The 132,673-nt window shown below is 35.1% G+C and overlaps 1 protein-coding gene, 2 long non-coding RNA genes and 1 pseudogene across 4 annotated transcripts; 3 read left to right on the forward strand and 1 right to left on the reverse strand.

Annotated features, from left to right (window-relative positions):
• Positions 1-26,078: 26,078 nt before the first annotated feature.
• Positions 26,079-27,098, forward strand: LOC107849866. The gene is made up of 2 exons (XR_007047889.1): positions 26,079-26,652; positions 26,753-27,098. It is a non-coding gene; the product is annotated as an uncharacterized LOC107849866 (long non-coding RNA).
• Positions 27,099-46,191: 19,093 nt separating this feature from the next.
• LOC107851683 lies at positions 46,192-49,582 on the forward strand. Its single transcript, XR_001669123.2, has 3 exons — positions 46,192-46,397; positions 46,467-46,551; positions 49,355-49,582. It is a non-coding gene; the product is annotated as an uncharacterized LOC107851683 (long non-coding RNA).
• Positions 49,583-58,851: 9,269 nt separating this feature from the next.
• LOC107849085 lies at positions 58,852-65,512 on the reverse strand (annotated as a pseudogene).
• Positions 65,513-71,616: 6,104 nt separating this feature from the next.
• LOC107850527 (dihydroxy-acid dehydratase, chloroplastic) lies at positions 71,617-106,468 on the forward strand. Of its 2 annotated transcripts, XR_007047890.1 has the most exons (15): positions 71,630-72,321; positions 74,017-74,088; positions 82,429-82,476; positions 89,843-89,997; positions 90,079-90,273; positions 90,345-90,456; positions 90,560-90,629; positions 90,716-90,774; positions 90,892-91,015; positions 91,113-91,183; positions 96,462-96,563; positions 96,745-96,825; positions 105,351-105,509; positions 105,628-105,792; positions 106,101-106,468. XR_007047890.1 is itself a non-coding variant. In XM_016695110.2 (14 exons), exons 1-14 carry the CDS (start codon positions 71,776-71,778, stop codon positions 105,676-105,678), a joined length of 1,845 nt encoding a protein of 614 aa, XP_016550596.1. In that variant the 5' UTR covers positions 71,617-71,775; the 3' UTR covers positions 105,679-106,005. The 2 variants fall into 2 exon arrangements, 1 of the variants encoding a protein (XP_016550596.1); XM_016695110.2 differs by lacking the exon at positions 106,101-106,468 and having other exon boundaries at positions 71,617-72,321; positions 105,628-106,005.
• The last annotated feature ends 26,205 nt before the right edge of the window (positions 106,469-132,673 follow it).

Here is a 132,673-nt window from a genome sequence, read left to right on the forward strand (position 1 = left end):
ACCTTGAGGACCGTATTTCTATTCTTTATCAATCAAATACAACTCTCAAACTCTCTAAAATCCCTAAGTCAATAACAATTAAGGGTTTCTCAAGGTTGATTAGTTAGAGCCTCCAAGGGTGATTTCTCTTTGTAATTGTTATACTTTTAGGCATGTACCTCTCCCTTTAAACTTGTTTTACTTAAAGCATATGTTTAAATGGTTGTTCATGTGAATTTAAATATGGGTTTTAATATGGGTTTACGGTTTTGGAATGAATGATACATGAATTGAATTCCCATAATTTTAAATGCATTATTTATGCTTTATTAATGGTTTTTGAACTAATTGGGAGCATGAGTATGGGAATTGAAAAGGGGGTCAAGGCATTCCCCCAAATTGATGATTTTCGTTTGGAATTTAGTTTTGAAAATTGTGTTCCCTCAACCCACCTGCATAATTGGCTTTAAATTATGATTTTTCATATGGTTTGACTTACTCTCCTAAGCTATTGCATTGCATAAATGGTTAAATAGGTGAAAACTATTTTTGAAGGCATTATTGGCCATATTTTGATTTTAAATTAGAAGCTCAGGGGTCGAGGCATTCCCTCAAGTTGATTTGACAAACAAAAAAGGGTCAAAGCATTCCCCAAATTGATTTGATAAATTAAAAAAGGCTGAGGCATTCCTCAAACTTGATTTAATAAAGAAAGGGGTCGCGGCATTCCCAAGTTAATGGAATTGGTATGGCATAATTATAAGCTTGATAGTGTAATGGTATGATGATACTTATGATTGATGCCTTAACGGATGTTTCCTTGGTTAAATAGATGGGTTATGTGAAACTTGTTTTAATTGGGCTTAAAGGGGGTTGTGTATCTAGGCAGTAAAGGTGGAGGTCCCAGGAGGACCAATACTGGAAACTCATATTTGTTGGCGTAGGGGTTATTCTTGATGGTTGTATGCTTGTGTCACACTATATATGTGTGTGTGTGTATCCTGTATTGATGTGGGGTTAAGGCATTCCCTGGTCTTCTTTCCTTGGATATATCTGGTTCGTGCGACTAACATGTACTAGGGCCCTTTCAACAGGAAAGCTGGACACATATAGCCCATGGGTATCTTTATGATGGTTAAGCTACATATTCTAGGCCAATATTTACTTTCATGCTCAGCCTTATTCCATGTCCCAACATATTATATATATATATAAGATTATCCGCATTACTTTTTGAATGGTTTTGGACAGACTTCATTATGGCATTACTTTATTCCTTCCCTGAGTTACATGCTAGCACTCACCCCGTTAACCATCTCCAAATATTGAATCCCAAGGCGATGCAGGGAACGGAGATACTTCTATCTTCTCTACATAGCGATATATGGTTCTTGGTTTAGTTTATGGCATATACTATTTCTTTGGTTTCGTTTTTGGCTATTTTTAGGGGCATGTCCTGACTTAGGTCGTTCTTTGGATATTAAAGGCTTTGTGGATTATTGTGCATTGTAATGGATGTTAAGTTCTTAGATTTATTTTTGAACTAGTTCTTAACTATCTTATTATATGTTTGGAATTCACTCACTGCTAATTGAATTATGTTATAGTTGGCTAGAGTAAAAAGGGTAGTCTTTGGTTCTCAGCAAACTTGGGATATCTGTCACGTCCAAATCCTTTTTTATATCGTGAAAAGCTTGATATCAGAGCGTAGGTTCATGGTCATTGGGTGTCAATAATGTTGTGTCAAGTACTCTTTTATAGGAGTGTAGTGTACCACACTTTTAAGGGAGAGGCCACGAGGCATATGGGAATATTTCCCTTTTTGTGATTTATTTTTAGGCAATAGAGTTTAAGATCATGAAATCTCCTCTAATTTCATTTGATTGCATTTCAAATCATGCCTCCCCAAAGATCTGATTCTCATAGAAACTTATCTGTCCCACCTGAGGATAATATGGATAAAACTCGTCCTACTTATGGAGTATAGACCTATTCTAGGGTCCCATCTCCTGATTGTAATACCCCTTGTTGAGTTTCACCAGTCCCTACCAGTTCTCCTCAAACTTCTCAAGCAGATAATGTTCATGCCCCACTGCCCCAAGGAGATATTTCTAATGCTAATTTCCGTCTATCTATTTATCTGTTGACTCAGTTGGTGACTTTTTAGTCTTGTCAGCCTAATCATATTGGTTCTTTTGCTCTATCTTTTAAGGTTAATAAAGTTGTCTAGTTCATGAGGCTTAATATTTCGAACTTAATTGGATCTAAGGTTGGGGAGAATCCTCAAGATTTTTGGATAAAATAGAGAAGATATTCAGGGCTATGCATGCTACTGATGTGGAGGGTGTGGAGTTGGTTGTATATCAGTTGAAGGGTGTAGCTTATTAGTGGTATGAGGAGTGGGATCAGTCAAGGGGTGATGATATGGAGTCAGCATTATGGGATGAGTTTTTTTGGTGCCTTTTTTGATCATTTTTCAGGAGTTGAGGGAGGTTAAGGCTGAAGAGTTTAAGAACTTAAGGCAAAGTATGATGAGTGTGAAAAAATATGCCTTGAAGTTCCTTTAGTTATATCGTTACGCTCCGGTGTTGGTGTCTAGCCTGAGGTCTAGGATAAGGAAGTTTGCTTTGAGTTTGTCTCGAGACTTGGTACTAGAGTGCAAGGCGGCCTGTTAAATAACAACATAGATATCTATAGGTTGGTGGTTTATATGTAGTAGGTTGAGCATAATAAGAAGAAGTAGGCATAAATGGGAAAGAGGCAGAATAAAAAGTTTAGATATTTAAAGCAGGGTAGAGGCCAGCAGAACAGTGGTAGAGATGGTAAACGGTAGAGCAAGAGAAAGAAATAGGGGAGTTTTGGTTCATATTCTATAGCTAGTTCTCCATATCCTCAGTCGACTAGTATTCTTGCTTTCTGGTTAACAATAGGCTTAAAACCTAAGGTGCCAAGACCCAGGCTAGTGGAGCTTAGTCAACTCCATCATATCCTCCTTATAGGTTTGTAGACAGATGTACGGTGGTTTTTGTGATGAGGGGAGGAATAAATATTTTAGATGTGTCCAGCCTGGTCATATTCAGAGAACTGTCCTTTGGGAAAGATTGCTACTGAAAATAATAAAGTTCTAATTTTTACTTCTTCATCTTCTGCGCCAAAGGGTGTTATTTATAGTACCAGCACTGGTCGAAACCATCTTTATGCTCTTGCCAACTGTCAGGAATCTGAGGCATCTCTTGATGTTGTCACTGGTACATTATAGATTTTCTCTCGTGATGTTTACTAATTACTTGATACGAGGTTTACTCTTTCTTATGTGACCCCTTATGTGGCTATTCATTTTAGTTTTGGCCTCGAGTGTATTTTTTATTATTTTTTTGTGTCCACCTTGGTGGATGATTCTTTATGGTTGTAAAGGTCTATAGGGATTATGCGGTATCTATCTGTGGTTGGGAGACATTAGTAGATTTGATAGAGTTATATATGTTAGATTTTAATGTGATATTGGGGATGGATTAGCTTTGCTCGTGCTATGGTTCTTTGGATTTTTGAACCCAATGGGGCAGTTTCTAATTCCTAAATAACCCTGTAATTGAGTGGGAAGGGAGTTCCCTTGTACCTAAAGGAAGGTTTATTTCTTATCTTAGAGCCTGAAAGTTGATTTCCAAGGGGTTTTTATACCATCTAGTTTGGGTTAAAGATACTAGTTCTGAGGTTCCCTCTCTACAAACTGTCTAGGTGGTTAACAGATTTCTTAAAGTGTTTCCTGATGATCTTTTTGGTATTCCTCCCAATAGGAAAATAGACTTTGGGATTGATCTTCTATTGGATACCTGTCCTATTTCTATTCATCCATACAGAATGATTTTGACTGAATTGAAAGAACTTAAGGAGTTGGATCTTCTTGATAAGGATTTCATCTATCCTAGTATGTCTGCGTGGGGAGCTTTTATGTTTTTTATGTGTAAGAAGAATGGTTCCCTTCGAATGTGTATAGATTATCGCCAATTGAATAAGGTGATGATTAAGAATAAGTACCCTCTTTCTAGAATTGATGATCTCTTTGACCAACTTCAGGGTGCTAAGTACTTCTCTAATAATGATCTTTGATTGGGTTATCATGAGTTGAAGATTAGGGAGGTGGATATCCCTAAAACTGCCTTTCGAACTTGATATGCACTATAACTTTTCGGTAATGCTATTTTGGTTGACTAATGCTCCAACTGCATTATGGACTTAATGAATCGGGTATTTAAATAGTTCTTGGATTTATTCATGATTGTGTTTATTGATGACATGTTGGTATATTTTACGAGTGAGCAGGACCATGTCAATCACCTTCGAGTAGTGTTACAGACTCTTAAGGATCAGCGATTGTATGCTATATTTTTAAAGTGTGAGTTTTGGTTGAATGTTGTCACCTTTCTGGGTCATGTTGTGTCTAGTTAGGAGATCGAGGTAGATCCACAGAAAGTTGAGGTGGTTAAGAAATAGCCTAGACCTAGGACTCCAACCGACATTCATATTTTTTTGGGTTTAGCTGGGTATTATATAAGGTTTATGGGGAGTTTCTTTTCTATTGCTACTCCGTTAACTAAGTTGAATCAAAAAAAGGTGAAAGTTTTATGGTTTGATGCTTGTGAGGATAGTTTTGAGAAGTAGAAAGATAAGTTGACTTCTGCTCCAGTTTTGACTCCGCTTGAGGGTACTAACTGTTTTGTTTTGTACTGTGATGCATCCCGTGTGGGACTGGGTTGCGTGTTGATACAACATGGTAAGGTTGTGGCTTATGCTTCTAGGTAGTTAAAAGTTTATGAAATAAATTATCCAACTCATGATTTGGAATTATTGTTTGTAGTTTTTGCTTTGAATATTCGGCATCATTATTTGTATAGGGTTCATGTGGATATCTTCTCAGATCATAAAAGCTTACAGTATGTGTTCACCCAAAAGAAGTTGAATCTCAGGCAGAGGAGATAGCTTGAGATTCTCAAGGACTATGATATGAGTCTTTATTATCAACCCAGGTAAAGCTAATGTAGTTGTTGATGCTCTTAGTAGGTTGTCCATGGGAAACATATCTCATGTGTATAAGGAGAAGAGGGGATTGGTGAAGGATATTCACTGGTTGGCCAATCTTAGTATTCATCTTTTGTATTCTGAGGATGGAGGCGTAATTGTACAAGAGGTGGTGAAGTCATCTCTTAGTTCATAAGTGAAGGAGAAGTAGGTTTTGGATCCAATCTTGATGAAAATTAAGTATGATGTGGGCCAGTAGAAGGTTATGGCTATTTATTGGTGGTTATGGTAACTTAAGGTACTAAGGCAGGCTATGTGTTCCTGATGTGAATGGGCTACGAGAAAGGATTTTAACTAAGGCTCATGAGTCGAGATATATAGTTTATCCTAGTTCGACAAAGATATATCATGACTTAAAGGAGGCCTATTGGTGGAACAACATGAAGAGAGGTGTGGATAACTTCATGGCTAAGTGTATGGTATGTCAGGAAGTGATGGTTGAGCACTTGAGACCTAGTGGGTTATCTCAAGATATTGAGTTACCTATATTGATGGTTGATCAATATGGATTTAATTACAGATCTTTAGCGATCTCAGAATAAGCACGATTTGATTTGGGTCATAATGGATAGGAAGACTAAGTCAGCTCACTTCTTCCCTGTAAGGACTACTTACACTAAAGAGGATTATGCTAAGTTGTTTGTTCAAAAGATAGTTAAACTACATGGTGCTCCAATTTCTATTATTTTGGATTGAGGTAAGCAATTGTCATCTTTCTCCTGGCATTTATTTCATATAGGTTTTGGTACTAAGGTGAACCTTAGCACCGCTTTCCACCCTCAAACAAACAATTAGAGAGGACTATTTAGACCTTGGATGATATGTTAAGGGCCTGTGTGATTGACTTTGGTGGTAGTTGGATGGATCATTTGCCTCTCATAGAGTTCGCTTATAATAATAGTTATCACTCGGGTATTCAAATGACTCCTTTCGAGGCTTTGTATAGTGGGAGGTGTAGGTCTCCTATCAGGTGGTTTGAGGTTAGTCAGATAAGATTTTTGGTATTGTCTTGGTTCACCAATCTATAGAGAAGGTGAAGGTGATTCGAGATAGGTAAAGTCGATAAAAGTCCTATGCAGATGTGAGGTGAAGGGAGATAGAGTTTAACATTGGTGATTGGGTGTTTTTTAAGGTGTCTCCCATGAAGGGAGTGATGAGATTTGGAAAGAAGGGAAAGCTCAGTGCCTGTCATATTAGCCCAACTTAATTTTGATAATAGTGGGTAATGTTTCTTATGAGTTGGATTTGCCTTCGAGTTTGGGTTCTATTCACCTGGTGTTCTATGTCTCGATGTTGAAGAAGCGTGCGGGTGATTTTTCTTTGGTTATGCCCATTGAAAAAGTTGGCATTTTGGATTTCTTATCTTATGAGGAAGTTTCGATGGAGATTTTGGATAGGTAGGTCCATCATTTGAGGAATAAGAGTGGCTTCAGTAAAGGTTCTATGGAGGAACCAAAAGGTTGAAGAAGCGACTTAGTAAGCCAAAGAGCACATGAAGTCGAAGAATCCATTCTTGTTCCCCGCTTTGGATAACTGTGCTTAAGGTATGTAAATTCCTTTCTATATTTTTTTTCTGACTTTGTTAAAGGAAATTGTGGTGTTGTTTTGTCTTATAATCGTTCTAAGGGATGCCTTGACTCATTATTCGCCGATGAATGACCTAGGTGGGAGAATGTAACACCCCATCTTTTTTCCTCTAAAAATTCTTGAGTTTTGAGCTTACTTCCTAAGCTATGACTCACCTAATGAGTTGCATAGACTCATTACAGGTCGTAGTGTCCCAATCATAGAGAGACCAATGTGAGTACCAAAGTTTTTGTCCTTAGTACGATTAAAACATAATGAGTCATGGTGAGTCATTACGAGTCGTAATGTGTAACTCATAGTCTCACTGGTGTAGTGATCCCTTGTTTCTGTTGTGATCATGATTAGACCTAACAAGTTTTAAGGTTTAAGTAAGATCCATAGGGTACGACTCGTTGTAAGGATGACTCGTAGCATTCCCTCATAAGTCATAGGGTGAGTCATAGTCACTGGCGGTAATTTTCAGCTTTTAATTAAGGGTACTTTGGTCATTTTCATCTTTTCCCACTTAAGACCCACGACCATAAAGCACCTTGGGCACCCTATTTCTATCCTTTATCAATCAAATACAACTCTGAAACTCTCTTAAATCCCTAAATCAAGAACAAGTGGGGTTTTCTCAAGATTGATCAATTAGATCCTCCAAGGGTGATTTCTCTTCGTAATTGTGATACTTTAAGGCATGTACCCCTCCCTTTAAACTTGTTTTACTTAAATCATTTGTTTAAATGGTTGTCTGTGTGAATTTGAATATGGGTTTTGATATGGGTTAGGGGTTTTGGAATAAATGTTACATAAATTGAATTCCCATGACTCCATATGCATTGTTTATGCGTTATCAATGGTTTTTGAACTAATTAGGTGCATGGGTATGGGAATTGGACAGGGGGTCGAGGCATTCCCCCAAATTGATGATTTTGGTTTGGAATTTGGTTTTGGAAATTGTGCTCCCTCAACCCACTTGCATAATTCACTTTGAATTATGATTTGTCACATGGTTGACTTACTCACCTAGGCTATTGCATTGCATAAATGGTTAAATGGATGAAAACAAGTTTTGAAGGCTTTGTTGGCCATTTTTTATTTTAAATTGGAATCTCGGGGGTAAAGGCATTCCCTTGAGTTTATTTGATAAACAAAAAGGGGTCGAGGTATTCCCTAAACTTATTTGATAAATTAAAAGGGATCGAGGCATTCCCCAAACTTGATTGAATGAACAAATGGGGTCGTAGCATTCCTCCAAGTTGATCGATTTTTTATGGCATAATTATAAGCTTGCAAACGTAATGGTATGACGATACTTATAGTTAATGCCTTAACGGATAATTCCTTGGTTAAATGAATGGCTTATGTGAAACTTGTTTTAATTAGGCTTAAAGGGGGTTGTATAGCTAGGCCGTAAAGGTGAAGGTCCCGGGGGGACCGATACTGGAAACTCATGTTCGCCAGCGTGAGGGTTGGTCTTGATGACCTTGTGCATGTGTCACACTACATATATGTATGTATGTATGTATCCTGGATTGACATGGGGTCGGGGCATTCCCTGGTTTTCCTTGGATATCTCTGGTTCATGCGGCTAACACACATTGGGGCCCTTTCAACAGGGGGACCTGGACCTATATAGCCCGTGGGTATCTTTATGATCGTTAAGCTACACAGTCCACGCTAATGTTTACTTCCTTGCTAAGCATTGTTCCCTATCCTGGAATAATACATATATATAAATATGATTGTGTGAATTGGTTTTTGAATAGTTTTGGACTGACTTGATCGTGGCATTACTTTATCCCTTCCCTGAGTTACATGCTAGTGCTCACCCTGCTAACCGTCTCCGAATGTTGTATCCCCATGCGATACAGGGAATGGAGACACTTCTGCTTTTCTGCGCAGTGATAGCTGGTTCTTGGATTGTTCATGAGTCAGCTTGAAGTGGTGAGCCTACGTTTACTGGAAGGCCTGTTACTTCTTGGTTTAGTTTATGTCATATACTGTTTCTTCGGTTTCCTTTTTGGCTATTATCGGGGGTATGTCCCAACTTAGGTTGTCCTTTGGATATTGGAGGCTTTGTCGATTACTATGGATTGGGATCAATGTTAATTTCTTAGATTTCTTTCCGAACTAATTGCTTAACTATCTTGTTATATGTTCGGAATTAACCCGCTGCTAGTTGTATTGTGTTATAGTTAGCTAGGGTAAAGGGGGTGGTCTCCAATCCTGATCGGACTTGAGATATCCGTCATGGCCAGCCCTATTTTGGGTCATGACAAATATGAACATCAATATAAGGAATAGGCAGTATAAAAATGAAAATCAATAGCAAATACCACTCTAGGGCCACAATAAGGCTAATATGCCAAGGTAATGGGACTCAAACCCAAATTCTACACCCATAGGGAGAAAATATAAATACTGATCTACTCCATCCACTACTAAAAGAAATAAACCACGAGGGTAGTCATATAATCATGAATTCAATATCAAGGCATACAATAACCAATATGAACTTATCAAGGCATATAATCATCGATGGGTATAAAAACCCCAATACACACAAATAAAAAGGTAAATGAGGTAAACAAAAGAACACCTGTCATGGTGAAATCGGCAATCACATGCCTAACGGGTCTAATGGAGAATAAATCTGAATGGGTCTAAACTAGAACCAACAACCTGAATCATCCACTGAGGCGCTAAATGCACTATCTCTAACCGAATGTGCCACAACATCACGAGGCTGATCTGAATGACTAGTAATCCCATGCTAGGGACACTCTCTAGACGAGTAAATGAGCTCTCTATAGTTTTATTAACCTCATGAAGCCCTAACCTCACCAGAAACACAAACTGAGCCTAAATGGCTGGCCAACTGACGCTGAGAGAACTCTCTACTACCATTATCATCCTTCTCGCAGTCATAACCTACCTCAAGATCTCTAGACTGGTGGGGAATACATTTTAACTCTATTTGAACAACCAACTCACTTCTGGGGCACTCTCAGGACATGTCCCATCTCGCCACAACCAAAACAAGCCCCTGGAATACTCTGAGATGCTGCCCCTACTAATCTAGAATGGTTGTCATGGCCTGACGACCTATACTGAATACTTCGTATAGTTTGAAGAGAACCCTGCCCACTATGATCACCATGTCCAACCTAAGAACCACCCATAGTCTAAAACACTAACTGTGTAGAATCGATAGGCTATAACTGAAGCTGACCTCAACCAAAAGGATCCTCACTCTTGAATGAAATACCAATAGCACTATATTGTTGGTATGGCCTCTTTTTGCCTCCTCCATAAGTTTCATGCATGCTCTCTCTATGGCCCTCGAATAATTATCAACCTGAGAGAAGGAAGACCCAACTGTTATCAAGTGCTCCGATGCCAAATGGAGTGGGAATGCTAATCCTTTACTAAATTTGTGCACTATATCCTACTTTGAAGGATATAGCACAGTAATATACCTAGCACACTAACTAAACCCAATATCATACTCTGAAACTAACAAGGAACCCTGATGAACACCAATAAATCTAACTTTGGCATGATAATTACTCGATAAACCAGATGCCATCCCTGACTATGAGGTATCCATAGAAAGGCTCGGATCCCCAATGTTGAACCTCTAAGCGATGAATTAGTCACGAGCTCTACTAGGGCCTGAGTTGGCCCCAAATCCCCCGACTGATGCTGAAGATCTTCGATATCCATCCCCGACTTCCTGGTCCGACGTTGCATCGAAATATGTATTAAAGTCCCTTCTGCATCTATCGACAATCTCGTATCGTCTATCTGGGACAGAATAGATCAAAGAATATGCTTGAGGCTCATATGAATACGGACACACGATAAGGAGTCAAGAAATGAATTTCCTAATAATGCCCTGTAGCCTCCCAAATATAGGTTATGTACGTCTCTGCACCGATCCACAGGGCTCTACTAGACATTTAGCTCTTTTACCAATACACCGGTGAACCTAGCTCTGATACCAATTTGTCACGATCCATTTTCTCAGGTCATGATAGTGCCTACTATAACCTGCCAGTAGGAAAACCAATCCTAAAGTTTAGAACTGCTAGTAATGGACAACAAAAAGAATGAAGGGAGGAATACGAAATAGATGTAAAAAAACACTAACATATATAAGATAATCCCAAAACCTAGTGGAATTAGAACAAGATCTTTTAAAATAATAAGAATACAAATAAGGTACTAAATCAATATACAAATACAACCATTTCTGAATATAACATAGAGACTAGTCTAGTACATTAGAGGGAAGAAAGTAATACTCCGAAAGCTAGGATCTCACCCTATGCCTTCGAACCACAGCTGCTCTGCACGATGTACACAATAACAATGATAACCTCTACTATAATTTGCAGGTTGTAGAAGTGTAGTATGAGTACCAAACTGGTGCGACTCAGGCACACACGCAAGTGTACGTGGTCTGACAAGTAATGTAGTGGCCTTCAAGAAAGTCGAATATCGATCCCACAGAGACAAAATTTGGCAACGATTTAATTTCAGTGCACACTTTAGATTCAATTGATACGAGAGTAACCAAATAAAGAATCTGGAGATTGTAAATTAAAACTAAACAATACGGAAAGTAAAGATCTTGAGACAATCAATAGGAGAAAACCCAGGGTTGAAGCACTCTGAACAATCGTATTATGATATTGGATTTTATTCGTTAACTTGCTTATCTTGATTGTTGATTTGTAGGGTTAATTGTGCGATTATGGTTTCCCAACCTCTAATCTATTACCTAAGTTGAACCTTACACCTACATCATTGAGCGTGGATATAATAATTCACTTAAGTTCTTAACAAATATCATCCTACATATGAATCAAGTAAGGTACCTAAGCACATCCCTGTTCTAGATACTAATTCAAGTTTCTTATTTTATAAAGAAGCAAGAACCATACTTTGCTTATTCCCATATTCTATCGCCCTATTCCCTCTCCCGAGTTCACAAAGTTGACAATGGATATATTCTAAGGGTCGTAAATCCTTAAAATAGTTATAATAAGAATAAACAAACAACCATTATTGATAAGCAAAGAAAAAAACTTAATCCATAGCAATAATAATAATGTTCGTGGCTTCAACCCCGAAAGGGGGCGTTTAGCCAAGCATAGTCATAATCGTAATCACAAAATAATAACTAGCGATTAAAAATATGAATGAATAAAATAAAAATAATAAAAACCTAATGAAGAACTTGTAGCAGCCCTTTGCTCTCAAAAATATGATAAAAGATGTGTAAAAATGTGATACAACATGTATTTATAGTATAGGAGCAAGCCCTTTCTGTGTTGGACAAAAAAATCTTCACTTATTGAGCCTCAAACTAGGTGGGGTGGTGCCCCTGGGAGAGCCCCGCTACAGGTAAGGAATCACCTCAATATCTCCCTACCTCTCTAGAATTTATTGTTCAGAATTTTTCTAAGGAAAGGGAGCACCGAAATGAGCCCGCGTTGTTGGATAATCGCCTCTAGGACCACCACGCACCACATGGTTAATATTTTGGGCCTCTTATAAATCCATCGGTGTTTTTTCATGCATAAATTGGCCTCTCCTACAACCAACACGCGCCCAAGACATTCGGGGGGTCCAAAAGTGCGCCAATCTGCATATTGTGCCTTCGTTAAGCCATTTCGAGCCTTTTTGAGTTGTTCCCACTTGATTTGGAGCTTTTATATCCTTCATATATCATCATAATCCATTAAATAAGCATAATATAGCATTAAACACAAAAATTTAAAGCTTGAAACAACACAACATCCAATACGATGAACTTAAAACACGAGCTAAGATAGACTAATTTCACTTTGATCTTTAACTCATTGTTTTGACCCTTGGCTTGATCCAATTGACCCTTGAGCATTATAAACAATTTGTTTCACATATAATTACACATAAAACCCATTTGGAACACTTTAAACACTATAGAATCCACCGAAATCAACTAGACAAGCACCTAGCTCAAGCTAGTAACACTAGTTTTCCGAGTTGAACTCTAAATGAATCTTTTAGGTACAAACTTGTTTGAAACTCCCTTTGAACATCATACACACATTCTTTAACACTTTGATACTCATTTATCTCATGATCAACCCATATATCACATGAATCATCCTCAAAATAAGGCTAAAAGGGCTAGAATAGTGACGCTAGAATGCATAAATATACCCAACATCACAAACACGTGGTAACCAGTTGGCAACTACCAATTGAGATCCAAAAATAATGCAAATATATATATAACATATAAATAGAAATGAAATCTACACCCCAAATGTCCAGCAATCACATAATAAAGCTAGTGAGATAATAAGGATAAACTGTCCTACTCATAACCAAGAAACTAGCAAATAAGGCTAAGTATTAAGTTTGAACTGGCCTATTTCAGCCATACTCAAGAACCTCAATATTATACCATATATCACTGGCCAATATACAAAATAAGGGTAGAAATATATATATATATATATATATATATATATATATATATATAAGTATACAAGGCTAAGGAATGAATATACAATCTGAATAATGAAAGAAAAGGATATAAGACAACACCATAGTTACATTTAGATAGATATTTATACATACATACATACATATATATAAACAATATCAACTCGAGGTACATCCTAAATCATAAGTCTAGAATTTTAAGACTTCATAATCACAGTAGGAACTAGTGCTAGCATATTCAGGGTTCTAATCCATACGTCTAATCATGAGATAATCATGTATAATAGTATAATCATAAGATAAAAGATCCAAAGTCATACCTCAAATCTCAATACTATATCATTAACCAAGCTACCACAAACTAGCCATAACAATAATAATAACAATAGCAATGACAATGCGAGTAACCAGCTAGTATGGGCAAACAATACCAAACCGGGCATTTATAAATTCCCACCATTGTAGGCTCAGAAAGGTCCAATCAACATACAATACACCACAAGCCATAGTCATCACCTATACTTATGCAACCCCCTATAAGGTTGATAGATATAGGTGCATACTGTGATAGGCGATGTGCAAGATAGAATGAATGCCAAGACATAATCTATAATACCATAACCGATTCACATACAACAAGGCGGCCCAGTGTATATACCTCCTCTATCTCAACAGCTCACAAAGGTAGGTCCTATAATGGCCACCCTTCTCCATCACAACTCACGGACGAAGGTGTCCCTAGGGGGTTCGAAAGTACCCATATACACTGACCTGGTCCCAATCCAGGATTTCCAATCATCATTATCAACATCATTATCCTTCTCCGTCCAGTATCGGAGAGATGTATATATATATATAAATATATAATAAATTCACGAACTTGAGTCATGGCTAAAAAGAGTGTAAATCCATAAATCCATTAACTGGGTAAACTCTGGGACTAAATCATCATAAAGGTATAGAAAGAGTCAAAATCTCTTATGACCGTAGTAAATAATAGTATCAAATCATAGACCAAAATATACCTCGGTCAAATCTTTAAAATATTATTTTAAATCTCATTACACATAAGTCATCCATTAAGATGGTACAATTTCCATTATGAATAAATCTATTTTTAATGTGAAAAGTGGGCTTTAATCCATTTTAAGAAAAATAATAGTAAAATCATATTTTAGTTGGTCATACCATTTACCATATTTAGTGACCATGATGTACCAAATCTATGCATATCATTTTCGGTATTCAAACAATGTAATCATAAGCATTAACATATCTACAAACTATTGCCACATCCTTTACAAAGAATAACCATTTTTCAGAATCTAACTAATATCATACTCATGGTCTTGGGCCCAATAATGTGTCCAAAATAATTATAATCATCATAATCACGACCTTAGTCCCATATACATATTCGAAACCTATATCACTAATCATATCGATAATCCATCTCATATCTATAAGCCATTTCATATCTATAACGCATATCATATCTATAGACCATAAATCACATCTATGAGGCATGTTATATCTATAGGCCATATTATATCTATAAGACATGTCACATCTATAGGCCACATTATATCCATAAGACACATCATATCTATAGGCCACATTATCTCTATAAGATATATCACATCTGTAGGCCTCATTATATCTATAAGGAATATCACATCTATAGGCCACATTATATCTATAAAACATATCACATCTATAGGCCACATTGTCTCTATAAGGAATATCACATCTATAGCCCATATTATATCTATAAGGCATATAACATCTATATGTCATATTATCTCCATAAGGTATACCACATCTATAGGCCATATTATATCTAAGGCATATCACATCTATAGGCCATATTATAGGTATAAGACATATCATATCTATAGGTCGAATCGTATCTATAAGGCATATCATATCTATAGAGAATATCATAACTAGATGCCATAAATCACATCTATGGGGAATATTGTATCTATAGGCCAAATATCACATCTATAAGGTATATCATATCTATAGGCCAAATATCAAAATCTAGTAAAAACCATTATAATCACCGAGCCGTGAAGTAATCTCATACTAAAGGCTCATTGGTCTCAACTATGTCTAACATGCCTAAATAATTCCACAAGGGATAACTTAATTCTTGGCCTAAGGTGGGTCGGAGGATCCCATTTCTAATCCTTGAATCCCATATTTAGGCAAATTCTACCTAGGACTAGGCTAAGGTATCCACATCCACTCCCAGATGATAAATAAGTCATGATTAGCTTTATGATAGTAATTCCTCCTAGAACATGCGCAACTAAGGCAATTTCACCTAAATAGTAGCACCTAAGGCATTTCCCTTCCACATGAACCACAATGCCAAATTTGCCTAAGATATGAGTAACTAAGCCAACTACTCCTAATTTATGGTTTTACAGTAGCCTAAATGATCCAAATAAGACCAAATGTACTATCAATGATTCCAATATCACGATCTTATTTTATATCTAGGATAACCTCATAAACATGCCATGAACTAGCTCTATCTACAAGGAAATAATAGGATTATAGAAGTGTAACAAGTATTTCACCTTACGAGCTAATTCACCCATATAATTCTCAACTTTGATACGCTAGGCTAAGTCACAGTGTTCTACCAAAAATCAATCTTAACATTCACATCTATATACAATACATAAAACACACCATCTTGTGAAGAAGAGTAGATAGAAGCCTATCTCGACGTCGAGTCACAAATCTTTAAATCATCCACAAAATGTTTGTTTTCACTCCAAGATCTCAAAATTTTACCAAGATAACAAAATCACAAACTATGCATCATTAGGAGTAAAACGAGACCTATATTATTATATTAAGGGTCGGGTCAAGAATGGGCCCATGGGACCGGTAAAAGAAAACTCAAATTGAACTTTTCACGAGGTCCCTCAAAGGATAAGGAATGTGTGCTCAAAATTTGAGCACAAAAGGAACACAAATCGGGTCTCAAATCAACCCTTAATGTTTAGAAATTTAAAGCCCTAATTTCTAAGGATTTACCATGAAATTGAAGGAATTCTACCACAAATTCGGGGGAAAATCACGAAAGAAATTGATATCCAAGCTCCCAAATCACCCAAAAGCTTCAATCCCAAGCTTTCTCAATTTATAGGGTTCAACTCTCTTGGAAATGAGTGAAGAAAATGGGCAAAATAAGCTGAAAAAAGGTATTTATACACATTCCAAATACTCGAGAGTCACTATCGCGACTGATTGTTGCTATTGTGATAGTCGCTTTTTCAACTCTGATATTATGATCATAATCTGCAAGGTATAAAACACATGCCGCAATCGCAGTTTATGGTTTATCGCGATCGCACAGCAACCTGATGCACAAGCAAAGTCAAAAATTTATTTTTAACCCTCGAAACTCATCTGGAACCCATGAACATGATCTATTAGTGAATTTAAATTGTAAAGCACATTTCAAATCCAATGTAATAATAAAAATTTTAATTTGAGATCATTTCAACTAAATTTTGGGTACACACCAATAGTTCCATTTTTCACATAATCTACGCGATAGCACAAAATAAGTTTGAAAGTCTCGAGACTTGAACCAAGGGTCCATCTATTCTAAACTGCAAAAACTCCAAATTCTAAACTGCAAAAACTGCAAATTCTAGAAAATGAGCCTAAAATCCAAATTAACTATCTGATCACTGAATCAACAGTTTTGATAAGTCATAAATGACCTATAGCTATTGTGGAAAATATTGAAATGTGAAAATGAATGCAAATCAAGGAAATAATCTGGAGGGTCATTACATTTTGGTACTCATATGATAACGCTCAACTTACACGTTAATTTAGTGCAAGGCGATTGTCGTCAATATATTTACCCAACTTTTGAAGTTGGGGACGAATCCACAGGAAATAATGTGAGTGGCGATTAAACTAATTTGAAACTTTATCTACAAGTTGAATTCAAATAGATGATACGAAAAGATAAAATGGGGTTTTGGATATTAGCAAATAATTGTTGGTCACTTTGGTTTCATTGTTTGTAATCAAGAGTTTATGGAAAATCAGAATTATGTTCAGATTCAAGATACTCACGATAGGTAGGAATAACAGATTGTCTTTATCGAAGTTATGCCTAAATGTCTCTCGGCCTACTTAAGTATTTAATTACCTAATCCTCTCAGACTTAGGGAATTTATATTTATCAACCAGACTTTACCTTAGGTTAATCAACCTTGTTACGGCATATTAAATGGAAGTTTAGTGTTTCCAAGTCCCTCTCAATAATTCACTTCCTACTATATTTGATAATCTCTTCAAAATAATTGTTTGTTCAAGTCAAGAAACTAGAGAGAGAAAATATCAAAATACGTGTCTCTAAAAAATGTTTGGAACTCCTTAGAAAGCCCTAAACAATGCTTTAAATAGTTTACCCTAATTATGAAAACAAAATCATAGAGTGCAGCAATTTATCGTACAGGTGATGCTATTCGTGACGCCTTATTAGGAGGCTGATGACTTATCACAAATGTCGTCAGCTCCTCTTTGATTTTGACATTCGTTGCCTTAGGCTGACAATGAACTGTGATGACCTATCAGATCTTTGATGACTTATCAACAATGTCATCACTTATCTACCTCAGCTCCCATGTTTCGCCTTAGACTGAAGATAATTTTAACGACCTATCAACTCTTTGATGGCTTATCACGAAATGTCATCACAACTTTCAGCCGAGGTCTATTCTCTGTCTAAGGCTGACAATAAAACTGATAACTTATCACAGGGCTAACGACTTATCAAGAATATCGTCGGCCACACTTCTCTTCTTTTTGCTTCAGATTTTAACTCTTTTGCTTCCATCCTTGTTGGTTCTCTAGCATCTTAGCTTCTACTGCAAAATCCAAGATAAAACAATAAAAAACGACAAAAGTTGCTTCAGACTTTGTAATTATTCTCAGTTAAAAGCCTCAAATATGTTAGCATCATCTCACACATCAACACCCTTAACTTGAAACAATTGCTTGTCCTCAAGCAACTCAAACACATCTAAGAGAATATAAAGTACATTTGGAAATCAATCATCTATAGCATCTCAAACATCTTCACCATCTCCAAGGTCAGTTAATTCAAGAACAACTATATATATTATTGAAGAACACCAATGCAACACACAGGAATCAAGATATGGCACCAACTCAGCAACACAACCATGCATGCCATAAGTTTACACTATCCAAACAACTCAGTAACTAGCGATGTAACCAGTATGCCCTCACTACAAAGAAATCTTCATTTTCTCATATCAAACATCATATATATAACCATGGGGAAAATCACAAGACACTCACTCTCAGAATAAAGTTTCAATCAATGTATGCCAAATATCATATGCTTGCCCTTATTTTCATTACCAAGATCTTCAGGACAGCTAGGATCACTATAGGTCTTCTCTTTGGCTTGTAATGTAGGCTAGGGACTGGTATGATACTCAGTGATATTTAAAGCGAATAAGCCTCCTTGATACTACACTAGCTTTTGGGGTCTCACTCATTTACCTTTTTCTACTCTTCTCTTTTCTTGATCACACTTATTCAGGATGGGTGCGGTTCTTTTTGACAATTATTTCCTTTTTTTCACAACTTTTATTTTCTTGATCTTTTCCACCGCACCCAGCTTTTTATTCTTTTATTTTATTCTACTTTTCTTCATACTCATTTTACATCATGCACCCCTATGATAGCCACCCTCAACTTAAGCTATTTGCCTAAGTCAAGGTGCACATTTTCCAAGGAGGACCAAGGCCAAAACAGGTTCATTATGATATAAAAATGGGACGATGATAGGTATCATAAAAAGAAATAGGCTATTCAGGCTCAAAATAGAGATCAAGGGATATTATGCATACAGGGAAGGTCATTTAGGCTAAAAGTTGACTAATATCAACAACATCCTATGATTTTTTTCTAACCCCTATGCTACAACCAAGGCAAGAACAACCGGGCAAGTTTTGGATTTAACACACAACGAAAACTAGTAGTATCTTACACACACATGGAACAAAGGATCACAAGCTACTACCCATTCGATTTATGAAATTATTTAGCAATGGTTATCATGTCACTACTACTAATGCCATAACAAGATGTATAGTGGTTATACATAAATGCATATCACACAGTTATAAAATAGACCATTAGAGAGGTGTTCAAAAATCAACAAAAAACATGTTAACTGCCTAAGGTCCTTGTATTTCTCCTAGTCAACTATAATATTTTACAACAAATCACAATATGCCTAAACATTCCAGCTCTACTAGGAACAAGACTCCAAGGAAAAGAGTCACGACAATAAAAATCTCAAGAGGACATCAACACCCACAAGTAGACCCACCCTCAACTTGTAATCATACATTATCCCCAATGCGTCCAACTAAAACAAGAGAGTCAAAAACATACCTGTAGCACCATGGGTTCAAAGATCTGATGTCAATCACATAATACGAATACAATTAATAAAATACCTTGGGTTGCCTCCCAAGAAGCGCCAAATTTAGTGTCGCGGCATGACCCAACTCAGATTTTTCATCCACCTTGAGGATATGAATTTCACCCCAACTTAGAGTCTATATTTTTACCTCAATCATAGAGGGTGGTACAAAACTTAAGAAGTCAATTAATAGATTGAGCGTGGTAAACCACTCGACCTTAAAGTGAGGTGTGTTTTTATGTTGCTGGTCTAGTGTAAAATCAAGAATATAGGATTCTTGTTCCTTATCTTCACACTTCTACTATTTTAAATAATTCCACTGACAAGATATCATCTAAACATAATGTAGAAAAGTGCTTTGAATGCGGCCCAACAAATCCTACTTCAAAATTTACACTATCCTCAACACCTTCACTTTTATTCACCTTCTTAATATCAGTCTCAAGATCAAGATGGCAATCGAGTGGTTGTGATTCTTGTGTTTTCTCCATAAATTGGCTAATGTCCTCCTCATATTCTTCTTTGTTTAGCCACTGTAAATATGGTGGGAGTGGTAACTCCTTTAGCTCTGCCCACAACTATCCTTGATTCTCTAAAATTCATTTTATCAATTTGTTTCCTTGAATCGTGATAGCACACATATCTTTAGTATGATCACTTTGACCACAATACAAACACCAAGTTACAGTAAGTAGGACAGGATCCACATCATATTGTGAAGGTTTAGTCCATGCACTACCAGGTAAATCAGGACAGCAAGCCTCAAAGTATAGTCCCCACAATAATAACAAGAATCGTCATCACTCAAAAAACCATCTATCCAGGCTGACATCTCGAGAAAGGTGTGATAAAAATAAAAGAAAATAAAAAATAAACTAAACAAATATTTAAAAGTTTGAATTCAAGTAAGTAAACTAAAATTCCAAACCAACTCAATACGCCAAAGTGTTCCTCGACAACGGCGTTATTTTTGATAACGCTCAACTTACACGTCAATTTAGTGCAAGGCAGTCGTCATCAATATATTTACCCAACTTTTAAAGTTGGGGTCGAATCCACAGGGAACAATGTGAGTGGCGATTAAGCTAATTTGAAATTATAGTTATAAGTTAAATTTAAACAGACGATACAAAAAAGATAAAATAGGGGTTTTGGAGATTAGTAGATAATTGTTGGTCACGTTGGTTTCAGTGTTTGTAATCAAGAGTTTATGGAAAACCAGAATTATGTTCACTATGGGTTTTGGTACTTGACAGATGCTAATAGTGATTCAAGATTCTCACGATAGGTAGGAACAACAGATTATCTTTATCAAAGTTATGCCTAAATGTCTCTCAGCCTACTTAAGCATTTAATTACCTAATCCTCTCGGACTTAGGAAATTTATATTTACTAACCAGACTTTACCTTAGGTTAATCAACCTTGTTACAGCGACAATTATTAAATGGAATTTAGTGTTTCCAAGTTCCTGTCAATAATTCACTTCCTACTATATTTGATTTCTTATCTCTAGCAAATCAAAGCAGGTGCTATCTATCGTTTGTAACCAATAAATAATAATTAAAATCTCAGAATTATCAAAGAGTTCTATTACCTTTAGAATCTTAAACACATAGAATCTTACCAAGACTTAACCCTAGATCCTATAATTTAGGTTAAAGGAATTTAGCCGCTCATGATGTAATAATCGAAACAACTAGTTATATTCATGATTTGAAAGATAAAATTACAACAAGACGAATAGAAACTAGAGATTCTCATATTAGATCACAATAGTAATCCCAAAATAATAATGATAATCCCTTCAAAATAATTGTTTGTTGAAGTCAAGAAACTAGAGAGAAAATATCAAAATACGTGTCCCCAAAAAATGTTTGAAACTCGTTAGAAAACCCTAAACAATGCTTTAAATAGTTCACCCTAATTATGGGAACAAAATCATAGAGTGCAGCAATTTATTGGACAGGTGACGCCATTCGTGATGCCTTATTAGGAGGCTGACGACTTATCACAAATGTCGTCAGCTTCTTTTTTATTTTGACATTTGTTGCCTTAGGATGACGATGAACTATGATGGCCTATCATATCTTTGACGACTTATTAAGAATGTCATCACTTATCTACCTCAGCTCCCATGTTATGCCTTAGACTGAAGATAATTTTGATGACCTATCAAATGTTTGACGGCTTATCACGAAATGTTATCACAACTTTCAGCTGAGGTCTATTTTTTGTCTAAGGATGACGATGAAAATGATAATTTATCATAGGGCTGATGACTTATCAGGAATATCGTCAGCCACACTTCTCTTCTTTTTGCCAGATTTTAACTCTTTTGCTTCTATCCTTGTTGGTTCTCTAGCATCTTAGCTTCTACTGCAAAATCAAAGATAAAACAATAAAAAATGATAAAAGTTGCTTAATACTTTGCAATTATTCTCAGTTAAAAGCATCAAATATGTTAGCATCAGCTCAAACATCATCATACTACACTTTTGTACCTTTGTTGGTACAGATTCGAGTGCTAGTTGTCGTTGTTGATTCGACGTTCATACAGGATTTATTTTGTAGATTAGGTGAGCTCTTGGAGTTAGGATTTCTCCATTTTTCTTCTATTTAACTATGTCTAGTCTTTCATATTTGAGACGAATTGTATTTGACTATTTGGTACTTATAGTTCATTTGTAGTAGCTCTTGTACCGACATTGCTGAATCTTGGGATGGTTGTTGATTTTCTATCTATCTATTAGACTATTATGATTTTTTTATTCCTACTTAAGTCCCTTTATTGTCAATTTTTATCTTTTAGGTCATTTTTCATTGAGTTACCCCATTGCATCTGGCTTCGGGTATGATTCGCTTACCTACTTGGATAAAGTAGGTGCCATCATGACTCATAAATCGAGTCCTGATAGTACAATACTCTGTCATAGTTTTCATGAAGCTAATGGCATAGCAGATTTTTTGTGTAAGATGAGAGTCAAGCTAATATATGACAAGTGAATATTTTGTTATCTCCTTGAAGCCAAGCCTCACTAATTTTGGAAGTTGATCTGAATAAAGTTCTCTCAACTAAGTTGGTAGCTAGATCAACTTATAATAAACTAGCCAGTCTTGACAATATGTTTGTAATTACCAATGCTCATGACACTCTGAACTCCTCTATGTCTATTTCTATTTCTGTTTAATATCTATGAAATATGTTGATTTAGCTAAAAAAAACCTTAAGAGGAAAAATCTAAAAAGTTCAAGTCATTAAATCAATATACACATTATTTTTAAGGTATTTACTTGGTCTCTATTTTAAAATCTTTATAAGCTTTTCTCTGCAATTATGTTTAGTATGCTCTTTAATTAATTAATTAATCCCTAGTTATTAATTGTCCAGCATGCCTTTGCGATAAATGTGATGTACAATCTTTATTTCTATTATTTATTATAAGGACACATAATTTTTAATCTGACGAAAATTCATATTTGTGAAACTCAAAAGAAGTTTGCATCTTTCTTTTGAAGTAATTTGAACTCTTACCTGATTTATGGTGATACAGATTAATAAAGCAGAGTTGTTTGTAATTAATTGTAATAAATGTTGTGCCTAAACGTGTCTAAACTCATTGGGTGACGACTCTTTTCTTTTAAACCTCTAAAGAATTGTCATGTGTTCAAGCCTACATTTTACGAGAAAAATGAGACGCAATAATGTAGAGCTTAGGCTCTTTGTGTAATTTTTATTTCGATGACGTTTCATATTATATTTGTGAAGATCTATTATTGTATTTCTTGAGTCACTAGTATTTGTATCAATTAACTATTTCATTCAATGTCATAGATATTTTCTAGACAAAGTAATCACTATTTTTGGATTGTATTTTGTATGATTACTCATGTGACATGCATGAAAAAAACTTACTATCCAATATATTTTTTTAACTGAAAAGAAACTTTCCACCAGATACATTTTATTTTAAATGAAAAGTTATTGATTTAAAGAGTGTAAGGGTCTAAAATACTCTTCTACTTTAGAAAAGTGGCTAAGTTTATGGCCAGTCATATTATGAAGCTAAATATATCTCCTTCGTTAAAAAGCTTCACATATGTACCCTACAATTTAATGAAATCCCCAAAATCAATAAACATCACTTAATTTCAATTGAAATTACTGAATTTTCTTATTTACCCAAATCCGACCCACTTAATTAAATAAATTCATATCAAATTAAATCTCCAAACCCACACTTTATACGTGAATGCTTCTAAAGTCCCACCCCATGGAATAAATTACATATGGTAAAATCATGATTATGAAGGTCAAGACACCCTTATTGTTGTCAGTGAAATGAGATCCCTCTTCATCACCATCCTTATTATTTTACTTACTTTCTTAGTTTTTGATTTTCTTGGCAATGCATTTGGTGGTGCTGGTTTCAATCCAACTTGAATTGTTGCCTTTTAATGTAGCTGGCTTAGAGATGATTCTCTTCTCCACATGCTTGATAGGCCTGCTTTGAAGGTGGACTTACAAGTCGGAGCTATTGTAGAGAGTACATGTCTTGACTTTCATAATCACATATATTGTCTTTTTCATTGTCCTTAGACTTCAAAATTATTTACGTCACTCAAACTCCATGGTGTTTCAATGGAGGAAAGAGATGAAGAAGATTGAAGAGATGGGTTTTGAGATATAATTTGATACGAATTTATTTGATTTAGTGAGTCAGGTTCAGTTTAAATAAGGGAATTAAGTAATTTTAATTGAAATTAGGTGATTTTTATTAATTCAGGGGATTACGCTAAATTGGGGGGCATATATGTGAAGTTTGGTATGGCGGAGTATATTTAGCCCTATAGTATGATGGATGGTAAACTTGATCAATTTTTTAAAATAGAGGAGTATTTTTTACCATTTTTTCTTGATTTTAAATTGTTCAAATGATAATATTCTAAATTTGAAAAGACTTTTACATATATCTATCAAACATATAAATGAGGCTTTTCATTATGACTTTGGTTGCTCAGGTCAGGCAGAATTTTAGGTATCGATCATGTGAATTTTGGGCTTGATACTTGAACATCATGATTATGGTTTAATGTTGAACAACTTCACAATCAATTATTAATAAAAATTCCTGATAGACCTTTAAATTTAATCTTCAAAAGTTTTCTTGTTAATCTTGATTAGGAAAATTTTGTTTGAATTCGATAATATTTAGCAAGTGATAAAATTGTACATACAATCAATACATATGGTGCATCATGTTTCCTATATGATTTGCAACTCGTTCATCTATTCACTTTAGTGTTTTAAACGGCGGTTTTGGGACTAGGACGGGGCAATGGCAAAATACCTCGGGGCTCATGTGTGGGACTTAGTTCTGTGAGGCTTACGCTCTAAGCGCCCAACTTTACTCCTTAAAAACGTGTAACGCCTAACGCTTGTGAGTCACCTAATGGTTCTTACCCAAATTGTGCAAATTCCTTATCCAACATTGATAGTCCTCATAATTCTTTACTAAATGAATGATGCTTAGAAGCTTGTCTCATTAATAAAAATAAGAAAATTGAGAGTAACTAGCCTATTTACTATTTGAGAACATCGTGAGGATGAATATCACTTAACATTTCAATTTAAAATACATATTCGAATTATCATCTTCACTTGTCATTGGTATTTATGCTATTGTCCTATATCTCCCAATTATTATATTTTATTATTTGTTATTTGTAATTATTTTATTTTTATTCATGAAAGAGTGATGTTTTAATTATAATATTAATAATTTATTGATTATTTTTAGGGAGATAAATTGCATAGTATGATAATCATATTTTTTTTAAAATTATGATTCTTTTATTTTGAAAGTTAAGATGTTAGAGTTGATTTACATTTCATTATAGTTTTTATATTGTTGCATTATTTCAACATGTAAAATGAGCTTTAAGATTGGTTTTCTATATGTTTTTTTAATGATGTTTAAATTTTTAAAAATTGTTAATGTATTTTTTGTGTAATGTTTGTGCTATTATACTATTTTTATATGTTATAAATTAAAAAGTTTGTAATATTGGAGGGTTTTTCTCTCTCCTCTCTCTAGCGCATCGTGTGCTAACGTGCGCCTCGCCTGAAAATGGTGCAAGGAAGGGGAAAAATTTGACAAACACAAACGAAGGCAGAGGATACAAGGGACACAAAAGTAATTATCTAGCAGAAAAGTGGCTCATATAAGCCTAATTTCTGATCAGTGGCCAACTTTGCAAGGGGATCCCCCCCCCCCCATCTTAATGCTAAAATCCCAAAAAAAATCTTTGCCAATTTAATGGGGGGAAAGTTACAGAGGAAGGATGTGCGTTGGGAAAAGCAACCATCTATAGAAGGTGGAAATCCAACGCTGCAGTGTAAGACACCTTCGGTAGAATTGGACCTAGTCATAGGTAAGGCGATGGATGTGGAGCTAAAAAGCTAAATTGGTCTAATTTATTCCAAGGTAACCTGTTAGCAGCGTAAGATATGACATTACAATTTAAACTCATATGGTGAAAATGGGGAAACCATAGTGGAATTGCGCAAGGATGAGGTTTTTTTTTTGGTTTAATTTGGAATTTTATTAATAATCATCAAAAAATAAATGGACCAACCCATTATACAATTAATAGCCTAATACTATTTGAGTGACCCGGTCCAACCCGGATCCATTTAAAATATATATAGGCAGTGGGGTTTCCTAAAATATCCACTTTCCTAATCTCTATCAACTTCATGCCTCCTCTCAATATGAAGCTTCCCTTCTTCAACTGTGAGTTCCGCCGCCTTCATCTTTGAATCATTGACCAGGTGCCATCTTTTTCAAGATTTTCTTGCTTATTCAACTTACAAAAGTAAGTAAAACTACCTTTATGTTGTTGAGTTTGCTTCTTGTTGCTTGCCCACTGATGAAACAACTTATGTAGCTGAGTTCTCCGGTGAATGAGACCTTGACTAGCTCTTTGATCAGCTCTGAGAGATCTAATAAATTGAGTAAAGATGTTACCTTCAATAATGTAGTACTTCATCTGCTTAAGGGCTCTCATTTTCACTCTGAATTTGTACCGTACTCTTTTTTTCTTGTGATGCTTAGATCTGGAAGAGATGAAGATAGGAGATGCTTGGACTCACGAAGATATTAGTACCTGTTTTACACCCAGGTTTAAGAAGCTCAAATCGATCCATAGATCCTCTCATGAAGCTAAGAGTCCATTTTGTTGGCTGTAGTAGACTAGGCTAGCTACATGCTCTCCTTTTCCTATTTTTATTTCCTATAAATATGATGCATGTAAACTATGCTGCCTAATACTTCCTTGCCCTTTAGCTTCTTATGGGTGTAATTCTCAAGTAAGGCCACTTCCATTTATCACTGTTAAGTATGGTCTTTCCTTTTTGTTGTAGTTGCTGAAAACTAGTAATGATGACCTCTCTTGTATACATGTCTTTCATCCATTACTCCTATATTGCATTGCCCCTTTAATTCTGCATTGATTTGGAATAATTTTCCTTAATACTTCAATATGAGGTTTACCATAAAAAAACTTACCAATAATTGCATAATGTAATTTCTCCTACATGATTAAATTACGAACTTCAAATGATTTCCACATAATTTTAGGCTCCCCATGCAACATTATAACAGGTTTAGGCGGAACCCTAATGTTAGAGTTATCCACCACTTTAGTCTTCAAAAGATCAGCTAATTTTGTTTCCTCTATACTTCCTTTGTTACTATCATCCGATGGGATAGTCCCACCGACTATGGTGGCCATGTTGGCCGGAATTGTATAAGTCAATGGCTACGGTTCTTAGTAGTCAATGGCTAGGGTTTTTAGTTTGTTACATCCTATATAGATATATAATAGATATAAATATGTGTGTATTAGAATTTACATTGTTTTTTCATATAAGATTGAATTGAAAACGAAGAAATGGAAACATGCTTTGATCTTGTATATGGTGGGAGCTGATCCCACCATAGCTGCACAGGAAAGGTGCATCGCAATCAATTGGAATTACATAGCCAAACTTAAAGTTTATTATCACAATGATGAGTACTTCCTCATGCTGAATACTAAGCCTATAATTATGAAGGCATGGACTCCAGACTTTGATTTTAATAAGAAATTAATCCAAATGTTCCATTATGGGTTAAGCTACCAAAGCTACCAAATTTACTTTTAAACTCCTGGGGTGTCCAATCCCTCGATGAAATTGGTAGTAGCTTAGGAATACCATTGTACACTGACGAATGCACAATGATAGTTGATCGTATTTCTTATGCTAGAATGCTTATAGAGATGGATACTACTAAGATTCTGCCTACTAAGCTAAAAATGAAGGATCTTATAGCAGAGTCTTCACACGGGCGGTTACTTATGAATAGGTGCCAACGTATTATCCCACTTGTCTGACTGTAAGGCATAAGTGAACACTTAAGGATGAGGTGGTTGTGAAGCCAATGAATATATATGAAAAACAGAAGATGGAATGGCAAAATCAAGGACCTGGGCAAAGGCAAATGGGATAGCTATTGAGAAACCAATGGTGATTGACATTCCTTCTACTTGTGGTACTAGTAATGACCTGAGTGTTCAACAAGACACTGAAGCAAGTAAATTATCTAGTCCTTAGGATGCTAGTAAATAAAGGATAATTGCAAGCCCATGGAAAGAAGTGAGAGGTAAATATGCTACCAAGGGAACTCAACAATAGAAAAAGTTTGTGCAACTCAGTACTAGTAATAAGTCCTATATTTTACATGATTATGATACACAATTTATAGCAAGGGTAAAAGAGGTCAGGCTGGTCCTAGCAAAGCTACGAGAGGTAATTTTATAAATCTTCATAATGAGGATAGTGACATGGATAATTAGGGGGTTGAATAAGGTTCATAGGCAAAAGGAAGCGAAGCTATTTATTTGAACTAATAATGTTAGTACTTTCATATTTTTTGAACATATGGTTAAGGAACATCAAGCGGGCAAAGTTTTAAAAGTAATTACACCGGGGTGGTCCATGCTGGACAATTTTATATATAGTCGTAGACGCCAAATATGGATCATTTGGGACCAGCAAGTCATTGGGTATGATCTGCTCAAACTGGGTGAACAGTTTATTCATGCTGAAGTTAAAGTCAAAGCAAGGCTTAAGTTTACCTTTACTACTATATATGGTTTACATACTATTGAGACTAAGAAAATCTTATGGGAGGAATTACGAAGTATATATACTGGACAACAAGTGGCTTGGCTAGCTTTGGGATATTTTAATAATATACATAAAGTTGAGGACAAGATGATTGGATCAATTGTTCATGATTCTGAAATAGAAATTTTGAATCCTATTTAGCAGACACTATTATGGCAATCGTAAAGTATTATGGTAGAGAATTTACCTAAACAAATGGTCATATTTATAGTATAATTGATTGGGCTCTGGTGAATGCTAGATGGATTCTTTATATGCATCCTCTAAAGGTGTTGATAATAGACCCTGGTTGCTCAGATCACTCCCCTTTTAACATCAGTTTGTCTGTAAAGAGAGCTAAAATACCCAAGTCTTTCAAATTTCTAAATCATCTAGCTCAGCATGAGCAGTTTCAAAATATCACTAGGTTATCATGACAACAAAGATAGGTTACTAAAACAATGAAGGGTGTTTACCAGAAATTAAAAGATGTGAAGGTGGCTTTAAAAAATCTGAATACCTCTAAGTTTTATGAAGTAGATGAGAGGATAAGAATGTCCAGGCAACACTTACAAGATCTGTAGCATAATATGAGGTAATCTAGACAAACAAAAGTATGGTTGATTTGGAGAAAGAGGTCAAATTAAACTTTGAGAAATGGGTGAACATTGAAGAATGTATTATTCGACAAAAATCTAGGTACAATGGCTACGATTAGGAGATGGTAACATAACTTATTTTCATGCTAGCCTAAATAATATAAATGCTCAAAATAAGATTACAAACATGACCACAACTAATGAAAGAATTATTACTGACTAAAATGATATTGAGACAGAAATTCTTGGGTTTATAAGCAATATTTAGGATCCTGTACATCCCAATTGCCTGTAGTCAACCCAATAGTCATAAAAAAAAGGTCCAATATTAAATAAAGAGCATTCCATAGTTGATTTAACCTGTGACCATACAAAAAGTTATAGATGCTTAAGCTAATATTGGAGATCATAAAGCTCCTGGACGTGATGGGCTTAATGTCTACTTCCTTAAGAAAACTTGACCAAGTATAAGTGAAGAGATTATTGATGTTGTGTTACATTTATTCACAACAAGTGTGTTATATAAAACTATTAACTGTACTACGGTGACCTTGATACCTAAAGTAGCTCATTCCTCTAAAGTCTCAATGTATAGGCCTATTTCATGTTGTACTTTGCTTTGTAAAATTATCTCTAAAGGACTAACAAATAGGATGCATGGCATAATGGATGTTTTGGTGGATAAGAACTAATCTGCTTTTGTTCTTTGTATATTGATTAATGATAACATCATCCTAAGTACTGAGTTAGTTAAAGGATATGGTAGGAAAGGGGTATCTCTAAGATGTATGCTTAAAGTTGACATGAGAAAAGCTTATGATTCTGTAGAGTGGTGTCATCTTAAACTGACTCTAATTTACATAAAGTTTTCAAGCAAATTTGTTGACTAAATTTATCAGTATGTAAGTGAAGTCTCTTATTCAATACTTATTAATGGTCATCCTACTATCCTCTTTCCCACCAAGAGGGGGCTTATACACGGGGATCTTTTATCCCCCTACTTATTTATGTTATCTATGGAGTACTTGACAAGACTGGTGAAATAATTACAACATGATCTTGATTTTAATTTTCATACAAAATGTGAGAGAATGCACATTATCCAGTTGAGCTTTGTAAATGAGGTGATACATGTTTTGTTAAGTCATTATCTAATGTTTTCCAAGAATTTCCTACGGCCTTTGGTTTGGTTGCAAATGAAGACAAAAGTTCCATCTATTTTGGAGGGGGTACCACAGGATGTCGAATATGAAATCTTGCAAATTCTAGGCTTCTCTCAGAATACCTTACCTTTTAGGTATCTGAGAATCCCTCTAACTACTAAAAGACTGTCTATTATCTAATATCAACCATTAATTGATAAGATTTTAGGAAGGGTGCAGAGTTGGACTTCTAGATTTCTATCCTATACTAGGAGAGAACAATTGATTAAGAGTGTGCCATTCTCAATTTAAGTATTTTGATCACAAGTGTTTATACTTCCAAAAAAGGTTATTAAATGCGTAAAGTCTCTATGAAGGACCTTTTATTAGACTTTGAGGGAGAGGGGGCAGATGCCTCTAAGAAAGCTTTGATTGCATGAGAGTACTTATGTAAGCCAAATACTTCATGAGAGTGAAATTTTCTTGATATCCATGTTTGGAACGAGGCTTCCATTAGTAAGTTGTTGTGGAACTTAAGTAAAAAAGAAAGATGGAATGTGGATACAATGAATTCACAAGCAATATCGGTAACAAGAAAATATTTGGGGTATTATGGCTCCTCAAGCATCATGCATAGTGAGGAAAATACTTCAAGCTTATATGACTTTTGAAACTGTTGGTTGGAATGAGGACTATGTAAACTAAGTTGAGAAGTTTCTTATCGAGAAAGTGTGTTAGGTAATTAAAGAAAGTTATCCAAAGGTGGAGTGGAGGAGGTTGACTTGAAATAATGCAGCCTGTCCCAGATGGATCTTTATATTGTACTTGCCATTACATAAATGACTACTTCCAAAGAATAGACTAGCTAAGTGGGGTTGTGTAGAATAAGAGAAGTATGTATTGAGTCTGATTGAACCTAAATGTGCTCAACATTTATTCTTTTAGTTATCCATTCTCTAAGCAGGTATGGCAAGCTCTGTTGGTGGCTAAGCATTTCCAGGCAGGCTAAAGGATGCGAAGAAGAAATTTATGGGATATTGCTAATCAGAGGGAAAAGCATATAAGAGCTGATTTACATGATAACTTTAGCTGTTGGTGTATATTTTATTTGGAAAGAGAGAAACTAGAGAATTTTTTAGGAAGTGCAAAGATCACCTACAATTTTAATGAAGTAGATCATTCAGAGGTGCACTTGATAAGAAGTATGTGACCAAGACTCCACAGTGTGCTACAGAACTTGAATTTTTACCCTATGTAATTGCCCAATGATAGTTTGCTGGATATTTTGACCTTTTATCAAGGAGTGATAGTTTTGATAGTGATGATAGATTGATATATACAAGCCTGAGTTTCTCCAACTTGTAATTTTCTAGCTTTGTATTTCCTACTTGGTAATAAATAAAATCAATTTATTTATCCAAAAATAAAAAAATAAAAATTCATGGAGCTTACGTCTCAACCCGTACTACATAAATGCACCACCTTATACCCCACCTTTTAAAATACTAATTCACTTTTATCTATATATTACTTGTCATTAATTGTTTAGCTATATTTATTTATTTTATACAAATCCATAGTTATTATCAAACTGGATCGCTTCAATGATACTAGATAAACCTTTACGCGTTTGCATTTCTTAATAGTAATATTTCTGGTTCATTACGAGTCCACGCATAGCCATGAATGCCACTCTTCGCGTTAATGGGCCTTATAACAGGACTTTTGGCATATAGCGTGAACCGAAACTATTACTACAAGATTTTGATGTGCAACCTTAGTATCATTGGTTGATAAGATTCTTATTAAGTATTTAGTGTCATATTATATTAGCAGCTTAGTATGTTATAGTTCAACACTAAATATTTAGCCTGTAATTTACGCTAATTAGAAGGAAAGATAATAAAATAAATAACAGAAATTTAAAGTACCTTAAATTTAAAGAGCTTGAGTAAGGCTTTCTAGAGATTAAACAAACTTTATTAACAGATAAATATTTTACAGAGGGAGCACAAAAGAGTAAAAAGAGAGAGGTGTTTTCTAAAACCTGCCTCCGAATACATCCAATGGGAGCCTTTTATAGAGGATTCTCCTTGATAAATGACAAACTAAAACTTAAAGCATGAAAAATGTGGCTTCTCTTATTCTACTCATACATCATTACTATACTGACTAACATACTTTATTTATCACATCTTCTTTAAAGATTCTTTATGAAAGCAAATTCTATGCTTCTATTTATAGGAATTATTTTTCCATTGTCAAAATTATGATCTAAGAACCTTACTTTTGTTTGATAAAAAGACATCTTGAGTTTAGATATTACTAACCCATTTTGCATAATAATTTTCTTAAATAAATCTAGGTGTTTAAAGTGTATTTCTACATTTTTTGAAAAAACTAGTATGTCATCAATATAGACTATTATAAAATTGCTATAAGGCATGAAGATATCATTCATAATATTTTGAAATTCGAAAGGAACATTTTTTAATCCAAAAGGCATCACATTTCATTCGAATTGATCCATAGGAACATTAAATTTAGAAATGGCATATATGGTGGTGAACACATTCAAATTTAATTTCCTTGTTATTAAATGTGTGATAGGATTTATGTGAACAATCCATGGCACCCCTAAAATAATTTCATCACTAATATATTTTATTAAAACAAAGGTTTTTGACATGCATGATTTGCCTTGACAAATATATGCCATGAAAATTGTATATTCAACTTTCATTCGATGACCACTAGCATTTCTTAAAATATGAGTAGTTTTATGAAAATATTTAAAAGGTATTAAGCCTTCTTGTATGCAATTACAGTCTGCTATACTATTAATAAGAGCTGTAAATTATTTTTTGAAGTTAAAATCAATCAAAAGAGTTATTTTGCATAAAATTTCTGACGTGTTATATCTTTTACTCTTTGAAGAAATCCTTCTTCTGGTGGGCTAGGAATATTATCTACAGTATCTGTAGCAGGACTTTGATTTTCTAGAGTAGATATCCTTTTATCTAATGTCATATTATTATTTTTGAGGATGACGGTTTCCTTCTTGAGATTATCAATCTCTATCTTTAAATCTTGGGTTGTTGTCAGAGTACTAGTTACTTTATCCTTTTCCTTGAGAAGTCTTTAAACTTCAGTTATAGTATAAGGACTCTTTTTAAAAGGAATTTTCCGTTGTTCTTTAGGAGAACTTGTAGAAGGTTTTCTCATCTGACGCATTATTTGAGATCATAATTCTGGATCTTTGATAGTTTCAAGAAGTGCTGCTAAATTATCATTTTCAAGAACATTAATTTCTAGATCCTGAAACTGAGAATAAATATTATAAAAGAACATTATCTTCATCCTTTTTATCACAAGGTTGTCCTATTTGAAAAGGTAACACTCATCTTTAGAAAACATATAATCCTCATTCTAGAGAACTCTTAAGTATTAATCTGCAAAAAATTCTTCATCATCACTCTGATCCAAGATTGAATTTTTTGGAGAAGAATTTAATAGTATTTTGTATAGAGATTGTTTCATCTTTTTATCTATGTTGAGATTTTTAGTCTTATCCTTAACTTTATAATCCCTGGCATAATGACCTATTCTTCTACATTTGTAGCAAGCATTAGGCTTGTTAGACTTAGTAAAATCTTTTCTTGGTTTAAAAATTTTTTTCTTTCTATGTCTATAAGGTTAGGCTCTCTAGAACTCTTAAGAATACCAATGGCAAATTATTCACAAAATTCTCCTAAATGTTGTCTTTTAGTAAGACGATATCTATTGATTTGCTGGTTTAATCTATTTTCATTGCATAAGGATTGTCCTTCTTGAGAACAAACTGTAATGGTCTAAAAATTTGATGAAATATATGAAATTTATGATTTTGTATGATTTGATTATTTTACCCCTCCCTATAGTTGCATTATGGTATTTCTGAGGTATGGGAGTGATTGGTATGATTTTCCATTAATTTTGATCCAATTTATGCAATGTTGTAGTTCTTTATGACTTTGAGAGCCTTATTTTAGACTTATGGGATATCTTTTGATCCGTGCGATGGATGGCCAAACAGACTACGCCAGAAGCTCTGGAATATCTATTTTAAGCTGGGTAGACCTTTGGTTCGGGTCCTGATGTATTCGAGCTCATTTTGACCTATTGATCGGAAAGTTGGAAAATTGAAAATATGGGTGTGGGATTAACATTTGATCGAAACAACCACGGATGAAAAATCAGACTTCTCCAGTAGATTTGAAATGTTAACTTTTGGGTGTTAGCATGTTTGGTATGATTTTACGGCTTTTAAATCTCATTTCGACCCTCGGTTTGAAAAATTGTGATTTTGGATTTCGGGGTTTAACTTTGTAAAAATGATATGTTTTCAAAAATCTGACTTTGCCAACGTGTCTGAAACGTCTAATTTAGTATGGTTGCATAGTTCATTTGCATATATCAGACTCCGAACGAATCTTGGTTACCCCGTCGAAATCTAGGGTGAATTTGAGGGCAAAAATCTGGTGCAAAAAAATAAAAAAACCACAATATAAAATCTTTTTTGGGCCTATTTTGCTCATTTTTTCATCTTGCCTCTTGAGAGTTAAGCCCTAAAATAGTATGGGAGCTTAAAAGTGGAGCTTGAAAAGCTAGATTAACACCTATTTCTTGATTTTATTATGAATTTAAGGTAAGAATTCATCATTTCTTAGTAATTTCATGATAAATTTCTCAAAACCCCAAAAATCTTAGGGATTGATTTCAAACTTCAATTTCACTCCTTTTCATTTGAATAAATATTTTTATCTTATAATTACCAGTTTTTCATCAATTTAACCATCAAAACAACTTCGATTCATGATTTAAACCCGGATTTCAAAGATTTTACCCGATAAAGCTCAAAAATAGTTTTTCTTTGATTTGAACCCCATTTTTTACTCGATTTAACTTGAGTTTTCAGATGTAGGTTTCTAAAAATATGGGAAACATATTTTTGAAGTAAATTTCTAATTTTTCCATTCTTTTTTAGAAACCCGTTTCGGGGGCCCATTTTGACCCCGAACCAAAAGTAGTCAATATAGGTGTCGTTGGTTTTGTTTGGACGCGTAGATTTAATACTTAATATTTTTAGTGGTGTTTAATATTTTTTGTGAAAGTTAAGATTGTGGGTTTAAAGTGTAGCAGACCGGTTTGGCTTTTGAGGTAGGTTATGGCTTAACTCTTTTAAACTGGGCTAGGTAGTAAATGATGATACAAAATGCATGTTAAGGATGGGAGCTAATCATGAAAAATGTCTATTAATATGTTGTACCCATGTTGGGGCCTATATGTGATGGAATTATCGAAATTGAGTTATTATGTGATATGTGTGATCGTGTAGGGTCCTATGTGATATTAATAGGCTTTAATACATGTGAATAATTATATTGTGTTATTAATATGCTTAATACGATGCCATTGGTGTATTGTGATTATAGTCATACTCTATTTGTCATATGAGACATGAGAAAATTCATGGATGAAACTAAAATAATGAGCAGATATTGGCTCACATAGTTATGAAAATATATCATTGTGGTTGGTTGTGAAAATACTCATTGTGATTGGTTGTGAGCATTACATCCTAATTCATACTCATTCATGAAACATTTGGTACCACCGTGGCAACATCTGAGAAACACCAATAATATCTTTTTAAAATTCTCCCCGAGGGATGTGCCGAGGAGGAGATAGCATAACACCTTATAAAACCCTTTCTGAGGGATGTGACAAAAAGGAGATATAAGATATATGGATTGTATATGGGTTGATAAGCCCTTTATGGGTCCTGTGTTGGGAGGCTTGCCTCCGTAAGTGTATTCGAGGATTGTGCAATAATCCTGGAGTTGTGCGACGACCTTGTGCATCATCATCAGCATCTTCATTATCATATACATTGCATTACTTTATTGTGTTATGTTGATTTGTATTGCCATATTGACTTGTTATCTATGTATTTATCGTATTTTCTTTTACTTGTATTTGATGATCTTGTATATGTATGTACCTCCTTGTTCTTCTTATATGTGCTATAATACGTACTTTGGTTCTATCTTGGTGTGATGTTGCAATATATGTGAGATATATTAAAACTGTTAGTACAAGCGGTGTAGGCTATCATTGTGAGATATTTTCTGATTGCAGGTGATGTGCCTTTAGTGTATATTTTATATGCTTTATTGCTGCTTTGCTTGGTCGGCCGATCATACCTACTGAGTACAAGCAGAACGTACTCATGCCTATTGTGCCTTTTTGGTGCAGGTCCTAGCTCGAGTGCACCTCAGTTTGATTGACTCGAGCAATTATTAGAGCTTCCAAGGTAGTGATTGGACATTCATGCGTCCGAAGATCACCTTTATCTTTCTATAGTAGTTATGTCTTTATTAGTATTCAGAGACAGATATTATTCCTTTATGGTTATTTTTTTGATGTATTTGACTCTTGGATTGTATTAATAGTTCTTACACTATTGACAACTGGTTTTGGGCATGATTGATATTTTGGATAAGTTCCTTACGTATTGTTATGATTACTTACATGGTTCAGCTTCGTTCTAGAAGCCTTATCTTGGGATATTTCTTTCTTTTTCTCTTTTTATATCAGTTTGGGTGATAGTCTTACTTGTCAAGGTACGCCGCGACAAGTGCCATCATGACCCTCATTTTTGGGTCATGACAAATTGGTATCAGAGCAACTAGGTTTCATTGGTATCAATGGTTTAAGAATGGGATATCTAATAGAGTCTTATAAACTGGTAATTGACATTTGTATCTATCTTCGGGAGGCTATAGGACATCTTTAGGAAACTTTCCTCATTTTATTCTTTATCGTGCAAAGTTCTTTTATACCTAGTATTCTAAGTTGGGTTTCACTCTTTCCGTGTGAATAGTGTGGCTTATATAACTATCAGTTAAGAGATGCTACGAGAAATTGGTAGAGATTATTTGTCGGTTGTAGGCCTATTGATGCTTCTAAGGTTTCATGGGATCAGTTTGTTGATGTCTTTCTTGAGAGATTTGTGCCTTATAGTTTGAGGGATCGAATGTGGGACGAGTCAAGTTATTTGGAGAAAGGCTCCATGACAGTTGCTGAGTATGAGGCATATTTCTCTGCCCTGTCCAGATATTTCTATGATAGTATTTCCATCGATTCTGAGAAGACTCAGAAGTTTGTGAAAGGTTTGGATGTCTCTCTTTAGTTGGCTATGTCTTAGATAGTTGTGCCTATGGCTTTCTTTCAGAGTATTATGGATCATGCTAAGCGATAAAGGGTATTCTTTAAATATCTCTAGGTGGCGCCAAGAAAGTGCATCATTTTTGTGATTTCAGAGGTTAGTCTCCCTATGGTAGGGATTTTAGTAGTTCTCGTAGATAGTGTAGGTCATTATAGGTGGCTTTATAGAGTTCAAGTGTTAGACCTTCTAGTTCAACAATTCAGGATAGCCATTTGGGCCTAGTTGTACCTTCTCCTGTTGAGATTGGTCGTAAAGGTTGCTACGTACCTAATGAGACTAGCCATATGGCCAAGAAATATCCTCGTCGTATGTTTAGAGCTACTCTTATTTCAGCTGTGAGGGGTGGGGGCACTACCAAAGGTCAGAAGAACATAGGTAGTGGAGCTCATGGGAGTGGCCATGGGGCCGCTTGAGCAGTTGGTGGTCGTGGTCAGTGTTATGCTATACCAGCTAAATCTGAGGCAAAGGTTTCTGATGCTGTGATTACAGGTATTGTCCCTATTTATTTCAGACCTGTATCTGTATTATTTGATCCCAGATCGATTTTCTCTTATGTGTCTGGTATTTTGCTTCGGGTTTGATTTTGTTAGTGAGCCTCTTGCCATGCCTATTCATGTATCTACCCTGGTAGGTGATTCTTTAGTGGTGAATCAGGCCCATCGATCTTATGTTGTGACTTTTATTGGGCATGAGACTTTGGTAGATTTGTTTGTATTAGATAAAGTGGATTTTGATATTATTTTAGGCATAGATTGGTTCCTTATCATGTTTTCTTAGATTGTTTTGCTAAGACTGTGACTTTAGCTTCGCCGGGTGTGCCAAGGATACCTTGGAAGGGTGTACTTCATTTGGGTCCTAAGAGGATTATATCTTATTTTTAGGCTCATAAATTGATTAAAAGAGGATATTTATCATTCTTGACTCATATTCATGACACCTGTGTTATTTTGCCTCCTTTCTTGGATTTTACCCGTGATTTTATGGATGTATTACCTACGGACTTGCCTGGTATACTTTCGGATTGAGATATTGATTTCAGTATTGATGTTGAGCTGGGCACCAAAACCATTTTTATTCTTCCTTATAGGATGGCCCGGCAGAGTTGAAAGAACTGAAGGATCAGTCGTAGGAGTTGTTGGATAGAGGATTTATCTTAACTAGTGTTTCACCTTGGAGTGTGCCTATTTTGTTTGTAAAGAAAAATGATGGGTCATATATTGATTATCAGCAGTTGGATAAGGTGACGGTTAGGAATAAGGATTCTCTTCTTTGCATTGATGATTTGTTTGATCAGCTTTGGGTGTTGTAGTGTTTTTAAAGATTAATTTGAGGTTTGGTTATCACCAATTGAGGATTAGAACTTTGGATATTTCGAAGATAATTTTTGGGACTCAATATAGTCATTATGAGTTCTTGGTCATGTCTTTTGGGTTGACCAATGCCCCTGCCGTGTTCATGGAGTTGATGAACTAGGTGTTTCGATCATATCTCGACTCCTTTGTTTTTGTATTTATAGATGATATATTGGTTTATTTAGAGCATTTGCGGATTGTGCTTCAAAGATTGAGGGATAAAAAGTTGTATGCAAAGTTCTCTAAGTGCGAGTTTGGTTGGAGTCTGTTTCTTTCTTGGATCATGTGGTGACTAAGGAAGGTATTATGGTTGATCCATACAAGGTTGCAATGGTTCTTGATTGGGCTAGACCTACTTCGCCCATCGAAATTTGTAGTTGTGTTGGCTTGGTGGGTTATTATCAGCGTCTTGTTAAGGGTTTTTCATCCATTGTAGCTCTATTGACTAAGTTAACTCAGAAGAAGATTTCTTTCAAATGTCTGATGCTTGTGAGGCGAACTTCTAAAAGCTCAAGGATTTGTTGACTTCAACTCCTATATTGGCTTTGCCCAAGGAGAGCATGGGTTTTTTCGTGTTTTATCATGCTTTTGGTATTAGTTTGGGTGTTATGTTAATGTTGGAGGGAAAGGTGATTATGTATGCATCTCGTCAGTTGAAGCCTCATGAGAGGAATTATCCTACCCATTATTTGGAGTTATGTGCAGTTGTGTTTGTTTTGAAGTTGTGGAGGAACTACTTCTATGGATTCCATTGTGAGATCTTCTCAAATCATCGTAGCCTTCAGTACCTCTTTACCCAGTGAGATCTTCATATGAGGCAGCGCCATTAGCTTGAGTTGCTGAAGAATTATGAATTGACTATTCTCTACCATCCGGGCAAGGATAATGTGGTTCCAGATGCCTCAAGCCGAAAGTTGACTAGTGTGGGTAGCTTGGTGCATCTTTTGATTAGAAGAGGACTTTGGCCTTAGAGGTTCAGTCTTTACAAACCAGATTGTTAGGCTTGATATTTTGACATCGGGGTGTATTTCGGCATTTGTGGATGCTAGATCTTCTTTGAAGGAGCAGATTCGAGCTCATCGGTTTGATAATGTTGGATTTAGGTTGGTTTTAGATAAAGTGTTGAGTGGGAAGGCTAAGGAAGCCTCACTTGATTCAATGGAGTTTTGAAGATTGGGGGCCGAGTTTGTGTGCCGAGACGGTGTAATAACCCAAATTTTTCTTAGGCTGAATTTCTCCTCGAGAAGGTTAAGGAGTGACTTCCTAAGTAAGTATCGTTTTAACCATATAGAATTTCCCTAATTTTGACTTTTTATCACATGAGAAATTTGATAAGCTTTCCATCGATATAAGATTCGCCCAAATTTGATACCCGGGCAAGAAGTTATCGCTAATTTAAGTCCTAGTCGTAAAATAGCATCATTTTAGTGCTTGGCTCGTCACAGAGAGGGTCTATTTGACGATTGTCAAATTCCAGTGGAACTCCGCGATAGTGGCACATCGTGGAGGACCCCAATTTCCCAGTAGTCAATTTCTAGTGGCCTAGCTCGATTGTGATGTGTCGCGCTGAATTTCCAAGTCCCAACCAGTGGAACAACGCGATGGCTCCGCGTCGCGGTGACTCCCTGATTCCCATTGGTCAATTTCTAGTGAGCCACCACGATAGTGGCACGTCATGGTGGCCCATAAAATCGGGTTCCCAATTCAATTTTTCCAGCTTCCTACAGAAGTTAAAAAGGGCACTTTGGACTTTTTCCAAGCCTCTTAAACTGTACAAACACCAAATTAAAGTCATTTACAAGTATTCTATGAAGTTTTTCTCAAGTTTTCTCTCAATAAAAACCCTAAGTATCCAAAACCTTTTTCAAGAATCTCAAGAATCCACCATAGATTTTCTAAATTAAGTCAAGATTCAAGGTTCCCAAGTCAAGGGCATCAAGAACCCTCATCCAAGAGTACAAATAGAGTCCCAAAAGCAAAAGTTCATCCAAAGCTTCTAATTCAAGGTATGTGGGGTTTGAACAAGGATACTCCTTTCGTACTTGTGGCCAGAAGTTGTTTTAAATTACAAGAATATATGGTTTCACATGTTTTCTTATGAAAATTGAAGTATGAGTTAGTACCCTTTGATGTTGTTCTTGAGATTATGATAATTTCCATGTTTTAGAAATTGAGATACATGAGTATGTTGAGATTTTAATGTATAATGCTGAAATTCCAGATTTCTATATGACTTATGAATCCTTATGATCTCTAGTATGCATTTTGATGAGTCTTAACTTGAGATTGAACTATGGGCCACTAAGATCTACTTGAGAATTCCAATTTTATGAACTTATGTGCTATAAGCACCGATGATTTAAGTACTTTGAGATTATTGAGAAATATTTTTTACCTTTTTAGTCCTAATAGAGTTGGAATCCACAATGATGTTCTATTAAAACAAATAGTAATACATTTTGGTCTTCAGTATAGACCCTTGAGTTATTTGAGATGGATTTCCTAAGAGTTCTGAGCTGAGTATGCGAGTAGTATTTAACACCGAGTTGGGTATGATTCCGAGGTCTCATACCCCAGAACTACGTGCCACCATAGGACTGAGATCTATGGGCCCAAGGCTGAGATAGTGATCACTGAGTTGAGGTTATACTCCCTGGAAAGAGTATGACGCCTCTCCCCAATGTGAGGTTTCTTCCTTAGGCGGACAAGACGTTGGACTCCATGTATCTCACATGGTTTATGTCGGTTAGAAGAAACTCCTGAGTGTCCAAAGTTATATAATCCCAAGTTTTAAGTGTCTTGAGTCTAAAAGAGTTCTAGAGTTCCCAAGTGTAGAAAGTTCCTAAAAGTTCTGAGTCTTTGAGTTTTAAAGAAGTTTTACTTTCCATGAGATAAAAGTATAAGTTTGAAAGTATTGTTTAAAATTCCTTTAGCCTTCAAGTATTAAGAATAAGAGGAGAGTAGAGATTTTAAAGTTAAGTATAATGACTCACGAGATTTATATTTCATGTTTTACTATTCACGATTCATGAGAATTTTATTTTAGATTTATTCAAGCCATGTGAGTCATTCATATATGCATGCATGATTTTATAAAGAGTAATGATAATGTTTATTTAAATGCATGCACCCCCATATACTCAGCACATTCCCAAGTGTTGATCCACATATACGTCTATGTGCTACATTATCTTATAATGTAGGTTCAGGTGCTCAATCCCAGCCTCGTCAGTTATTTCTAAGAACCTTTGCCTACATCTCCACAGTGGTGAGTCCTCATGGTTTGAGGACCTATTTTCAGACATTTCAGTAATTTTGTAGATATATTATTGCTTCCAGTTCAGTTTGAGTCAGTTGAGGACCTATCCCAATGGCTCTCTAGTCATGGAGTATTAAAGGCTTTGTCAGACTAGTTATCAGATTGTTAGTATGTTGAGATTTCCAGTATTGTGGTAATTTGGACCGAGTATTTTCTTCATATTTCCTATCATTTGATATGACAGTACCAGTGTTTTGTTTATTTTATTTTAAAATAAGTTATTATATGTAGTAATAGGCTCAAAGGGTTAGCTTGGCGCTACTTGTAGACTTAAGCACCGTGTGACGCTTCGAGATGAGATTTCGGGGCGTTACAGAGTGGGTGACTGGATTAGGTTGATCTTGGAGGAGGCCCATTATTCCAGATATTCTATTCATCCAGGTGTGACTAAGATGTATTGTGATTTGAGGAAACACTATTGGTGGGGTGGTATGAAGCAAGATATGGCATATTTTGTGGCTCGTTGCCTATGTTGTCAATAGGTGGAGGCCGAGCATATGAGACTAGGTAGATTGCTTCAGAGATTACCCATTCCTGAGTGGAAGTGAGAATGGATCACCATGGACTTTATGACTAGTTCACCTCGTACATCTCATGGTTCTGACAGTGCTTGGGTCATCATGGATCGATTGACCAAGTCAGCTCACTTTATTCAGTTCGGGTCTCATTCAGTGCTGAGAGGTTAGCCCCTATCTTTATTTGTGAGATTGTGCGTCTGTATGGTGCGTCGATGTCCATTATTTCAAATCAAGGTTCTGTGTTCACATCTCACTTTTGGAAGACTTTTCAAGATGAGTTGGGTACTCGGGTTGATCTTAGCATAGCATTTCACCCCAGACTGATGGCCAGTCAGAGCGGACTATCCAGGTTTTAGAGTGTGCTCCGCGCATGTGTGATGGATTTTAGTGGCCAGTAGGAGCAACATTTGGCTTTAATAGAGTTTGCATATAATAATAGCTATCATTTCAGTATTGATATAGCTCCTTTTGAGTCGTCATATGGTAGGCATTGTCATTCCCTAGTGGATTGGTTTGATGTTTCAGAGATGAGACCTCGAGGTGCGGACTTGCTTCGTGAGTCTTTGAATAGAGTCTGGGTCATTTAGGATGGACTAAGAACAGCTCAGAGTAGGCAAAAGTGCTATACTGATTGTAGACTTAATGACTTGAGATTTGGCATTGGAGATCATGTTTTCCATTGAGTTTCACCCATGAAGGGTGTAATCAGGTTTGGGAAGAGGGTCAAGCTTAGCCCAAGGTATATTGGTCCATTTGAGATTCTTCAGACTGTTGGTAATGTGGCTTATGAGTTAGCTTTGCCCCTTGATTTATCAGTTGTTTATCCCATTTTTCATATTTATATGTTTTATCGTTATATTCCTGATGAGTCTCATGTCATTCGTTGGGAGTCAGTTTAGTTAGATGAGCGGTTATCCTTTGTTGAGGAACTGGTTTCCATTTTGGCTAAGGATGTTAGGCGGTTGTGCTCTAGATTGATCCATGTGGTTAAGGTACAGTGGCAACATCGACTTACAAATAAAGCTACTTGAGAGGTCGAGTCAGATATACGTAGTTCTTATCCTCATCTCTTCATTAGTTCAGGTATTTCTTTGCCTTAGTTTGAGGACGAACTATATTTTTAGTGGTGGATATTGTAACGATCTACAAATTTGATGAAATATGTAAAAGTTTTAATTTTGTGTGATTTGGCTGTTTTACCTATCCCCGTAGTTACATTATGGTATTTCTGGGGTGTGGGAGTGATTGGTATGATTTCCATTACATTTTGGTATCATTTATGTGATATTGTGGTTTTTGATGGCTTCGATAGCCTTATTTTAGACTTATAGGGATATCTTTTTTATCCATGCGACGAATGGCTGAACGAGTTGCACTAGCAGCTCCAAAGTATCGATTTTAGGTAGGTGGACCTTTGGTTCGGGTCCCGATGCACCCAAGCTCATTTTGACCTATTGGTTGGAAAGTTGAAAAATTGAAAATATAGGTGTGGGACTCACATTTGATCGAAACGACATCAAATGGAAAATTTGACTTCTCTGTCAGATCCGAAATGTCAATTATAGGGTGGTAGCATGTTTGGTATGATTTTATGGCTTTTAAATCTCATTTCGACTCTCGGTTTGGAAAATTATGATTTCGGGTTTTGGGGGTCAACTTTATGAAAATAATATTTTTTTCGAAAATATGACTTTGCCAACGCGTCCAAAACGTCGAATTTAGTATGGTTTCATAGTTTGTTTGCATATATCAAACTCCGAACGAATCTCGGGTACCCCATCGAAATCTAAGGGAATTTGAGGGTAAAAATTCGGTGCAAAAAAACAGAAAATCTACAATATAAAACCTTTTTTTTGGCCTATTTTGCTCATTTTTTTCATTTTGCCTCTTCAGAGTTAAGCCCTAAAATAGTATGGGAGCTTAAAAGTGAAGCTTGTGGAGCTTGAAAAGCTAGATTAACACCTGTTTCTTGATTTTATTACGGATTTAAGTAAGAATTCATCATTTCTTAATAATTTCTTGATAAAATTCTCAAAACCTCAAAACTCTTAGGGATTGATTTCAAACTTTAATTTCACTCCTTTCATTTGAATAATATTTTTATCTTATAATAACCAGTTTTTCATCAATTTAACCATCAAAACAACTTTGAGTCTTGATTTAAACCCAAATTTCAAAGATTTTACCCGATAATGCTCAAAAATTATTTTTCTTCGATTTGAACCTCATTTTTTACTCAATTTAACTTGGGTTTTCAGATGTAGGTTCCTAAAAATATGAAGAACATATTTTTGAAGTAAAGTTTTGATTTTGTCCTTCTTTTTTAGAAACCCATTTCAGGGGTTTGTTTTGATCCCGAACCAAAAGTAGTCAGTATGGGTGTCGTTGGTTTTGTTTGGATGCGTAGATTTAATATTTGATATTTTTAGTGGTGTTCGAGATTGTTCATGAAAAGTAAGGTCGTGGGTTCAAAGTGTAGCAGACCTGTTTCGATTTTTGAGGTAGGTTATGGCTTAACTCTTTCAGACTGGGTTGGGTAGTAAATGATGATAAAAAATGCATGTTAAGGATGGGAACTAATCATAAAAATGTCTATTAATGTGTTGTGCCCGTGTGGAGGCCTATATTTGATATAATTGTCGAAATTGAGTTATTATGTGATATGTGTGACCGTGTGGGGTCCTATGTGATATTAATAGCCTTAAATATATGTGAATAATTATATTGTGTTGTTAAGATGCTTAATATGGTACCATTGGTGTATTGTAATTATATTCATACTTTATTTGGCATATGAGACATGTGGAAATTTATGGATGAAACTGAAATAATGAGTGGATATTGGCTCACATGGTCATTGAAATATATCATTGTGGTTGGTTATGAAAATACTCATTGTGATTGGTTGTGAGCATTACATCCTCATATCATACTCGTTCATGAAACACTGGTACCACCGTGGCAAGATCTGAGAAATACTGGCAACATCTTTTAATAACCCTCTCCGAGGGATGTGTTGAGGAGGAGATATTATAACACCTTATAAAACCCTTTCCGAAAGATGTGACGAAAAGGAGATATTTTTTATAATGGTTAATTTAAAATTTATTAATAACCAACAAAAAATTTATAATTAGTGGACCAACCCACTTTTATATGAAATAGCCGAGAATGGGCAACCCATTCTAAAAATTACCCGACCCGCCATTTCTATTATTACAGATAAAAAATGTATAGGTTTCCTAAACTAATTCTCATTCTTCTCCGCCGCAAATCTGGTTACTTCAGCTAAGAAAAGCTTCTGTGGATTATCAACTTCACATCTGTTACCATTAGCTCTCAAATATTGGTACTTTCTCCATTTTGCTTCCTTTTCTTGCTCCGATTCTCCATTAACGGTTGTGTGTGATATCTCCAGGTGTGTTCTTCGATGGATGAGATGAAGCTACTCATTTTGTTTTGTATTGATGGAATCAAGACCTTGGATGTTATCTGAGATCTGTGTAAGTACTGTTCATTCAACTTTCTTAAATGTTCATCCTTGTTCTTATTATCATGCTCTTCCTTGTAGTTGTCTAAAGGATGACGATACTGGTGAACTTAGATCCGTATAGATTGATCTAAACTATCTAGGTGTTTTACATGCCAACATTTTCCCCGACCTTCCCCTTTTGCTGAGTCCTTTTTGAAGACTGTGATTGATTAGTCTAAGATCTAGATTTCTCAATGTAAACATGTTGTTGTGAATTTGTATATACTGTACCCTTCTCAATCGATTTACACTCTTGTTGCTCTTATCCTTATGTAAGGACATTTCAGTTTGTCACTATTTAGAATCTTTCTACCTTGTGATTGTAATTGATGAAAGCTTGTGATTATAAAATCTCCTCTGTCAATGGCTAGATTAGTAAGATAATCTGCCAACTAATTACCTTCCCTCATAATATGTTGATATTGAACCTGTTTGCACTGCATTAAATTCTATGTTTGATCAACCTACTCTATTACATGTCAAGAACACTTCCACTCTATGCTCAGAATTTTTTGCATTAGCATTGAATCAGTCTGTATAATTATCTTTTCCTTCTGTGTTACATTAGTATGACTAGCTGCTTGTAGATTCGCCTTAGTTTCTGCCTCCACATTAGAGGTATTATCTATTTTAGATCCTTCTGCATATATTAATCCCTTACACAAAAAGCATAAGAACTACCCCTGGATTGCCTCTGGATGCCCCATCAGTATTATAAATCACCCAACCAGACTGAGGAAATCTCCACATGACCTTTGTAATCTTTATTTTAGGCTTCCTTCCTTGTATCTTATAAGAATATCAAGCCAGCTACTAGGAAATTTTCTTCTTGGGTTTCTTACATTAAGTAATAGGCCCACATTTCTTGTAACATTAAAGATAACCTTATGTACAGACATATTTTTCCTTCATGCTTCAACCTGTTTCTTTTCTTCCATAGCTCCTATGTGATCATACTTGGAATGGATTGATAATAAGGTTTGAATCTTTCCTTGACTTTCTTTGTCCACCAAGTAAGAATGGTTTCTCTAAGTGATACTCCTTGAATCAGAATACCTGTATATGAAGCAAAATAGGACCAAGTCCTATTAGCTGAGGATGATCTAAGAAACCCATGTGAAATTATTTCTTGATCAGGCTGCATGCAACACCAATATTTAATTAGTCCTTCAACCCCCCCATCTTTTCATCATAGCATCTACTGGCACCTTTCTTCTCCAGATCCTCCATATTAAGAATGCCATTTTGAATGGTAGACCTTTAACCCATATAGAGTTATATATAGCATTTCTTTCTTGTCTCTGCCTGATATACTCCCATGTTGATTTCACTTGAATTTGCCAGAAGTTTCCAATCTTCAAATAGGGATATTCTGTCTATGTTATTCAATTCTGGGCCTTATTTTAGCTTTAATATAGGTAACAACCTCCAAAGAAAGTACCTGCATCAAAGCATGATCATTCCACTGAGTACCATCAATTAGCTCCCTAACCTGCTGCAAGCTTTCTGTACCTCTCTGAATCTGAATCAGATTTGATAAATCATCAATATATGTCTAATTATCCAACCATATGTTAGCTTGACCCCCTTTAATCCTTCACAAAATTTGGTGATCCACTAGATCTCTAACCTGCAGCATTTTCTTCCACACTTGAGACCCAGCACCAACCTTCCAATAAAGTTATTAGGATATTGTTTTCTATAGTATTTATTATGTAAGAACCTACTCCATATAGAGTCTTTAGTTCTGAAATTCCACCATAGTTTATAAAATAAAGCCATAGAAACATCTTGTAACCTTCTGAAACCAGTTCTCCTCTCTCTAATGGATAGCATAATGAACTTCATCCCACCCAATGCCTACTTTTCCCCCTAATATGGTTGCTCCCAAAAAATTGAGCAAATATTCTCTGAAGAGCAGATAATACATTAGCTGATGGATTCATGACAGAAAGACAATGGATAGGAATGCTTTGAAGTACATTCTTTATTAGGAAAACCCTACCACCATAAGAAAGTAGTTTTCCTTTCCACTATTGTAATTTACTACTTATCTTATGTAAAATAGGCTGATAGAATTTTTTCTTCTTCCTTATATGAAAAATAGGACACCCTAAGTATGTAAATGGAAAATCTCTTATAGTTATCCCTGTAGCTACCTCTGCCATTAACACTTTGCCTTGAGACACTCATTTATGCATGTAAATTGCACGCTTCTCTTTATTAATCTTCTGACCTGAAACCTTTTTGGAAAGGAGATATGAGATATGTGGATTGTATACTGGTTGACGAACCCTCCATGGGTCCTACGTTAGGAAGCTTGCCTTCGTAGGTGCATACAGGGATTGTTCGATGATCCCGGAGGTTGTACAATGACCTCATGCATCATCATCTTCATCATCATATACGTTGTACTTACTTTATTATGTTATGTTGTGTTGTATTGCCATATTAACTTGTCATCTATGTATTTATCGTAACTTCTTTTACTTGTATTTGAAGGTTTTGTATATGCATGTTCCTCCTTGTTCTTCTTATATGTGATATAATATGTACTTTTGTTCTATCTTGGTGTGATATTGCAATATATATAAGATATATTATAACTGTTAGTACAAGTGGTATGAGCTACCATTGTGAGATATTTTCTAATTGCAGGTGGCGTGCCCTTAGTATATATTTTGTATGCTTTATTGCTACTTTGCTTGGTCGGCCTATCATACCTACTGGGTACAAGTGGACCGTACTCATGCCTACTGCGTCTTTCGGTGCAGGTCCTAGCTTGAGTGCGCCTCAGCTTGATTGACTCAGGCGATTGTTGGAGCTTCCAAGGTAGATATTGGACATTAATGCATCCGAAGTTCACCTTTATCTTTCTATGGTAGTTATGTCTTTAATAGTATTCAGAGACAAATATTATTCCTTTGTGGTTATTTTTTCGATGTATTTGACTCTTGGATTGTATTAGTAGTTCTTACACTATTAACACCTGGTTTTGGGCATGATTGGTATTTTGGATAAGTTCCTTCCGTATTATTATGATTACTTACATGGTTCGGCTTTGTTCTAGAAGCCTTATCTTGAGATATTTCATTCTTTTCCTCTTTTTGTATCAGTTTGGGTGATAGTCTTACTTGTCAAGGTGTTTCGCGATAAGTGCCACCATGACCCTCATTTTCTGGTCATGACACAAATATTTATCAATTTTTCATGTGTACTTATCATAATTAATACTTGTTGCGGATCCTCTAAGAGCTTTTCTAACTCTTTCCACAAAGAGCGTTGGTAAACCATCTATAAATTTAGACTTTCAATGAGAATTATTACTCTCTGGTAATTGCTAAACTCTTGATAAGAACACATCTTTGTACCATCTAAAAGATGTGAGAGTTTTACACCTTAAATTTTAAAGCATGGTTCTAATAGTCTCACTATTATCAGACCATCTTTCTGAAAAATGTTCCATGATATTAAGGACTAACGTATAAACTGCATTTTGAATTGGCTGACCATCTTCATCCTTAATAGACTGTAATATCTTGAAACACTGATCTAAGGTTAAATAATTATCCCACCAACCTTTTAATTAACCAGTAAATCCTGCAGTAATCATTTCTGCAATAGTTTTATAACTATTGTTATGAACTTTACAAAGTGTATTGTACATCAACATTCGATGTACTACTGTAAAAATTTGTCTTTCAATGAAATCATCTTTGTTCCATTCATAGATTTCATTCCCATTATACCTATTAGAGACTATTATCTTTTGTTCCTCCAATAATACATCTTGAGGAGTAGGTCTAGGATAGTAGTACATTCTTAGGACCGACTTTCTAGCATATTTTTCTGAGATCTTACAAATTTCACTATGGACCTCATGATTATGTTCCAAACTATTATGGCTATATATAGGGCTAATTTTTAATCCATTAAATTTTTCTTCTAACAATTTCTCTAAATCTTTCAAATCTTTATTTAATTTAAAGTTTTTAATGTCAAAGGGAGGTTTGATACTAGTAGTAGCAATAGAAACTTGATTTCTTTTTTTATTATCACTATAATCTATCTTATTTAATTCAAAAAATATTTTATCAATTCTATCATGTATAGAAACAAGAGAAAATACATAAAGACCCCCTTGATCTTGTCCGAATTTTTTAAAAAGACACTTAAACTTTACTTTCGACCTATTACCTTACGAATCTTACTTAAATCGTTGCAAATATACTATTTTGACCCTCTACGTGTATGCACGCTAAACAGGCGCGTGAAAAGGCTCAAAAGTAACTTTTTTTACCAATTAAAAGCTACCACGTGTAAATAATTTGATATATAATTTATCTTCTTTTTTAAAAAATTAATATTTATTTACTTTTAAAAATTATTCCATACCCCTCCCCCCTGCAACACCCTCACCCACCATTATTTTCTTCTCCATTGGCAGCTTTTTCTTCATCACTATAACTCAACAACAACATCAATTACAGCAACAACAACATCAATTACATCAACAACAACAACATCATCATCACCATAACTCTGTTTCTCCTCAATCCTCTTAATCATCACCATAAATCTACTCACCTTTTACCATCACTATGTTTACTTTCTTCAATTTTAAGTTCTTATTTCAATTTTTTTTCTTACATTTTGAACAATTTTATAAAATCCAATATATATCCTCTTAAAATAAACTATAAAGCTCCATTTTAATGGAGTATTGATCTCATCATTAGACAAACAACAAACACATAAATTAATACAAAATTAGGAAGAAATACAAAATTAACATAAACACGAAATTGGAACCACTTAACCACAAAATTAACACTGAAATCCAAAGAGAAAGAAGAATGGAGAAATCAGCAACTGGATGGGGTGGGGGTAGAGGGAAGCTTCTGGACGGGGGATAGGGAGGGAGATGTTGGACGGGGTGGGAGTGGGGGAGAGGGGTTGGGTGGGGTGATAAATAAAATAAAAAGAAAAACGTTATTCAAAGATACAAATAAAATATGAAATTAAATTATTTAACACGTGGCAGCATCTTATTGGTGTGTGCAATTCACTCTCTTTCTTGTGACTAGAATTTAGTAAAAATAGTGTATTTGCAATGATTTAAGTAAGATTCATGGAGTAATAGGTCGAAAGTAAAGTTTAAGTATCTTTTTAAAAAACTCGGACAAGATCCCGGGGGGGGGTATATATTTTCTCTAGAAACAATTTGTTCACCTAGAATGATCGTATAAAAATTAGCATAATTTTGTTGTTTGATCGTTGTATTAACATGTTGGCAGTAATAACAGCAGTATCATTTTCAAGTAATTTTGCAAATGCAATAAAATAAACTATTTTGTCATCTTTTTCAATTTGAAAAGATTGTTGAGGGGGGAAAATTGACTTGGTGATTTCACCACTACTTAATTTATAATCTTTTTCCAACATAAAAATATAATTATCAACGTATTTTTCCATGAATCATGGAACAAAGCAATAATTTTACTATGAGTAGATAGGTCTTTATAAAATTCTTCCTAAAAGAAATTCTTTTCTTCTTTATTAAAGTTTTGAAAAAAATCAATTTTTAAAAGTTTCCATATAGGTTTAAAGAATTCATTTGAGATTCTTTTTCTTGCTTGTGATCCTGGACTAAAATTAATTTTATTTTGATTCATTTCAAAGTTGTAGAAAAATCCATTTCGAATTCAGTTGGATCCACATCTGGATAACATTAACTATATTATTTCTATCTAATCTAATATTACTAACTCTATTGTTTTGTCTAATTTGACAAGCAGGGGTTCTAGACATAGAACTAACGATATAATCAATAGAAGAAATATATGAAGAGGTTGACCTAGTTAATCTAGATGCAACACTAGAATTATCATGCAACACTAGAATTATCAATTCTATTTATGAGAGGTGTCAGATCAAAAAATCTAATTTTACAACTTCTGTAATTTCACTATTCATGTTACTTTGAGAAGGGGTAGCTTCCTCAAAAATTCATTTTTGAAAAAGTCAATTTCATCCCATTTAATAGATCTTATAGTAATAAATTTTGACCTACAAAAAATAGTTTCTATTAAAATATTCTCATTTTTAAAATCCATAATTTTACACATAGGACTTAAAGTATATAAAGGCTTATAATAAATTCTATAACATATACATATAACTTCAGTTCCTGACATATAATTATAACCATGTAATTTGATACTCAATACTAAGGCATTTAAAGAATTCTCATCATTCAAAGATATTTTTAAATTAGGATAAACATTAAAATATATAGGATCATAAGCTAAGCTTGTTTGAATAGTCCCTATAAGAGACTTTTCCAATTTTGATTTCTACCATCTCTTAAAGTCGCTATAAAGTTTTCAAGTATCCTCTTAAAATAAGTGGTTTAAATGCAACTTGTATTAATCCAATATGCATGAACCTGTGAGTTTCTTTATAAGGAACCAAATCATTTTCAGATAATATTATAAAAGTAGCATGATCATCATCAACTACAATAATTTCTTCAGTTGTTTTAACACCCTGTTTAAGACCTAATTGTTTAAAAGTCCCCATTTGATATATAAGCTTGGGTTGGACTTTAAAATTTATCCATTTATTAAAAAGATCTAAATATTGTGGCATATCATATTCTTCTTTTCTACTATTTTTAACAGTAGTTTACTTTTTCATGATATTCATGATAAGAGAATGTGTTGAACATATAACATCCATCACTACCAATATCCCATGGCTCTGATACCAAAATGAGAATCGGATCTCTTCAATGATACTATAGAAACCTTGACGCGTTTGCATAATCTTAATAGTAATATTTTTGGTTCATTACGATTTCACACATAGCCTTAAACGCCACTCTTGGCGTTAATAGTCCTTATAACAGGACTTCCGATATATAGCCTAAACGGACATTATTACTACAAGATTATGATGTGCAACCTTAGTATCATTGGTTGATAAAATTCTTTTTAAGTTTTAATGCCATATTATATTAGCAACTTAGTATGTTATAGTTCAACACAAAATATTTAACCTGTCATTTAGGCTAATTTAAAGAAAAGATTATCTTAAATTTAAAGTGCTTGAGTGCTGCTTTCTGGAGATTAAACAAACATTATTAATAGATGAATAGTTTACAGAGGGAGCATAAGAGAGTAAAAAGAGTGAGGTGGTTTCTAAAACCTGCCTCTGAATACATAAAATGAGATGCTTTTACAGAGTATTCTCCTTGATAAACGACAAACTAAAACTTAAAGCATGAAAAATGTGACTTCTCTTATTCTATTTATATATCATTACTATATTGACTAACATACTTTATTTGTCACATCTTCTTTAAAGATTCTTTATGAAAGTTATATAAAATACTTTATAAAAGCTAACTTCACATGTCTTCACATGTTATTGGCCCCAATAATTTTATGATGTGGGGCCTTATATCTTTTATAATTTTATTTCCTTGCCTTTATCTTTCGATGACGAGGAAGATTCTTTTAATTTTTCTTTAAATATTTGCAGGTATTCATCAAGATCAATTTCATCATTGCTTTGGATACATTGTTATTCTCCTGCTAAGCAATCATCTTCATTGTCTGTGGTATGACCAGCAGATGCCACAGAAATGTTTGATGCATTTTCTATATCAATATTTCTCATTAAATCTCTCTTAACTTCCTCTACGTATAAGGCTATTATTTCTGACCTAGATATGATCCCTTTCTTCATTTGAAGTCTCCCGGCTATACTATTGAAAGGACAAATGTCATCCAAGAGTTGCATTGTTGCCATGTCTATTTGTTCTTTGTACTTAGGAATAGTTTACTTAATTGAATCAAATATTTCTTGTTCATGGATATGCCCTTCAGTCGTCTTCTGATTAAATTTATTCCAGAATTTTGTATACAATATTCTTTTGTGGCATTGAAAATTATTAAGATTCGATTTCACTTTCACAGACTATTTCATTATCCATGGAATAGAGAACTCAATAAAGAAATAGATGGTAGAAATTTCTTTAAAATAGATATTATCTCTCTCAAATTTTATTAATGTTGGAGATACTTCTAACCATCCAGTATATAAACTCTTAAATGATTTTGATAAAAATTTTATGGATGGTCCATAATAAATCCATCATTGTCCAAACCAATTAAAAATATTTTGATTATAAATATTTTCACAAATTTTTGTAAACCATGAATGTTTCCTACTAGAATTTTCATATAGAAGAGCTTTATTAAAGCTTTCAAAATAATTCTGGTAATTAAATTTGAATGGTATTTTTTGCCCGGGTTGTAAATAATCCTTTTCTTTAAGAGTACTAATACTCAATTCCTCGGGAGTAAAAAAAATTTTAATAATAATTTTTGAAAAACTAGAAACTTTTCTAATATTATTAGCTGGGTAAAAATACTGAATTTCCGCTGATCCTGTCTGAGAAAGTATTATCTCAAAATGCATCTTATGTGTAGTAGTAGCATATAATGTAGTATCTAAGTACCTTTGCATTAATTGTCATGGATCATCTTTCCATTTTTAAATTATTTTAATCCAAGATAAGTATTACTTCATCTCTCTCATTCTGTTCATATAATTTGATATTTTCGTTATTATAATCTGTCAGAGAACTTGAATATGAGGGGATATCATTTTTCCCTATTTTATTTAATAAACTTCAAAAAAATTTGATACATTTGTTGATCTTTATTAAGATCTGAAGTACTTACAATATTTGCAGATATCAATTTTTGGCTTTCAATTTGGACTAGGACATTGCCTCGGTCCATTCTTGATCGTTCTTTTCCCATTCCTTTATTAGAGGAGGTTGAAAATTGTGATTTTATCCCGTATAAAAGAAATGATATCAATTTAAATATTCTCTAGTGAGAAAGTCGGGAAGATTGTTATCAGATTACTTTAAATATTATATTTCAAAATCAAATGGAGCCAATAAAGCTTGCCATTTTGTAAACATTTGTTTAGAAACATCATGCTTACAATCTTTATAAAATATGAATTTTGCTGCTTGACAATCAATTTTTATTAAAAACTTTTGATTATATAAATCTCCTTGGAACTTCAAAACATATTTTACTATTGCAAGAATTTCTTTTATAATAGTTGCATAATTCTTCTGGCTAGTATTTCATTTTTCAGAATAAAATTGGATAATATGTGCTTATTGATCTTGTGGGAAATATTGTTTTAGAATTCCTCCATAGCCAATAACAGAAAAATCTATTTCCATAATTTTTTCACAATTAGAATTAGCCAATGTAAGGCATGTAGGTTATTAACCTTTACCTTAATATTTTTGACAGCTTGACTTTGATCTTCTATCCATGATTTTGAATTCTTTTTTAATCTATCATATAAGATAGATGCATCCTTAGAAAGGTCCTTTATAAAAGGAAAAATATAATTTAAACTTCCCAAAAATCTCTACAATTGAGTTTTATCAGTTATAATATCTAAAAATTGAGAAGCAAATTCAGTGCTTCTATTTATAGGAATTATTTTTCTATAGTCGATATTATGACCTAAGAACCTTAGTTTCGTTTGAAAAAGAGATATCTTGGATTTAGATATTACTAATTCATTTCGCATGATAATTTTCTTAAATAAATCTAGGTGTTTAAAGTGTATTTCTACATTTTTTGAAAAAACTAATATGTCATCAATATAGACTATTATAAAATTGCTATAAGACATGAAGATATCATTCATAATATTTTGAAATTTGAAGGGAGCATTTTTCAATCCAAAAGGCATTACATTACATTCCAATTAACCCATAGAAACATTAAAAGCAGTTTTGTATTTATTTGTTTCTGCAATTTGAATATGCCAATATCTAGATTTTAAATCAAATTTTGAAAATATTATGGTGCTGTATAACCTATATAGTAAATCTATTTTATTAGGTATTGGATATCGAATCCATTTCAGAACTTTGTTGGGGGGATTGTAATTAATAACTAACCTTGGAACCCCTATTTCCTGTTATGCTTGTTTATTAACATAAAAGACAGTACATGACCATGGTGATTTGGAAGGTCTTATAAAACCTTTATGAAGAAGAGAATCAATTTCTTTTTTCCATAACTCTAAATATCTTGAGTTTATCTGGCATGACCTAACTTTAGTGGAAATATTATCTTCTCTAAAGCTATCTTCATATGGAAGATTAACCACATTTTTTTTCTTTGCAAAAAACATTTGGGTAATGCCCACAGATTTCTAATGAAAACTAATTTTTCAAAAATTCTATTTTTTCATTTAATTTAGGATTTTTCAAAGTCTTTTTTATTGTTAGACTATAAATTCATTTAAAAAAAAATCAACTTATCTACTTTTGGAAAGTATTTTTTCTTTTATTAAATTTAGAAATCGTGTATATAGCGGTGAGCACCATTGTTACATCATTTTCAACCCACCAAGTGATAGGATATATCTGAATAATCCATGACACCTCTAAAATAATTTCATCACTAATATTTTTTACTAAAACAAAGATTTCTGGCATGCATAATTTGCCTTGACAAATACATGCATTGAAAATTTTATATTCAACTCTCATTCTATGATCATTAGCATTTCTTAAAATATGAGTAATTTTATGAAAATATTTAGAAGGTATTAAGCCTTCTTTTATGCAATCACAATCTGCTCTGCTATCAACGAGAACCGCAAATTCCTTTTTGAAGTTATAATCAATCAAAAGAGTTATTTTTGCATAAAATTTCTGGCGTGTTATAACTTCTACTGTTTGAAGAAATCCTTCTTTTGGTAGGCTAAGAATATTATCTACAGTATCTGTAGCAGGACTTTAATTTTCCAGAGTAGATATCCTTTTATCTAAGGTCATATTATTATTTTTGAGTTTCTAAAGTCGATATCCTTTTACCTAAGGTCATATTATTATTTTTTAGGATGACGATTTCCTTCTTGAGATTATCAATCTCTATCTTTAAATTTTAGATTGTTATCGTAGTTATATTACAATAAATGGTCTATCAAAATACATTCTAAATTTTATTCAAAATAAATTTATGGTGTCTATCAAATACACATGAAATAACCCATCTTATGTGATCTTGTCTTGGAATACTAGATATGTATGCAGGTGCGTTACACGGGCCCAACGCGGATAGTAAAATAACAGTAATCAATGAGAATTTTTTCTTACCTTTATTCCAACATGTCATTCAATCATGCGCATTCTAATTTACAGGGTTTAGATGCTAGTTTGAAAATTGTATTCTAATTTACAGGGTTTAGATGCCAATTTGAAAATTGAATAATTTTATACTTAAATGGCAATGACAGATAACTGTGATAAAAGCTGAAGATTGAATTGGGGATGAAAACCCATATGTTATAACAACATTGTATAAAATGAAGATGTAACAATAAGGGACTATCCCGTTTGATTGGATCAGTTGATGGATATGATTCCAAATGTATATTTTATACAATCATGGGAATACATACTACTGGATGCTCACATTCACATATAATAGTGATTGTTGTCTATTTACATTGATATAGATAATATTTATAAATTCTACAATACGAGATGTATTTTTATTGTTGTAATCAATCTCTCGGGTATTCACGATCAAACACCTGTTAAATTAAATTTAAAGATTAAATTAGTTAAGAAGTTCAAAATGTGATAGTAAAATAAATCTTTACTCGATGAAGACAAATGCAATAGTTATTAGAATAAAAGTTCTAATAACCTAAGCTATTATGGTATCGGAATGAAAGGGAAAACTGAAGTGGAAACATACCTGAAGATGAATTGCTTTAGAGGAAGAAACGGATTTGAAAAAGTTGGATTGTTCTTTGGACTTTGAAGAAAAAAAATAAAGAAGAAAGGTATAAAGACCCGGCTTATGTGGAAATAATTTTTCTATGGTGAGGATAGGTAAATACAATTTAATCCTCTCAAAATGAGCATGTTTGATAACTTACAAAAATGATTGGTCTTCTCAGTTATGTGTCAATCCAAATAATTATGTTTTTTTCCTGTTTAACAAAATGCGACAATAATATTGATCTGAATAAACAAAATCTTAAGGGTCATATAAAAGCCCTAAAATATGCTATTTGAATGACATAATCAATCTCACACTTAATTTAATTCAAGCATCAGAGCTGCAGATCTTGAAAGGGGAAAGGTTGTGAAGGCTCAGCAGAAATTAGTATCAGATGCATCAGCAATAATAGCAAAATTATCTTAGCCGTTCTCTGCTCTGTCATAAGCATTGGACTTGTATTTTGGTGCAAACGGAAAACTAGAAGGAACCTTGCCGAGTAACATCTCAGAGATCCTTACCTGCCGAGGGAATATATATAGCATATTACAATGAGAGAATAATTAATCTTTTAAGTGCTTAACAATATTATGTGTATGAACAATAAATTACGTACCCAGTCAGTAGCAAAATCAGAGGCCATCAGTGTCTCAAGGTCATCCCTACCGTAGTATAAGGATGGTCACCAATTTATTCTTTGTGGGATAACGTCTAATAGGCCAATTGGAACATACCGACATGTGCAACTAAGCCACTCCAATAACAAGTGTCTGGTTGTTTCTACTCTTGCAATCATTTGGTGCTAACATTAGGAATAGACAATGATAATTTATCTTCAAGAACTTCTCAGGTAGAAGAATATTGCAAACAAGGCAAACTGTTGCCAATGAGAATAAAATATAGTGGAAAACCCCCATTGTTTAAGGCAAACAATGAAAAGTTCTCACAGCATACTTGTAGCTCCTGCTAATAACGTCTTCACAGATATTCATGTAACAAGTGAATAACCATAGGATGTACAGTATGCAAACATATATCAAAGTTAGGATAAAATGGATAGCGGAAAAAAAACGTCAGAGCTTATATTTTAAATGTCTAATCAAATAGGAAGCTCCCCTAATATATCGAACAAGTAAATCTCCAATAGAAAGGTCTGATATTGAACATAGTTCAGCAGTCTACACATGCTTGGAATGAATATAGCAATTCCACATTTAATCTCTCAACTTCTTACATATATGATGTAAAGGAACTAACATGTGATGACGTAAAGGCTACAACACTAAGTTCTATGAGTAAACATAAATGCAAATACGTCATGTTAGCTCATCTTTATGGCATGCTTCCAATAGATTGCAACAATTAATGTCGAGTAGATTTACGAGATAAACTTCTTACTATCAGATAACATTAGGCATATAACTATATACCTTTCGAATCAGAACCCATTTGTTCAAGGTCAAATTATGCATAATCCTTTAAGATATCTAGCCACTCCACAGATGTAATGTCCTAGTACCTCTACTCCTTGCTTTCAGTAAATATCCTCGATTGCAAAATTGTGAAGTGTTGCTTAGTACAGATAGACCCTCAGAGGCACATATAGAATGGACATGCAACAGTAATAAATTTTACTCAACGAAAACAGAACAACAGAAAATATTTTACCATTAACCTTTACCAATGCCCCTCGAGCAATCATACATGTAGAAAGCTCAGGACACTTAGTTTTATACTTATTCTGGTCTACATAAGAAAATAATCACAATTTACAAGGACTTGTAAGGACTTGGGTGCCTTTTGCACACATTGGTAGATGTAATCCCAGTCAGCAAAATTGCTATAGTGCTGTTGACATGATCGGTCATGTATGGTTACTGTAATTGCACTCCAATTACCCATAGCTGCTATTAGAGAATCAATGCAATTTTTTCCCTTAAAATAAGTAGTTCATACCTAAAGTAGGAAAAAGTCATACTGTTAATTATCTCCATAAGTCTCCTTACAAGGGCATGCTCCAACAAGATTTTGAACACCAATAAATTACTCCAGAGCTGTCACTGGAGTGGGGACTCAGAATGTGGTATCATATGCCAGTTACCTATGCCCAGACATGCTGATATCCAAGAGTTATAAAATAAAAGGGAAAGCAGTCCACCCTACCTTGATAGTTACTGGTGTCCCAACTGTTAAAGAAGCAGCTTCTACTATATTTTTCATCCGCATTGGTTTTTTAAGAAGAGCTGATCCAAAACCTTTATTAACTACAATATCGATCAAACATCCCATGTTAATATCAACGAAATCCACATAGCATTCCTGCTCTATAAGCTCAACTGTCTTTGTAACAATGTCTAGATATACCCCACAAATCTGAACATCAAACAAATTCTCGGATGAATGACGTCTTTAATTTTTTTAATTTTCACCATCCTAAACAAACATACAATTTGAAATAGTGAGATTCAAATTAGAGTGATTAGTACATGCTTTATATATGATACCATATTAACTAATCCAGTGAGCGCCTTTTAATCAGGACCTGGGAGTAGATAAGAAATAAGAATATTTAAACAATCAATCATTTTGCCAGCCCTTGTACAAATATTTGATGACTATATTAATTTAAAAAGGAACTAAGCCGGCCAATAAGTGTGGCATCCGTACCTGCTGGGAAGTTCGGCCCAATAGATTATCACGAGAATAAACTCCCTTTATTTTATTGAAGACTAAACCCCGAAGTTATACATAAAAGCTTTTGTTAGATATATAGGGACAAGCTACAGATTCTCAATTATCCTTTATCCATAGGGATCAAAGAAGAAGACAAAAAGAATTGTTCAAAGAAGATACTACAGAAATTGATTAAAAATAATAAGAAAAAGAAGCTATCACATGAAAAAAAGATTCAAGAAGCTTATGGGGGAAACCTTTAAATGTTATGTCATCTGAGGTGTCATTCACTTGAAGGGCAATATTGACTGCAAATGTGTAAACCATATAGCAAAATGTGAGAGAATGGTAAAAAAACACACCTCAAGCATCCCGATTTTTGAGTTTCAAGCTTTAACTATCATGTGTGTGAATTTTGAATTTCCTGTTTGAACTATCACCAACTATTTATCAAAATAAGTGTCAACTATCAATTAGTCACATTTTCTATAGAAATATCACCATAAACTTCAACATCGTTCATGTAGGAAAAATGAACAATTGATAATTAAGGTGTATTTTGATTAATAGTTGGTGAGGAAACTGAGATACTTGACAAGTTTAGGAATGAAACCCAAACAAATAAATATATATCTAAAAAACTCATAAGGAGTATAACAATAAGAACTCACCATCTCTTTCATAAAGGTATTTCCATCCTTAGTTTAATATCACCAGCACTACAAACAAGCCTATCAATTTACAAATACACAAATCTCCATAAAAATAACCTATCAAAAACACAAATATGACTAATCATGACACTGCATCTTATTTAAATATAACCTAGATATTTTAAGTATTAATGATACATGTTTGATTTCCAAATCTAGTCTCAGTCAAATAAAAAGCATTCACCTCTGTAATACCCTGAAAAAATCCAAACCAATATTAGTTCCATGCTTCAAGATCATGCATGGTAAATCATGGTTATTTTATAGTTTTATGAGTAATTTAGACGTATATTAAGGCTTCAAATAACTCTCAGCTATCAAACGAATCAAAATATTCCTTACCGATTGAATTCTTGGGAAGTATATTGCTATAGTCAACTTCAAATGAGCATATCTCTCTTTATACTACAAATTTTTGTGATTATTACCCACGAACAGATACATAATTTAATTATCTTTCCAACGATATCAATTTCTCCAAAATATGATATTGGAGCAAAAAGTTACACCTATTTTACTCCAACATGTCAACCTGGAAATTGAGTGATAACCTGTCTGACGGCTTATCACATTTCTGACGACCTGTCTGACGGCTTATCATATTTCTGATGACCTTTCTGATGGCTTATCACATTTTTGATGACTATATCAGCTAATGTCATCAGCCTTAGGCAGAAATCCATCAATTTCAGGTCCTAGGTGACGACCTAGGCTGACGGGCTATCACAGATCTGACGGCTTATCAGCCTTGGTCGTCAGCTGAAAATTTCAGCAATTGAGAAGTGATTTAGTAGGGGTATTTTGGTCTTTTAACTTATCCTAAACCTTACCTCCATGACATAAAACACCAAAAACACGTACTTAGCTATTGTAATTTAGTTTCAAAAGCTCCTAACCCTCTTTGTTCCCAAGAACAAACTTAGGGTTTCTTCTCAATTAACTTCAAGACCCCATCACACCCTCCACAATATATTTAAGAATTAAGACTCCCAATCTAAGAACATTCAAGAAAGGCCAATTTTCTTTCAAGATTCAATTACTAAGGTATGCGTAGTGTTCATCTATGGATCCCTTCCATCCATGGAGCTCAAGAATCAAGTTTTAAAATCATGAATTGTGATTATCTTGTTGTGGTATGATTATGTTCATGTTGATGGTTGTTATTTGGTTTTAAGATGGTATCTTGATGTATTTTCATGAAGTATGTGAGCATGTTAGTTGAAATCCATGAATTTGGGTGGCTTAAGATTGTTACATTAATAAAGTATACCTATGCCTAAAGTTGTGCATGTAAGGTGTTTAATAAAATACCTAGAATGATAGAAATCATGTATTATAGCTTAGGGGTGAACTATATGATAAATTCATGCTAGTTTATTATGTTCAAGGGGCTTACATATCATTGTTGTGCAATATATATGTGTTAATAGAATGTACATGATGATTGGAGAATGGATTCATAGTGTGTCTATCTGCATTCCATGTTATGTACAAGATCATGATTATGAAGTACCACATGAGTTATCGCCAAATTATTATAGTATGAACTATTGATGTTGGTCATGTATTCAAGAATGTCAAGTATTGTCATTTTCCTTCTATCGAGTCCTGGGGGTACTTGTACCCAAAAAATATAGTTGTGTGCGTATAGCTAAGTCATGTTTTCACGATACTCTCAGTCAAGCCATGATCAGTAGACTTCAGTCAATCTCATGACTCAGGAAAACTCATGTAAATTCAGTATCAGTCCAGTCCTACTCAGTACCCAGTGATCTATGAAATCTTAGTAATCTCATTCAGTTATCAGTCCTCATCAGTATTCCGTCAGTCAACAGAACTCAGTAAGATCAGCCTAATTCAGTTCAGATAATCAGTTCAGTATCTTTCATATGGGAGTAAGATTTAACACCGAGCGAGCCTAGGGATGGGGACTCACCCACTAGATAGGACTGAGATCCCTAGAAGCAATCCCTAAGTTCTAGAACTACATAGCCAGCGTAGGTACGAGATGTCACACGTTAGATAGGACTAAAATACTCAGGGATCACCCGTTAGCACATTTAAATATATAGGACTGATCCCAGGGGTCACCCGCTAGATTAGGACTAAATCCACAGTAGTTGTCTTTACCAGTGGCGCGGTACTGATACCTTTCCAACTTGGGTTACAGGTTTGACCCCAAACTAGCTAGAAAGGGGCATGTTGGTTAGATGAATACATCCCACAATTTTAGTTACAGAATCAGGACTGTCAGATACAGTCAATTTAGCTCAGTAGTACAGATTCAGGACTGTCCGATACAGTCAATCCTTATCATTATAAATAGACTTTGGGATCACCCATTAGATAGGACTGATCTCAACTATGGTCAATCAGTATCAGCATAATCAGATTCAGAGATCACCCGCTAGGTAGGACTGATCTCAAACTAAGTCAAATCGTCTTTATTATCAGTATCATCAGATTCAGAGATTACTCGTTAGATAGGATTAATCTCAGATTTAGTTACTCAGATATAGTACGGAACTCAGCTAGTTCCATCAGATTCAGGACTGTCAGATATAGTCACTCATGTTATCAGTTATATCAGTTATCAGAACTCATGTTATCAGTATTCAGCTTCAGGACTGTCAGATACAGTCAACCAGACCAGTTCTTCATAATCAGAACTATTAGACACAGTTATTCATGTATCAGTAGCATAGTATCAGTCCCTTAGTATTCAGTAATATAGTATCAGTCTTTCTAACTTATCAGTGACTTAGAAGTCAATATCAGTAAACTCAGTAGACAGAACTCGGTATTCAGTTCTATCATGATGTCAATTACAGTTACGTATACATGCATGTATTCTCACGTTCATGTTAGTCAGTCAGTTAGAATTGTTCATGCATATGAACCTATTGCATTCAGCCTACCTCACTTGCATACCAGTACATTCAAAGTATTAATGCATTTGCGCTATGGTGTCTTATACCATAGGTTTAGAAGCACGAGCTCCAGAGCATTAGTAACATCCTAGTTCAACAGTCAGAGTCAACCGTGAGTCCTCATCCTTTGAGGACATGATAATTACATAAATGTTTCAGTTTTCAGTCTATTTCAGTAGTTAGAGTTAGTTGGGGATATTTCCCATCAACTCCTTATTCAGACAAGTTTAAAGGGTTTCAGACTATAGTATGTTCAGACAGTTATCTTACTTGTTTTGGTATTGTTATACCCTATTTTCAGTTATGTATTAGTATTGAACCTTATGGCCTTTCAGTTTATGTTTCCGCATTATACAGTATTTTATGCAGTATACAGGTATAGATATCAGTCATGAGTTAGCTTGTGGTCCTTTGGGGTCATGAGCACCGTGTAACGTTTCGATTCAGAAAATCGGGGCGTTACAACCCTCCAGAAAAAGTTTCCAACATAAATAACACACATAAAGGTTCTTAAGCATATGAGTCATGAATAATACAATGACTTAGTTAAGAGTCTCTTAAGTAATAAATAGAAATCATCTTATTATTCTTAAAGTATTTCACACTATTGAAAAACTTTGAGGTGATTTTCATACATCCTATAATAAAAGTGTGGTAGAGATTTAATCGAGGGCATAGTATTAAATTATTTGAGTTGTTTACCCTCTCTCATAAGCCACAACTTCTGGGTGCCTTTTAACTTGGGAAAATATTATGGTGTACCTCATCTTAGTTTAACTTGGAAAAATGGAGCTCTATTAATGAACAAGAAGCACGGGTCTCATCTGGATGAAAAGATGTTGACTTGTTGATAACAATGTCCTCATTGTTTAGGAACTTTAAGAATAAAAGTGAAACTGCTCCAGTAAGTTGGCAAACAACCACATAATAAAAAATGGATGATTAACTAGTCAATCATGATATTCAATGATCATAAGAATTATATAAATAGAGACTGACAATAGGTAAGGTGATTAAATCAATCGGAGAGTGGAGAACACTAAAGCAGCAACATACGGGTGTTAAGAGGGACAAGTTGCTAAAATCATAGGCCTACAGTCGGTTGATTCAATGCAGTCATGGATAAGGATAAAACACGATGAGTGTAAATAACCTATATTGGTGATACCAACTGGTTGGGGATTGCGTGTTATTACATTTGCAATAGGTCTATATTGGAGAAGTAGTAGTTTAGAGAATTTCTAACGTTCTAGAGCCCATAGTTTATAATGAATTGAGTATTCTTATTTGAATGAAATGGCGCGAAAGGAAGTTACAGAAGATTCATATCTCATTCCCCAATTTAGCTTTATGGTGTAGTTGATTGCTAAGTTGTTTGAAATCTAGTGTAGGTGTTCATACTAAGATTTTTCAAACTGGATGAACTTTTCAAGTTTGGATAGACAATATGGTAAGAAAACCAAGAAGTTGAAATCATTTTATTTTTTCAAAACAAACCATTCTCTGCAGCAAGTAATTTTCGAAGGAGATGACTTTGATTACTCCAAGAATTATAAATGGCAACTCACACTTAAACAGACTCATAACTAAATAACTCCAACTCTATTAAAACTACTACATATCACTTTCCAGTAATTCATATCCCACAAAAAACATCAGTAATTGGCTTGAAAGAACATGTCAAAATACAAGGACAAAAACTAAGTTATATATACTGGTGTAGATAATCAAATATGTGCACAATTGGAACAATTCAATGAAAAAATGAATAATGACACTACATGAACTCTGGGTGCCTTTGAAATAAAAAAAGAACTCGTTATGTCTTTAAAACAAAAGTGACTCATTCACAACTTTAACATGAGTATCCATTTTATAAATCATTTGCAGATGACTACTCAAGTATTCTTATAACATGTCGATCTACACAATTTTCAAAATAATGAAAAAACACTTACCTAAGAAATATAGTATTGTACTTCACTTGTCGCAATGGTAAGCATACTTGTAGGACACGTGCATAGATAAATGGACTCTAGCGCTACAAAGAATAGTTATACATTCAAAGCAATTTTCATATTGTATGAAAAAAATAGAAGAACTATGGTACTCAATCAAACATAGCACTTTATTTTTAAATAAATTAATGCTAAGCACATGGATACAAGTTATGCCTTGGAATGAAAGACAATTTTGAGTCCGCTTTGTTTACGAATAAGGAAACTTTAAGTAATGCGACAATGAATCTCATGGAGAGTTCGATCAGTCAAAGCATGAGACAATATACCTTTATATTTTCGATTATTCTTTATTTTGAAGTATCATTCCATCTCAATTGAAAAAGAAAATAACATCATCTATCACTCACATACACAACAACCAAAAAAAAAAAAAGAAGAGCTAAACAGTAGTAACTTGAGTGTTATTGTAACAGTGGAAAGTATGTTCACTTCTTTTTTCTCCTTTTTTATTTCGGTATAAAGTTCATTATATTTTTCTTTTTTAAGATTTTAACTAATGTATGTCACTTACTACAGGTAATTCAAACTGAAAATATAAGATCTATAACCATTGATAAGTTCACTCTCAAGAATGGGGCAGAGAAAAAGAGAGCGACATAGAAACGTATAAAAGTATCTACCTTTTGTCCCAACTTCAGATACAAATATTTATCAATTTGACCATGCTTTTCAGGTAGAAATGACTGACGATAAAAGCAATAAAGAAATTTTAGAAATCTTCGAGCTAAAAAGTTTGGCACTTTCCTTTTCCTAGTCTACTTGTTTTAAGTTCCTATCATCTCTTCTTTAGTCATGCTTAATTCATATGGGTTGACAAATGGGGAAAACATAGCTCCGTCTGTAACAAGACGATAAAATCATCAGAAATCTGATGAGTAAGTTTATTAGGTCAATTAGAGGAGAAAACATAAAATTTCGTCAGACCATCCAGTAATCAAGAAAGCTATGACTATGACATTACAGTGTGAGCCACCAAGTTTTGTTCCCTGTATCTATCCTATGTTAAAATATAATCGATTGATTGTGGTGAACTATCTAAATTCCATACTACAATGCCATTCTACTTTAATTTCAATACTCAGTTCATGACAAAAGAGAAAAATGACCTTCACATTTACTAATGAAAATTTAAGAAATCCAACTCCAAAAAAGTAGATTAGTTGACTCTTCCTTCTACAACTATACAATTCTTTTTAAGACATACAAAGAAAAGAAAATTAAAGTCTTTAACTCCTATTAATCTCTGAAAATTTTCAAATCTAGCATTTACTTTGACATCCGTACTCCATTTGAGAAATTTCACAAGGTATGTAATTTGTTGTTGTTATAACATTTTCTTTTGGTGATGAAGAAACTTTAATGCTTTTTTAAGGAAAACTGATTCATCTGTTTCTTTGTGGCATCCATTATGAATTATTAGTCACAAGGATATAATAATTTGATTTGTTTATGTTTTACACACTTGCTAAACATTTTTAGACTCTATTAATAAATTTGTGGGATCTTAATTGTCCTCTTTTCTCTATTTTTTTCCTTATGGTTCATGATTCTCTTGATTTTTGGTCCTGATAACTGGTGACATGGTGCAACATTGAGTGCAAATAGTAAACAAGATACCTCAGGCAAGTTAGTGAAAGAAGTGTACATACATTCTCCCAGTGCTACTTGTATACTGCTTCTAGATGGTAGACATAAGTGTTGCTAGGTTTTAAATAATAAAATTTAGATAGAAAACATGTTACCATCCTTTATACCTGTACATTTCACATATACATGAAAAGGAGGGAGAGAAAAAGAGAGAAGCAACAGAGAAGTTATAACTCACTGATAGTCCCCCGATCATGACTTGGTAGCTTTTGACCCAAATTTTAGTATCGTCTTTTCTGTGTTGCGATGATTCCAAATTTAGAAACTTGAAAACTTCTAAGTTCATAAAAAGTTTGAGTAAGATGACAAAACATTATAGACGATCATATGAACTTCTTAAGTTAATGAAGCAACTCTATAAGACCAACAAACACCTTTCCACAATTCTATATGCTAGAGCAATGGTTATAATTATCTTCATTAATAATCCTCTTAAATTATGGTAAATAAAAAAGAGAAACCAAGTATCATCTATTGTATTACGAACTATGAAATGTTCGTTAGTATTACCCAACCCTTATGAGTAGATGAGAAATCGATCTTTACAGGGAACCTATTGGAAGTTACTGATAGTCTAAAGGTGCAATTTTTATAGTTCATTAAAGACCTCTCTGAATCAAATACAAAATATAAAAGCCACGAAAATGCATGAAAAATATAATTGAAAGCCGAATTAACTAAAAATTTCGCTATGCAACTCAAAGGCTTGGGAGAAGCAACAAATTAACCAAAAAATATGTAATAGAAATCTAATGAAACCCTGATTTTTTGAGGAATTTTCTCAAACACATGTAGGAAAAAAGCATATATTAAACTTTCGGGGCAATAAAGTCGTTGCTCTCAAGTGACTATAAAAAAAACTAAATGAAATCAACGTGAAACTGATAAAAACAAGATAAGAAGAAGAAAATCTACCATAAAACAAGGGAAACAAATACAGAAAATAGATTCGATAATTTGTTTGTTCATCATTATATAGTAAAAATATCACAACTACACTCATGCATAACAAATTTTTTGGAACCCTACACTTCTCTATATGTTGAGAAATTAGAAAAGAATTAAACAAAAATAAAACAAAAATCAAGAGAAAACTTATCCGAAATTGGAAGAGAAGACCAAGCCCAAACTAAAAGGTAGAATGGAAAAAGGAAAAAAGTTGGTTGAAAAGAAAATATGGTATGTCGGTGAGAAAGAACAGGGAAATGCTTCTAGCCTAGATTCTAGAAATATATGTCGGTGTAAAATAACTGTTATACCCCTGCTCGTCCCTCAGTTCATCTCTCAGTCATCTTTATATATAATATTTATATATAGTAGAAATTTTATCTGAACTCTATGGGTTAAGGATAAAAATTAAAATATGCAGTAATTTAGTCCGGTTATCAAACAAGCTTCAGAGATAAAAATTATATTTCCTTTATCTATCCGTCTTCTCTTCATTCCCATAAAAAAGGAGTTATGTGAGTAAGGCTAGTAACAGTCCAAGATACGTGTAGTGCATGAGAGAGGATCTGTAGCACAAAAATAACATCACTATCTGAAGGGGTGCCGGCTAAGAAAAGGAGAATTTTTAATATTCTTGATAAATCATAATGAACTTGCAAGCTGTTGCCAAATAGTGAACATACCAAATTTGGTGAGAGTCTGAGTAGGTCTAATATAGTCCCTTAAATATACGCTTATCAATTTTAGTCCTTTAATTATCTAAAAGTTCATCAAATTTGGTCTTTGTCTATTCTTATACAAATAACTATCATTTATACTAACGGGAATTCATATACCTCTATTACATTTTCTCTATCACTAATTTCTCAAGTATTTCTCTCTTGGACACCTTATTCTCAAATTTTTCTCGTCAGAAAATAGCTTAAAAGTACAAAAAACAGCAGTTTGCATCAAACTTGACCAAATTACAGCACTAAAATACTCAAAAAGTCACCAAACTACACAAAAAAATTAGGTCGAACCATCACCAAGCTGCACCAAAAATTATGTCAAACTACACAAAAAATGCATTAAAAACGTCAATAAGCTAGCTGCACAAAAAAACAACATCAAACTGCAACGAAAAACGTCAAAATTTTTTTTTACGAGGCCAGAAAGTTGTCTATATAACATGAAACTACTTGATGGATAACCTCGTTAACTTTTGCACTGAAATCTAGTTCAACCTTCAAACTTTTTCAACCACAGAACTAGTTAGGGATGACAATAGAGTGGTGCGGTGCAAATTTTAGATTATGCGGAGCGGTGCGTATTTTAGGCTATGTGGGTGTAGGGCGAGTTGGAGTACGTATTTTTCTTAAATAGTGCGGGGCAAAGCGAGACGAATTGCGGGTATATGCGGGTTTAAATTTAAAAAAGGCTAAAATTTAATATTATTCTTGTGAATCTACCTAAAATTATAGGTATTCTTTACTTCAAAATTTATCATACTTAAAACGACATATATAACACTATAAATAAATAATTTCATAATTTTTTCTTTTTAAATCAGTAAAATAATTTTATAACTCAAGCTATCAAACAAAAGTTTAAAGGTTTTTCCTTACTAAATCACTTTGCCGTGCATAACTTATTTAATTTATCTATAGCAAGGACTTAAAATATTATGGTTTTTAATGGAGTTATAAATTTTTCAAAAAATAAAAAAATAAAAATGTGGGGCAGTGTGGTGCAGATATGCGTAGGTATGAAAGTGGGACGGGTTTAAAGTGCTGCGATGCGGTTTGATTTTTAAACTCGCAGGTTTAGAAAAATCTGCACCGCACCGTTCCATTGCTACCCTTAGAACTAGTGTTGATATTAAAAAATATTCATAATGCTGAGATAATGTAATAACAAAGAAATGACTAAAATACACTAAAACACATGATCAATCAATTAGCAATAATATTATTCACCTCCTCAGTTTGAAAATGGATAACATACTTCACCAAATTGAGTCAATTCGATAGATTGATTACGGTATTTAAGTTGTTGTCTTTTTTTGTTTTAAGCTATTTATTGACAAAAGAAATTCAAAGAAAAAGTGTCCAAGAGAGAGAAATAATGGAAAAATTAGTGATGGAGAAAATTTAATGAAGGTGTGAATTTTCGTTAGTATAAATGGTGATTGTTTATATAAAAATATATAAAGGTCAAACTTAATAATTTTTTAGATAGTTAAAGAATTAAAATTGATAAATTTATATTTAAGATATTATTTTTGATACTGCTTCAGATAAGGGACCATTTATGCCCTTTTCTCTTCCCATCTCACTCAAAGTTGACAATCTCTATTTTTTGTCTCTAATCCCCCACATAAACCCTGTGAAACTCAGCTTTCTCCGCCGTCACCTACACTCCACCACTACACTATGCAAGCCCATTTGCTCTCCCCTCCTATCTACCCCACCACCAGCCTTTTCCCCAAATGTAGGCCCCACTCAACAAAATCACCCACCCTCACCGTCCGCGCCTCCTCCATCTCCTCAACGGAAACCGTAGCCCCACCACCACCACCACCACCACCACCAGCACAGACTCGAAAGCTCAACCAATACAGTAGTCGCATTACTGAACCAAAGTCCCAAGGTGGTTCACAAGCGATTCTATACGGAGTTGGTTTATCCGATGACGATATGAACAAACCCCAAATAGGAATATCATCTGTTTGGTATGAAGGCAACACTTGCAATATGCATCTGTTGAAACTTGCTGAAGCTGTTAAAGAAGGGGTTAATGAAGCTGGCATGGTTGGGTTTAGATTTAATACTATTGGTGTTAGTGATGCTATTTCAATGGGAACTAGAGGCATGTGTTACAGTTTGCAGTCAAGAGATTTGATTGCTGATAGTATTGAAACTGTCATGTCTGCTCAGTGGTATGATGGCAATATTTCCATCCCTGGATGTGATAAAAATGTGAGCCTCTTTTAACCCTTTTCCAACTTGATTGGGTGGTTGTTACCCATTGTATTGCTAGTTTAAATACAATCTTTGTTTTAATTCTTACTTAAATTTTATTATATCGTATCGTTAAATCCTAACAAGGTAATAGCAATAAGTCTCATTTTGTGTAACGACCAACTTGGTGTGGTTGCATCATTACCTTGTACTTTTTTCTCATTTCGTCTTTATGTATTATTTAATATTTTTTTTTTGTTCTTTCCTGTAGGTTTGTCTTTCAACTTGTTGATGTGTGACTTTATGTAATGATGGAAAACGATACGATCTGTTCAAATGTTGTGTTGACTAAAACAATATAATAGGATACAATACGATGCAATTCTATACATTATGAAACAATATGTAACAGTCATCCAAACGGAGTGAGACTCTTGCACTATTAGTGTAATGTGACTGTTGGTAATTACCAAATTTGCAGGTTATCCATTGAAATGCTTATTGTGAAGAGTTTCATGTTTTTTTAAGCTACCTGATTAGTATAAATTATTTTGAATTTGATAGGTGTCAATGCATGAATGTAACTCCTTTCCTAATTGTGTCCTTCTAGGTAGTGTATTTTTGCTATATCCTTGTTGAAATATTTGTGAAACATTTTACTCTTATGATTTTGTTTTAAAAAATTAATGTTCTTGATATTTTGGGGAAATTGTGAACCTTTTTTTTAAATTGTGAGTTCGACTATCTTATTGGTCAAGTATGAAAGTTGATGACAGGCGACTTGTTATGTTCTATTTCTTGAATAAAAGATGCAAACTTTGATATATTGTGGAGAAAAAGATGCAAGTTTTGCAATTTTAGACATATATTTAATGCATTTGCTGTTTTACTTTCAACGAATTACTGTCTATCCTTGAACAGACTCACACTATCTTGTCTAGGTTAAATTTCTTTGAGTTCATAATATTCTTGGTTGATTTCCGGAATAAATACTGATTCTTGGAAGCACAACACTTCCAATTAGAAGTGTATAAAACTTTGAGGATTGATTTTATTTGAGAAAGCAAAAAACATGAATTCCAGCATATTAGGCGACTTTCTGCTGGGAAAATTTATTCAGTTGTGCAAGTACTTCAGGATACTAAAATTTTTTTATTCGACATGTTACATGATTTTTCAAAATTTGTTTCTTTGACATAACCAGTGGTGGAGCTATGATTTTTAACAAGTGAATTCGCAATATAAATAAGTAAATCACAGGAAGAAGCCAAGAGTATTCAACATTTACGATATATACATAAGAGAATAATTTTGATCTTGTGTATGTAGTGTAATTTTGTAGTGACCTTATGCCCCTTGCTCCGCCAGTGGTTATAACACACCCAGTTAAATTGTAATACGTTACAAAATTTCACATAGCAATTTAAGATTAAGTCAATATAACTTTCTTGAATGTTTACGATTTCCTGCAACTTGCTTCTTCTTGCTTTTGCGGTCTGCCTATCTATATGCACTTGATAGAGTATTGTAGTTCTATTTTTCGCGGTTACTTGAGGTGGTACTGGGTAGTCTTGATGGGGTGAAAAAATTGCGACTCTTCTTGGTAGGAGGATCCAAACCATTGAGCTAACCCCCTAATCATTTCCTACTCTTGTCTATAGCAGCTGCATTTCATGCTGTCTCTCTTCAAATTGACAAGTTTTGTTGTAACAGATGCCAGGCACAATTATGGCGATGGGAAGACTAAACAGGCCAAGTATCATGATATATGGTGGAACAATTAAGGTCAGATCACGTGTTAATTCTTTCTTGTGCATCTGCATCTAAAGCCTCTTTTCATGTAATGTAGACGTTATCTTCTAACTTTGTGCTGCTTTGGACCATTCCATCCCTTTCAATACTCTTTGGATACAGTTAAAGTTGAATAACTTTGGAGAACAAACAAAAAGAGAGATAACTAGGATGATATAATTTATGTACTCACGATTCCCACAGTTACTAAAAGAAATAGGGAAAAAGAAAGACATTAAAGAGACGCAGAGAAGAGCATTAGCTCAATATATTTGGAGTTCGTTTTCAACTTACTTGGTAGGAGACAATGAATATTTAACTTTCAGGGAGGAATATGGAAAAAAAAAATTGGAAAGGGAAGCAGTGTAGTATTTGAATCTATTTAATGTAACAGGAAAATAAGAGAGTGGAAGGAAGTGCTCAATATGAAAAACAGTCTTTACAAGAACTCTACAGAATCTGTGTTAGCATGTGGCTCTTTTGGACGTCCTTTTACATAGTTTTGCACAGTATATGTAGCAGATCTTGTGTGGCTTATTTGAGTTTTTTTTCTTTCCTGCGAAACTTCGTGATATCGTGATATGGTATTTAGACTGGTCAAATTCGTTGGAAATCTTGTATGTTGATCGTAAGAGTTCGTATGGTGTATCCAGTATGGCTTGACTGAAGGAGTTGTATATTAAGCGAAAAATATATTTCTTCATGATGATTGTGTTCTGCTTTCCAGTGCAAAGTCATGAGACCACACATGCTTTTTGGTCAAATTATGTCAAAGCTTCTTCCCTATCTTTGTAATTTTATCATGTACAACAACAACAAGAGGCCCAGTGTATTTCCACATAGTGGGGACACAGTGGGGTCTGGGGGAGTGTAAAATGTACGCAGTCCATACTGCTACCTCCAAAGAAGTAGAGAGACTGTTTCTGATAGACTCCCAGCTCAAGATAAAAAGTAGTAAACAAAGTCGTGATGAAACGTGAAGCAGGATGGGTGGCTTAACAAGTGTAAAGAATAAGAGATAGTAAAATAGAACTCAGAGCAATACGAAATATGGGAACTAAGAGGCATAAGCAATAAGCAATAAGAAATAAGAAATAGGACACTCGCCTAGTAGTAACCTCCACTCACAGACCAAAGCCACCCACCACACCCAAACTCTCCTGACAAGCGGCTCCTACCTATTGACACAGTCCTACGATTACTAACCCGGCTAAACAGGGACTCTCCTAACTGCTTGCTACAACCCACACACTCACCCTAGCCTTCTACCCTTATCCGCGACCTCCACACCTTCCTATCTAGGGTCATGTCCTCGGTAAGCTGAAGCTGCTCCATGTCATGTCTAACTAGTTCCCTCCAGTATTTCTTCGGCCTACCTCTACTCCTCCTGAAGCCATCCAAAGCTAGCCTCTCACACCTACGAACTGGGGCATCCATGCCCCTCCTCATCACATGCCCAAACCATCTCAGCCTTTCTTCCCGCATCTTGTCCTCCACCGAAGCCACTCCCACCTTCTCCCGGACAATTTCATTCCTAACTCTATCCCCTCTAGTAAGCCCACACATCCAGCGTAATATTCTCGTTTCCGCCATCTTTAATTTTTGAATATGGGAGTTCTTGACAGGCCAATGCTCCGCTCCATACAGCATGGCTGGACAGACTGCCACTCTATAGAATTTGCCTCCAGCCCGGTCCAATACGGTTAGCGACATCCTCATTAATCTCTCCATTCCCCTGAATCATAGACCCAAGATACTTAAAAGTTAAAACTATCCCTTTTACAAAAATCTTGGGAATCCAACCTCACCACCACTTCGTCCTCCTGCCTCAAGTCACTAAACTTGTACTCCAAATACTCCGTCTTGGATCTACTCAACCTGAACCCCTTAGATTCCAGGGTTTGCCTCCATACCTCCAATTTTTCATTCACACCCCCCGCGTCTCATCAATCAGCACTACATCATCCGCAAATAACATACACCAAGGCACCTCACCTTGAATACTCCGCGTCAACACGTCCATCACCAACGCAAATAGGAACGGACTAAGAGTCGAATCCTGATGCAACCCAGTCTCGACCGAAAAATGCTCTGAGTCTCCTCCCGCCGTTCTCACCTGAGTCTTCCCTTCATTGGACAAGTCCTTAATAGCTCTAATGTAAGCCACCGGGACCCCTCTCACCTCTAAGTATCTCCAAAGAACCTCTCTAGGGACTTTGTCATATGCCTTCTCCAGGTCGATGAACACCATGTGCAAATCCTTCTTTCTTTCCCTATACTGCTCCACCAATCTCCTTGCCAGGTGGATTGTCTCTGTCGTCGAGCAACCAGGCATAAAATCAAACTGATTCTCCGAAATGGACACGATCTTCCTCAATCTCCGCTCAACCACCTTATCCCAAATCTTCATAGTATGACTCAACAACTTAATGGCCCTATAGTTGTTGCAACTCTGAATGTTACCCTTGTTTTTATATAACGGAATCATCGTACTCTATCTCCAGGCCTCAGGCATTCTCGCAGTCTTGAAAATATCGTTAAACAAATCAGTCAACCACCTTAAGCCTGCCCCACCCATAAACTTCCAAAAATCCATCGGGCCCTGTCGCCCTACCCCTCCGCATCTTATGAATAGCCTCCCTAGCCTTCTCCATCTTAAAACGTTTACAGTAGCTGAAATCACGGCTTTCCTCCGAGTGCTCCAGCTCCCCTAACTCAATGCCTTTGTCTCCCTCCTCATTCAAAAGTCTATGGAAATACTCCTACCATCTCTTCTTAATATGAACATCCTTCACCAGAACTCTACCATCCTCACCCTTAATGCACTTCAATTGGTCAAGGTCACGACCCTTCCGCTCCCTAGCCTTAGCAAACCTATACAACCTCTTTTCCCCGCCTTTCTTCTTTAACCCCGCATACAAGCTCTCAAATGCTGCTATCTTAGCAGCCGTAACTGCTAACTTAGCCTCCTTCCTTGTTACTTTGTAAACTTCCCTATTCACCCGCTTCTTCTCTTCATCTTTATTCTCAATCAACTTAACATACGCCCCCTTCTTAATCTCCACTTTCTTCTTGACTTTTCACTCCACCACCAGTCCCCCTTATGCCTTCCTGCCCGCCCCCTCGAAACACCCAACACTTCTCTAGCAGTCTCCGTGATGCAACTGACAGCCTTATCCCACCTAACATCCACGTCCCCCCTACGCTCCCACATCCCCAACCCCGGCACCTTCTCCCCTATCTCCAGCTCACTAACTGGCGTCAAACCACCTCACTTAATTTTAGGTCGACCCTCCCCGACCCTTCTCTTCTTGCTCTTCTTGATAAACAAGTCCATCACCAGAAGCCTATGCTGGGTCGAAAGATGCTCACTCGGAATGACTTTACAGTCCTTACATGAAACCCTATCAATATCAAAATCAATCTGAGTCTTGGCTATCGCGCTTCTGAAAGTAATCAGGTGATCCTCCTCCTTCAGAAAGCTCGAATTCACCACCACCAGCCCAAAAGCCCTTGCAAAATCCAACAAGAGCTACTCCCTCGCCATTTCTATCACCAAAACCAAAACCTCCTTGCACAACGTCATAACCTCTCGGTAAAACCCCAATGTGCCTATTAAAGTCTCCCGCAAGGACAATCTTCTTCGAGCTAGGCACGCTTCTCACCACCTCGTCCAACGCCTCCCAAAATCTCACTTTCACCTCCTCTTCCAAACCCACCTGCGGCGCATAAACACTACACACAAGCAGTGAAAACCCCCCAATGACCAACTTAATCATCATCAGCCTATTGCTGATCCTCTTAACCTCTACCACCTGCTCTTTAAGCTTTTCATCTACTAAGATTCCCACTTTATTCTGACGCCTCTCACTCCCTGAGTACCACAACTTGTACCCATCCACATCCCTAGCCTTAGACCCTACCCACTTAGTCTCCTGAACACACACAATATTAATCCTCCTCTTCTTAAGGATCTTCACCATCTCTACAGACTTACCTTGAATGGTCCCTATGTTCCAAGACCCTACCGTCAACCTATCTTCTCTCACCTCCCGCCAACCTCTACCACCCGTCGCCGCACTGGCCCTACCACCCGACCTGGACTACACATCACCCCGCCCTTCCCTCTTTAGCCCCACTCAAAACAGCCCCCAACCCCAACCCCCTCGGACATGACCCAATTCCACCATCAATCCCCACAGTCACCACTTAAAAAGAACGAAAAAGCCCCAAACTGACAAACAAACAGATCAACAGTAGAAAAACAGGGAAACAGTAGGAAAACAGAGGGTACGCACAAAATACCCTATCCGGCCTAATAGCTAGAACAACACAACACTATCCACCAATAAGCGAAAGCAGCCCGTTAGAACTTTAATCACAAGCAACGGAATAATACAAAGAAACGAAAATGGTAAGAAATAACTAAATATCAAAGTTTAGATGTCACCGGGGTACTCCTACGTGCTGCTGGTTCCAGCAATTTTGAATTCGAATTTGGTTGCCGGAAAAGAGTCGCCGGAAAGCAGCTGCCCGTGTGTCGCCGGAACTCGCCGGCGCTTTTCCTAACTATTGCCGGAAATCTGGAACCTGGTGGCCTGCTGTTGTCGTTCCCACCTGTTATGACCGGTGCTGCCCCCATACACCGTTGCCGGAGTCGAGCCGGCGGGAACCCCTAATCCCGTTCCCGCCGGCGATAGCAGTGACTAGAGTGCAAGAAAGGGGAAGGGAGAGAGAGAGAAGGAGGTAGAGAGAGCTGGAGAGAGAGAATAGGGGGAGAAAGTACCCTTACCTGTTGCCGGCGCGTCTACGCCGGCTTCGGAGACGGCGGGTCAGACTTGCTAAAAACTTCTTGATCGTTCCATTAATTTTTCATTGCAACAAAGAGTATTTTTTTGTTGCATCAAAAATGCAAATGAAAATGCAAAAGAACTTTGTTATGGATGTCATTGGAGACAGAGCAATCCAAATGGCATAGGACATGTCAAACTAGAGTGGCCATGAATTTATATATTCTAAGCTGTCTTGCTAGGAAAAGGAGGTGAAGAAACTTTTAGAGTTTGTGAATTGGAATAAGGGAGATCGTCTTTTAGGGTTGAGTGCTAGAAGGAGAGAAAGAATGGGAAAGATTAGAGTTTTACATGAGCTGCTTGTAAGCTTCTAAATGTCTGCTGTATGTTGCTGCTGCTGCCAATCTTCTCCAAGATACAGTTGACAACTAGAAACTTCCAATACATCAGTTACTTCATGGTTCAATCACGAGGCTGACAAACTTTCTATAAATAATGCAAAATAAAAGATGACATAAAAGGTTAACAACTCAATGGGAAAGAGTAGAGATCAGATAAGCTGCTGGTTCTAAATGTCATCTGTATACTTCTGCTGTCAATCTTTCCAAGATACAGCTGATAGCAACTAGAAAATGCCAATACATCAATTACTTCATTGCTTAATCATAAGGGCGGCCACTTTTTTGAAATAATGCTAAATGAAAAACAAATGTTCCTCTCTCCCCCTTTCTGTTCATGTTGGCAATGGAGGGGTTTGAAAGTATGATGAGGATTGCAGCACAAAATAGGTAGATAAGAGGATTTCAAGTGGGGGGAAGAATGGGGGTAGAAAGAGAAGTATGTCATATGCATTATGCAGATGACACTATCATCTTTTGTTAGCCGGTAGCAGAACAGATCAGCTACACTATCTCTTTCCTGTGAATGAGGTTCCTCAAATACAACAACTAGTGGACAGGCATCTTGGGATCTTGAGTTGAAAAATTGCCTACCACTTATCTTGGCATGCCTCTGGGTGTAGTAACCATGAGGCAATGGGAATATGGGATGGTATCGTGGAGAAAACTGGAAGGAAGCTAACTAGGTGAAAGACACAATACCTATCTCTGGGTGGAAGATTGATTCTCATAAACTCTGTTCTCGACTCTTTGCCTACTTATGTGATGTCCTTATTCCCAATCTCATCAAAAGTGGTGAAAAAATTGGAGCTATGAATATGAAATAGCATATGATGAGATTGGTCAATCTTTCTCATTGCTTGGCTAGTTGAATGTGTCGATCTGCATTCTATATAAAGAGTTGATTTGCATCCTTGTCAGGCAGTTAGCTAAGCAAGAAGCTGTGATCAAGGAAGTCCCGCCTAGTAGTGCCTCTACTCTACTAGTCCTTGTACTAGATACCCGAATCTTGGAAACAAGGCACACAGGCCCTGAGCTAAGATCCTTTCGCTTCGACCGAGGAATATTTCTATCCATTAATCTTCGTCGAAGGTGACTTCATATCCGAAATGCAGGATCTTTCCATTGATGGATCAGAGTTGAACAAATTCTTTAAGATTAGGTTACTACCTGCTTCTACGGAAGAGGTTTACTTTGTACTATGTGGAGGTCATATAGATCGAGATCCGTAGTGATAAGAACAAAAGGGTTGATGTGGTACAACTACTGGTGCTTCAAAAGGCTTAGATTCAAAGGGCGCTACTGAAAGCCTTTTTTCTAGGTTCTTTAATAGGGAGGTGTAAGCCTTGAAAGCCTAGGCGCCAACGTCTTTTCGAGAAGTGTGCAGGATGATAACCTAATTGATTATGCTGAAGAAAGGTCCTACTATCTTCCAGAATTAGAGGAAATTCTTATGGCAAGGTAACAAGGAAGGAAAATGATTATGCTGAAGAAAGGGCCTACTATCTTCCAGAATTAGAGGAAATTCCTATGGCAAGGTAACAAGGAAGGAAAAGGTTATAGCTTAGTCAACTGGAGGACTGCTCTTCTCAGCAAAGACACCGGGGTTTGGGATTCAGAAACTTGAGATTGCAGAATGAAAGGCTTATGATGAAGTGTCTCTGGAGATGAACTGTGGAGGGATCAACTCTCTGGAAGGAGGTTATAACAACAAAATATGGTGAATTAAGTCCTTGGTGTACAGAGAACACCTCTGAACCATATGGTGTTGCGACAATTAGAAATCTATGGTCACAGATGGAGGAAACCTATACATCAAGGTGGGAAATGGTAACAGAACTAGATTTTGGAAGGATGGTTGGATAGATCAAATCCCTCTTCCAAGATTTGTTTCAAATAAGTGATAATCCAGATGCTAGAGTGGGTGAATGTTTGACGGCGTAGGGATGGGATTTATCTTTTAGAAGACTTCTCAATGACTGTGAGGTGGATAGAGTAGTTGTGTTACAGGGAAACTAGGTAGAATGAAAATAAACACAACTGCCACAGACAGTGATCTCAGCATAGCAAGGATGGAGTGTTTTCAGTAAATAATGCTTAGAAAAGGGGTTTGCAGGGGATGGTTGGAGGCCCAAAATATAATTGGAAATACTTCTGGAAGGGGGACGTCCCTACAAAGGTGAAATGCTTTTCTTGGCTAGTGATAAAGAGGGTTTACTAAACACAATAAATTCTATGCAAGAAGGACAGACAACGGGTTCCTAGGTGTTCTCTGAGCAGCCTAACAGAGAAACAAATGAACATCTTTCTTCGCACTGCCAGTTCACTGCTCAAGTGTGGAATTTATTCCTCAATATCATAAGCATGAGCTGGACAATGCCAGAACATACATCAGACCTGCTGAGTAGTTGGATTAGGAGAGGAGGCAGCAAGAGTTAGAAGAGATCGTGGAGGCTAATCCATCATGTATCTGGTGGTCAGTATGGATGGAAAGAAATGGTAGATGTTTTGAAGATAGGTCCAATTCCATACACAAGGTTAAATGGAATTGTATAGTATCTTTAGTCTTTTGGTGTAAACAACTTTTTATAGAAGATGTAGATCAGATTTTTGATTTGATAGGAAGTTTCTAATGGATACTTTTTGGAGGTGGCCAGCATACCAACAACAACAACAACAAACCCAGTGTATTCTCACATAGTGAGGTCTGGGGAGGGTAAGATGTACTCAGTCCATACCTCTACCTCTAAAGAAGTAGAAAGGCTGTTTCCGATAGACCCCCGGCCCGAGACACGGAATACTAAACAAATTCATAGTAAAGCATGGAACAAGATGGCATAACATAAATACGACACCCACAAGTAATAGTAAACAGAGAAAAGTAAACAGATTCGTAATAAAGCATGAAACAAGGTATCATAATGCTGTGGCCAGCATACCCTTACCCTTAATGCTGTGGAATGCAATGTTACCCGTTTCAAAAAAATAAATAAAAGACGATATGAAAGATTAACAACTATAGACTCTTACTAACATTACGATAGAAAAAATGATATTTCAAGAGCATTTATTGCATCACATGTTGGTCTGTTGTTCTGCTTGCTTCTGAATTATCTTGATCCTTTACCTTTTTCTCTGACGTACAGCCGGGTCATTTTCAAGGGCACACATTCGACATAGTGTCCGCTTTCCAGGTATGTGTGCCGAATTTTTAGTTGCTGTTCTAATATCTTCTTACTGCTGTTTTTAGTAGTTCTTCTGTCTGTTTTGCCTTTGAGCACAATAAGTGCCTGTTTGGCCAAGCTGCCAAAATTGCTTAGTTTGAAAAGCACGTTTGTCACAACTTTTTTAGGAAAGTACTTTCAACAATCTGTGTTTGGCCAATTCGTGTAGTACGTGCTTTTTTTAGTTTTGATAAACATGTGTTTTCACCAACTTTTTCAAAAAAGTGCGTTTGAGTTTCAAATTACAAAAAAAGACAATCATCAAGGCACGTTTTACAATTAGGATTATTTAAAAACAGAGAGTTTTTAATATTTATAATGTCGGACTTTAAAGTTATATGGAGAAAAATATTAATTCCTGTCTTTTCTAGTGATGGCTTTGATATTCCAAAGAGGAATAGGAAAGATAGATGGAATAGATGATAGGAAGAAGGTAGAAATAACACAAATTCATAGTTAACTCATTCCAAAGTGGGATAGGAGAAGAAAGAAAAAAAGAGAGGAAAGAAACTATCTGATAGAAACCAAAAAGATAAAAGGAAGCAAAGAATTTTATTTAATTGGAAGCCAGATATGCTAAGTTTATGAAAGATAGTCCGGTAAATATAAATTTACCGTAAGGATATTTTGTCCTGTAAAAAAGTTAATCTTGTACTTCATCTTCTTGTAAAAAGCAGAAATTTGTAGCTTCTTCCCAATAATAGAAAAGCAGCAGCACTGCTGCTAAAAGCACCTTTTTGGCTGTGCAAACACCTAAAATCTAAAAGAAGTTTCTTTTTCCTAAAAAAAGAAGTGCTTTAGCCTCCAAGAAGCTTTGACCAAACAAACTATAGATATCTTCAGTTTAGACAGGGTTTTGAATAGATCTTGCGGCACATGGAAAATAATATGCTTGCTTGTGGTAGAAGTTCATATGAGTGGAACATTGTCTGGAAAATAAACCAAGAAAGCATGTTTTGGATGAGGTTCTCCTTAGCCTATGTAACTTGTAAGTACTTGAGGAACGATGAAGGATCATCTATTATCTTGAAAGGGAGTTTCTGTAGAAAGAAAGCTACTTGTCCAGGAGGATGAGATTCTTTGGATGATTATTTTTCTTTGGTAAGTAAAGCATTTACTCGGAAATGCACCAAGATGGTAAGACAATTTAGCAAAAGTTTTACTATATTATTTTAATTGTTATAAAATAGTAAAGAATAAAGAACAAGAGTAGAGAGAGAAGACTCAGTAATTCTTATTTCTCTTGAGGAATGAATTACAATGAAGGAAAACCCTTTTATTTATAGGGAAAAACTAACCTTGGAGTTTGTAACTTTTTCATAAATAGACATACACAATATATGATAAAGTAGGTATTTACTATATATGGTAAAGTAGACATTCACTATATATGGTACATTTATAACACCCCTTGAATGTCTAATTTATAGATAATACGCATATAAGCTGCCTCATTAAAAACCTTACAAGGAAAACCCAGTGGGACAAAACCTCATATGGGAAAAAAGAGTACAACGCGTATTAACTCCCTCTAATGATAACATCCTTAAATCTTTGCATCCTGATCTTGTGCACCGTCTTCTTGAAAGTTGCAATTGGAGGAGACTTGGTGAATAAATCTGCTACATTGTCGCTTGAACGAATTTGTTGCATATTAATATTACCATTCTTTTGGATATCATGTGTATAGAAAAACTTTGACGAAATATACTTCATTCTATCTCCTTTTATGGATCCTTCATTAAGTTGTGCTATGCATGCTGCATTATCTTCATAAAAATCATGGTTACTTAGTCACATTTCAAACCATATTTTTCTCGAATGAGATGTATTATGGACATCAACCATATACATTCTTGGCTAGCTTCATGAATAACTATTATCTTAGGATGGTTCAATGAAGTGACTAGATAAATTGATTTGTATATCTCCAAGATATGACAATGTCCCTACATGTGAACACATTACATGTTTGAGATCGAGATTTATACGGGTTAAATAAATACCCAGCATCAGCATAATCAACAAGATCGAGACTACAATCTTTAAAATATAATAAGATCATGTTGATCCCATTTCAACGTCTCTTAGTAGGAGCAGAACTATACCTTGCTAACAAATTAACTGAAAAAGGTTATATCAAACCTTGTAGTATTTGCAAGATACATGAGTGCACCAATTGCATTAAGATGTAGTACTTCATAACCAATCTAAATTGGTATATTTCTCATTTCAGCAAATAATCTATTGCTTTGAAAACTCTCCAAGGGTTCCAACAATTTCATATAAGGATTATAAATAAGTTTTCCAGAAACTTTTATATGCTTCAAACATTTTGAATCCTTAAAAAGTTTTCATGTAAATTTTGTCAAGTTACAATATTCAACATTTCATGAGTGACATCTTCAAGTGTTTGGATTGCAAATCAAATAAGTTTTATGCTTACCAAGATGCATCCTTTCATGTCACTTGATAAATATTTCTACGTCAGCATGCTTAATTAAACGTAGAATTCAGATCCTTGTAGTCTTTCACAATATTGTGACAGTATTGTATCAAAAATATCATCGATGATATATCATTTTGTATCGGTTCACAATGTGACATAACATTTGAGATCTCATAACTTCATTATTTTCAGGTACCTGAACCTCTCATAAGGTTTCATGAAGTGTTATGTCGTAGGCTCTTCTAGAGCACATTGCCTTCTTCTTCTTCTTCTTATTTACTCCTTATTCGTTTCAAGGATTATTTCATTTGGAACCGATTGGTTTACCACACTTTACGTATGTGTAGACTATCTTTTTGGGACACAAATAGGAGTACTTGCAGCTTAATATGAGATGCTTTCGGCATTTGAGTTGAATTATCTTTTGAATGAGGATCGGATGATAATTTCTAACATATTTCATAGCTGCTTATAATCTCCCCGTTATGTTAGGAAAGCTAACATACATCCTCTATTTTTTTGAGGAATCCATCTTTGTGCATCAAAAGATATCATTAATTGTATGCTGCACATCAAAAAAATTTAGATGGAATATTTGGTTCATGACCTTGAACCAATTGAGAGGGAAAAAATAATCATAATCTATTGGTCTAATGCATACAAGTGCTATTGTATGCAACATATCATATTTCAGACCAACGCATGAAGCTTTGTTCTCATTAGCAATGATTTAGCTGTTTATCGAAGACATTCAATGTCAAACCATCATCATCAAGATGAATTGTCTTGATTATACAATCTGAACGTTATGTTCTTAACTCAATTTTATTGAGCAAGCAACTTTATGAATGTCAAACTGTTGGTTGACAATGAATGTACATGTGATCATTTTATTGATACATCTTTTCAACATATCATATGATTGGTGAACATGCCCTTATTCACCTTTTATACTTTTCAGATTTTAAGGGATCCAATCCCAAAATTAGTTGGTCCAACCAACTTATCATGAGAATAAACAACATTCAAAGTTCATGAAGAATTTTCTAATTCTTCAATATGTATTTAATACTTAATATGCACATTTTTGGGATGTCACAGTTGTTCATGTCAACTTATGAACTTTTATACTATTAAACTCCAAGTTTACTATGACATGTATTTTTTTCTTTAGTAAATTTCAGATTTCCTATGATATGAATAAATTTCAGATTTACTACTTGGAAAGTAAATTTCGGAATAACTCCTCTCAATTATTCTACCTCTTTCGGAGGTGAATTGTGGTACCATCACAATCAAGTGCACGTTTGCATTGATAAGCTTTTCTAAATATCATCACATTCATCCTAGGGAATGGATTTATGCTTATAACAATTAAAATTCTCATTCTCATGAGTGAAATATAATCGTGTCTTAAGCCTATCAAATTTTGATAGCTTATAATCTCTTTCATGATATTGCTACTTAAGGAGCAAATCGAGGTATACATATAATGTAGAGAATTTTTCTCTAACATATCTTATGATCATAATATGCATGTGAAAATATAGTCACTTTTGATGATTATTATCATATTATCCCTTCATGCGTATATTCATGCATTCAATCACTTGTCTTCTTTCAGACATATTATGCACTGCTACCACATTCACTTTAAGAATGGAGCTTTCACACTTACCACATATTGCTACCAAATTCACTTCATGGAATGAAGCATATTCAATGGGCTAGATATCACAACTTTTCACCACATACTCATTATTTTGCCTTAGCCATCATAATACCATCAATATGGTAACGTCTTACCCATGTAAAGGCGTCTTAGACATAAATCGATGGGACTTAAACTCAACATAGTATCATCCCTTTTGATAATATTGTTCTTGAGGAATAAATTTAAAACATAAATGGTTCTAGACCAATTATTTTTTCTCAAATCCAACAATAATTATATTATTAGTAAGACAAATAACATAAGGAATTGCTAACCTTGAAATTACCTTTAGATTTATAATCTCATCTTATTTGACAGAGTCTCATACTAATAACGTGTTATAAAATAATAAGGAATAAAGAACAAGAGTAGGGAGAGAAGAGAGTAATTCTTATTTCTTTTGAGGAATGAATTATAATGAAGGAAACCCCCTTTATTTATAGGGTAAAACTAACCTTGGAGTTTGTAACTTTTTCATAAATAGGCATACACAATATATGGTACATTTATAACACTAATTAGCTTATTAGAAGGCAATGAAGTTTCTTTCTCCAAAAAAAAAAAAGGCAATAGATTTTTAGTCGTTTAAAATTTTTCTATTCTAACCTAATAAAGTAGACATATATACTTTAACATTTGTTACTTTGTGTCATTCTGTCTAAATCTGTTTGTCTTGTCTATATCATCTTCTAGTGGGGGATGCTCTTTGTCTGTTGATTACAGTATAATTAATGTCGATGTTGGTGAGTGTGTGGCTCTCTCTCTTTCACTCTCTCTCTCTATATGTAGTTATATACATATTATTTGTGTGTGTGTATATATATATACACACCTAGTATAACCGTACGTGCCTTGCACATGGAATTTTTAATTATTTAAATTAGACGCTTTTGTCTATTGCGAAGATTTTTAATGTAGTGCAAAAAGTTGAAATCACTTTTCGATGATCTTTCACTCTTTAATATAATAATGAAACATAATATAAATTTAGTGTAAGAACATATATATTTTACCACCAAAAGTTTCAAGTGGTTAATAGATTCACTTTTGCATTTGTCATGCAATACCTCTTTTCTTTGCTGCTAGAGGTTAAGAAAGACACATCGATTTCAACCATATTTGTAGTATGATTATTTTTTTATTTTTTCTATATTTAAAATCTTTTCTTATTTTTAAAGTTAAATCTTTAGAAAATATTCAATTACTTACTTTTTAAAATTTCTAAAAATTTGGTACTTATATTTTTCTTATTTTAACGCTTTCATATTTATTTCTAGATTTTTTCAAATCTTCTTCAAATCAATTTTAGTTAATTTAGAATTGTTAAACTAATGAAAAAGGTATGGCATAATACATAAATATGACCCTAAACTTGACACCAAATTATAACATTGACCTTACACTTTGACAGTGCATAAGTAGGCCCTTTAACTATACAAATCTGAACAAATAAACACTCCGATTTTGCGACCTCCACGCGTGTAACTCACTTGTGCCTACGTGGATATGTAATCCAATCATACGGTGCCACGTCATTAAAATGGCTGACATGGGAGGACTTTTATCTTCAATTAAAACGACGTCGTTTTGCTTCTATCAATTAAAACGTCGTTTTGCTTATTATTATAATTCTGCTACTACAACTACTACATATTATGTACTACTATTGCTTCTATCAATATACTGCTACTACTACGACTAATAATAATAACAATATTTTAATAAAATTTTCATCTTAATAACGTTAATTTAATAACGTTTTAATAACGTTAATTCAATAACATTTTAATAACGTTAATTTAATATACTACTACTACTATTGCCCTTAATAACGTTTTAATAATATTAATTTAATAACGTTAATTTAATAACGTTTTAACAACATTAATTTAATAACGTTAATTTAATGTACTACTACTACTGCCCTTAATAACGTTTTATTAATAATGTTTCAATAACATTAATTTAATAATGTTAATTTAATATACTACTACTACTGCCCTTAATGACGTTTTATTAATAATGTTTTAATAACGTTTTATTAAAACTATAATTTTTGTATTATTAGTATAGTTTCATCTTTAATTTAATTTAAATAAATTATATTTAGATATATTATAGAACTTAAATTCGTTCTCTGCTTTATAATATATATAGATACCCGCACGATTTTTCTGTATGAGGCGGATCCACCTAATGAAGAAATCTTCAATATTGCTTTTTTCCCGCAATGAAAAAAGAAATTAGATGCCATTTTAATCAATGAACTGAAAATAATGAAAAAATAATAGGAAAAAGTCATTTAATATATAAAAAGGAATTAGTAAGGGCATTATAGTCATTTTACCAGTTTTTTACCATTGAAAGGCTTAGATTTTAAGCTGGACGCGCGCCATTTTGCGTGTACAACTCGTATTTTGCCACATAAGATCCGGGTGTTTATTTGTTCAGGTTTTGAATAATTTATTAAAATCATCATAGCCATTATATGACATATACAGAAAATTAGAATGACAAGAAAAAAATATTAAATTTTTCATTTTTAAATAACATAATGTATTAGGCCTTATATTTCTATATTATAGTTCATTCAAAACAAAGTTGATATATTTCCGCCATAGTTTGCCATTTATTATTTTTTGCTTCACGTTAGTAAATTTTGATTAAAAGAAGAAAAAGAGATTAGAATATCTGTAACAATTAAAAATGATGTTGTACCATAGAAAACAAATAATAATTCTTTTCTTGGTGGTTGTAGTTATAAGAGGTGTTTGTGTAAAATTTTAACGATTGGGGTTATATATAATAATAATGAAAGTTGAAAATGGGAGTGGAAAATTGTGAAAACAATAAAAAGTTGTTTTCACTTTTTGGAATCCAACTCCGGAATAATTTTTCGGAGTTTCATGGCCAAACACCACAATTTCCGGAAAAGTGAAAAAAGTGAAAAAAGTGAAAAAATTTTCTGGAAAAAAGGGAAATTTTTTTATGGCCAAACGGGCCCTTAGTTGTTATGGTTTATATGATAGAAGCATGTCGTGTGACTTTACTTTTTTGAGTATGAGAAGGCTAAACTTAAAAGCAGCTTTTTGTCTTAGATTTTTCAATCACCGATCTTCAATTCTGTAAGAATTTTTGGTGATAGCCTTATTCTGCTTCGATTTTACTTACAGGTGTATGGAGAGTATGTTAGTGGTGCTGTTAGTGATGCACAGAGGATGAATGTAGTTCGTAATTCATGTCCTGGTGCGGGGGCTTGTGGTGGAATGTATACAGCAAATACTATGGCATCTGCTATTGAGGCATTGGGCATGTCACTGCCTTACAGGTAGAAAAATTTGTTGTAGTAGTACTTTGTTTAACAATAATCATCGCTAATATGTCCTTCATCTCCTTTTCAATACCAAAGCTCTTCTACACCAGCTGAAGATCCACTGAAGTTGGATGAGTGCCGCTTAGCGGGAAAATATCTTCTAGAATTGTTAAAGATGGACTTGAAACCTCGAGATATCATCACAGAAAAGTCACTTCGAAATGCAATGGTAGTCGTTATGGCACTTGGTGGATCTACCAATGCTGTACTACATTTAATTGCTATTGCAAGGTGAGCAAATTTTCCACATAGTTCCTTATACTTTTGGACGAGTATGTGAGTAATGATTAGTATCTCCACAGGTCTGTTGGTTTGGAATTAACTCTAGATGACTTCCAAAAGGTTAGCGATGCGGTTCCTTTCCTTGCAGATCTGAAGCCAAGTGGAAAATATGTTATGGAGGATGTGCACAAGGTTTGTTAAATACTATGTTTGCCAATTCATTTTTAGTTTTGGTTATATGGGCATTCACTGCTCTTGATTTTGTTCTGATGAATTGATGAGCTTAATTATTTAGATTGGAGGTACACCTGCAGTCATTCGCCACCTGTTGGAGCTTGGGTATATGGATGGGGACTGCATGACTGGTATTTGCTTTGATGATTAGGAGATATTTTCTTATATTGATCATCTAATAATTGGTGGCACTCATCCACTTGCTTTTGATTTGCAGTCACAGGAAAGACATTGGCTGAAAATGCAACGCTATTTCCTTCTTTAGCTGAAGGTCAGGTAGGTCTTTTACCAATGGCTGCTTCCCACGTGCAGCAGTAATTTTGTCTTAGGTCGTTTGCTCCCAAGTGTTTAGGAGTATCGATTCTCAGCTTAACCATATTTCTTTTCTTCTAGCAAATTATAAGACCACTGTCAAATCCCATCAAAGAAACAGGCCACATCCAGATATTATATGGGAATCTTGCACCAGATGGTAGTGTGGCAAAGATTACTGGAAAAGAAGGGCTATATTTTTCTGGTACATTCTCTTTCTTTAAAATTGAATTTTGGGTGTCGCCGGATGCTGTTTGGTTGCCTCTTGAAAATATAAACAATTATGGGAACCTGTTCATCAGGCCCTGCTCTAGTGTTTGAAGGAGAGGAAGCTATGCTTGCCGCTATCTCAGAAGATCCTTTGAGTTTTAAGGCAAGCCAGTTAATCCTTTTCCCCATCTTTTTTATTTACTTCTATCCTGATAAACTAGAGAATGAAGTGAGGAGAAGAACATATGAGTGCAAAACTTCAATTTCTGAGTAGCATTCATAGCTCAAACAAGACTGGTGCATTGAGTAATAGTTTTTTTTTGAGAAGGTAACATTTGTGTATATTAACTAAGGACAGTACATAGGTTGTACTGAAAACCATCTTTACAACATATCAAAATAGAGAACTGAATCAAGATCCCAACAAGAGCCTAGGATGCCAATGATTGACTCAGTATCCCCTAAGTACATCTGTTTACACCAAAAACAAAACAATTTGATGCAGTTTAGCTTGATCTTCTGTGGATCACAATTTTTGCCCTCAAAACATCTAGAATTCCTCTCTTTCCATATTGTCCACCAGATACAAGTTGGGACAATCCTCCATTTGTCTCTGTCTCCTGCCTCCTCCCAACTATTTTGTTGGGCATAACCCAAACAATACCCCTCAGGCTAAGAAACATCCTCCATAGTTGACATGTAGTCTTGCACTGTAGAAACAGATGGCTGGCTGTCTCACCCTCTTCACCACAGAGGTAACATGTGGTAACATCTGGAACAACAACAACAGCAAACCCAGTATATTCCCACATAGTGGGGTCTGGTGCGAGTAGAATGTACGCAGTCCATACCACTACCTCCGAAGAAGTAGAGAGACTATTTTCGAAAGACCTTCGGCTCAAGACAAAAGACCGTATTCAAACGACACAATCATACAACATGATGAAAATAAAAGCACAACAACCACCATAAATAAAGTACATTAACCAACAAAGGGCACCCCACTCCCTCAACCCTAGCACTACCACCCAAGCTACACCAAACTCTCCTAACTACAGCCTATGACTTGCCCATCCTCCTTAGCCCTCTACCCCAATACTCTTTCTCCAAACCTTCCTATCGAGGGTCATGTCCTCAGTGAGCCGTAATTGCTCCATGTCGCGTCTAATCACTTCTCTCCAGTATTTCTTCGGTCTAACCCTACCCCGCTTGAACCCATCCAAGGCCAACCTCTCACACCTACGAACTGGAGCATCTGTGCCCCTTTTTATCACATGTCCAAACCTTCTCAAACTCACTTCCCGAATCTTATTCTCCACCGACGTCACTCCCACTTTCTCCCGAATGATCTCATTCCTAACCCTGTCAGCCCTCTTGAAACCACACATCCAACGCAACATCCTCATTTCTGCCACCTTCAACTTCTGGACATGAGAATTCTTAATCGACCAACACTCCGCTCCATACAACATAGCTGGCCGGACTGCAACTCTGTAGAATTTTCCTTTAAGCTTGGGGGCATCTTCTGATCGCATAAAATTCCTGAGGCGAGCTGCCATTTCAATCAACCTGCCCCAATACGGTGAGAGACATCCTCATCAATCTCTCTATTCCCCTGAATCATAGACCCAAGGTACTTAAAACTATCCCGCTTGCACACCACCTAAGACTCCAACTTTACTACCACCTCGTCCTCTTGCCTCGAGTCACTAAACTTGCACTCCAAGTACTCCGTCTTGGTCCTACTTAACCTGAAACCTTTAGCTTTCAGGGTTTGTCTCCAAACCTCTAACTTATCATTAACCCCTCGACGTGACTCATCAATCAAGACTACATTATCCACAAAAAGCATACACCATGGCACCTTACCTTGAATACTCCGTGTCAACACATCCATTACCATGGCGAATAAAAATGGATTAAGAGTCGATCCCTGGTGCAACCCCGTCAAGATCGAAAAATGCTCGGAATCCCCTCTCACAGTCCTTACCCGAGTCTTTGCCCCCTCGTACATGTCCCTAATCGAACGAATGTACGCCACAGCCACAGGGACCCCCCTCACCTCTAAGCATCTCCACAGAACCTCCCTAGGGACTTTGTCACATGCCTTTTCCAAGTCAATAAACACCATGTGCAGATCCCTCTTCCTTTCTCTATACTGCTCAACCAGTCTCCACACTAGGTGCATTGTCTCAGTCGTCGAGCGACCAGGCATAAATCCAAATGGACTCTCTTAAATAGATACTATCTTCCTCAACCTCCGCTCTACCACCCTCTCCCAAATCTTCATCGTGTGACTCAATAACTTAATACCACGGTAGTTGTTGCAACTTTGAATGTCACCCTTGTTCTTATACAAAGGAATCATTGTGCTCTATCTCCACGCCTCGAGCATCTTAGTAGACTTGAAAATGTTGTTGAACAAATCGGTCAGCGACCTCAACCCTGCCCCGCTAGCAAACTTCCAAAAATCCACCGGAATCTCGTCGGGCCCTTTCGCTCTGCCTCTTCGCATTTTGCGAATCGCCTCACAAACCTCCTCCACCTTAAAGCGCCGACAATAGCCAAAATCGCGAAATTCTTCGGTGTGCTTCAACTCCCCTAACACAATGCCTCTGTCCCCCTCATCATTCAGGAGCCTATGAAAATACGACTGTCATATTTTCTTAATAAGAACGTCTTCCACCAACCCTCTGCCATCCTCCCCCTTAATGCACTTAACTTGGTTACGCTCCCTAGCTCTGGCAAGCCTATACAACCTCTTTTCCCCACCTTTCTCTTCTAAACCCGCATATAATCTCTCAAACGCTGTTGTCTTAGCAGCGGAGACTGCTAACTTAGCCTCCTTCTTAGCTAACTTGTACTTCTCCCTGCTCATCCGCCTCTCCTCTTCATCCTTACTCTCAACCAACTTAACGTAAGCCGCCTTCTTCGACGCCATCTTCTTCTTGACTTCTCATTCCACCACCAATCCCCTCGATGTCGGCTAGACCAGCCCCTCGAGACACCTAAAACCTCTTTAGCCGTCTCCTTGGTGCAACTCGCAGCCGTGTCCCATATACTATCCACGTCCCCCCTACACTCCCAAGCCCTCACCCCCTCCAACTTCGCCCCTATCTCCATAGCACTAACCGGGGTCAGGTCACTTCACCTGACTCTAGGTCGACCCTCCCTACCCCTTCTCTTCTTTCCTTTCTTAATAACCAAGTCCATCACCAGAAGTCTATGCTGGGTTGCAAGATACTCACTCGAAAAGACCTTACAATCCTTACACAAAGCTCTATCCCCCTTTCTAAGCAACAAAAAGTTAATCTGGGTCTTGGCTAACCTACTACGGAAAGTAACCAGATGCTCTTCCTTTTTCGGAAAGTAGGAATTACTACCACCAACTCAAAGGCCCTCGCAAAATCCAAAAGAGCAGCTCCTGCATCATTCCTATCATCAAAACCAAAGCCTCCACGCACATCACCATAACCTATCGGTAAAGCCCCGATGTGCCCATTGAAGTCCCCTCCTATGAAAATCTTCTCCGAGCTAGGCACGCCACGAACCACCTCATCCAAAACCTCCCAAAATCTCCTCTTCGTCCAGGTGGATGGCGCATAAGCACTACAAATGTTCCACGTAAACCCCCAATGACTAACTTAATAGTCATCACTATATCACTAACGCTATTAACCTCCACTACCTACTCCCTATGCTCTTCATCCACTAAGATACCTACTCCATTCCTACGCCTCTCACTACCTAAGTACCATAACTTGTACCCATCCACATCCCTAGTCTTAGAACCTACCCATTTAGTCTCCTGGACACACGCAAAATTGATCCTTCTCTTCCTAAGGATCTTTACCAACTCTATCGACTTACCCTGAAGGGTCCCTATGTTCCACGACCCTACCCTCGACCTATCATCTCTCGAAACCCTTCCCCTAATACCTCGCCCTCCGCCTCTCCACCTAAACCCAACACCGAACCCCGACCCCACCCCCAACCCCCTAGGACATGACCCTATTCCACCATTTACCACCAAAGCCACCATTAAAATAACTTCCCTTGCTAATAACCAGGCAACTTTTAAAGGTATCTTCACCTTCCAGATATGCTTCCAAGGCCATTGATGTGATTGCTGACTTCCTTGGACCAGAAGCTTATATGCAAAGTTGACCTTAAAGGTACCTTTACTGTCCAGATTCCACCACAATCTATCAACTTCTTCATTCGTGTTTTTAAACTCCCCCAACACGCTGAAAAATTCAGTCACTTTATCCATTTCCTCCCAAAGCCCATGCAAGAGAGCACTTTCAGTAAATATTCCCAATTAACGTGATCGTATGCTTTTTCAATGTCCAACTTACAAAGTATTCCGGCCTTCCCTTGATTGATTCTAGAATCCACAACTTCATTAGCTATCAAGATGGCATCCATTATTTGTCTATTTTTAATGAAAGCCATCTGTTGGACGTCCACCAGCTTGTCTACTTTTTTCAATCTTTCTGTTAGCACCTTAGAAATCAGTTTTTATACACTGCCAATTAGGCTGATTGGTCTGAAATCTCTCAGATCCTTTGCTCCTGTCTTCGTTGCTATTAGTGCAATGTATGTGGCATCAATATTGGAATATCTTGAAGTCCAACAAGCTGAGTTACAAACATTTACTGCTATTGAATACTATCTTGGATGAATCAATTTCAAGCTTTTCCCTTTTAGAGGCATTTTTAACGATTAAAACAATATGAAAATAATTCTACTCAAAAACCTTTTGCCTTTTGCTTTTTGGGTATTGCATCTAATTGCTCACCTGTTACCCTATTACTACTATGAAAATAAGCAGCAGTTTCTCCTTTTCCTATCCTATCATGTATTTCTTGAGGCAACGGTCCTTCTGTTCTTCATGGGTTTGTGCCTTGTTTTCCCAGCACAGTGTTTATGCATGACATTATTACTTTTCACAACAGAAACGTTCTAAAACATAAGTAGGTGTTTGATAATGCCGCAAAGAAGACAAGACGGGATCTCAGCTTCGTTTATTTGTCTTGATCTATCTGTCTGCACTATTCTATTTGCTGTAATATATTTCTTTTTCGTTTTGGGTTGAGGTGCTGTAATTGAACGCATCTTGTTGGAACTTCAGATAGGTAAAGTAGATACTTTGTCAAAGTATAATGCCATGGAGAGTTACTTCTGCTGATTTCTTCAGTTTCAGCTCACATTTGGTCTTGTAGACTTCGATGGGGTTTCCCAGCAGCAAATTACCTTTTAAGCATGGATTTACTCGGGGTTCTCTTCTAGAATGCTGGAATTCAGTTATTAGTGATATAGTTCCTGCCTTTCCTTTTGTTGAATAATAACTGGCTGCAATAGTTTGACCTTATTTTTGTGCCAGTTCCAATGTTTTGGATTTTGGTATCTTGACATCTTATTGGTGTACAATATTTCAGGGAAAAGTTGTAGTCATTAGAGGAGAGGGACCTAAGGGAGGACCAGGTATGCCCGAAATGCTGACACCCACAAGTGCAATTATGGGTGTAGGTCTTGGGAAGGTACGTAATGATAGATCTTTTTCATCCTTCTCAATTTCTTTTTTGTAGTCGAAATTAATAATTGTCATGTATTTCTTATGGTCTCTCTATCAGTATGTCATGTTGACTTTATTACACGGTCTTAACTTGTATTCTTTGGTACTGTGCCTTGCTGAATGTTTAGTCTTGTTTTGAACAATAGGATGTTGCATTACTTACTGATGGAAGATTTTCTGGAGGTTCTCATGGATATGTTGTTGGGCATATATGTCCTGAAGCACAGGTGCATTAACTTCTGTTTCTAAACTTGTTGCTTCTTTTACATCATTGAACCATCAAGCGCTATTGTTCCTTGAGGATTTCTTGTTTTATTACAAAAAATAAAAGATATCACCCTCTATGAGCACCTCCCCTAATGCATTTAGGTGCCGTTTGGTTACTGGATAAGGCCCAATTTAATACATGTATTAATTTTATACATTGGTTTGTGAAATTCAAGGGGAGGGGGTGAATTGAAAATTTTCTATGAGTCGACTATTGGCTCCGCACAGTCGACTCTCCTGCGTATTAGTGTATCACGAAACAAATTAGGTTTGAAATAATCAAACAGATAAATAATCGAAGTTAAAGTAAAGACATAGAGTTTTATGCTGGTTCGGAACACCAATGTGGTGCCTACTTCCAGTCCCCTTGGGTTTCAATGTTTCCTTAGATCGTTGAATATCGGGCTCGAGTACAATTAGATGGAAAACAAGTTCCGAATACTTATTTTGTTCTTCAGATCTTGTGACACAGCTTCAGTTTGTGTTACAAAGTTGACTCGCTACTCTTCATACAACAATTGTAAACTAAGAGTTACAAAGTTTTGTGAGACTAAGATTGAGACATTTTTGAGATTCTTATTGAAGTTTTGTAACCCTCGTCTATTTTTAGTCTTCTTTTATAGTCTTCAGCTACTACTCATCATAAGGAAACCCAAGAGATTTCTTCTCAATCAAGGATTTGAATTGATTTCTTGATTGAGGAATATTGCCGTATAATATGCCCATATACGACTTTTACTCAAGTCCATATCAAATATGTTTGTGATGTTTTCTTCCTCTTGTTCTTGTAGTGATTGATGCTTTTCCAAGTTTGTTTGTGATCTTTTCTTCCTTTTACTTCGTTGTGATTGATCTGATCTGCTGTGATTTTGGGACTGAGATTTTCCTTCCGTTTTTTCTCGTTTTGATTGATTCGCTTAAATGCCGTAGATCATGATTTGATGTCCTTCCATTCCTGGAGCCAGCTTCCTTACTTGCTTTCTTCATCCTTCCATCATTAGCAGTCTTCCAATATCTTGCAAAGATTCACTCATTAGTTTGTCATTATTAAAACGTTAACATATGAGGCTAACAATCTCCCCTTTTTGATAATGACAGACGAGTGTAAACATAGTTGAATTTCCTGTCTCTTGTCCCCCCTGACTTGTGCATATTTCTTGAGTATCAGTCGACTTTCATTTATCGTCAGTCGACTTGCTCCCCCGACTGGTAGGCGCTTCCTAATTACCTGTCTTGTTCCCCCTTTTGGCATAATAAAAAAGAATAGCAAAACAAAACAGATGATAAGAAGAAGATATATATAATCTATTAACTAGGCAGAGCAAAACTGTGTAGCAAATAGTGTGTGAAAAAAAATCATCTTACAACCTATCAACACAAGGGACAAGACCTCCTTTTGAATAAAAAAAGTCATCAATGTTCACCGCTTCTTGAGAAAGTAGGTCAGAGTATTATGCATGTTATGACAGAAGATGTCATGATTTTTCAACGTTTTTGAAGGAGGAATAGGAGTTCTGGACGGAAACAGCTAGATCATCATTGGAGGAGTAGACTAGGATTTGGAGGGAATCCATTTTGGTGAACATCCGAGTAAACAATTTTATACCTTTCTGCTTGAACCCATCAAGAGCCAACCTAACCACGCCTATGTTTGTGCCAGTGTTGTGAAAAGCGATGAAGCGCTCGCTTTAAGCGTGAAGCGACATTGGGTTGCTCTTTACACTTGAAGTGTTGGGGCGAGAAAAAAGCTCTCGCTTTAGGTCCAGAAGCGAGAAGCGCTGAAGCAAAAAAAACGCAAAAAAGCTTGCTTGAGTGGATATTTAAGTTTTTTTTTAGGCTTTTATTGCTTTATTTAATTTATTTTACTTAAAGCCCTTAAGTGACTATACGACTGCATTACTGCTGCTGCAACTTTTCTGGAACAACTGCTGAAGGTATGCGACTTCTTCTTCTCTATTTCTCCTTTTTTTTCTTCTTCTTCTCTATTTCTCTTCTTCTACTCCTGTTAAGGGTTTTCTAGTTTTTTTTTTCTTCTCTATTACTCTTTTTCATCTCTTTTTTTTTTTTCTCTTCTTCTCTATTTCTCTTCTTCTCTGTTTTCCAGTTCTGTTTTACTTTCTTTTTTGTTGTATGTAATCTGACTTCCAACTTTTTTTTTCTTTTTACCTTTTTTTTTGGTTGTATGTAATCTGACTTCCATCTTTGTTTTTCTTCTTTTTACTTTTTTTTTTTTGGGGTATGTAATCTGAATTTTGTTTATCAGTATATATTTTTAGGATAGAAGTTCTAAACTTTTTGTTGTATGCAATCTGAATTCTGTTTATCAGTATATCCTTGTTGAGGAGTATGATGTAGAATAGAAGTTCTAAACTTCTCTCTGATTGTAGGTTTCTCTATTTGTGTTGGTTGATTAAGATGCAAGACTGATTTTTAGTATTTTAGTAGTTTGCTTGAATGCTTGTTATGACTATCTATTCTTTTTTTTAATCTGAGTATTGAAAGATTATGTTATTTATTGAGCTCTTGGTTATTTATTTATGCATGTTTAATATTTTTAAATTTTGTACTAAATAGCGCTCTAATGGAAAAAAGCGTGTGCTTCGCTTCTCGCTACTGTGAAGCGAGCCCTCGTCGCTTTTTTTGCCTCTCGCTTTTCAAAACACTGGTCTGTGCTGGTGCTTTTCTCGAGGTCCAGAAGTTTCGAAGTTGACTCCTGCAGCAACGCAATACTTTCCTCGATGGCCTTGAACCGATCCTTAATCTCTTCCCGTTCCTTCAAAATAGGAAGCATATGGTTAGAGACAAATTTGCTTACCTTAGGAAGTTCCGACCTTGCTCGAGCAGAATCTTTCTTGCACCATTCCTCCTCAAATAAGACATATCCCATACTTGCAAACGTCTTGGAATCATAAGTGGCAACAACCTACACTGGGATGTAGGCAGATAGATCAATAGAGTAATACTGAAGAATCCAAGTAATGAGCAGGCCATACGGTAAACTGGCAGATGTATGAGCGTCAACTGCACTTTCAAGTATGTACTTACGGATCTATGTTGCCCAATTGATTTTTGATTTTTTTAACCTAACAATATAGCACAAAAAGGTCACGACCGGTGATATTGCTGAGAGATCCTTTCTAGGGAATTAGTGTAGTAGCAAGGCTGTTTCAGATAGACCCCCGGTTCAAGATAAGATAAGTCATCAAAAACGTACACAAAGCATGGAACAATATGACATGACATAAATACGCCGGACCTGTTCCTGCAAAACAAGAAAAATAATTTTGTTTAGGTACCCAGGTGGTCTTGGGTCCTTGCGGGTTAGATGTGCTTTCTTTGGGCTTCCAAACCCACACACTTTTAGTAGAGCTCAATATGGGCCAGCCCAGCCTATTCGGGCTTGCCCACATGGGCTTTGTAGTTTGACGGGCCAGGCCAGGTTGGCCCATCAACATGACAAACCAGAACAAGCCTAGCCCATCACACTGTGGGCTGCAAGCCTCCACGCTTCAGCCCATATTTTAAAATATATTATTTTTATAATCTTAATTTAAATTTTGAATTATTAAATTACATAGATATTTACAATATAATATAACATAAAGTTACTACTTGTTAGTCAAGTCTCAAATTTACAAAAAAATCTTAATAATTTATGAAATTAAATAACTTTTTGACACCAAATTCAAACCAAATAGAGATGTTGAAAAACAAACGAAACTGATAATGAGTAATAATTTAACTAGCTAAATAGCAATATTAACCTAATTTTGTTTTAATTGATGACAATAAAACACAAAGAAATTCCAATATTTAGTCTGTAGTGAACTCCTAAAAAAAACTCACATGACACTTATGGCGTATTCAACATCACCACATCATCTTCATCAAACATATTTAACTCTTTAAAAAAATTAATATTTTATATTTTAATTATTTATATATTTTATAAACAAATTTAATATTTAAATATTTATGATGGTCCAAATAGACTGAGTTTGGACTCGGTTTTTTATTCTTAGTACTCTATTTTATTTTTTAATCATTTTTTATTTGGCCCATGGGCCAGCCCAGCCTATATTGCTCAAGCCACACGGGCTAACATGCTTATACAGGCCGGGCTAAAAAGCCTTGTTCTTAAACGGGCTGCAAAAATCGTAGCCCAACCCTATCAATTTATGGGCTGGGCCAGGCTGGCCCAACGGGCCTGATTCATATTGACGACTCTTAACTTTTAGGCTTATGCCTGCAGCTGTAGGATTTGTGCCCTCTCTGTCCACAGATAAAGCAGACAGGTCCTCGAGAGTAGAAAAAGGTCTTGGCTGATTTAACTGATTTTGATGAGAATTGTTTTTAAAAGAGTTTGATCTCACGAAACGGTGACTTGGTGATTTCTTAATACTGTTTAATTTTATGTTTACATCATCAAGCTCTTCATGAAGTAAGTCAATTTCAATTTGACATGCTTCGATTTCTATTTGCTAGCTTCTTTGTTCCTCTTTGAGTTTTCGTTTAAATCGAGCTTTACAACTTTTCTTCTCTTGAGCGAGTTTGTTATATTCATCTATAACTTTTTGAAGCTCGTCAGTTATCATATCTAGATTAGATTCAAGAATATTACAATTATGACAATCGTGTAGTCTTACCTCGCTAAATTCACCTGTTGCCATGAAGCACATATTGGTGAGTTCTATTTTTTCTTCGGTTTCATCTCCATCACTCCAGTCTCCAAAGTTTTGATTCTTCTTGGATGTTTTTCTTCTTAATTCTGGACAGTTTTATTTGAAATGACCAGGCCTTCTGCAATGATAACAACGATCATCGTTTCTATTAGAGTCATTATTTTTGGCTCCTTGGGATCTTTGTTGTCTCTGTCTTATGATTCGCCTTACTCCATGGTTAATGAGTGCCATTCCTTCGTTATTTGCATCTTCTAAAATGTCCTCTTCTTCAGTTGGAGTAGCGTTGAAGGATACTGGTTTCTTTTTTTCCTCTTTGTGGTACCTGTTGATATAATTTCGTTCATATGCAATGAGGTTACCTCGTAGGTCGTCATATGTCATGTTGTGAAGATCTCCATCTTCCAGAATGGCAGCCTTGGTTTCCCAAATTTTCGGGAGGCTTCGGACCAGCTTCTGGACTTACAGGCTATGTGGATAGATCATCCCCAGTGATTTCAGTTCGCATACGATGTTGCTAAATCCGGCAAACCTTGTTTCAATGTTCTCATTCTCTCCCAATTTGAATAACTCGTATTCATTGACCAGGGCAGCAATCTTTGACTTTTTGACTCTGGTGGTTCCTTCATAGGTTACCTCCAATTTGTCCCACATTTCTTTTGCAGTCTCGCAAGTTGATATCTTGTCGTATTCTTCTCCATTAACTTAAGTTGCTTGGACTCTTCAAAAATATTGCCGCACCCGTGTCAGATCCTTCAAAAATACACTATTTTGGAGGATCCGACACGTACCCATAGACATTTTTGAAGAGTTCGAGCAACTTACCACTAACTGCACAAAGAAGTAAACTGCACGTGCATTAGTTTGGATTACCTCTTGTTGTTCTTTGGTGACCTCAAAACTTTCAAGGTCTTCTATGTCAGTACTTCTCGATTCTTTGTCCTTTTGCTTTTCTTTGAGCCCTGAAATCGGCTTTGGACCCTTCTTGATAGGTAACAACCCATGCTTGGAAGTCATTTGATAGGACAAAGATTCTGAATCTATTCTTCCAATAAGAGTAGTGCTGTCCATTAAAGTATGGTGGTCTTGTGGAGGAGGAGTGACCATCTTGAAGAAAAGCACCGGGAATTTGATAATTTGCCATTTGATCTTTGCTCACGTGCAGTTAAGCAACACTGTTGGTGAGACCTGCTTTAATACCAATTGAAATTCAAAGAGGGGGGGGGGGGGGATTGAAAATTTTCTGTGAGTTGACTATTGATTCCTTACAGTCGACTCTCCTGCAGATCAGTACACTTCACAAAACAGATTAGATTTGAAATTATCAAGCAGATAAATAATCGAACTTAAAGTAAAGACAAAGAGATTTATCCTGGTTCGGAACACGAATGCGGTGCCTACTTTCAGTCCTCTTGGGTTTCAAAGTTTCCTTAGATCGTTGAATATCGGGCTCGAGTACAATGATGGAAAACAAGTTTTGAATACTTATTTTATTATTCAGATCTTGTGACACAGCTTTAGTTTGTGTTGCAAAGTTGACTCGATCCTATTCTTTATACAACAATTGTAAACTAAGAGTTACAAAGCTTTGTGAAACTAAGATTGAGACACTTTGATATTCTTCTTGAAGTTGGGTAACCCTTGTCTATCTTTAGTCTTCTTTCTTTTATAGTCTTCAGCTGCTATTCTTTATAAGGACCCAAGAGATCTCTTCTCAATCAAGGATTTGAATTGATTCCTTGATTGAGGAATATTACCGTATAATATGTCCATATACGGCTTGTACTCACGTCTATATCAAATATGTCCGTGATCTTTTCTTCCTCTTACTTCGTTGTGATTGATTTGATCTGCTGTGATTTCGGGACTGAGATTTTCCTTCCGTTTGTTCTCGTTTTGATTGATTCACTTGGATGCCGTAGATCATGATTTGATGTCCTTTCATTCCTGGAGCCGGTCTTGCTTGCTTCATCCTTCCAACATTAGCTGCCTTTCAATATCCTGCAAAGATTCACTCATTAGTTTGTCATTATTAAAACGTAAACATAGGAGGCTAACAGTTTGGTTTTGCAAATAGGATAAAAGTTATTCATGTATAAATTTTATACAATATATGGTTGGTAGGTTGCAAATGTTGTATAAAACTATCATGTATTAATTTTATATGGTGTTTGGTTGTGTTTTAGTAGTTCTATATAATTAATACTCACATAACTTATCAGGAAATCTATGTATATTTTATGCGGGTTAGAAGGTGGAATAAGTATGTGGGTTAGTTATACATGGATTAAAATAATAAAATTACACATCTAGCCGTATCAATTTACTTTTAAATTATTTTTTTTATTCAGTGTACTTTTTCCATTATGCAGGGTATTAGTTCCAATTTACTTTTTCTTTTTTATATATAATTAAACTTACAGTACCCCTATCAATTTACACGTTATGCGCGGTATTAGTTCCAAATGTGCTTTCTTTTGTGTATAATTCAACTTACAGTGCCCCTATCAATTTACACGTTCGGCGCGGTATTAGTTCCAAATGTGCTTTTTTAATGTATAATTCAACTTACAGTGCCCCTATCAATTTACACATTATGCAGGGTATTAGTTCCAAATGTACTTTTATATATATATATAATTTAACTTACAGTAGTAGTAGTATTGTTATTCAGTGTACATTTATACCTTCACTTTATCAATTATACGATAAGAGTTTTATACTACTTGTTTACTTAGTATTTTGTAAATAATATATATTAATTTACAACAAGTTAAATATTCAATAATCAATAATTCATGTATTGTAATCTCTACATAACTAAACCCTACATAAATAATACCTACATGACTAATGCTTGCATAACTAATACCTACATAACTAAAACATGAATAACTTAAACTTGTACAACTAATCCCTGCATAAAATACTACATAGATTTTTTCATAACTCATTCATGTATTACTAGTACCTGCATAACTCTAACCCCTAACCAAGCGGCCGTAAAGTTTAACCACAATATAAGCACCTTGCCTGATGCAGCTATAAGTTTTATTTGTGTAAGCGCCAGTGAAAAGTTTGATGGCACTTCAGTCAGGAAACTTTTGCGTTGAATTGAACTATCAGATCCTAAAGTACCAGTTGCAGCTGTTAAATTTGTTCAACAACAGTTTCTAATTTTTAGAGAGCATCACAAGTTTTTAGTTGCCAAAATTTCTTCTCTAATGTTCCCATTTTGAGTTCCAAATGCAGTGTCTTTTAAGAAGAGAATCAGTAGTTTTAGAACCCAGATTTTCCTGGTTTGTTTTATGTTGTTATCCCACTCTGAGTTCTGAATGCAATGTCTTTTAAGAAGAGAATCACTAGTTTTAGAACCCAGATTTTCCTGGTTTGTTTTCTAGTGTTATCGATCTCCCCCCCCCCCCCCCCCCCCCCCCCCCCCCCCCCCACACACACACACCAATGTTGCTCGAGCTCTTCAAAAATGTAACGGGTGCGTGCCGGATTTGCCAAAACTAGTGTTACTTTGAGAAGCTGACGCGGTTGCGGTATCAAAAGTGAAAAGTCCACGCAACTTAGCCGCGCACACCTAGTTTGAGTGTGCTCATGAAGACCTGACTTTTCTGTTTTATCAACTGCTAAATATTGTATGTGATTATAAGAAAAATGTGTAGTAATGCAGCTATAATGTCCTTGTAGTTGGGGTGATGACAGTCGTAGAACATGAACATTCATAATAACACAGAGAAATCTGTATGATCTTGTTTTATTATCATTGAGAAACATGCTATTCAAAATCTAACCAGGAAGGAGGTCCAATTGGTCTTGTTCAAAATGGAGACATAATAACAATTGACATTCAGAAAAGGAAAATGGACGTTCAGTTATCAGATGAGGTGTTGGAGCAGCGTAGAAAGAATTGGACCCCCCCTGCATATAAGGCTGACCGAGGAGTTCTCTACAAGGTACATGAATACTTGGATGTTACCTTGTTCAAAAAAAAAAAAGGTACATGAGTACTTGGTAGTGGAGAGATTGAATGCAAAGAGCATAATGTCTGACATAATTTTTTTTTCCTTGCAGTATTTAAAAAATGTGCAATCTGCTTCCAAGGGATGTGTTACTGATGAATAGAGAAGAAGCATATTTACGAAAGCATAGAGTGATGGGGAAAGCCTGATTTTGTAGATTTTGCATGCAGTTGCAATTGGGGCACCTGCACTGCTCTAAGCCCATTTATTAGTAGAGGTATCCCGTTTATGTTTTCAGTTGTAACTTGTATTAATTGGTTCTTTGCAAGTAGAGAGCTATGTTTTTCTTTTTGGCCATTTTTCCTACTCTGTATTTCTGGAACTCTCAGCTTGTTGATTAGCAGTGATTTAAATTGTACAATGCTTGGTGAAATAATATTTGATAAATATCAATCACTTCTATTTTGGAAATCCCAAAAGTTTGTTATAATCTCCGTGAGGCTTTTCAGACACGCTCTTAAGTTTATTGATCAATTTTTTTAGACTGCATTCTATGTTTATATATTGATTAAGTTTTTACGGCAGAAATCAGGTTTGTGTTTCGTTATGCTGGTTATTATGGAGCATCTCTTGACAACTATACCTTGTGCCCACTATGGTTAAAGTTTTGAAAAGTGAGGAAGTACGTTTTTGTAAAATACGTAATATCATACCAAACAACTTCATGAGACTTTAGAATGATGAAATCTTATGGTTGATTGAAGTGGACTGGAGAATCAAATGGTAAGCAAGTAGAAGAGTTTTGTTAAGGTCATTACATTGTAAGGCTTTCTACGCAGTGATACCAGAGTGCAAATTATGTTTTGTACTGCGGAAGTCATTAGAGAAATGATTTTCTAATGGTGTTTGGTCAATAAAACTATGTTTTCATCAAAAGGAGGGAAATAACTTTCCTAATTTAGATGATAAAAATTATTAATGTTTGTCTTTATTTTATTCATGCTCTTTTTGATTTTGCATATTTTTGTTCATAACAACAAAATAAGATTTGGATGTTCAATGCCAGTATACATACTCCCTCCATTTCAAAATAAATCATTGTGGAGCTATTTTTTGATGTTCTTGAAGAGATATATATTGATTTTTTTTTTCTCAAAATTATCCTTTCATTTAATGGGGTTTTTAAGTACTTCACATCTTCTAGGAGAGTAATTTAAGTACAATTAAAAGGGTAATAGTGAAAAGAAACCTACAATTATAAAAGATTTTTCTTAAGAGGTGTCATTACTTCAACAATTCAATTATTTTGGAGGGAGTATATAACACCACCTTTCTATAACAGAAAAACGCTGCCACTATAGTATCTAGAGTTCTGAATGTATTTACTCAAATTGTGGCTGACTGTTATGAAATTTCATTTTTCTTTTTCCACACTAGCCTATTGCTGCAGACAAGTCCAATTTTACAATTAAATTTCTCAAAAGAAATGTTTCAAATTTATGGCATAATTTATTGTTGATGGTCCTTTTGTATGGCATTACTGATGAGACCTCCATATCTTCAAATAATAAATTCTGTTTTTCGATTTTTTCTGCATTGAAATGCCCATCGCAAGAGGCTGTGATCTGGAGTAAATATCCTTTTTAAGCTACTACAAGTTTAGCTCCATATAGTTTGAAGGGCTTGGAGCTAAATTCTTCTTGCTTCAAGGTAGATTTAGCTTGAAGGAGTTGGCAACAATTGAGTAGGGGGAAAGAAATTAGAATTAGTCTTAGTCTTAGGTTATATAGCTGTAATATGAATTTGGCTCGTTATTATAGTGAAGTTGGGTTGAGTCTGACAAAGTTAAGATCATGACTTTTACACGTTTAAGCCGAATGATTTTTGACGTAAATTTTCTTTACTTTATTTTGCGTTATTTGTTCTTACATCAACTAGAAAGAAATGCATCAAAAGCTTGTTTCATCGTCTAAGTTCTGTAGGTTTAGCAAATTATTGACACGTTCTGAGAGAAACATTTAAAAGTAATGACGGCAAAATTCATCCCGGGCCTTGTATTGTGAGCGTGTCTAAACCAATAATTATCAGTATTTTTTCGAGAGTATTCTCAAGTAAGAAACTTTTCACTATGCCTAAACAAATAAAAGCTGATATTCAGGCAACACGAGAAGAGTGTGACAACAACTTTGTCTGGGTGACACGTATTGGAGTCCTTCCCCTAAAATGCATTTAAATATTATTTTTTTGAAATCTATAATTTCTCCTGCTCAAAACAGTTTCATCAATTTGGTGCTTCTCTAGTCTTTCATTCTTATAATAATAATAGCTAATCTCGCTTATATCCATTTCATTTCAAAATTTATTTTTTGAATTTCTCCTGTTTTTTTTTTGGCAATCCTCTAAGAAATCGAATTTTTCACACAAAAAATATTGAATTGTGTTCAAGATCAGCTATTGGATAAAGTCTCTAAACTTAGGCCCTCAACTTTTGGGGTTTTCCACTTTGTACAACTATAGTAATGTAGAATCTGTAAAAATAAAAATGAAATACTACACTGAAAGACAATATTTAGACTTTGATTCGACAAAAAATTCGACAAAAAAGTAGGCATAATACACTTTCTGAGGTATCTATGTACTATGTTAAATGTTAAAAGTGTGAAGCAACTTAGAAATCTTACTTTAACTTTGTTTTTTATTGAAAGTCTCTGCAATAGATAAAAATGACTTTATTTTTTTTATAATAATTATTCTATTAAATTAAGGACTCGTAAAATATATGAATAATAAAATAAATCTATGAAAAGATATTACTAGTCCTAAAATAAGTGAGATATATGAGTTTTAAAATATAAGTGTGTTATGAAATATAAATCAAAAAAAAAAAAAGAAGAATAAAGAGAGAAGAGAGGAGACTTTTTTATTTCTCATGATGAATTCTTGAGAGATTTATTACAATGAAGGAAAACTCCTTTATTTATAGGGGAAAGCTAACCTTGGAATTTCAAACCTTTTCATAAATAAACATTCACTATATATGGTAAAGTAGACGTCCACTACATATGGTAATATATTTATAACACTTCCCCTTGAATGTCTAATTGATAGATAATATACCTCGTTAAAACCTTACTAGAAAAAACCCATTGAGAAAAAAATCTAGTGAAGGAAAAAGAGTACACATCTCTAACAATACGCATATAAGTTGCTTCATTAAAAACCTTCCAAGGAAAATCTAGTGGAACAAAACCTCGTAAGAAAAAAAATTACAACGCGCATTAACTCCCCCTAATGAGAATATCCTTGAGCCTTTGCATCCCGATTTTGTACATCATCTTCTTGAAAGTTGCAGTTGGAAGAGACTTGGTGAATAAATCAGCTATATTGTCACTTGAACGAATCTGTTGTACGATAATATTATCATTCTTTTAGACCTAATGTGTATAGAAGAGCTTTGGCGAAATGTGCTTCGTTCTATCTCCTTTTATGAATCCTCCTTTAAGTTGTGCTAGGCATGATGCATTATCTTCATATAAAATTATGGGTACATTGTCACATTTCAAACAACATTTTTCTCGAATGAGATGTATCATGAACCTCAACCATACACATTCTCAGCTTGCTTCATGAATAGCTATTATCTCAGCATGGTTCGATGAAGTGGCTACGATAGACTGCCTTTGTAATGCCCCAAAATTAGGTCTCGAGACGTTACACGGTGCTTAGGGTCACAAGTGACCCCAAGCTAACCCTTCTACTGGCATAACTCATAAGCAACTAAATTAAAAGTATAAATCTATACAAATTTGTGGAAAATAACTCTTTTTTGAATATGATAGATACAAAACTGAATTTACAAGATTATAACTCTGCTTTTACAACCAAAACTGAAATGGAATACATCAACTTCTACTGACTGTCTATGAAGCCTCTACTAGTACTGACTGTAGGTAGCCGGGTCATGACTCCCGACTACCCCAACTCAATACGACTGAATAAAGAAAATACAACACTATAAACTCTGCATAACTAACCTAAGCCCTTGAATCAAAAGGACTCATCACCTGCTAACTAGATACCACAAACTAACTGGATCTAAAGGTGCAACTATACCTTGTACCTACATTCCGAGAAAATGTAGCCCACATACGAATATGTGGGTCAGTACCATGGAAAAGTACCAAGCATATGGGGGTGCAATGCATATATAAAATAATATATTATATCATCATAGTTTATAAAATTATGCATGATGATATAGGTGACTCACTTAGCTCGAATTAAATCATCGAAATAATGGATGAATAATACATGTAAAGTAAAACAAGTGAGTCATTACAATACGTTTTCAATTCACTTTCATCTCAATTTCAAATCATCAAAACAATCAAATCTTATGTCAATTCTCTTTAGAATATATTCATTAAATCTTTTAAGAATAATGACTTTCTCAAACTCATCCTTTTAAGCAAATATGTTTTCATCTCAGATAGAAGAGTACACACACACACATTGGGAGTCTCTCATAATCGACATAAACCATGTGAGCTACATAGAGTCCAACGTCCAACCCACGTTGGGGAGAGCTGTCCCATCCTTGCCATCAGAGTAGGACCTTAATATTTTATTCACTAGTGATCACTATATATAAATCAGCCTCAGGCTCACAACCTATGGGGAAACGTAGTTCTAGGGAAGTACCAATCTTGCTATACCTCCCGCTCGGTGCTAAAGACTACTCCCGGACTTAGCTCAGATCTTTTTAAAAGAAAATCCACTAATAAATATTTCAACAATTTACAACAGGAGCCATCATGCTACTCCTTTCATAATAAATCAATAAAAGTGGATTTCTTTTCTCATCTCGGTTTCAAAAACAACCCTTTTTACGATCAAAAGGTCAAAGATTCTTTATCATCTCAAATCATTTAAACTCAAGGTGTTTATAACACATGATTTTCTCAAAATAATAATCTCAAATAGGGTTCCAAAAATCCATACATCAATATCACCATAAAACCTTCCAAAAATTCATACTTTATGACATAAGCACAAAAATAATCACTTAAAACTTAAAATTTCAGCTTTATAATCATACATCTTGGTAAAGAAAATTTGCTTTGGGATTCAAATCTCATTGTGCTTATAGCACATAATTTCTCAAAGTACAATCCCAGTTAGGACTCACGGCCTCATACATCAAAATCATATTAAATTTTCTCAAGATTCATGCTTTTCATCATAAATATATATAACTTACTTTAAAATCTGAAAAATTCAGCTTTATGTACAAAAATGTCATCATTCTCATTCAATTCAACTTCCAAAACGTAGAGAGTATCATAATCTCATGTAAAACCATACAGGGTATAAATTCATGCTTCAAATTCATATCAAAACATGTAAAATCATGTATATTCATAAAAGAAAAATCAATTTGGGCACAAGAACGAAAGGGTGTTCTTGTTGAAAACCCCCACATACCTTAAACTTGAAGCTTTAAATGAACTCTTGACCTTGGGACTCTATTCGTGAAAATAATGAGTGTTTCTTGTAGCCCTCGGAATGGAGATTCCGAATCTCGAAGAATTATTGAAAGCTCATGGTTGAATCTTGAGATATTTGAATTTTTAGGTTGAAATCCTAATGAATGTTCTTGGTGATTTTGAGAGAAAGTAAACTTATTTTGGTGTTATGGGAGTTTAATCCTGTGTTATAGACATATATAGGGGTGTTTTTGGCACTTGGAAGTGAGGTATGCGGTGCATAACCTATGGCAGACCTTAAGGTGCGCATCGCACACCTTATGGCAGACATTTAAGTATGCCTCGCACTCCCAATCGCACACATTTGATTGGGCGGCGCATTGCCCATCGCACACCCTTACTGCCTCCCACGAAAATGGGCATAACTATTCTCTTGGGTATCGAATTTTTGCGAAATTGGTATCGTTGGAAAAATAATTCAATTATCTACAATTTGATAGGTATTGGGATAAAAAATTCCATGTATATGAAGTTGACCCTTGTAGAATTGAATGTCAAACTTTGGATGAATCAATTGGTCTTAGCTCAACTTTGTTCTAGGTCATTGCTATGAATATTTTTCACCTCTAAACTACTCCATAAACTAGGATAATGATCATGCAACTTGTATTCACGTGAGAATAACTTGTATTAGAGTTTAGATGCACAGGAACAACGGTTAGAATTCTAGCACAAAAATACGGGGTATTACATTATCTCCCCGTTGGGAACATTCGTCCTCGAATATGGATAATTAACCTGAAACATAGAGGAATATTAATCTTCAAGCTATCATGTGTAACTGATAGAACTGAATCACTGGATCTCAAGAATAATGAGCTACTGAACTAGTCTGCAAGTGCATGAATCCTCAAGAAAAATAACTATATGGCTAAGATAGAAACGAGAGTGTCAACTTATGAGTAACCATTACTTTGCACTGGATCTGATCTCATGAGAAAGGATGAGAGGTTTATGAAATAAAAAATTGGGGTATTACAAAATCCCCCTCTTAGGATCGTTCGTCCCCGAATAATAATAATTTGATGAAAATACTAGGAAGGGACTGTGATATTACACAGGATACTTACGAACTGAATCATGACTTAATATCTGAAACTGAAACTGATGCATGAACTGAGCTGAATTTATAGTTTAATTGGACACAAACACATTGCGTCTTGGAATGTACATACGTATAAGACTGCGGATAGTAAGACTACCTGGAAAATTAAGAATCTATAGGAGCTTATCTCCTTGCTTGCTAAACTAGACTGCAGGCTATATAGACTGGATCATACTGACTACCCATACTCAAATGGAGTATTTCTTCAACACTTTTCTATGAAATTCTATTGACATTAGGAAGTAAAGAATTTTGGGAATGCTCTGAACAAGACATTTGACTAAGGAATTACAACATTGATATAACTCTATAGCATGAAATATAATTATATAACTCATAAACTAGGATAGGATTGCTAGGCCGTAGGCAACACAACTTCTTACTTTCAAGCTTAGCATCACTTCTCAAATGCTCTCTCAACTATACTATTCCCCTTAAATACCATACTCATTTGATTCAACTTAGCACTGCGAAATCTTTCTACTAAGGTCTAAACTAAACTAAGTTCTCTCACCATGATCAAGCCTAACACTAAATCACAAGATACAACATGCCAAACCACAATACTAGTCTAAACCATAAGGTTCAATATTCTATATCTTCTTAGAGCTCACACCCTAAGCATAACATGCCTTACCACTTCAATGACTAATTTAAAACTCTTGATATGGATTCACTAGTGCATATTGCATTCATCATCTTACACCCAACATGACATTCAAGCCTATCATTAAAAATCACATATAACTTTAAGGCAAATACCCCTAAAGGCATTCTTCGTATATTCTCTAAACCTTTATCAACAACAATTTTCTTGCACTATTCTTAAAAACATACACACAATTTCTAACTAACCATGACATATATCAAAAACTTGGCCTCAATCTTACTTCACACTTTAGCCTTAGATAGAAAAGCATAAATAATCTTTCTTAATGAGGGTGATCAACTCTCTCATATCTAAACCATGGCTTATCCACTATCATCACCACTATCTTAACATAGGAAGAGGTCACCGAAGGTCTAACACATATGAACCAGAAGAACGAAAACTACAATACATAACATTAGCACTTATCTTTGTCCTGAGGAATAAAATATCAAAGGCATGGATTCATTAAAGAAATATAAGCTGAGGACATACATGATATAATGCGAACTTCACTAGTATCATGAGTTTAAAAACTGGTCATACTTTGAAACATGAGTTTATACTTATCATGAGCTATTCAACATAAGACTGAAGTTCATAGATTCATAAGAGATAACTCGAACCACAGAGTGAAGCTGTTACATACTTTCTAGAAGCTGAGAATGGGCTTGAGCACATATAATAGGTATAAGCATTGGCCTGTGGCATGGATTTGTCAAGAAAGTGATGGATTTGGTGTTGTAATGACTGAAATCCAAGGAATACTCTAGAGTAAGAAGGGATCACTATCTCATCATAACTCATTATTGACATGTATCACAATCTAATTCTCAAAACTCGGTTTGGTTCTTTACTAACCATCTCCCCCTTAGTTCAAAGCTGGTATGCTAAGTATGATGGTCTACTCTATATCCCCGAGATTAAGCCATAATTTCATCATTCTATTATCTACACATAAATGCTAAACTCACAAGAATAAACTAATTTCAAACTTACCAACTTCATTCTTGAACAACCCATCCATATGCCAGCCTTAATTTTTTAGCTTCAATAATCATCATCAAAGACTTACACTCTCATTTGCAACCATATCTACATCTCTAATCACATAATCATAACCTACCAAGATCACACCTTTATTCTTATATTTTTTTTCCAAACCATGAGAATAATAATCATACTAAAAAGGCTCAACATCTTCAATTATAACTCCTTAACTTAGCTATCAAGAACATCATAAATTATCTAACTAGTCTTTCTCCACCTAGAAACTCAACGTTACTACTAACCACACAATATGCAATAATCCTCAAAAAATAATGCATCCCCATAGCACCTTAGGCACACCTCTACATCATACTTAATTACGAACACATGATCTTACACTCTTGCATACACTATTTAGACCTACTAGATCATCTCCATTTAACTAGCATCAACAACCGAACTATCAACTATTCAAACTTAATGTCTAGAGCTAAACATGATTTACAACCCAATCTCACACATAATTTTCACTTTAAAACTATAGAGCACAACATTAAGAAAAACTAGTACACAATGACAATCGATCATAATCATATAGCCTATTTTATTCATAGTCTGTTAACACATCCTCCTTCTTCACATCATTACTATCTATCCATCTTCACACCTAAATTACTTTCATAGCTCTATAAATTTTAACTAAACTTCCTCTTACAATCTCAGGAAAGCCTAAATTAACAATACTCAACTACCAAGTACTTGCATCAAATCCTATACTTTCCTAGCACAACAAATACCATCAATAACTCTTTTCATACTTCAAGCAAACAACAATCCACCTTAACTAATAATCTCCTTCTCTAACTTCACTAAACGAACAAACAAGGGTATATCACTTCATTACTAATTCAATCACAAGCAAAAATTCAGCTATACATATTCAATAAATCGCCCTTACCACCATTCTTGCCACTACACTTTTAAACCCACAAGTTCAACTAACACAAGACTTTCAACTAAACGTTACTACTTCTATCACTACACAGAAACCCACACTTTCAACTAACACTAGAACAACAAGATAAATAACAAGTTTCTAGTGAATCGAAATAGGCCTCACACGGCTTCACTAGACTTTGGTTTTGTATTTTGAACAAGAAAACTAGATAATAACAAAACAACTATGCTAGTGAATTGAAAGAGCCCAACACAGCTTCACTAGACTTTGATTTTTCACAAATATAATGATAACAAGATTACATAATACAAGAGATAGAAACTTGACACACAACATTCAACAATCTAAGAATACACCTTACTCTGTCTTAATTGAATAACTCATAAGAATGAGGTCATAACTTTCAACTTAAGGAACTTAACACACTAGAGAGCTCCTCTTAAGCCCTTTGTGTAACTTTTGAAGTTTTTGCTAGAAAATATAGAAGCATTACCTGGGGAAGAACTGGATCTTGCAAAACATGTTATCTCAAGAATAATACATAGAGGGAGAAGTATAGATTAACATTGTAGATTCTGAGGAGGAATCTGAAAGCACATCTAACTTAGGCTTAGTTCACGACTTTTATGAACTTGAATAAAGTGCTTCAATCTTTGGAACTCAAAAGCACTGACAGGATACTTTCTAGCTCTCTTACAATCCCATAACTATCTATGGAGAATTAAGCTTAACTGTTTCTGATACCTTAAAAATGAGGCAGAGTTGGCCATAATAGAGTAAGATGAGAATCTATATAAGCTTCTTGGAGAACGTTTTTATAGCACGATCTTAGACTTGAAAGAAGGAAAACATTTCCTAAATGCCCTGTAGCCTCTCGAAGAAAAGTATAGACGTCTCCATACCATTCCGTAAGACTCTACTAGACACGAATTCATAGACACCCTAGGGCACTTGAACTCCGTGCTCTGATACCAAGTTTGTAACACCCCAAAATTAGGTCCCGAGATGTCACACGGTGCTTAGGGTCACAAGTGACCCCAAGCTAACCCTTCTACTGGCATAACTTATAAGCAACTGAATTAAAAGTATAAATCTATATAAATTTGCAGAAAATAACTCTTTTCTGAATATGATAGATACAAAACTGAATTTACAAGATTACAACTTTACTTTTACAACCAAAACTAAAATGGAATGCATCAACTTCTACTGACTGTCTATAAAGCCTCTACTAGTACTGATTGTAGGTATCCGGGTCATGACTCACGACTACCCCAACTCAATATGACTGAATAATGAAAATAAAACACTATAAACTCTGCATAACTAACCCAAGCCCTTGAATCAAAAGGACTCATCACCTAATGACTGGATACCACGAACTGACTGGATCTGAAGGTGCAACTATACCTTGTACCTACATTTTGAGAAAATATAGCCCACATACGAATATGTGGGTCAGTACCATGGAAGAGTACCGAGCATATAGGAGTGCAATGCATATATAAAATAATATCTTAATATCATCATAGTTTATAAAATTATGCATGCTGATATAGATGACTCACTTAGCTCGAATTAAATCATCGAAATAATGGATGAATAATACATGTAAAGTAAAACAAGTAAGTCTTTACAATACGTTCTCAATTCACTTTCATCTCAATTTTAAATCATCAAAACAATCAAATCTCATGTCAATTCTCTTTAGAATATATTCATTAAATCTTTTAAGAATAATGACTTTCTCAAACTCATCCTTTTAAGCAAATATGTTTTCATCTTAGATAGAAGAGTACACACACACATTGGGAGTCTCTCATAACCGACATACACTATGTAAGCTACATGGAGTCCAACGTCCAAGTCACATTGAGGAGAGCTTTCCTATCCTTGCCATCGGAGTAGGACCTTAATATTTTATTCACTAGTGATCACTATATATAAATCAGCCTCAGACTCACAACTTATGGGGGCATGTAGTTCTAGGGAAGTACCAATCCAGTTATACCTCCTGCTCGGTGCTAAAGACTACTCCCGGACTTAGCTCAGATCTTTTCAAAAGAAAATCCACTAATAAATATTTCAACAATTCACAACGGGAGCCATCATGCTACCCCTTTCATAATAAATCAATAAAAGTGGATTTCCTTTTTCATCTCGGTTTCAGAAACAACCCTTTTTATGACCAAAAGGTCAAAGCTTCTTTATCATCTCAAATCATTTAAACTCAAGGTGTTTATAACACATGATTTTCTCAAAATAATAATCTCAAATACGGCTCCAAAAACCCGTACATCAATATCACTATAAAACCTTCCAAAGTTTCATACTTTATGACATAAGCACAAAAATAATTACTTAAAACTTAAAATTTCAGCTTTATAATCATACATCTTGGTAAAGAAAATTATCTTTGGGATTCAAATATCGTTTTTCTTATAGCACATAATTTCTCAAAGTACAATCCCAATTAGGACTCAAGGTCTCATACGTCAAATCATATTAAATTTTCTCTAGATTCATGCTTTTCATCATAAATATATATAATTTACTTTAAAATCTGAAAAATTCAGCTTTATATACAAAAATGTCATCATTCTCATTCAATTCAACTTCCAAAACATAGAGAGTATCATAATCTCATGTAAAACCATACAGGGTATAAATTCATGCTTCATATCAAAACATGTAAAATCATGTATATTCATAAAAGAAAAATCAATTTGGGCACAAGAATGAAAGAGTGTTCTTGTTGAAAAATGCCACATACTTTAAACTTGAAGCTTTGAATGAACTCTTGGCCTTGGGACTCTATTCGTGAAAATAATGAGTGTTTCTTGTAGCCCTAGGAATGGAGATTCCGAATCTCGAAGAATTATTGAAAACTCATGGTTGAATCTTGAGATATTTGAATTTTTAGGTTGAAATCCTAATGAATGTTCTTGGTGATTTTGAGAGAAAGTAAACTTAGTTTGGTGTTATGGGAGTTTAACCTGTGTTATAGACATATATAGGGGTATTTTTGGCACTTTGAAGTGAGGTATGCGGCGCACAGCCCATGACAGACCTTAAGGTGTGCGTCGCACACCTTATGACAGACATTTAAGTATGCTTCGCACTCCCAATCGCACACATTTGATTGGGAAGCGCATTGCCCATCGCACACCCTTACTGTCTCTCACGAAAATAGGCATAACTCTTCGCTCGGGTATCGGATTTTTGCGAAATTAGTATCGTTGGAAAGATAATTCAATTATATACAATTTGATAGGTCTTGGGATAAAAAATTCCATGTAGATTAAGAGATATACACGTTTGAAGGTGACCCTTGTAGAATCGAATGTCAAACTTTGGATGAATCAATTGGTCTTAGCTCAACTTTGTTCTAGGTCATTGCTATGAACATTTTTCACCTCTAAACTACTCCATAGACTAGGATAATAATCATGCAACTTTTATTCACGTGAGAATCACTTGTATTAGAGCTTAGGCGCGCAGGAACGATGGTTAGAATTCTAGCACGAAAATACGGGGTATTACAGCCTTGTATATCTTCAAGATATGGAAGTATCCACATGTGAACACATTGCATTCTTGAGACCGAGATTTATTCAGGTCAGATAAGTACCCAAAATCAGCATGACCAATAAGATCGAGACCGCAATCTTGCTAACAATTTAACTGAAAAGGTTATATCAAGCCTTATAGTATTTGCAAGATACAGGACTGAACCAATTGCACTAATATTTGGTACTTCATAACCAATCTAAATTGGTATATTTATCATTTCAGCAAATAATTTATTGCTTTTGAACAATCTCCTAGAGTTTCATTAATTTTCAAGCTATAAGCTTATACAATATAAGAATTATAAATAAGTTTCCTAGAAACTCTTATATGCTTCAAACATTTTGAATCCTTAAATAAGTTTTCATGTAAATTTTGTCGAGTGACAAAATTCAACATATCATGTGTGACCTCGTCAAGTATCTAGACTACAAATCAAATAAGTTTTACGCTTACCAAGATGAATCCTTTTATGTCACTTGATAATGTTTCTATGTCAGCATGCTTTAATAAACGTAGAACTTTGATCCTTGTAATCTTTTATAATATTATGGTAATATTGTATCAAAGATATCATCGATGGTTTCTCATTTTGTATCAGTTCACAATGTAACATAACATTTTGAGATCTCATCACTTCATTATTTTCAGGTACCTGAACCTCTTATAAGGTTTTATGAAGTGTTATGTCGTAGGCTCTTCAAGAGCATATTGACTTCTCATTATGATTATTTGCTCCTCATTTTTCAAGGATTATTTCATTTGGAATCGATTAGTCTATCATGCTTCACGCATGCATAGACATTATCCTTCAATGACCCAAAATAGGAGCACTTGCAGCTTAAATATGAGATGCTTTCGTCATTTGACTTGAATTATCCTTTAAATGAGGATCTGATGATAATTCCTAACATATTTTATAGCTACTTATAATCTTCCCCTTATGTTAGTAAAACTAGCATACATCCTCTATCTTCTTTGAGGAATCCATCTTTGTACATCATGGTATATTCATTAATCGTATACCACACATTAATTTTTTTTAGATGAAAATTTTGGTTCATGACCTTGAGCAACTGAGAGGAAAGAAATAATTATAATCTATTGGTCTAATGCATACAAGTGTTATTGTATGTAATATATCATATTTTAGACCAACACATGAAACTTCATTTTCATTATCAATGATTTAGCTATTTATCAAAGGCATTCAAAGCCAAACCATCATCATCAAGATGAATTATCTTGAATACATAATCTGAAAGTTATGCTCTTGACTCGATTTTATTGAGCAAACAACTTTATAAATATTAAACTGTAGGATGGCAATAAACGTACAAGTGATCATCTTATATCGATGCATCTTAATAAATCACATGACTGGTGAACAAACCCTTATTCACCTTTTATACTTTTCAGATTTTGAGGGATCCAATCTTAAAATTAGTTGATCCAACCAACTTATTATGAGAACAAGCAACATTAGGTATAATGACGAATTTTCTGATTCTTCAATATGCAATCATTCATGTCAATTTATGAACTTTTATTGTAGTAAACTCCAAGTTTACCATGCATGTACCTTTTACTTCAGTAAATTTCAGATTTACTATTACATGAATAAATTTTTGAATTTACTACTTCACAAGTAGATTTCAAAATAACTCTTCTCAATTATTTTGCCTTATTCGAAGGTGAGTTGTGATACCATCACAATCAAGTTCACGTTTGTATTGAAACAATCGAAAATCTCATTTTCCAGGAATGAAATATAATCGTGCCCTAAGTCTATCAAATTTTGATAGTTTATAACCTCTTTGATGATATTGCTACTTCAGTAGCACATCGAGGCATACATGTAGTGTAGAGAATTTTTTTCTTCAGAGTATATCATATATTGCTACCATATTCACTTCAAGAATGAAATTGTCATCTTTCAGACTTATTATGCACTGCTACCACATTCACTTCAGATAATGGAGCATATTGATGACTCATGTTTCATGACTTTCATCAAAGAGGCATTATTTTGCCTTAGCCATCATCATATCATCAATATGGTGCATTGAGATTCAAACTCAACATTTTATCCATATAAATACGTCTTAGGCATAAATTAATGGGACTTAAACCCAATATCTTATTATGGTTTGGAAATCTAACTCAATGTTGAAATCAACCATACAATATTATTACAAAATTGCATTATAGAATTTCTCACCATACCATTTATATTGAATTCGATGATGGTTTTATTAAATTCGATACAAAATTGCATAGTTTAATAAACTGCATATTGGTTTCAAACATAATCAAACAATATTGAGACCACCAATAATTACCTTTATTATTGTTTATTAAACTGCAACTTAAACAACTTATTATTGTATAAAATAAAGAATGTCTCATTAATTGTATAGTTCTCAGTGGCACAAATAACATATTTCTCACCGTACAAAATGGTGCAGTTTAAACCACCAAAAATTTAAAGCATAAGTGTTCCAAACCAATTGTTTTTCCTCAAATTCAATAATAATTATATCATTAGTTACAAAAGACAAATAATATAAGGACTTTTTAATCTTGAAATTATCTTTAGGTTTACAATCTCACCTTATTTGGCAGAGTCTCGTGCTGATAACGTGTTATGAAATATAAAATAAAGAAGAAGAAGAATAGAGAGAGAAGAGAGGAGACTTCTTTATTTCTCACGAGGAATTCTTGAGAGATTTGTTACAATGAAGGAACACCCCTTTATTTATAAGGAAAAACTAACCTTGGGGTTTCTAAGACATTCACTATATATGATAAAGTAGACATTCACTATATATGGTAATATATTTATAACAAGTGAATAATTTATGAGTCGTAAAATATATGTAAAGGATCATATTTTAACTTCATACCCATATAAAGAGTTCCACGTACTTATGTCTAAGCAACACAAAATGCTGATATAGTCAGATCTGTTATAGGTAATTCTTGTTTAATATTTATAATTTATTTATGTTTGTAATTATATGTATATTGTTGATATATTTGTCCATATACTACAAATTAAAAATACCATTAAAATACATAATTAATAGTTGATAATTGATTCTTCTTATTAATAATTTCACTTATTTTTTTTTCAGTTGAAAATTTTTGTTCGAAAATTGAATGACGAAACAAGTATATTGCTGTCGAGTGAAATAGCCAGAAAAATTAAAAGTTTATCTTTTCCTTTATGTACATAAAAATTTTGTGGATTTGAACCAAATCATGATAAATCATGATTTGTAATTTTGTAGTCATTCATTAATTGGTTACCATAGAATGAGAATAATGAAGTAAAAAAGATGCTTATAGACTTTAAAGAAGTCGATCTAAAATTTTTGTGCTTGCTCTACTTGGTTTACTAAAATAATTTTAAAACTGTTCATTAAAGTTAAAAATGTGGAAAGGAATAGAGAGAAATCATTATTGTTTAATTTTTTTGTGTCTCTAAGTCTTTAGCGTAAAAATGAAAAAACAAACAAACAAAAAGATCACTCAAGAGGTGTTGAGAAATGCACGTGAGAGGGCAAAGAGGACACTTTCATTAACTGCTTAATACATAATTGAAACTAATTCATTGTATGAGGGTGTTGACTGTTGATTTGATGAGCTTAACATGAATCATTTTAATATGTGTACGAAACTAGTTGAGAAAAGTTCTGAGCCTTGAGGGATGCTAATATGGACAAGAATAGAATGACAATAGCTCATAAATTGTCAATTGTGGCTGTCAATTGAAGGAAAGGTGTCTTTTAAGTCTTGAATGAAAGATTGGTGACATTGACCAACAGATAGGGTCAAACATCAGTAGGAAACTTGATTAAGTTAATTGTGGACTTTATTAATATTTTTAAAACATTCTAATCTTTTCAAAAATACAAATCAACCCAACCCACATCCCTCTTCAATCCTAATCAACCACTCTCTCTCTCCAGCTTCTCCCAACCAACAGTTTTGCAAAATTTTTTCCTTCAACCTCCGAGGACAAATAGTTGGGCGAGTTTCTTTTCAACTTTCAACCGTCAATCAACGTGAATACTTCTCCGGTGACAACAACTTTGAGTTCTTCATCCTCCCATTTTTTTTCACAGGTAAAAAATTATAAAGAAATAGAGGAACTTGAGCCAACTATCTTCTGGTATTGAAATGTGGACTGAATAAAACCCTAATTTTTGGTATTTCTACATTTCTTCTTCTCGTTGTCGTACTATTGATTCAAATTTGTTGGTGGTTTTTGGTCATAGTTGATGTTCTTAGTATATATGTATGTGTGTGATATGTTGGTGTTGCTGGATTGATTTGTTGTTTGTCTTGGTAGAAATGGTATTGCAACAGTTGAAACATTTGATGTAATAGATAAAACGTATGATACAACAGATGGAAATTTGATGCAACAGATTAAAAATCTGATACAACTATGAAAATCTGATGCAACAGGTGAACAATCTAACAGATCATTTATCTGTTGCGACAAATGACTCTTCTGTTTGAAAAAAATCTAAACAATATTTATCCAACAGATAACTGATTAGTAATCTGTTTTTATTATTTCCAACGGTTTACTCTTCATTTTAAAATCTGATGCAACTATAAAAATCTAATGCAACAGGTGAACAATCTAACAGATCATTCATCTTTTGCGACAGATAACTCTTCTGTTTGGAAGAAATCTAAATAATATTGATCCAACAGATAACTGATTAGTGATCAATTTTTATTCTTTCCAACGGTTTACTCTTCATTTTACAACAGATTAGGATTGTTTTTATTCTTTTCAATGATTTACTCATATAAGTCGGTTATCTGTTGCAACAGATAACATACCTGGTGCAATAGATTAGTGATCTATTTTAATTCTTTCCAATGATTTACTCATCTGTTACAACAGGTCGGTTATATATTACAACAGATAAAATACCTGGTGCAACAGATTAGTGATCTGTGTTTATTGTTTCCAACAGATTACTCTTCCATTGTAATGGTTTAGTTATGTGTTGCATCAGATGAAATACCAGGTACAACAGATAGTGCTATTTTTATGGTTCCCACGTATTACTTTTTCGTTGCAACAGGTTAGTTATATGTTGCAACAGATAACATACTTGGTGCAACAGATTAGTTATCTATTGGAACTGTTATATTACTGTTATGCATTAATCAATTATAATCTATGTTATGTTACTATTAATTTAAGATAATATGGCTTCCAAAATAAAAAAAATCGAATCAAGTCCAAGTAAAGGAGCAAGTGCAGCAGCTCAGCTACATCCTCCATTCTATGAGCTTGCTTTATAAATGTTATCTCAATTAGGAGCAGAAGATAATGAACACAGGGAGGAGGAATCTTTCAAAAGAGATGATTCAAATTCTAATAGCCCTTCCGTTGAAGAGTTAGTCAAAACCTTCAGTATTGATTGTTACCCTGTGAGAATGCAGTGCGATGGTGCCACAGATTTTATGGGTGATCTCGTGGTTAAGTCAGTCATGGGAAAATCTTTTGACGCCTTCAAAAAAATACTTTGACACAAAAATTGGATTCTTATTTCAGGGAAAGCTGCTTTGGAAAATATCTTGATTTGCCAGAGGACAACAATGTTCGTTTCCAGATAAAAATGGTATATGATCTTCTCAAGAGCAGGTTTATGTATGAAAATAAAGATAAGATGGATAAGGTGTGGATAAATTATTGTGGCATGCCTGTTTGTTTTGGTTGGGAGGAGTTTTCCATAGTTACCAGACTAAAATGTTATCCTCCTTCTCTTTCTCAAGTTATACCTACTATGACAAAAAAAAAAGCACCCCACACACCCAAAAAAGGAAAAGGCAAGTTGAGTGATCGTGATGATCTGGTGTCCATTGTTAGTCCAACCTTCAAAAACAAAAATCTGATTGAAGCATTGAAAGATAAAGGACTTTCAAAGAAGCACAAGCAATCATTGTTCTTGGTTTGGTTTGTACATAATGTTCTTTGGGCGAGAGACATTAACAACAACATAAGCCTTAGTTTAATGAATCTCTTCGAGGATCTTGAGGCATTTAAAAACTATCCTTGGGGTTATGAAAGCTTCAAAATGACTGTCGAATATTTGTTGACTCCATTAACGCCAAAAACAGTCAACTTATATGGTTTTTCATGGGCCTTCATGGTAAATATTTCTTTTATCATGATATGATTCATCATTTTTTATTCAATAATGCTTTTGATTTATTGGCATTATGTTATAGGCTTGGGAATGTGAAGCCATTCCTTATTTGAGACAACAAGTGAACTACCAGGAAGAAGTTTCCTGTCCAAGAATTATGAGATGGTTGTCAGCCAAAACCAATAAAAATATAAAATTTATTGATCTTTTCAATCCCCCCAAGGATGCAGTAAGTACAATTCTAATCAAGTTTTGTTTTAATTAATGATTAAATGATTTCATCATCATTCTTAATATATGTACTAATTTATTTTAGATTGTCCATTCGTGGCTTATTCTGACCAACCTAGTGTTGAAGATGCCATTTTTTCTTACTTTATGGTCTGTGCAAACTTTATTAGACCCTAAGGTTGTTGATGAAATAAAAATGGAATTGTTTGAAGCGGCAACCATCACAAGAAAAACAATTTTGGAGGGTGGGGCTAATGATGCTTCTCTTATAGTTTTTGAAACAACAAGCTATTATGATTATGATCATAATGGTTGTACAGATTTTTCTCCAGATTTTGCCGTATCTAGCGAATGTTCTTCATGCAAATGTCAAAGCTGCAAGGCAAAACATGATGGAGTGATTAATTCTATTAATGCACTAACTGCTTCTGTAAAGAAAATGACATCTAAGAGAGGTATCATTGCATCAAAGATGATTTTATATCCAGACACTCCAATAGAGATCAAGGCAGCTAAGAGGAGAAGGAAAGACACTTCTAAGACATCATCAATCTTAAAAAAAGCAAGAGTGAAATGCCTTTGTCTTTGTCTTGCACTGATGTTGAGTGTGCAAGGGCCACAGAAGAGCAGCATGAGCTGAAGAAGGTGAATGTACATCATCTGTTCCAAAAAACAAACAAGAACATATCTGTTTCAATAGATGATACATCTGCTGAAAATTATCAAACAGATGTATACATCTGTTGCAATTGTTGTCTAACCTGTTGCATCAGATTCGTTATCTATTTCAACAAATGAGTCTTATGTTGTAACAGATAGGTCATTTGTTTAAAATTATCGTACAATTCTGATTTACCTGTTCGAATTTGTCCCAACAGATAATCTATCTGATGCAATATAAGAATCAACTATTGCAATAGATGTAAAATCTGTTGTATATCTCTACTTAGCATTGGCAATTCTGGCTTTCCAGGTGGATGTCACAGCTACTGTCGAAGAGCATAATATGACAGTTGATAATCCATCAACTGCTTCCAAGGATGAAAAAAATGAAGCCTGTCAGTTTGGGAGAACGGAAGAATTACCCGTTTGAAGGGTTCAATATCTCGGACAAGGCTCCAAAAAAACTAGTACAGTTGATCAACGACTATCAGAATGGATTACCAATGGGCTGTTAAAGTATCATGCCGGTAGGTACATAAATCAATTTTATGGATATTGGTTTATACAATTTTTATTGTAAGAACCTGACATTAACACATATAAATCATCATATAGAAAATAAAATAATGAGTGCTACAAAGTGAACGAATTGAATCTTGGTTTTGATATTTTCGACTTTGTTGTTGCACATCCCGGAGCGAAGAATTGGTTCTATTTGATGTCACAACCCCAAACTTGCTAGAGTGATGAGGTTTAAAGGCCATACATATTACTATTAATTAATACTTTATTTAATTGCATCTGCGTATTGATTTTTTCATCACATAATCTGAAATGTTTGATAATATGTGCAGCACATTGATGTCATTTTTTACTACCTCCGAAAGAAGGCCAAGTTGAAAACACAAGAACAATACATATACACAACAAGCAATTATTTGTACAAAGTTTACATCAATAATGCCTACGATAGCTATTGTCAACAGCAGCTAGAAGTTTCCTAAAATAAGGAATGCTTAATCAACATCATCAAAGATTTTAGCATTTCGACTGGTTTACCTTGGCATTTGGTCGACGAAGTGTACATCCCAATCAATTGTGGTGATGAATTCTATTAGGTGTTTGCTGTCGTCGTTCTAAAAGAGAGGCGCATCCGAGTTTATGACTCGATGTCGCATAGGAGATGTTCCAGGCCATCATCTGAGATACAAAAGCTGGCCAAAATATTGCCTACTTACCTTGATATGAGTGGCTTTTTGGATCAAAAGGTTCGTACTGATTGGTCGACGATTGAAGCATACCGGGATAAAATGGCTAATCTATTTGATGTACAATATGTTGACAGAATTTCTCAACAAACCATTGGTAGTCTGTAAGTTTAAGTTTCATGATTTAGTTTTATTTCACGAATTTCACAATGCTTGCATGAACTGCAAGATATGAATTATCTATTTTTTTATAACGCAGGGATTGCGGTCCTTTTGTTGCCGCCTATGCCGAGTATTTGAGAGATGTATTACAAGTACCAAATAATGGACTTGATGCAGAATTACTCCGCAAAAGATATGCTACTCTTTTATGAAAATATGGAGAAGCAAAAGCTCAAAAGCCGTACACAACCGACGTTAAAGATCCACGATGACCAAAGCCGAATTCCATAGCACTGGATGAAGAACAACTTGTCCATATTAATTAGATCCTTATAGCTCTAGTCCGTCAATGTAATAACCTATCCTCCTTGGTTTAACTTGTTGATTTATTTGTAGAGTAGATCGTTTGTACTCATAATGATTTTTTTTACATTTCATTTATTTGTTGAGTTATTTTATTTCATGTAATTTCTGAAGGCTTCGATTTATTTTATTCTATCTATGAATATAATTAATTCTGAGTTTTGAACATGTTAATTGAAATATAGTACTAGATTCAAATATCGTAACAGATAATACATCTGCTGCAACAGATGATATATCTTATTAGACAGATTTAGATATATGTTGCAATATGAGATGCAACACGTAGGTCAATTGTGTACCGGTCATTTGTGTACCGGTCAGCAAACACTCCATTTATGCAAGTGAGTACGGCCCGCATGCTGCACCGGTTGTATTTTTTGGGAGCTGGATGTTCTTAGTTTGACCTTCAAAAACCCATGATTTCTTTGCCAAGACTTCAGCCGGCAAATGATCCATCAGCTTACTCTGCGTCAACAACTTGGACAATAATTTCAAGAGTGGCTGCATGTGGGTTAAAAATGTCTTCTCGCTGAACACAGGTAAGTTGTAGTCATAAACTTTAACCTTTCCCTCATATAGTAGTATCTCAACAGTGAGAAAATGGGTGACATCCACATTCATGACTATAAGGATTTTCTTTTCCTTGGTTCAGCTCTTGCCGTGTTGATATGGCCTCTTCCCTCTAACATATTTAATCTCTTCTTCATCCCATTGGAATATAGAAACTAACTGATCAAATTCCAGGCCAATGGAATCGGCTAGATTACGAAGATCAACGTACCTATCTTTGAAATTATTGTAGAAATTGAGGTCTATCATCCTATCTGAAGCATCACAAACATCTAGGTACGCTAATTTCCTGCCCCTCATGAGGCAGAGAATTTCATCAACATACTGTGGTATAAGATGATAATTTTTAAATAGGTTAGTAATTGTAAAGAATAAAAACAAAGTGGAAAGAATTTGATGCAGAGGGTTCTCTGAATCAGTTCATAGATTACCCAACCAACGCAACTTATGCAACAGACGTGTATTATGTTGCAACAAAATACCAAGCTGTTGTAACAGATTACACATCTACTGTGTAGATTCTTATTCATGAAGTAGATTGGAAGGGTAGGTTAGCAAAAGTAAACTTACCTTGTCCTCGTACCACACACATATATTTATCATATTCGAGGAGTCTTTGGCGGCAAATAAATGCATGGTGTATCTTTTTAAACCTTCATCTTGATGAATTCTTCCAGTTCCTTCTTTTTCTCCTTGCCAAGTGCCACAAATATGTCCACCTTCTTCGACGGTCCCTGAACTTCAACAATTATTGGAGCGGGGCGAGTTACATTTTTTGCTGATTTCAGAACGGAGAGAATTTATCTAATTTTTATTCTCTTTCTCCTAACCTCCACTGTAGGAGTGCATAGCTCCCTCACCTCATTGGATGGTATGACACCTCTCCTGGATTTCAATTCCTCGACAGCTTCAGTAATAGCCTCTAGCTTGTTGAGGAGTTTATCCTCTCTATCCTTGCATATTTTCCATTTGCAATAAGAATATGAGGGTGAGGAGGGGTGAGAGGGACCACTGTAAGGGTGGGAGGGACCGGTGTAGGGGTGAGAGGGAGGACCTGTGCAAGGGATATTTTTAAACATATTTATTTTTTTCTGGGCACCAACATGCTCATAATCATGACTGACAGCAGAAGCAGAAGCAGGATGGCTGCCACCATCACAAAAAACTCCACCAATAACACCCCCAGAAGAAACACCTGGATCTATTGCAGTCTGAGTTAGGTCGTGAAGAGCTTCAACATTAGACTGACCTTGCCTAACTACTCTTCTTATGGATATTGATCCATCCAATTCCTTCTTAATTAACTCCACCGTTGGTTTTTCTTTTGTATCAACAAGACCCAGAGTAAGAAAAGAAGTCATCCCTAGCTCATCAATGGTAGGTACGATCCAAGGATGCACAACCTATAAAAAATGACAGGAGGAATTTCAATCATATAATAATAATTTGCAGTCAGTTGGGTTACATGGGGCTCGAGTTATGTTAACTAAACCAACTTATGCAACAGACGATCTAGCTACTGCAACAGTTGATCTGTATGTTGAAACAGATTGATAATATATTGCATCAGAATACCCATCTGTTGCATAATTTATAGCAGATGGGTAATCTATTGAGTAGGGTTTAGAGAACAGAGTAACATATGGTTAATCTATTGTGAAATATGGATCGTCTGTTGCAACAGATTACTCATTACACCAGTTGCAGTTGACGGGTAATCTCTTAGAACAGATGGAACATCTGTTTCAATATCTTTATTTGAGGCAAATTATTTTAGTTGAAAGAAGACGTACTGCATCATCCGGAGGGTTAAAGAGATCAGCCTCATTAATATTTTTTTTGCTGCTCTCTACTACAGCCAACCACCTAAGGATCCTTAGATGAGAAACCTTATCTGGGTAATCCGTAAAATGCTTTTGGAAGAGAGAAATGGCTTCACATGCCCGTTCCTAAAAATTGTAAATAGGAAGAAAGACAAAAAAGGTCACAAGTATATTCAATATAAATTAATGAATGAGTAAAAATATTGATTAATTTAACCATGAAAGCCCAAGGAAAGACATATAATGTGGTCGTATTTGGCTTTAGCTCTTTCAATAAATATTTGACAGTCAAGTAGTAGCTGTCGTAGCCCTAGGAATAATCATTGAATCTTCTAAAATCATCAGTAAGCGCCAATAAATCACGTTCTATGACTTTCTTGACCTTTTTGTCAATAAAACGGAATGGACAAACTAAACTAAGCATAATTGCTCCCTGTAGTGCTTTGGTATGTCTTTATTCTTGAGATCTTCTATCAAATCCTTTACTTTGTAGCTAGGTCCGACAATTCCCAAAAACCCATTTTTTTTTACCTTGCATTTGTTCGACCCTTTTGTGGGGTGCTTTGTTGATGGCAGGTTCTTCTGAACGATCACATCTCAAGCCCATCACAATGACAAACTCTTTCAATCCAAAACAAATCAGCATGCCACAGTAGTTGATCTAGACTTCATCCATCTTATTTTCGCCCTCCTTTGGACCTCCATCATCCCCCGCATACATGATCCTACGCTTGAGAAGGCAATATAGCATGATTATTGGGAAACGAAGAGGGCGGGGCCCAGACAGCTCAAGAAAGTGTGCAAAGCAGCTCTTCTTAAAAAGTCCATCTATGTTTTCCTTCTTCATAATACTCCTAAGTTCATCAAAAGGTTTCCCTAACTGACATTTACATACAAAATAACCAAATACTGCATTAGGGTTATTCATCGGCATCGCAACTCGAAACTTGTCAATACTAATGGTTTTGATAGAATCATGCTAGAATTTTGATATTATTTCACGCCCCATTGGTGAGGAGGAGTTATCACTTTCCTCAGCTTTATTTTGCCCTAACTGAGATTGTTCTGGAAGTTCCTCCGAATCTTTTTGTACTCAAGCCTTTTTTGTTTGGTGATCGAAAGTTGATCCACTTTCTCCACTTTTAGTTTCTTTTCTTTTGGGAGACATCTTTTAACTACAAATAAAAGAAAAACAAAACATACATTGCATTTGATGTCTGCATAATTTTTTTTAAAAAGGTGAGACAAATTTCAATAAATTATTCTTACCACATAACCAAAAAAAAAATACTCCAACGAATAACCCATCAGTTGGAATAGATGGGGAACCCGAATCTGTTTGAAGACCTATTTAATATCTCCCCACAGATATTTCACCTGTTGCAATAGGTGGAGAAATTTCAATAAATTATTCTCTTCTACATTACAAGAAAATACTCAAACGGATATCCCATCAGTTGGAACAGATGGAGAATCTGTTTGAAGACCAATTTAATATCTCCCAACAGATCTTCCACCTATTGCAACAGATGGACCACCACCACCATAACCAATGCTACCAAGACCACCACCAATGCCACTAATACCAATACCAAGACTACTGACACCACTGCCAAAAAATACAAATACCAACACCACCAACAACAGTCACCAAGAACACCACAAATACCATCCAATAATACCACAACAGTCAACAAAACACTGAGAGAAAAACTAGGGTTTTCTCGGGTGCTTTCTACTTTTTTAGCATCAAAACTCAAAATTGTTATCCCATTCTCAAAGATAATACAACTAAAAGCTTCTTTTTCATCATTAACTAAAAAACCCTAGTTTTTAGAATAAAGAACAAATGTAGAACTCTTCTCGGACTGTGTTACATGCAAATATAGAGAAAACAATGCATACAAATGAGAATGAAGTCGAAAAAAACAACTATATGTAGTCATAAATGGGAATAAAATCAACCTATTTTGAAAGGTTGAGCAATATGTTAAGTAGTTGTTATTTGTATTATTTGTATTTTTTAGAGGGATAGGACACCTCGAGAGAGAGAGAGAGAAGAGCGAGAACTTAAGATTTGAAATGAAAAGTTTTTTGCGTAAATGGATGATTTGTATGGGTTGATTTGTAATTTTGGAAAAGAATGACAAGTTTTGAAATTGCTAATTTGGTCCGAATTGATCTTTATTAATTTTAAAAATTTTAAAATATATAGTTTTTAAAACATTGAGTTGATGAGAACTCATTTCTACTCAGAGTGATCGATTGACTACTCGGGTCAGGATGAATGCAATACCAGCGCCATGCAATTGCAAAGACTCGATTGGATTTGTAGTTGACCTTGCGAGCTCATTCATTCATCCCTAGTTCCACCTAAATCAACTTAGGTACTGTCACTATCCTAACATTGAGTTAATGAGAACTTATTTCAACTCAAAGTGATCGATCGATGACTTAGGTCGGGATGAACGCAATACCAACGCCATGCAATTGCAAAGACTCGATTGGATTTATAGTTGACTCTGCGAGCTCACTCATTTATCCCTAGTTCCACCTAAATAAACTTAGGTACTATCACTATCCTAATATTGAGTTGATGAGAACTCATTTTAACTCAGAGTAATCGATCGACAACTCAGGTCGAGATAAACGCAATACCAATGCTATGCAATTACAAAGACTCAATTGGATTTATAGTTGACCCTGCGAGCTCATTCATTCATACCTAGTTCTACCTAAATAGGTACTATCAATATCCTAACATTGAGTTGATGAGAATTCATTTCAACTCAGAGTGATTGATCAACAAATTGGGTCGGGATGAACGCAATACCAATGCCATGCAATTGCAAAGACTCGATTAGATTTGTAGTTGACCCTACGAGCTCACTCATTCATCCCTAGTTCTACCTAAATCAACTTAGGTACTATCACTATCCTAACATTGAGTTGATGAGAACTTATTTTAACTCAGAGTGATCGATCGATGACTCAGATCGGGATGAATGCAATACTAACGCCATGGAATTGCAAAGACTCGATTGGATTTGTAGTTGATCCTGTGAGCTCACTCATTCATCCTTAGTTCCACCTAAATTAATTGCTATGAAATCTGTTGCAACAAATGACTAAGCT

Source organism: Capsicum annuum, chromosome 12 (assembly GCF_002878395.1).
Source record: "Capsicum annuum cultivar UCD-10X-F1 chromosome 12, UCD10Xv1.1, whole genome shotgun sequence".
Taxonomy (NCBI): Eukaryota; Viridiplantae; Streptophyta; class Magnoliopsida; order Solanales; family Solanaceae; genus Capsicum; species Capsicum annuum.

Bases quoted from the DNA above. Each gene is read 5' to 3' on its own strand.
- LOC107850527 (XM_016695110.2), top strand. From the start codon at position 71,776: ATGCAAGCCCATTTGCTCTCCCCTCCTATCTACCCCACCACCAGCCTT. The intron at 90,630-90,715 runs GTATTTGCTTTG...TTTGATTTGCAG, and splicing joins GGATGGGGACTGCATGACTG to TCACAGGAAAGACATTGGCT. The intron at 91,016-91,112 runs GTACATTCTCTT...CCTGTTCATCAG, and splicing joins AGAAGGGCTATATTTTTCTG to GCCCTGCTCTAGTGTTTGAA.